The sequence below is a fragment of the Tachypleus tridentatus genome, chromosome 1 (genome assembly GCF_004210375.1).
Source record: "Tachypleus tridentatus isolate NWPU-2018 chromosome 1, ASM421037v1, whole genome shotgun sequence".
NCBI classification, from domain to species: Eukaryota; Metazoa; Arthropoda; class Merostomata; order Xiphosura; family Limulidae; genus Tachypleus; species Tachypleus tridentatus.
Genome location: NC_134825.1, coordinates 102173066 through 102284956, shown reverse-complemented (window position 1 = coordinate 102284956; position 111891 = coordinate 102173066). Strand labels below are relative to the sequence as shown.

At 32.7% G+C, this 111891-nt stretch overlaps 2 protein-coding genes across 6 annotated transcripts; both read right to left on the bottom strand.

Annotated features, from left to right (window-relative positions):
- Nucleotides 1-16725: 16725 nt before the first annotated feature.
- Nucleotides 16726-23013, bottom strand: LOC143253095 (uncharacterized). Of its 2 annotated transcripts, none has more exons than XM_076506378.1 (3): nt 22871-23013; nt 19122-19353; nt 16726-17440 (listed from the first exon to the last, which is right to left on the bottom strand). In XM_076506378.1, exons 1-3 carry the CDS (start codon nt 22898-22900, stop codon nt 17355-17357), a joined length of 348 nt encoding a protein of 115 aa, XP_076362493.1. In that variant the 5' UTR covers nt 22901-23013; the 3' UTR covers nt 16726-17354. The 2 variants fall into 2 exon arrangements, with proteins under 2 accessions (XP_076362493.1, XP_076362584.1); XM_076506469.1 differs by having other exon boundaries at nt 16726-17082.
- Nucleotides 23014-29718: 6705 nt separating this feature from the next.
- On the bottom strand, nt 29719-100436 carry LOC143257180 (erythroid differentiation-related factor 1). 4 transcript variants are annotated; one of them, XM_076515553.1, is made up of 21 exons: nt 100325-100436; nt 84736-84957; nt 77644-77849; nt 73706-73769; nt 72281-72406; nt 69625-69687; nt 68973-69052; nt 66981-67134; nt 64296-64429; nt 63651-63762; nt 55907-56054; nt 54976-55217; nt 51841-52561; nt 48908-49114; nt 48083-48283; nt 38444-38664; nt 37734-37892; nt 34317-34469; nt 31972-32122; nt 30766-31042; nt 29719-30404 (listed from the first exon to the last, which is right to left on the bottom strand). In XM_076515553.1, the coding sequence occupies exons 2-21, from the start codon at nt 84913-84915 to the stop codon at nt 30281-30283; spliced, it is 3723 nt and encodes a 1240-aa protein (XP_076371668.1). In that variant the 5' UTR covers nt 84916-84957; nt 100325-100436; the 3' UTR covers nt 29719-30280. The 4 variants fall into 4 exon arrangements, with proteins under 4 accessions (XP_076371668.1, XP_076371684.1, XP_076371661.1 ...); XM_076515569.1 differs by having other exon boundaries at nt 54997-55217; XM_076515546.1 differs by having other exon boundaries at nt 100258-100374.
- Nucleotides 100437-111891: the final 11455 nt, after the last annotated feature.

Below are 111891 nucleotides of genomic sequence, written 5' to 3'. Positions count from 1 at the left end.
AAAAACATTAAGTAATTCATAATAAAATAAATAATAAACAATGTTGTGTTAATGCATTTTATCTGATCTAAACAAAACTGATAAACATTTACATCTTGTTCTGGTTCGCACCATAACGGTTGTTGTTCACACATTTTGATACTGGTTCACGCCGTAACGGTTGTTGTTCACACATTTTGATAGTTTTCTCCAGCGGTATAACGGAAAGTCTGAAGTTTATAACGCCATAAACTAGGTTTCGATACCTCCAGTACACATAGCCCTTTTCGTAGCTACGCGTTTAATAACAAACAAACAAACACTGTAGCGTCTTAAATAGTACTAGACAAACCGCCCTCATGAACCCTGGCGTTGAAGAAGAGATCTTTTGACCACTGGCTGTAGTGCAGTTGGCAACGAACAAAAATAAATAAAGGCTATCGACAAATATGGTGGAGATTTTCGAGAAAAAGACAAGTTAGATTGAGTATTTGTCACGAACGAAACATGTTTCATGTTACTAAAAACACAACTATAGGTATATTGGCAGCATCACTGGTTGTGGTCCGGCATAGCCAGGTGAGTTAAGGCGTTCGATTCGTAATCTGAGGGTTGCGGGTTTGAATCACTGTCGTCTCAAACAGGCTCGCCCTTTCAGTCGTGAGGGCGTTATAATGTGACGGTCAATCGTTGGTAAAAGAGTAGCTTAAGAGTTTGCGAGGGGTGGTGATAACTAGCTGCCTTGGCCCCCCAGTGGCACAGTGGTATGTCTGCGGACTTACACACTAAAACCGGGTTTTGACACCCGTGGTGGCTGCCCACACAGATAGCGCATTGTGTAGCTTTGTGCTTAATTCTAAGCAAACAAACTAGCTGCCTTCCCTTTAGTCTTACACTGCTAAATTAGGGACGGCTAGCGTAGATAGCCTTCGTGTAGCTTTGCGCGAAATTCATAAAACAAACAAACCATAATTTGTTATAATAATTTGTAAAACAAACTCTTTGAACCAAGAGGTGTCTAAAGAGCACTTGCAAAGACAGACAACTGGTGGGTATTTGTAGGAGACGTAAGATGCGTTACGTCGATATATAATTACATCCAAATGGAAGTTCGCAGAAATTGTGATGAGTAAAATTTAAGACAAAGAGCACTCGCTTGGCTTGACGACATTAGAAAATGGATTGGAGAAGGGAAACTTAAATTATGAACATTTGTACAAACAATAGAAATGGAAAACCTTTATCACCCAGTGTCAAAATTAGGAGAGATGAGCAGGTTAATGATTTATTTCTAAAGAATAACTGTCATTTACGTACTATTTGATAATCAGTTGTTATACAAAAAACAATTGTATAACAATAATAATTATGATAATTACCAAAATTGAACAGAATTTTACTAAAGGATAGTGTAAATGATTTCGAACTGTTATAAAAATTGCAAATATATTGAGTTGACTGGGTCGAGGTAACTTGTGAGAATTGTATGTTAATATATTTTATATAGAAGGCAGTCGGGCCTCGTTCATTGGCACTAAAGGTTTTCTTTGTTGGACTTTTCATAATGAAAAATCAAAATATTAACACATCGATAAAGAGGCGACAGCAACAGATTCGGTGAAGTCAAAATATTACATCATAGCTGAAGGTTTTTCTAAACCAGACGATGAGTTACTGTGTAAAAGTATGTGAAGATGTCTGGTTGAGATATGTTAGATATGAAAACAATAACAGTTTGTTTAACTGAGTTGTAAAAAATAACCTCTTTCATCATTTAATTTGATTAATCAATTTCATGTAAATTCGCGGTAAATAATTTTCCTCATTGAATTTCGAGTAAAAACTCGTTACTGAAATTTTACAGATACTTGTCAATTACCTGGTGATTCAGCGGTGAATCAGAATATCGCTAAAAATCGGGTTTCATTAGTGGTAGTGGGCACAATACGAATAGCTCATTATGTAGCCTAGTAACTATCAAAATAATAACAAATTACACATTAATTTTTTTCTTTTATTTTTCACGTAAAACACAACTCATTCAAGAACGATCTTAAAACTAGAGCACGAGGTAGAGTCTGTTTAGATGATAGACGTATGCATATATCTTCTAGGTAAAAGTCGCCATCACCAGGTTGGGTACCATTAAACAATGTACGAATACGTTTTTTTACATCCTGAAAACCCATTATAAGCATAAAACGTTACATCTACTTTATATCAACGTACCTTCTGACTTTGTTCAGTTCAGCACTACTGTTAGTTTATATCAACGTTCCTTCTGCCTTTGTTCAGTTCATTACTTCTGTTGGTTTATATCAACGTTCCTTCTACCTTTGTTCAGTTCATTACTTCTGTTGGTTTATATCAACGTTCCTTCTGACTTTGTTCAGTTCATTACTACTGTTAGTTTATATCAATGTTTTTTGTGAATTTATTCAGTTCATTACTACTGTTAGTTTATATCAATGTTCCTTATGACTTCAGTTCATTACTACTGTTAGTTTATATCAACGTTCCTTCTGCCTTTGTTCAGTTTATTACTTCTGTTGGTTTATTTCAACGTTCCTTCTACCTTTGTTCAGTTTATTACTTCTGTTGGGGCCCGGCATGGCCTAACGCGTTAAGGCGTGTACTTCGTAATCTGAGGGTCGCGGGTTCGCGCCCGAGTCGCGCCAAACATGCTCGCCCTCCCAGCCGTGGGGGCGTTATAATGTTACGGTCAATCCCACTTTTCGTTGGTAAAAGAGTAGCCCAAGAGTTGGCGGTGGGTGGTGATGACTAGCTGCCTTCCCTCTAGTCTTACACTGCTAAATTAGGGATGGCTAGCACAGATAGCCCTCGAGTAGCTTTGTGCGAAATTCCAAAACAAACAAACAAACAAACTTCTGTTGGTTTATATCAACGTTCCTTCTACCTTTGTTCAGTTCATTACTTCTGTTGGTTTATATCAACGTTCCTTCTGACTTTGTTCAGTTCATTACTACTGTTAGTTTATATCAACGTTCCTTCTGACTTTATTCAGTTCACTACTACTGTTAGTTCATATCAACGTTCCTTCTGACTTTATTCAATTCATTACTACTGTTAGTTCATATCAACGTTCCTTCTGACTTTGTTCAGTTCACCACTACTGTTAGTTTATATTAATGTTCTTTCTGACTTTGTTCAGTTCAGCATTACTGTTAGTTTATATTAACGTTCTTTCTGACTTTGTTCAGTTCATCACTACTGTTAGTTTATTTCAACGTTCCTTCTGACTTTGTTCAGTTCATTACTTCTGTTGGTTTATATCAACGTTTCTTCTGACTATGTTCAGTTCATTACTACTGTTAGTTTATATCAATGTTTTTTCTGAATTTATTCAGTTCATTACTTCTGTTGGTTTATATCAACGTTCCTTCTCACTTTAAGTTCAGCAGTACTATTAGTTTATATCAATTTGTTTTGTGAATTTATTCAGTTCATTACTACTGTTAGTTTATATCAACGTTCCTTCTGACTTTATTCAGTTAATTACTACTGTTAGTTTATATCAACGTTCATTCTGACTTTATTAAGTGCAACAGTACTGTTATGGAAAAGTAGTAGATTATATTGCAATATTTAGACTTTGTTTTTATTTCGCAAATCCTGTTTGTCGGACCGGTGCTGTTAGCAGGTTTCTAACACTTTAATAGAACCAGTTACATAGATCAGAAATACAACAGCGACATTATAATTAATTTACAAACACGAGTTGGGAAATCCGTCAAGATACAACATGCGCCCTTTATGAAAAGAAGGGGCGTCGTCTATAGTTGAGGTCAGCACTAAATTTATTGAGTGTCTTAGGTGGAAGTTACTCGGACTATATGCTGCTCTCCCTGTTTTTGAATTACGGACCAGAAGGAAGTCACGCAAAAGAAATTGACCCTTTAAACACATTCATTATTTAATGTACGTGGTATATTTCGAACCCGAATCGTAGAATGCGTCAGTAGTTTAACGATATTGCAACTTTGAGATCCAGCCATCTCTGACATCCATAACTGTGATACATGACCAACTTGCGCCTTCTTTATAGAATGGGAAACTGTCGTGTGGTTAATGGAAGACGACCATGGTAACCGTCACGAGCGTCTGAACCCATTTAGCTAATTACTTAGATCAGAAATCAATAAAAGAATCCTCTTGCGAAGATAGCTCATTTGTTTTACTGCTTTTCGTAAATGGAAAGCTACACAAGGGATTACCTGTGCTCTGTCTCATGGTATCGAGACTCGGTGTCTTGCAGTATAAGTCCCGAGACATACCGCTGTGTCACTCATTTAAGATATTTAGTTATACAACAAGATAAAAGTAAAATACATTTCGTATCACACTCTAATTACAGGTTCGATGAGACGGTTTGTATTGTCACTTCGCTTCCCCTTATTGGGCGGATGTGGTGAAAGAAACATTGTCCTAGTTCAAACACAACATCACATTAACGTGGAAAACATTTTGATTGAATTCTTAGACGCTATATTTGAACTTATTTGTTCCGTTTCTAGTATTTTCTCCATTCTTTTCTTCTTCGAGCCATTAGCTTTGTAAGACGGCCCCTTCTTAACGACTTCAGCTACAAACACTAAAAATAAAAACAACAACAAAAAAGTATATATTCCTAATCCCCTCGGTGAATATTATCCTTTTGAATTTATTGCTTTTGGTTAAGACTTCTGTTTCTCTTTCTTTATTTTGCGAAGGAGGCGAAATCGTTTCTTTTAAATTTACCAGAAGATTGGCAGCTGGCTATAACGTTTTAGCCAATAGGCTGTCTTTCAGCCGAGATGAAAAAGTTTTTTTATTTATATTTATTTTCTTTCTTTTTCTTTAAATATTTTATTCTCATTAAACTTCCTCGGTGAATATTCTTAAGAAATAAAATAACTTTTTCGAAATTATTTTATTTCTCACGAGGAAGACCAATCAATACACATCCATCTGGGTCATCATTAATAACGCAGGAAGAACTATACATCCATCTGGGTCATCATTAATAACGCAGGAAGAAACATCCATCCATCTGGGTCATCATTAATAACGCAGGAAGAGCTATACATACATCTGGGTCCATCATTAATAACGCAGGAAGAAACATCCATCCATCTGGGTCCATCATTAATAACGCAGGAAGAAACATCCATCCATCTGGGTCTATCATTAATAACGCAGGAAGATAGTGTCGAGTTATTTATTTATTAGATTTGTGTAGATGGATTGTTTATTTGAAAATTTTAGCGCGTGATTCTATTAAGCGCAAGACTGGGCTATGTGCGCTCTACCCAACACGGGTATCGAAACTTTATATTTAGCGTTGAGAGTCTTCAAATTTACCGCTGTATGGTGGAAACAGTTAACCCTGTTCGGAGAAATAAACAAGAAAACGGGTTCAGAATATAATAAAAATACTCGCTTCTCACGAGTTCCTCGCTGGGACATCGGTGAGTCTACAGATTTACAACGCTAAAATTAGGAGTTCGATTTCCCTCGGTGGACACAGCAGATAGCACAATGTGGCTTTGCTATAAGCTAAGACACGCTTCTCACGATCAATGAATGCCCGGCATGGCCAGGTGGTTAAGGCACTCTACTCGTAATCTGAGGGCCGCGGCTTCGAATCCCACTCACACCAAACATGCTCGCCCCTTTCAGCCGTGGGAAGTTATAATGTGATTGTCAATACAACTATTCGTTAGTAAAAGAGTAGCCCAAGAGTTGGCGGTGGGTGGTGATGACTGGCTGCCTGCTCTATAGCCTTACACTAGAAAATTAGGGGCGGTTAACGTAGATAGCTTTCGTGTAGCTTTGCGCGAGATTCAAAACAAACAAATAAACTCATGAGCATGGAGTACTTAAAAACGCTTATGTGTTTGTATTTATGTTTCTAAGCATTTTAACCTATACTATCTGACGTTGTGGCTTGGATGTCGTTATGAAGGGCTGTTTCATGTTCTTTTTTTGAATTCGGTTGGTGAGCTACGATATGGAAAACTTCTTTGATGGTTCTTGTGTGACCTCTTTCCCTAGTGGAAGAGGATTCTGCTCTCTGAGTGGTTCTTTTTTTCATTAGTTTAATAACTTTATTCTATAAATCGTCTACTTTTGTCCTGTTGGATCGTGTAGTCTGATATTTAGTTTCTTTTGTTTGCTTTTTAAATTCTTCTTAATTTATCCATAAGTTCATGTGACTTTAGTTACCAGTGTCAGGCCTATTTGTTGGCAACATTTCGTCAGGTTTCCTGACCGCTTGGTATAGAATGTTATAATAAAATACATCAGGAAGTGAATGTATATCACTGAAACGATCAGTGGATACATGTAAATAACTGTAATTACGTATCATGTATAAATTGGTAGTAGAAAACCACCGTATTAGTTCTTTCAGATGAGCACATTCTAGTTGTATCTTCTTTAAGTTGTATGAAAGAACGTTTCCTACCAGTAGAGAGAAGGATCGCCGGTTACGAAACGTTTTACACCAGTACAGGTTCAGCTTCAGTTTATTAAAAAATGCCCACAAATTCAGGTTGAAACAGTCTTCAGCTATCGCTGTTTGTTATTAAGCTCAAAGCTACAAGAAAGAGCTATCTGTGTTCTGCTCAGCATGGGAATCGAAACCCGGTTTCTAGTAGTATAATTCCGCAGACGTATCTTTGTGCCATCTGAAAGCTCTTTCGATTGTAAAGTTAGTATCATTGTAAACAATCAGATATAAACGTTTCTTCAATATGGTGTTGTTATACGATGCTGTTCAGGAGACTGGAAGACGATACCGGTTTAGTATATTAAATTGTCTATATGTGTGTTGTGTTTCTACTTTTATGGGAAACAGCTTCTAATTGAATGTATTCACTCTGTACAAACATATCGTTGACGCTTAACTAAACCACGTCTTTGTCCTGAACAATGTATCTGAGCGTATAAAAAAACTGACCCGTCCAACAAGAGACGAGTGCTCGGAGAATGAAGTTTATTTGAGTTTTTGTTATTACGTATTATTCTGATAAGGAGGCTCTCTGTGAAAATAATGTATTAATAATGTTTTTCTTTGGGGAATCTCGCAGCTACGATAACTTTTGCTAAATAAACGAAGGTCGGTTAATCCAAAGATGACCGAAGAAAGTCGATACGTTGTTCTCTGCTATATTAGTAAGAGTGTCAATACCTATCCATACCAGCCGTCCTGAGATACATCTTTACTTCAAGTGGGGTTTCTCGTCGTCACGAACAAAAATATAGTTCGTTTTGTTAGTTACGAAAACAAATGAACTCTAGAAGGATATCCATATGGTAATCGGGTGTGTTACTGTGTTAACGTAACAATGAATTTCTTGGGATGCTCGTCGTTAATATAATAATGGTAAACAACTTGTAATAGCGTGGATACATTAACTTAAGTCTTAGAATAAGTAAACCTTTTCGTGGTTATGAATAATTTTCTATGGGGAAGACAATGAGTTTTCTAGTCAGTTTTCAAATAACTAGGTATGTTTCCTTCTGAACCTAACAAAGTAGCGATACCAGTCGCTTAGAATATTGAGGTACTCCGTTTTTTATGACCGTTACTAGAATAATTGTATCGTATATTGTTTACTTAACTTCATTTATACAGTTTTTGTTGAAACACAAAAATTCTTAGGATTTTATATTCATAACTGAAATTAAAAAAACAAATATTTTTTTTGTTTTTTCAGGCTTGAAAAACATTTCATCAGTTTTTTTTTTATTTTGAAAAATTGAACAATCAAACTTTCTGTCATTCTTAACGGGTGAAAATTGGATAAGACTTATTCTTAACTTGAGAAGAAAAACGCTTGGTTTAAGTTTTGGTTTCTTTTTCCTTTCAACAAATTTTATTAGCTTTCATTGCAACGTGACGAATATTTTGTTATATTCTCGTTAACTTTGTTGATGCTGTTTCTATATTTAAGGATACTTAAAAAAAAAACAAACTCGTAAGTATAGAAGATTTATCGAACATTCTTCTAAATCCATTGAGATACGTTTTCAGAATATCCGAGATTTTTAAAGAAAAACGTGGTTTTTATTCTGAAGGTTTTCAAACTTCTCGAGATATTAGGTGATGAAACGTTAGAATGTAGACGTAAATTTACGACTTTTATAACAGGGACTTTCTCTTTATTTCTACTTATCCCCTCAACCTACGATTTTTCTTAAATTAGTTATAGTATTGATTATTAATTTCATTTTGTGTTCTATAACTGTAAACTCTGTAGCCATTTTAATGATATCCAAATTACTAGTTTGGTTTGAATTTCGCGCAATGTTACCCAGGGCTATTTGCACGAGCCACCACTAATTCCATAGGGATAGACTTGATGGAAGGCAGCTAGTCATCATCACTTACCGCCAACTCTTGGGTTACTCTTTGACCAACGAATAATGGGACTTAAAGCACGAAATAAATGGGCGAGCATGTTTGATACGACGGGGGTTCGAACCCACGACCCTCGGATTACGAGTCGAGCTCCTTAACTTGCAAGCCTCCAAGCTCTGTAGCTTATGGTCTTTTAAAACAATAAAATAGTCATGTTATTGGTAAATGTTCATTGATTTTTAAAATATTTAGTCAAGAACGCTCTAACTATACAAGCCTTAAATCTTTAATAAATAAAATACAGATTGAGGGAAAATGTAGAAGTTTAGTAAGTAGAATTAGCGGTCCGAATCCCGTCTGGTCCAAGGTTTTAATTTGTTAGTACAATTGAACGAAGTTTTGTTCTTACAGGACGCACCATACAGATAGAGAAATATGTCGAAATAAAACTATTGTTTTGTATTTCATTATTGACCTTAATGTTGAGGGAGTGATGTATACTTACTTTCCACCTTGGACTATTGAAAAAGAACAAATGAAAATTATTACAACCTGTTCTTAAACAATACAAATAGAGTTGTTTTTTGAATTTCGCACAAAGCTACACGAGGGCTATCTGTCCTACCGTCCCTAATTTAGTAGTGTAAGACAAGAGGCAGCTAGTCATCACCACCCACCGTCAACTCATGGGCTACTCTTTTACCAACGAATAGTGGGATTCACAATCACATTATAATGCTCCAACGTTTGAAAGGGTGAGCATATTTGGTGCGGCCGCGAGTCGAACGCCTTAACCCACCTGGCTGTGCCGGGCCTTATACAAGTAAGACAATACAAGGTCTTCAACTAAACCTAATTTGAAAAATTAAAAACAATGGTTTAACAGAAATTCAGGGCTAAACATCCAACAATGTAAATATTAAGAGTCAGGAGATGAAACAATGTAAATAGTGAAATAATGGATTTTTATTGTTTTCAATTTAAGAGAGATCTTCCATATATATGTAAACTTGAAATAAACGTTTCTAATATTTAAGTTCTGATAACTAACATTCTCTTTATGTGTAATACGAAAGTTTGTTTGCTAAACAATATTTTTTTTCTTCTCGCCACGATTATCGAAACCCTGCTTTTAGCAGCAAATTTAACCCTTTGTGGTACTTATAAGGTCAATAAACGATAATGTTGAAGCAGGAAGTGTATTTATTCCTAAGAATGGAAACAACTGTCAATGTATAAGCAATTCTATCCTGTTTAGAGAAATTTAGGTACATGATTCATGATTTCTGTCACATGATTGAGATGTTACGACATAGTTGCTGAAGTCTAATGTGTTTCTTTATTAGATTTAACCAATACTCGATATCTGTGGCTAACTGGACTCTTCACTGTCTTTCGTTTTCCATAACGAAAGCTGGACTTGGCAAATCGATAGTATTAATAAATCGACTGGAGAATTGATTCTTGAAAGGAATTGTGCAAACAAAAATATCGCTGGTTATCCACTATAGCAATCATCCATCTTCACGCCCGGGCGTACCGAAATTCTGTGATTGGAACAGTAATATTTTAAAGTTAGGATTTCTTTTCTTTTTTTTTTTTTGGGGAGGAATTGCGACCAATTCCCTAAAATTGTTTTTCTTCGCTTACTCTAACATTAGAGTGTTTGTTCTGGGTGTCAGCCGTTATCCTTTCTTTTATAATTTAATATCTACAGTTTAACCATGTTCGTAACTATTTGTCACTATTTGTTCTGGGTGTAAGCCGTTATCCTTTAATTTTTACAGTTTGACAATATTTGTAACTGATTCTTAGTGTTTGTTCTGGGTGTCAGCCGTTATCCTTTAATTTTTAAAGTTTGACAACATTTGTAACTGATTTTTAGTGTTTGTTCTGGGTGTCAGCCGTTATCCTTTAATTTTTAAAGTTTGACAACATTTGCAACTGATTCTTAGTGTTTGTTCTGGGCTATCCTTTACTTTTTTACAGTCAGCCGTTATCCTTTAATTTTTACAGTTTGACAACATTTGCAACTGATTCTTAGTGTTTGTTCTGGGTGTCAGCCGTTATCCTTTAATTTTTACAGTTTGACAATATTTGTAACTGATTCTTAGTGTTTGTTCTGGGTGTCAGCCGTTATCCTTTAATTTTTACAGTTTGACAATATTTGTAGCTGATTCTTAGTGTTTGTTCTGGGTGTTAGCCGTTATCCTTTAATTTTTACAGTTTGACAACTTTTGTAACTTACTGCTAATGTTTGTTCTGGGTGTCAGCCGTTATCCTTTAATTTTTACAGTTTGACAATATTTATAACTGATTCTTAGTGTTTGTTTTGGGTGTGAGTCGTTATCCTTTGCCTTGTAGTTTGGTTTATACAGTTTACAATATTTGTAAATAATTTCTATAGTTCGTTCTGAATGTGAGCCGTTATTATTTGCCTTGTAGTTTGGTTTCTATAGATTGACAATATTTGTAACTGGTTGCTAATGATTCTTATTCTGATTGGATTAAAATAATGATTTTTATCAGAATCTCACAATGAACTTTCATCTTGTTCCTGAGCTGCGAATTTGTCGTGAAAGTTACTGGATAGATATTGAAGGTCAATACAGTTTGGGGTTAAAACTATTTACTTTGCGAGTTGGTTTGAACTTATTTCTGCTGGTGCTTCATCAAATATTATTATAATTGATTATTTTTTCTACGTATTCATAAAAATTTAAATAATTGTAAAAGTTTTATCGATGCTGAGCTTTCTCTGTGTTGGTATTTGAGTAATTATGTGGAATACCCTGGAGGGTCAGGTGCACTAGACCTCTTCCTCCATCCCGTACGATGGCGTCTATACTTAGGATGTGGCATTTGATATAACTTTGGGCCGTACTCAGGCCCGTTTCAGGGCAGCGTCCATGTATGGTCGGGAAAAGGTTTTTTTTTCTTTTCCTTTTTATTTTCTTTTTCCATATATATGAAATAGTACTACTAATAATAAGAATAATAATGATAAAATAAAACCTAGATTTAAGTGTCTATTGCATGGTGGCCAGCTTGTTTTATATTTCTTTAATGTATATTTATAGGAGATGTGTACTTAGGACTATGTTCATCATGCCAATTCTTTATAAATAGTTTAGTGCATTATACAACAGTTTTACAGATATTGTCTCTATGTTTGCATACTTGTACATGAATGTGGATGAAGTGCTATGTGGTACTTTATAGGCTGAAGTTTTGAGTTTTGTATTCTTTGTAGTTTGTGTAATTGTTTGGGTGATATGTTTATCCAGGCAGGAGATGCGTAGTCTATTACGTTTCTGATGTATGTTTTGTAGATTTTTATTATATTGTCTGGTGATGTTCCTGGGTGTTTACCTGAAAGAATTCTTGCATAATTTGCTCTCTTCCAGATTCGTATCAGGATATTGTTTCGATGCTGTATCTACGTTAATTTTGTATCATAAGTTAAATCTTGAAATTTTGCAGAAGTAGCAGTCTAACTAGCTTGGGTGGACTACCACTCCTATATTTCTGGCGGAACTCCTATTGAAGGAGTGGGAACACTTTTCCAGACCGCTACATCATCAGCAAAACTCTGGGTGAAAAGGACACTGAGCCTGGGTGAAAAGGACCCCCCATTCACATCTACTTTGCACGTTCTGTTTTCCAGGAAGTTGGATAGATAGTGAATAATTCCCTGGGGTAAAGCCATTTCCTTTAACCTATGACGTAATCCATTATGTGATATTGTGTCAAATGCGTTCTCAATGTCGAGAAAGCAAGCTACAGTGCGTTCAGTTTTATTGAAGCTGTCTGTAATTGATTCTGTTAGTCTAATTAAGTAGTATGTAGTTTGTCTGTATTTTCTAAATCTGTTTTGAATTTCGGGTAATTTTAAATTTACTTCTAAGTATATAGATAGTCGGTTACTAATTATTCTTTCTAAAATTTTGCCGATACAACTGGTAGTTGTTTGGTTTATTCTCTGGCTTTCCTTCTTTCTGGAACATTAATATTACTGCTTCCTTCCAAGAAACGGGGATATATACAGCTGATAATGATAGGTTAAATAATGCTATTAGGTGCTCGAATAATCTCTGAGTGCCGTGTTTTAGGAGGACAGCTTGGATACCATCTACTCCAGGAGCTTTGTTTTTCGTGTTTTTAATAGCATTTTCTACTTCCATTACTGTGATGTCTTTTATTAGTTGATGAGTGCTCCAGTCTATTGTTTTCTCTGGTTTTATTAATGTGTTTACTGGGAATATAGGTGTGTGCACGCTTTTGTTGTGATCAATAAAATTATTGACTGTATTATAGAAGTATCTGTTCATTCTGGTTCATGAAGAGTTTTGAACGTTTTTGAAAGACCTCAGCTTTTTCCATGTTAGTGTACACTGTTTTTTCATCTAGTTCGAGTTGTGGGTATTCTTTGTTTCTTGATCCTGTATTCGTATATCTTTTTAAGCGTGTCCAGAATTGTTTTTATCTGTTTTGTGATTTAGTTCTGAACAGAAGTTGTCCCAGTTATCTTGTTTTCGTTGTCGGATTAGATGTCTTATCTAATTTCTTAGAGTGTTTATTTGTGTTCTTAGTGCGGGGTTTCGATTTTGTATGTACTGTCTGCGTAGTTTTCTTCTGTCTTTAATAAAGTGTATTATTTCTTGATGTGGTTGCCATGAGTGTGTTGTTGTGAAGTGTTTTTGTTTCGGTATTGAGCTGTATGTTTCAGACACGCAGAGATTATATGACAATACGCATCTATATCTGATGCTTCCGCGGCAAAATGTAGTACTTCAAGTGGTAAAGTTTAGTTTGACAGTTTGAAATAGTGGCTAATTAGCTTTTTTTTTTTTATAATTTAGTTTATCTTTAATTTTGTTTAAGTTGGGAGTGAGATTGAAGATACACCAAACTGGGAAGTGGTCACTGTCTAAATCGTGACCAACATGAAAGTTTACAAATTTATGACTCATTGTACGAACATAGGTCCAGTATTTCACTGGTGCCACGTGCGTACGAGGTATGTGTCGGTGTTGCATCATTTAATAATATGATATTAGTTTCAGTTTGAAATTAATAACGTATTTTACCATTAGGGTTTGTACATCTACAGTTGAATGTTAAATGTTTACTATTTAAATCTCCTGTAATTACTATATTGGGATTTTGATTATATATGGAATGCAAAAGATTTGCATCTAATACTTTGCTCGGCGAGCAATAAATGCCCGCCACAGTTACGTCAGTATTATTTTACGTTCTTATGTTTATGATTACTGATTTGTTAGAGGAAGGTAGTTTAAGTTCCTGAACTATAAGTTCAGTTCTGTACAATAATAAAATTCCTCGGTTGGGATATCTTTTATCCTTCCTGTCGTGTCTGATAATGGAGTATCCTTTTATTTTGAATCTATGGTAGTTATAGAGGGCAGTTTCACTAATTACAAAAACATCTGGTTATATGGAGTTTGTTATATCTTCAATCTCATAGCACCCTGGATATTGATGTGTAGTACTACGAATTTATCCATGGTTGAGAGAGTTCATGATATATGTTAAAATTTGCGGTAGGTATTTTTAACTGGAATCTCTTTCGGTGTTTGGGTAAGAAAAGTTCATACCCTGGAGGGTAAGATTCTCTATGACCTCTTCCTCCTCCTCGTACTTATGTTCTTGTCGGAATGGTATTTATAATTGTAGAACTGAATATTATTTTGATCCTTTTCAGGGCAATGTACATGTATTGTGGCTCATATATAGTAATTATTTTATTCTGTCAGCTGAATGTCAAGTTTGTTGGTGGCATTTTTATTATTGTTTAATATATATATATATTATTTTTATCATTTAATATATATATATATTATTTTTATTATTTAATATATATATATATATATATTAATGTATATATATATACATATATTATTTTTATTATTTATTTTTATATTTAAAATATAAGTTAACTGAGGAGAGATATTTAGGACTAGCTTCATCATGTATGAGGTACCTGTCTAGTTCGCATAGTAATTCGTTTTTCATCCAATTCTTATTAAAGTACATTATTGTACTATGTAGGATTGTATCTGGTATGGTTGGTATGTTCGAGTATTTATGAATGAACTGAGATGATATCGTTCTTGGAACTCTGTATGCAGTTGTGAGAAGTGCGTTTTGGATTGTTTGTAGTTTGGTTTTAATTATTTTATTGTTTACAGTTATACATGCTGGAGCTGCATAATCTATTACAGATCTAATATATGTTTTATAGATTTTTAGTATGTTATCTGTAGATTCTCCACTGTTTTTACCAGTTAGACTCCTAGCATAGTTAGTTCTTCGCCAGACTTTATTTTTAATTTCGTTCATATGATTGATCCAAGTTAGTTTTGAATCATAGGTCAGATCTAAAAATTTTGCCGATGGGGCAATCTGGAGTAGTGTGCCATTCATATATAATTCTGGCTGTTGTTTTTTGTGTTTTGCCAATTTCGTAAAGACTACGAGTTGTGTTTATTTTTATTCTATATTTTTGACAGTATTCACTTATTCTATTTAGTTGCGGTTGTATGTTAGTGGCTGCTATCGTGGGTGTTGCGGCACTTTTCCAGACTGCCACATCATCTGCGAACTGTGAAGATAATCCATGATTAGGATCCCTCAGTAGCATATTGTTTACATACATGATGAAGAGTATAGGGCTAACCACCCCTCCCTGAGGGACACCAGCTTCTGGAGTAAAGTATTCAGAAAATGTTCCTTCAACATTTACTCTACACTTTCTATTTTACAAAAAGTTTAGATAACCAGCGAAGAATTCCTCACGGTAGTTCCATTTCATTAATTCGGAACCTTAGACCATTGTGCCAAACAGTGTCGAATGCTTTCTCGATATCAAGGAAGCAAGCGACAGTACATTATTTTTTATCGAAGCTATCTATTATGGTTTCGGTTAATCTGATTAGGTGGTCTGTCGTTTGTCTAAATTTCCTGAATCCATTTTGTTCTTTTGGTAATTTTGATGTTATCTCCAAGAATGTGGAGAGTCTATTACTGATTATTCTTTCAAGAATTTTGCCTACACAGCTGGTCAGGCTGATTGGTCGGTAGCTATTAGGTTTATTTGCTGGCTTTCCTTCCTTATGGAACATTAATATATTTGCAAGCTTCCAAGAAACTGGGATGTATCATGAGGATGGAGATGGGTTAAAAAGTGAATTTAGGTGGTCAAACAATTTCGGAGTGCCCTTTTTTAGAAGGGTATTTTAATGATGCTGATAAAAATTCTCTTTTAAATCTCCCGCGTCGTTGGTGACAACGTCTGATTAGTTCAGTAAGAAACTGTGATAACTCAGCCGTGTTAAATAAAACACTGGTAATTAACAACTTATGTTAATTAATTATAATTCTATTTTGACTCAACATTGTAGGTATTTCGAAGTTCTTAAAGATACAACTATAAAAAGTGGTTTTATCTTCGGTATCTTCGAGTTTGAACCGCGATTAATAAAAACGTTTATAAAACGAATCTGGTTATTTCTTAATTATTTTTTAACTTCTAGATATGCGTTCTGTGTTTATTTGTAGATTTATTTGGACTCTTTAAAATTTAACGTGTCTGATACGTAGCTGTGTCTTCAGAGAAGGTAAGGAGATAATAGCACCTATAACGTTTCGTTTATTGATAAAAAGAGTTGACTATATGTAGAAAAATGTGAAAGTAAATGATAAGGTAGTTCATATTTATTAACTTCTGTTAAATGTTGTTACGATAATTAATTTGTGTGTGTTTGTTGGTGTAAAATACCACACTCGTTACCTTAAGGTTTATTACACAATTATCACAATTCTTTATCATATTAACTGGTTCTGTATTTATTCGTTAATTTATTTTTCTTACCAAAACGTGAATTTTAGCAAATAAAATAAATCGTAATATCTTCTCTGGTTTATTGCTAGTACTATAGCATGCCAGTTTTACATAAATAAACAGCTATGTTACTACTGATAACTAAAGGACTATATAATTATATTTTCTACGATAAGCTACATGTTTTGTTACTACTGATAACTAAAGGACTATATATTTTTACATTTTACGATATATCACTTTTACCTCGACTATCTGATTTTATTTGACGTCATTATAACTTCACAGTTCTCCCTCTTCTCTATAATTTGCGTTTTTTTTAAAAGTACGAAATATACAATTAGAACTTTTCCTATGTTCATCAACAAATTATTTAACTTTACAGGAAGGCGTAAGTTGTATTTTAGTCTGAAATTTATGTATGAATAGAATGATTGAACTTAACAACAGTTATAAAGTAGTTGTTTACTTGAAACAAAACAATGAAACAAAACTCGTTGTTTAAATTTTCCTCAATACTTTTAATTGACATGATCAGACAATGGAAGTTTACTTGTTGTTTGATGGGTTACAGAAAATAATTAAACAGAATGTTTGTTAGACTTCTAAAACAACGATCAAACAACACCTGTGAAAGCTTTACCATAACATATCTTATTCTCATCGACATATCATAACCTTCATCTTCGCCTGAGAAATAAGTTTTAAACAGTCACTTGTAATTGATTTTACAAACTTTGTAATTCTATAAACTGGCATTAAACGTATCACAGACTGAATCAAATAAAACATCGAAGTCCACTGGGGCCAAGAAAAGACATTCGTTTTGCCTAAAGGTTTTTCTCTTCAGCTTTGTTACCTGAATCCAATTCTGTGATTAAAAAAAAACACCTTTTCTTACTATAGAAATAAACTAGGTTTGGTTTAATTGAAATTAAGGAGACTCTTGAAACTGTGTTCTTTTGTTTGTATTAGATCGAACACATAAATAAAACGATTTATTGTAACACGCCCTCTGCACAAAGTAAGAGACGAATTTGGTCATTTTTAAGTCTCGGAAACTTTGTTGTCGTAAGGACTTGATACCAAAACCAAGCCAGGTAACAGTTCTTTCATGAAAACACAGGGAATAGATATGTCTTGTTAACCGCAAACAAACCACAGGCTTAAAAGAATAGTAAATAACGGCTTCCAAACACAGCATCCCAAGGAGTTAGCTCCTCCAGATCCTGAAGGAGAAAAAAAAATTTGACCGAATTGGAAACAAAACCTGTAGTTGTGAGTAGTTTCCGTTAGTATCAAAATAACTCAGCGTTAGTACATTACCAGGTTCCTGCTTTTATATGGAAGTTGTGAATATATATAAAGTGGAATTCGAGTGACTTTACGTTTTGTTCTGCTGTAAGTTGAGAATGGAATGAAAACTCAAGGGGGTTGGTGAAAGGATACTAATACAGGTTAAATTTTACCGGATATATGTAGTTTACACCAAGATATAATGGAATATATGTACACCGATAAAGGAGGATGGCTGTGATACGCTAGTGTTAACAATAAGTAAATTATATTCATCTATCAGCTAACTGTTGATGTAAGAACTACTACATATATGAACCTTAACCCTACTGAGGCTTGTATTGATGTAGTAGTTAACTATTCAGGTAAGAAATACTCTGTATACAAATCTTAACCCAACTAAAGTTTATATTAATTTATTAGCCAACTGTTGAAGTAAGAACTACTCTCCATATCAACCATAACCCTACTAAGGCTTGCATTCATTTATTATTTAACCGTTCAGGTCACAAATACTCTACATCTCAACCTTAACCCTACTAAGGCTTGTAGTAGTTTACTAGTTAACTGTTCAGTTGATAATACTCTGTATCACAACCTTAACCCTACTAAGACTTGTATTAATTTATTATTTAACCAATCAGGTAACAAATACTCTATCTCAACCTTAACCCTACTAAGGCTTGTATTAATTTATTAGTTAACCGTTCAGGTAATAATACCCTGTATCACAACCTTTACCCTACCAAGGCTTGTATTCATTTATTAGTTAATCGTTCAGGTAGTAAATACTCTGTATCTGAACTTTAACCCTACTAAGGCTTGTATTCATTTATTAGTTAATCGATCAGGTAGTAAATACTCTGTATCTGAACTTTAACCCTACTAAGGCTTGTATTAGTTAACCGTTCAGGTAATAAATACTCTGTATATTATTCTTAAATCTACAAAGACTTGTATTCACTTATTAATTAACATTTCAGGTAATAAATACTCTGTATTTGAACCTTACTCTACTAAGGCTTGTATTAATTTATTAGTTTAACCGTTCAGGTAATAAATACTGTGTATCTCAACCTTAGCCCTACTAAGGCTTGTATTAATCGTTCAGGTAACAAATACTCTGTATCACAACATTACCCTACTAAGGCTTGTATTAATTTATTAGTTAACCGTTCAGGTAATAAATACTCTGTATCTCAACCTTAACCCTACTAAGGCTTGTATTAATTTATTAGTTAACCGTTCAGGAAACAAATACTTCGTATTTCTACCTTAACCCTAAAAGCTTGTTTTAACAAATACTCTGCACATCAACCTTAACCCTTCTAAGGCTTGTTTTAATTTGTTAGTTATCCGTTTTAGTAATAATACTCTGTATCACAACCTTAAACGTACTAAGGCTTGTATTCATTTATTAGTTAACCGTTCAGGTAACAAATTCTCTGCATCTCAACCTTAACCCTACTAAGGCTTGTATTAATTTATTAGTTTACCGTTCAGGAAACAAATACTCTATATCACAACCTTAACCCTATTAAGTGTTTTTTCGTTGAATTTTTTTCTGAACTTATTTAATGTTCGAAACCCTGCTGTAAGTTCTATATTACTCACTCCTGCCTTCTTTTGTGGGGGATTGTAACCCTGAGCTCTGCTGGTTAGCTCCTATTACAGTTTCCACGTGAACTGTGTTTACAGTCTTGACGAACGTTGCTGTACAGTTAAGCCTCATTTCTCCGTTATGAAAGTGATTTTCTTGAACAGTGAAGTGAACACCCAGAACGGCTGACTTTGTACCATTCGAATGATCCATCAGTGGATATAGTGTCACATACACGAGTGACACCTATTGGAAAGAAAATTCGTCACTTTAGGCATCATAAAACAATCCGTTGACTATTTACCATTTATTCTGTGGATTTCAGCGTTGAATATTCCATATTACCTATTATGATTTGATAACCTGCCATATTACTAGATATCTTTCGATAACTTAACATGTTGCTAAAAGAACTGTTGACAACGAATAAGGACCACTAGGTTTATAACCTTTTCCACCAGGGGCGCCATAAGGTTTGAACAAATTAAAGAGCAATTCATAATAAAGAAGAAATATTCTTACGGTCCACAAAATAAACGTGAAGTACTGTATGAAAACAGCTAGAGAATTGTTAAAGATAAAGGTGATGTACTGCATGAAAACAGCTAGAGAATGGTTAAAGATAAAGGTGATGTACTGTATGAAAACAGCTAGAGAATGGTTAAAGATAAAGGTGATGTACTGTATGAAAACAGCTAGAGAATGGTTAAAGATAAACAAGACGTAGTGCAGGAAAACAGCTAGAGAATAGAGAATGATTAAAGATAAACATGATGTTCTGTAAGAAAACAGCCAGAGAATGTTTAAAGATAAGCGTGGTGTACTGCAGAAGGCAACTAGAGAATAGAGAATGTTTAAAGATAAACGTGGTGTACTGTAAGAAAACAGCCAGAGAATGATTAAAGATAAACGTGGTGTACTGTAAGAAAACAGCGAGAGAATAGAGAATGATTAAAGAAAAACGTGGTGTACTGTAGAAAGCAACTAGAGAATAGAGAATGATTAAAGATAAACGTGGTGTACTGTAGAAAGCAACTAGAGAAAAGAGAATGATTAAAGATAAACTACGTTCATAACAAAAACAGCTACATCTAACCAAATACGACACAACTTTGTTCATAACAAAACAGTTACATATAACCAAGTGCGACACAACTTTGTTCACAACAAATTAGCAGTTCTTGGTATATTTATGGACGGCCAATACGATATAAAACATTATTAAATTAACCTCATGGAGGTCAAGTTTTGTAATGTGTCACAACTTCCTGTGATTACGTACATTAAATTTAACTATTTAGTCTCTAGGGGGATTAGCTAGAGGGGTTATGATATAGACAAACAGTATAGACTACATAATTTAAGGTGAGATTTAAGTAGTTTCAACAATATCGAGTTTGATTTGACATCTTATCTTTACGTATTCGAAATAACTAGAAAATTAAATCTATTCAAGTTTCTTTGTATTAACGATTTGTTTACAGCAATATTTTGGTATTTATTATGATAAGAATGTCATTTCTCAAGTTTTTTTTTTTATATCACCGAAATCTCTGAAGCACTATAACCTTCCCTTGTATTTATTATCATTAACATATAGCACGTCAATTTATTCTATTATTTTCCAGCTAAGGACGGGCCTCAGATTAGTGGACAAAAATCAAGTTATCATGTGGCCGAATCTGTCACTGCAAATTGTACGACTCCGCTATGTAAAGAAGTTCCCACATTGCAATGGTTTCTCAATGAAGAACAGGTAACTTTAGATGTAAACTATGTTGGTATCTAATAATTAAATGGTTTGCCTTAATTAAAATGGTAAAAACACTTAAGGTGGACCTTCACTTGACCTAGTTAGTGTCTGTCAAAGATCAATGAAGAGACTTGGTTCATAGGTTAGTGCTTTGAAAACAGTAGAAATTAAACAATGCTGTATATAGTTGAAGTCTGGAATAAAACATTTAGTGTTTATTTAAGAAAATCAACAGTATTAATTTAAATAAACCGAACATGGTTTCTATAAGTAGTTTATTTGTATCCAGACACCACACAGGCTAGCAGAGTACTGTCCACGGCGGGCAACAGAACACCGTCTTTTAGCGATCGATTTACTTTAACTTACCACTGATTTTACCGAAGGACTTTTTATCACTAAAAGGAAGAACATTAATTCTTAATAAAATTATCAAAAGTAGTATGTAACAGAGTGCAGATATTAGAACATCCTAAAACTGAAATCTTCATACAATTTCTTTAGAGGAATGCTCGCTGGGTAAACAGAAACACCTTATTTTTCGAATAGGATGGATTGAATCTTATATCTCTGAATGATAAACTTATCTTAGCTTTGACCGAAATTTAGCAAAAAAACAACAACAAATGTACCATAAATAATATTTGCTATTTCGAGCAAACGTTAAACAAGTCAGCTTGGTCGTATTATAATTAAAGCTGTTTTTAAACGATCATATCAGTGTTTTGGTTTCCTTATAGTTTTTTTAATGGATCACGCAAAACCACGAGGGTTATTTCATAGCTCTATTCTAACATGATGGTACAGTGTGAATATAGGAAGAACTATTTTAAACTACAGTGGAACCCCTGTAAGCGGCCATTCAATCACAGTTCCTCTAATCAGGCCAGTTTGTCTCAGTCTTTAGAGGGGTTCCACTGTATTCTCTTAAGGCACTTTCTAATGAACCTTTATTGTCTACTAAATAGAACCGGACATTTTTTGTTATGGTTGACACATAATATGTACACAAACAAAGAAACAGAGAAATATTAGGTTAATCTTGCAGTTAAATGGCGAATCGATGATTGGCTGTTGTTTACAACACAATTTAAACATACTGAAAGTTAGGCATGTTGGTTTTACGACTATTGGAATTTGTACTTGTATAAGAATAATTACAACAACAGTTCCATGTTAATAATAACTAATATAAATTATCATTATCATAGGTATTATAAACAGTTATTGGTATGAGATACAAATAATAGAAATATTTCGCAGTTTAAATCAATTAAAATGACGATGGTCTAGAATAGCCTAAGTCACGAATTAGACTAGAACATCCCGAAGTATGTAGTCTTATAACACTAAATATGAATTTTAATTTTAACAGAATTACAAATAAATAGATATTGTTACATAACAAAATCATATAATTTAGGTATGAAATCCTTCCTTATTGATTTTACATTATGTAAGCGTAACAGTTATCTATGGCAGCGTGATGAACGTTTCTTCGTATCTTTAGTGTGTTAAAATCTTACAAACTAATTTGGTTGTTTTGATGAACAAACTATTATCTATCTGTCCATCCACTCATCTCTCACTCCTATCTCCCTCTATCATCTGTTCCTGTACAATAGCATTTAAAATTCGATGCATTTGTAAAATTGTCTTTTGTTCTTAAAATTATAATCTTTTCAAATGGTTTAACTGTAGAACAATCCAGCCTTCACCAAAATTATTACACTATTGGCATAGTTGCTATTACCCTGTATGTATAAATACCACGCTGTTGGCACAGTTCTATTAGTCCCTCGCTGGTACAGCGGTAAGTCTACAGATTTACAACCCTAAAACCAGGCATTAGATTCCACTCGGTGGACTCAACAGACAACCCAATGTGGCTTTGCTATAAGAAACACACACACACAGTTGTATTTACAAAATAACTCATGTAAACAACTAACGACTTATTGTACATAATTCTAAAACTGAAACTGTTTCAAACATACAGTAAATAAATACCTTACAGTACAGGATGGAATAAAAATACATAGAGTGTATTCTTCTGATCAACTGGAAACGATTTTCTGAACTTAACACACTTCAACATTTTTACTGTGTTATTTTCAGTGATGCAACGAATCAAACTTATTTATACCTTTACAAAAATCACCATAATACAATTTACATTTCACGCCATCTGCTGGCAACATTTCCATCATTCTTATTCAATATTTCAAATTTATTGCTTTTATCAACAGATTCACTTATATTAACACTAATTAAATTTCCAGGTTATGCTAAAATAAAAGTTTTCCCCTCAATAATGTGCGTAGTTTAATTAATATTTTGTGATAAAGGTAAAATCGTAATATTGTTTTGAACATTTCTTCTAGTTTGTCCTATATAAACTTTTTCACATTCACGTGGTATTTTATTTATACTATTTGTTTGTTTGTTTTCTCAATTTCGCGCAAAGCCACTCGAGGGCTATCTGCGCCAGACCTTCCTAATTTAGCAGTGTAAGACTATGGGGAAGGCAGCTACCACCAATTCTTGGACTACTATTATAACGCCCCTACGGCTGAAAAAGCGAGCATGTTTGATGCGAACCCGCGACCCTCAGATTGCGAGTCGCACGCCTTAACCCCACCTGGCCATGTCGGGACTTATTTATACTAAATTTTATCTGCAGTTAAGTCAATAATTTGGCTACCTGTTTTTATCAATTTAAGTATTTACCAAATTTCTTCATTATTTAACAACATAAATCAGGTTTTTATTTATTTTGTTTAACAAGTGGTTTTAACTCTGGAAACTTCCCCTTGCCCCCTGTTGCTTGACCCCTGTTGCCCCTGTTGCTAAATTTCCACCCATTGCTTGCCCCCGTTGCTAGGGAAATTTCCACCCCTGCTTGCCCCCATTGTTAGGGAAATTTCCCCCACTTTTTGACTCCCCGTTGGGGTCAAAGTGTCCCTAGCAACGAGGGGTAAACAGTGTCGGAAATGCCTTTAGCAACGGAGGGGTAAGCAGTGTTGGAAATGTCGTTACATTGCTAGGGACATTTCAAACACTGCTTACACCTCGTTGCTAGAAACATTTCACACACTGCTTATACCCCGTTGCTAGGGACATATTCACCATAGTTTACTTTCGTTGCTAGGGGCATTTCCAACACTGCTTATCCACCCGTTGCTAGAGAAATTTCCAACACTGCATATTTCCCGTTGCTAGGGACATTTCCGACACTGCTTACAATTCTTTGTCAGGGATATTTACAACACTGCTTACTTCCCGTTGCTTGGGACGTTTTCGACAGTGCTTACTTCCCGTTGCTTGGGACGTTTCCGACACTGCTTACCCCCCGTTGCTATGGACATTTCCGACACTGTGTACGCCCCTTTTCTAGGGACATTTCCAACACTGCTAACTCCCGTTGATAGAGTCATTTCAAACACTGCATACCTCCTTGTTGTTAGGGACATTTTCACCATAGTTTACCCCCGTTGCTAGGGACATTTCCAACAATGCTTACACCGGTTGCTAGTTACATTTCCAACACTGCTTACATCCTGTTGCTAGGGGCATTTCCAATACTGCTAACCTTCCGTTGCTAGGGACCTTTCCAACACTGCTCCCCCGTTGCTAGGGACATTTCCAACACTGCTAACTTCCGTTGATAGGGGCATTTCCAACACTGCTAACTTCCGTTGATAGGGGCATTTCCAAAACTGCTTATTACTCTTTGAGAGGGAGATTTTCAACACTGCTTACCCACGTTACTAGGGTCATTTCCAACACTGCTTACCCTCCATTGCTAGGGATATTTCCAACACTGCTTACCCCCTTCCCAAGGACATTTCCAACACTGTTTATTCTTTTTCCTATGAACATTTCCAACACTACTTATGCCCCTTTGCTGGGGACATTTTCAACACTGCTTACTCTTGTTGCTATGGATATTTTCAACACTGCTTACCCACTTGTTGCTAGGGACATTTTCAACACTGCTTACCCACCTGTTGCTAGGGACATTTCCAACACTGCTAACTCCTGTTGATAGGGACATTTCCAACACTGCTTGTCCCCCATTGCTAGGGACTCGTATAATTCGGTGAAACTAGTACATAAAGAAAAATAACTATTGTAATATGGTCAAACTAGTAAATAAAGAGTGATAACTGGTATAATCCGGTGAAAACTGGTATAATCCAGTGATAAGTGGTACATAAAAAATGATAACTGGGATGATCCGATGATAACTGGGATGATCTGGTGAAACTAGTACATAAAGAATGATAACTCTTGTAATACGTTCAAACAAGTAAAGTGATAACTGGTATAATCTGGTAATAATCCGGTGATAACTGGTACATAAAGAATTATAACTGGTATGATCTGGTGATAACTGGTATAATCTGGTGAAACTAGTACATAAAGAATGATAACTATTGTGATACGGTCAAACTAGTAAATAAAGAACTATAATTAATATAATCTGGTTCAAGTAGTAAGTAAAGAACGATAAGTGTTACAATACGGTGACACTACTAAATAAAGAATGATAACTGTTATAATCTTGTCCAACCAGTATATAATGAACTATAACAATTATAATCCAGTCAAACTTTATTTATTACTTTTTATTTACTAGTTTGACCGTATTACCATAGTTATCATTCATTATTTATAAGTTTGACTAAATTATAATAATATTCATTCTTTATTTACTCGCTTGACTGGGTTATAACAGTTATCGTTTTCTTTGACTAGTTGGACCAGATTATAACAGTTATAGTTGTTTATTTACTAGTATGACTGGATTGTAATGGTTATAATTCATTATATACTGCTTGGACTAGATTATAAGTTATTCTTTATTTAGTAGTTTCACCGTATTATAACACTTATCGTTCTTCACTTACTACTTGAACCAGATTATATTAACTATGGTTCTTTATTTACCAGTTTGTCTGGATTACAACAGTTTTCATTCTATATTTACCAGTTGGACCAGCTTGTAACAGTTGTCACTCCTTATGTACTAGTTTCACCGGATAATACCAGTTATCACTCCTTATTTACTAGTTTGACTGGATTATAATGATTATACTTCTATATTTACTGGTTGGACTAGATTATAACAGTTATCACTCCTTATTTACTAGTTTGACTGGATTATAATGGTTATACTTCTATATTTACTGGTTGGACTAGATTATAACAGTTATCACTCCTTATTTACTAGTTTGACTGGATTATAATGGTTATACTTCTATATTTACTGGTTGGACTAGATTATAACAGTTATCACTCCTTATTTACTAGTTTGACTGGATTATAATGGTTATACTTCTATATTTACTGGTTGGACTAGATTATAACAGTTATCATTCATTATTTACTAGTTTGACGGGATTATAAAAGTTTTCATTCCTTATTTACTAGTTTCACCAAATTATAAGACTTATCGTTCTTTACTTACTACTTGAACCAGGTTGTAACAGTTGTCACTCCTTATGTACTAGTTTCACCGGATTATACCAGTTATCACTCTTTATTTACTAGTTTGACTGGATTATAATGGTTATACTTCTATATTTACTGGTTGGACTAGATTATAACAGTTATCATTCATTATTTACTAGTTTGACGGGATTATAAAAGTTTTCATTCCTTATTTACTAGTTTCACCAAATTATAAGACTTATCGTTCTTTACTTACTACTTGAACCAGGTTGTAACAGTTGTCACTCCTTATGTACTAGTTTCACCGGATTATACCAGTTATCACTCTTTATTTACTAGTTTGACTGGATTATAATGGTTATACTTCTATATTTACTGGTTGGACTAGATTATAACAGTCATCATTCATTATTTACTAGTTTGACTGGATTACGAAAGTTTTCATTCTTTATTTACTAGTTAGACCAGGTTATAACAGTTATATTTTGAGCACTTGAACACATACTACTAGTGAGGTATCTAATGGATGTTATTTTTCTTTTACATTACGTTAGATTAAAAAGACTCTTCAACAACATTGGATTTATTTTCAAAACTGTTTAAGTGTATTTACATTTTGCCCTATGCATAATGTAAACGTTCTGAATAGAAATAAGACTGAATTAATTTTGTTTGTTTGTTTTTTAATTTCGCGCAAATATACATGAGGGCGATCTGCACTAGTTGTCCTTAATTTAATAGTGTAAGCCAATAAAGAAAGCAGATAGTCATCGCCACCCATGAAGAGGTTTGTAATTCTTAGTGTATTACATTTTTCTTAAATAGTTTGTGGTGTCCATTTTGCAAGTAAACATTTACAAAGCTTGGGAAAGATAATGTGCTTCTTGACCATATCATCATGAGTGTAAAGTTAAACTTAAATTGTTGACAAGTATGAAACATGTTGAAAAGTAGGAATGTAGTATTCTGTGATGACGAGAAAACCCACTTGTAGAGAAATACATATATGTGAAAACAGATTGTATGGGTTGAGAAAATTTGTATTCATATATATATGTAGTATGCGAGTATACACAATGTGTTTATACTGTTTTTTATTTCGAAATAGAAATTTAATTTCTTTCATTTATTCTAAATCTATGCAACTTTCACATAACAAATAGGCCAGAAAATTGACCTCATTGTGACTGCCTTTGCTTCTTCTCTCTAAAGATTATCCTCATCTCTGCAAGGGATGTTGATGTAACATTACGTGTTGTGCAAGATCAGTGACACTAGTGTCTTTCAGTGTTGGATAAGATGATACCTGAAAGCTGAGGCTCTTTCTACGTTGTAAGAGAATCACCAGTTACCTAGTAGCACTAGTGATAAAGAATTACTCTGGCATTTCATATTAATAAGTATTAAGTTTAGATAGACTACACAATCTCAAATGCATTGGTTTATAAGAGGAAAACAAAAGTTAGTCACTTAATGTATCCAAAAGAAACAGATCTTTCAGTTTACTAATACAGTAATACAAGCATGCATAATGTGTTTTGTCTATTGAATGAATATAGACTGTTTTCATTTTGTATCACATATCCTGTCCAGTGTGTTTATTTCTTAGCTTGAACTCAGGTAGTAGTTAATTTTAGATTTTATATGATTTATCCTTTAGATCTTTCCATTATAAAGTGGCTCTACCTTGCATTCTTTTGTAGAAATCAGGTTATCCTCAAAATACTACATTGTGTTATCTACTGGAAAACAAAATCTCGGTTTCCTTTACAAAGAAAACTTGGTATATCAGTCCATACAGTTTTATTAACATTTATTATAAGGTAAATGATAAAGTTGTGGAATTTACCTCTTGAAATTTTAACATGTTTAAGTTGATATTGCTTGTTTACAAGTAAAGTTAGCTTGGTTTTTTTTGGTTTTTTTTCTACCTATCAAGAACAAAACTACTTTGTATTTTGCAGGAGCAGACTTAATTTGACATGTCCCTATAACAGAACACTTTTCATGGCTTGGTGATCAACTCTCCAACTGCACGTCAAATGTAAAACCTTAAACAAAATATGTGAAATACACATAAAAAGAAAAACGTTTTCTTTGCTAAAAAACTATCAGCCTTCAATCCAGTGGGGGATCCTTCCCTAAACCCTACCCCACATCCACAACTCTCCCAGTTCTTAAATGTTTATATCTGATGCCTAACTCCTTCCAAAATCCTAGATTTGTAACTATAAAGGTTGGCTACATGAAGAATAGTTATAATATATTCCATATTAGTGATGGCTAAAGTTTTGTGTGCTGCAGTTTTAAATATTGATTTTTGTAGTTTGACTCTTAACAGAATCAACATATGATAGTTGTGACTGAAGTAAATGTCTACTTCTAGTACAAGATATAGCTATGCTATTTCATTGCAAGCACTAGTTTCATGTTATAAAATCAGACTTAAATTTAGATTAAATGAAAGTAGTTTTGAACTTGCATACAAATAAAACTATCTTATAATGTCCAAGTTCCTGTTAACTATTTGTTATATTACCTCTAGAGAACAAGACCAGTGTAAATATATCATTATATATTAATATTCATAATAGTAAAAATTGTGTTTGGCCTGCACAAAATTTTACTGATATCATTAGGAGCATGATGAAAATTTAGCCAGAAAACTTAATGTCTTTTTAAAGTTAAATCAGCTGAAGATCATAATAAATATTTCTTGTACAAGAATGTTTATTAATTCTTTATGAAGTATAAAAAAAATTAGTGTATTATTTATAAGCACTATATTTATTAATGTACACTTCTAAAAGCTACACAGACAACATACAGTGGACAAGATATCAGAAAACAGCTTTCACGCAAAAAATTTTTCCACCCAAGCCCGTAATAGAATTCCACTAGAATCCAATACCCACTCTGGTTTTGTGTGGTTCTAAATGTAAATATAACTTCTTTTTATCTCTTAAATTAGAGCTATAATTCTATTCAGATCTAACACCTGTTCATATTACACTTCTATTTGTATTAAATAAAAACTATTATGTTTTAGGAACCCAGTTGATTATGTGCAACATCTGTTTACATCACAGTTTAGTTCTATTTAAACTCAACATTTTCTATATATCAAAACTGTGATTCTGTTTAAAACTGTTAAATCAAAGTATTTCAAGTGGAGAAAGGTTAATCTTTAACAAATACTTTTATGGTTTAGTAAAATTTTTCATGTTTAAATTTGTATTTGATAATAGATGTCCATGAAGGAAAGAAAACTGAAAAACAGAACCAAGTAAACACAATTGTGTTAATGATTTCTTAAATCACTATGACTTTAAACTTGCAGATTTTTAGAATTCTCATACTTCACATATGAATATACTAAACTAAGACCATAAAATAACCAGTATAATTTAAGTTCAACTTTTAATATGTTTTGTACAATCTTTGATACAGATACTTAAACTTTTTTCTTTATAACAGGTTGGGTAGTAACTAGTTTCACACAAATACAACTACTTTTGACAATGTTTATAAAATATCTTGAGCACTGTAGTAATGTCAATACACTAAAATTGTAGCTCTTTACCCTTACTATGATCGTGTAACTAACAGAAAACGAGAGAGCTTTACTGCTGCTTACATTTCTATATTGATGTTTTCAGTAGTAAGCTTCATAAACACTCAATGTTTGAACTTGAAATGTTTATGATGAAATACATCCATCTCAATACTGTAATAATTCCATAAAACAATATTATAAATTTACAAAATAGCTAAGTTAAGATCTTAATGTTGACAGTATTTTAATTCCTAGAATAGAAGTTTTGAAACTTATTTTTACATTACAAACTTTTACAAATAATACATTTCTAGAACAATAAAAGACTGCTATAATCTTTCCACTTAGTCATTGTGTGGTATTTTGAAATTCTTCAGAGACACACAGAATCTATCACATCACTGTTACTATTCTTTGGTATTTTGTAATTTGTCCATTACAAACAACAAATAGTCCTGTAAACTCATACTCTTAGGTTGCTGTGTGAAAACAGTCTGCAACTGAGACCACTTCTTCAGAGAGTCTCGGAACCTACAAAAACAGTATTAAGGTATACTAAACAGAACATATCTTAATTTTATACCACTAAATTTTATGTACAATAAAATTAGAGAACTTGGTAACAGTTACTGACTGAAAACATTTGGATTTATACAAAATTATGTTACCAACTTACTTTGTAAACAGTTACTAGACTAAAAACATTTGGAACTACAGAGGAATATTAAAAATTCACTGAACATGCCCTAGCTTTAAACTTGAAATGATTTCAAGTGAGTGACAAGAATAAAACTATAACGTATACATTCTTTTGTTTTATTCACATCAGTAGTTCATTATTATAAAAATATATTTACATAAACATAATAAAAATATTACACAAAATTCTTACTTTAACCCTTTTGAAGAATAAAGTTTCACCATTGACTGCATCACCAGTTTTAATCTTTGATCTAGCAGAGTTAGAAGTTTTTGCATTTCCAATACTTCCTCTTCTGATATGACTGTCTCATTTCCATCTCCTCCATCATCTTGGCCTTTTTCCATTGATTTCAAAAGTTTACAGGTTTTTTGTTCATTGCATAACTTCTTAATAACTGGTTGTGCAGACAGCATGTAATCCAGAATCTGGTGCAATGTTTTTAACCGTGAACTAAATCCAGTCAGATCTATAAGAAAATAGTTTCAAAAACGTATGAAAAATTGTATATACTTCAACAAAAATTGTTTCCAGTGTAAATACATAAACCTGAAATAAAAGCTCTATAACTGATACATTGTAAAATTTTAAAAGCAAATTTTTATAGATTGGAATTTTAATGTATTTTTAACTATTTTCTCTTTTCAGAGTTCATTGTGTTGCATTTTAGATATTTTATGAATAAGTGACCATAAAATCCAGGAAGAGTGATATATTACAATGATAAAAGAAGTAGAATAAAGCTGCAATTCTTAACAGAAGAATAACTCTGAAAGAATGTAGGAGAAATAAGAGTTACCACAACTTTGTATTAACAAGAAAACACTGTCAACTTTTTCTACATATCAAGCAGTTATCTGTTTGTTTGGCAATTTGATATCATATGTTGTTAAAGAACTGGCTGAACCAGTTTTAATGTAACATGGTAAAAAAACTCATTTCGGCCTCTCCCTAAAATAGTTTAAATGCATAAGTTCTCAGGAAAACGGTTCAAGTTCAGCACTCATTTTAATTTTTATGACAAAACTGAAGCCATATAAAAGCCAAACATAGCATTAGCACTTTGTTAAATGCCTGTATTCATTAGATCTGCATTGTGATTGATACACACATATAATACTGACACACCACACCCATAAAACCAACAAAATAAATGCTAAATAATGCCAGAGTCAACTTCCTAGTACTTGCTGTAACAAATCTAAATCATGTCTCAACATTCTGGTTTTGACCAACTTTAAAAATATTAAAATTTTGATGTCATATATTCAATAATACAACTGAAATTATAGTTTTTAACCTAAATATAGTATCAGCAAAATTGTGTGAAATAAGTAATTATAACAGCAGAAAGTATAACTTTATACAGTGTATATTACACTTAGAAGTTATATTCACTTTGAAGATGGTGTTCCCACAGTCCAACTCTCTCCAATGTAACTTGCAAGAATTCAGTCAAGTTTTCCAAATCTTGAAATCCATCAAGAGATTTTGAATAGTATGAGTCAGCTAACAATCTCAGCTGTTTTCTTCTGAGGTCTTCTGTACTCTGCAAAATATATTCTTCATTCATAATATATACTTGTATCACTTATACATTAAAAGTTAATTTTAGGGATGAGACAAATATTCAGTCCCCTTAGATATTGATTTTATGATGTGGATAATGAGATATTTTCATCAACAGATTACTTCACAAACTTATGTAGGTGTGAGACTACTTGCACATGCATCACATATGTATTGGTTTACTTAGCCCACTCATACCTTCTGCTAAGTTCTAAATATAGTACCACTATCCTTGGTATTAAAAACAAGGGCTCTAGTAGTTGTAGTTTCTAAATTTTCATATACAAAAGGCTTGGAATCATTACTAAAAAAAATATATATAAATTTTGTGAAGATACACATACAGCATTAAAAGTATAGTGCAAATATGTATATGAACTCATATTTTATACTGAGCCTGTCACAAAAGGGTTAAAGGACCTGCAGTGACTACTCTATCATATGACACTACAACTTTATGCTGCAGTCAAGTGATAGCTCATGCCTATGTATATCAGATATCAGAAATTCAACCAAATATACTATTTATCCATCCCTAACTATCACTTCCTCATTCTTCACCAAGGGTTTTTACTATGAGCAGACACAACTATCACTCCCCCCATCTCCATTTCAAGAGCTTTCACTGTGAACATCTGTCATTCTCCACCATGAGGTTTGAGAAATATGACTGATTCATTTTCTCAACACAAGAGGTTTTCCTTTTCAAAAACTGTGCCATTAAAACAGATACAAAATTGTTTCCAATCATGCAAAATTAAAAAACATAAGAAATGCAACAGAAAAAGAGTATTTTACAATATTTGAAATAAACTTAATATTCAAGTTTACTACTAAAGAAGCAAATTAATGAAAATTAGCTACAAGCAGTTATTTTTCTGTTTATACAAAAGTAGATAATACCAATATTTCTGACCTTGAGTGTGCTGTAGAAAAACTGGAACTGTTCTCAATCATGTAGATATTACGTGTTTTGTGGCTTCAGAGATTAAAAATTGTTTAAAGAAAGTGTCAAACATGATTTTTTCATCAATTTTAAAAAGCTCAAAGATTAGACACATAAACCCCTCTCATTTTTGGTAGGTCACTAGATACCTACTTGAGGACTGGAGTGTTAGTTATGTTAATTGTAATTCTTAACTGGGTGAAAAAGATACCTCAGAAATTATAAACCAATCAGTTTTACTTCTGTATGGGAAAAATTCTGCATTATGCCAAATGAAACTTGCATAAAATCATTTAGTGTAGCATGAGATTATAATTAAAAGCTATGATCAATCCACTAAAGATAAATCTTATATTACTAATTACTTGACTTTTTGTTGTCCTTATCAGTTATTTTAGCTTGTATGGATTTAGATTTTTGAAAATTTCTGACAGTGTACCTAAAATGTTACTTAAGACAACCACACTGGTAGGGAGTTTGTGAATGACTAGTTTTCATTGTATTCTAAAGTGGTTTCATGAAAGAAAACAAAAGATTGTTATTAACATAGTCCACTCACACTGGACTATTGGTTACAAGCAGACTCTTGTTACTTTTCCTTATTTACTTTAGTGTTATTAATGTGAACATAATTAATAGATTAAAAATGTAGGTTGATGATATTTAATTCTTAGTATTTAGGTAGTATAGAATGAATTGGAACAATTTGCAAATTTGACAAATTTTTAAAAAAGGTATTTTATAAAAGCAGGTGAAAGTTATTATTTGGGTTATTATAATGAGTACCAAGTAGATGTAAATAAATTTCAAAGAATGACTGTACAAAATGGTTTTGGTACAGTGACAAATAAATCACTCAAGTCATGGATGCAGTGCTCTATTGCTAAAGGTTAAGCTGAAAGCATTTTGGGGTGTAGTTATTGCCATACTGATGTACATGATGCCACAATAACAATGAATTTGTCAATTGGTTAGTTAGTCTTCATTTGGACTACTGTGATCAGTTTCAACTTCCATATCTAAGAAAGGATATTGATTCCTACTTTTTTCAAAGCTTGATACAGTATCAAAATTAACAGAATTTCTAAAAATACAAACAAAAAAAAAAAAAAAAAAGGATCTTTAATGGCTTTTAAGAACTGTTATACCAGGAGACTACATAAAATGATTTCTACAAATGGTGTAACACAAAAAATGGTTTGGTTATTTTAGAAAAAGAGTAACTTACACAATTTCTATAAGAATTGTGATAGAGAGATGCTAATCTGTGGTTTATAGATGCAACCCTATACTGGTATAGAGGCTGCTGGGCTGCAGGGGTGTTGCTCATTTCACACAACTTTAAGCACATCATCATAAGATTTACAACTTCTTCTTCAACCTATGGATCAGGTAACAAGTTATGTATGGTAAATTCACTCAGTTTCAATCTTTACAGTACATATTAACCAAAGTTTAATGCATTTGTCATTAACTTCCAGGGAAATCACTGAAGCAGAGTTTTGTGATAAAACTTGTAATAGTACACCACATGATTTTGTTACAACCAGATACAAGTCCATTAGAATATTGTCAGAAGTTAAACACCAAAAGTATCTAATTCTAATTTTTTTACTGTTTGTTTAATATTTGATTTAAAATGCTTGATTATAAGATACAAAGAAGAAATATTTACAAAAGTCTGCTTCACAAAGCTTTTAAGCCTAACTAATGTGTAAATGTGGCTTTCTGTTGCTCTATACCAATTTAATACAACCAAATATTGTTCTTGTGTCTTTTTACAAAGTTGGTCATACCTTATTAATGGATACAGTCTGTCAACTTTAACAGAAATCGATACATCCTCTGAGCATATATAAAATAATACAAAAACTTAGATTAACTGCCAATTAAAACATTCTGGTAAGTAATATTCTTAGTAGATAAACTGAAAAAGAACAAAACATTTTTTGGGATTTTAATAAATGCTTAAACTAATTTCTTAGTAAACTACACAACTTAAGTTTACCATCTCAAGTGAATGCTGAGAGTAGTTAATGCAGAAATCATTCCTAATAAAGGCAGTATGTCAACTTCCTCAAGAGAGCTTATATGCCACTCATGATATTCAGAAGCATTTCTATGACAAAAAGGCTCCAAGATGAACTCACTGTACAATGGAAGATACATTTTGGAGCACAGGAAGTACTTGACAGAATGTACTACCAACTAAAAGTGAACAGGATGATTAAGGACTACCATGCCAATCTATTAAAGAGGTACTTCAAAAGGGAAGACTATGGGTGCAGCAACTGATGAACAAGTGGGCATGAAATATGTGGTTTTCATAAAAGCAGAATCTGAAAACAATGAATTTGACTTCCTTACAAAAGATAAAGACCTACTCAGCCTGAGAGGACATGAGACATTCTAAGATAAGTTATCGATGAAATAAGAATAATCTTTGTATTGTAACAGATTTACTATTCTATAGTTATTTCAATATGTATTTTTGTTTCAATTTAATACATATTTAGAAATGCAGGTAACTTATATTGTTATTTATTTATATATATGTATGTATGTATTGTGAGAGTTCCACCTCTTCTCTTAATTTGTAGAAGATTCTCAAGCATAAGAATCAACAATGTACAATGTGTGCATGTAAAATACTAGTGATTGCCAGTATTATTACCAACTGATCTTTCTAGAACCTTGTTTTAAAGTTTATAAATTGCAACACATAAAGAGACAATGATATACTGTTATTGATTTAGTACAGTCACAACACTATTAACCTCATGAGCTATAACTGTGATAAATGCTCATTAATTGAAAAAATAGATATTTGACCAAGGACATTATATATTATTGTTAGTGAAAGATTTGTATGTGCTTCAAGCTAGCTAGCCATCAAGAGAAGTATACCTGTATATCAACATAGACTTAGTTCTCTCTCTGTGAACTGTCAAAACAATTGTTCCAGATCAGATTGAAGACTATAGTTTATAAAACTTTTCTATTAAAATATTATTTGTAATAATCATTATTATAAGTTCTGTTGTTGTTAGCATATTCAAATATATTTGTGTTAAGAAAATTGTATATATCAATATTGTTGGCAAATATTATAAAAATTTGAAACAGACATACACTTAACTTTAAATTGAAATTAAACATTTTGGGTGTTTGAAATCATGATGTGTTAACATACGTAACATAATAAATTGGAGACTCATTTGAGGTAGATTATAAGTAACAGTATATAGTGACAAAAAAAACATTATAAATATTTCTTTTGAAGAGGGATGTGTGTCTCAATTTAAGACTGTTTATTATAGCTATTATTTATTTTATTTTGTGAATAAGTATTTTATGATCATTTAAATTTTTTTTATTATAAATATTATAAGAGTGAAAAGCAAATGTTTATTGCAAGTTATGTTCGTAATTCACTGATATTGATAACAAAGTTCAGATAATTTGTAATAAACATCAAAATAGTATGAGATGAGCAGAAAACAGCAGACAGACAAAGACAACAGAAGAGAATAAAGTGACTGTGAAGACACATTTGGCCTGAGGTTGTCTTTGGTAGAAGTGATAGGCCTAATGATTAATATAGGCCTAACTAATATGTTAGGGTAAGACTAACAGTGGAAAATGAGAATAATAATAATTTATTCTACTAAAGCATGGATTTAAAGCAACTGAACCTGTGAGAGAATTTGACAAAAGGAACAGAGGATACTTTTAAGAAAGAAAACCAAACAATTACTGGAAAAAGCAATATATGACTGTGGTAACTCATGCCACATTGCAAGTGAATTATAGACAGAAGACTAGTGTGGTAAAAATAAGGAAAGGCAGTCTGGCTTGTCAACTGAAGTTGTACAGCAACTTAATAGGCCTCAGTGGATTGGACCTTTTATCAGAAGATAACCATACAGTGTTTACAATATCCCTATGATCATTGTTGTTACTGAATTTGGTGGTAAATATGTTAAAATAGTTTGATATATATAGATTATTTAGAAAACAAGTGTGGTGCATACTACAGAATTTATTGCCGACAAGTCGCAGACACCTACTGTAGAAGAGTCCTAAGCCCAACAACACAATATATATTTACACTATAAAGAATTAAAAGCCTTTTAACTGACAACTGAAGAATACAACCTTAACATCAGACAATAAGGTATTTCAGTGAAAGAAGAAAGGCTTTCTTCAACTTGACCAGCTAACCCACTCAAGCTGCCTCTTGAAGAAACAACTGGGTGTGTTTGTGAGATGCCTGACACTTGTTTATGTACTGGTGAAACTACAGACCATGTGATTTAATAAATCATGCAAAGTTCCTGACCAACTGACAAAATGCATAGAGTACAGACACCAAACCAAATAGCAAAGCATGGAATAATAAAAAACCATTGTGAACAAAATGAAGGTAATATCTCAATGCTGAGAAAAAGAGGGATGTCCATTTTCATCATCCGAAGACCCAGAGTAAAGGCTCAGCAACAGTTGAGGAAAAACTTCAAGGTGAAATAAGAAAGGTCAAAAATAAGATGAGTCAGTAAACATCTACAATAGGACTCCAGTCACTTTAACAATTTTTTTTAAAGCATACTTAAAATATCACTATTTGAAAACAAATACCACCCACTTTTTCTTGAGCGTGGAGAGACAAAGGTGCATAATCTTGAAGAAGACATGCAAAAGAAAAATAAGCAGTTGATAATTCCCAGCAAACTGTATCCCAAACTTGTTGATACTGGTCCCGAGATCCTAAAACATCTAAAGATTTCTTGTAGTATTTTATGGCCTGAAAAAATACACAATAAAAAAAAGAATTGGATATATATAAATAATTAACCAATTGGTTTTAGAACATTATAAATATGAACTCTTTACTTATTAATTATTATCAAGAGAAAAATATTTATACGTGGTGTAGAATTTTAGACACATATATAATTTTTCTACAATCCAAATACCCTGACTTATTGTTATGCATCCTTCTTTACTTCACTCATTTTTAAAATTTCAAATAACGTTTCAAATATTCTAATTTAAAACAGTTAAGTATGACTTTGGACAAATAATTTAACACAAAACAATTAACCTGCTAAAAATAACTTTCACTGAAATTTAAGGTTATTTGTAGCATAGTTCTAGCCATGGCGTAATGCAATTTTTATATACTTTGCAAAATAAGGATAGAAAATTTGTTGTTTAAATGAAAAAAAAGATTTACACAAAGCAACTTTTAATCAGAATACCCAACTATAAGAGACCTCAAGAATTAATTTTAATTTAACTACTCAAAAATTCTTAACTTCACAGCAGTTATTTTTCAATAGTAAAACCATCTACCATTTTATGGTAATACTGTTCTTGCAGGGAAACCTCTTTTCGTCCACCACCATTGTCATAAGGAGCCTGTACATGTGCATTAAGTCTCATTAAACGACCAGTGTTTGAGTTCAGTAAAGCAATGTTTTGAATATCATTAACAGATTCAAAAGCTGTTATGCCTTGCTGCAAAAACTTGAAACTTTTATCGAAAAGTTCCTCAATATTTTCAAAAGTATGACCTGCAAAACACCATGTTTTTATTTTTTATTATACTAGTTTTAATACCTACAAAATTATCATAATTAAATGTAATTTCTTTTTAATTAGATAGGAAACAAAGTTATTTAATTTTTTTAACTACAGCTAATCATAATTATTATTATAAATTTGTGATTAATTATATTTTCTCACCTAGAGAAATTTTAATAACTCTGAAAAACAAAATATTTTGTATTGGTGATCTTTAGAAAATTAACAATATTATGTTATATATATTAAATTGTATATGAAAATAATGAATGGAACATTTTTGTATTACACACTACATGACAATAATAGAATATAATATAATGGTGAACAGGATGACAGCAGCAACAATGACCATTTGACATGTGTATGATCAGTAAACAAACATTTAATACTTGGATGTTTCAGAATATACATATTCCATTTCCAGCAAGATATAATGAACATGGTAAATTACTAGGTACTTACATTTTATAAAATGTAAAAAATTTATAAAAGTAATTAAACACAAAATAATAAAATATATAAAAAAATATATCAAGAGTCAAATAAACAAGGAACAGAATATTGCAATGATATCATAAGAGTTTATTACAAACTCAATTGGAGTAAAGTTGTGTTATTACTTAAATTTGGGAGTTAATTTAAAACAAATATTCTTGAATTTTACCTTTACTATCTGATGATCCAGAAGAGATTACTTTAAAAAATTCATAATTAAAACAGAGTGGTCAGTGTTTTCACTGTGCGAGAATTGTAAAGTCTGGAGAATTTGATAATTTTTTCCAGTTCTGCTTGATACTCTCATATGTTTGTAGGCTCGCAGGTTTAACTGCCATATTGTTTAGCCAATGTAAGTCACATTACAACCTCTACATGTGTATTTATGTATTATCCTGAAATGCAGCACAAGGGTAGGTAACAGGTCCATAGATTGGAATAACATTTGTAATTTGGATGGTGATTTAAATGTCATTTCTAGTTGAACTTGTTGATAAAACATTTTATTTATTTATAAAATGTGTGATTTCAGTATGAAATTTTGCTTACCCAAAAAGGAATGATCAGTCTTTAGGGGTATTTATCAATAGCATATGTTTTGTTTGGGGGTTCAAATTTTTGAGTAAGATTTGGTTGGTTGGTTTGGTGTTCTATGGTGCAAAGCAACTAGGCTATCTGCACCAAAATCCAGTAAAAAGTTAAAATTAAAGTAAAATTGTTAAAATTCATAAAAGGAAATTAAGGTAAAACAAAACAAAAAGTTTAATTTTTGAATTAAAAATATAAATATAATGAAATCCAATTTTTACATCTAGTCGAAAGTAGTAAGAGAAAACAGTAATACAAGTTGTAAAGGACTTTCTGTAGCATAACTAATTATCATAACTCACCAGAAAGACTAACAGGTAAGTTCAAATATATATGCAAAAACAGCTCGTTTGGGTTGAGAAAATATTTTATGTAGAAGAGCGAACAACGTTTCGACCTTCTTCAGTCATCGTCAGGTTCACAAAGAAAGAAAAAGGTAACTGACAGGAAGCTGACCACATGTTTAAAAGGGGTTGTGTAACTGAGTGTCAGAATGTAGAGGGCAGTGTTAGATGTTTGAATATATAATTTTATTTTATTATATTTAATATAGGTATAAAGGCGCTCCTTTATATTGGTTTATTTTGGGTTTAAGTTGTTGTATAAGTAAGGCTTCTTTAATTTTGCGTTTATGTTTCTTTAGTTAGTATTTGAGTGTTTTCTATGGTTATGTTGTGTTTGACTTGCAGTGTTTGAAAACGTGTAAAGGTGACTTTTTATGTTCTTTGAATCTGGTTTCCATTTTTCTATTTGTTTCTCCAATATAGAAGTCATGGCAGTTATCACATTGTATTTTACAAATAATGTTGGTGTGGTGTTTGTCAGTGTAGTTTTTACATAGTATAGACCTCAGTTTTGTGCCTGGTTTTTGAATAAATTTGGTATTAACTGAAATGTCATATTTTGTTACTAGTTTTTGCCAAATGTTGGTTATTTGTCTGCTGATGTCGGGAATATATGGTGTGCAGCAGTATATGGTTTCGTAATTTTTTGATTCGCGAGATCTATTTACTTTCGTTGGTTGATTTTTCTTTTTGTCTAGGTGTATGCGTATAATGTTTTCTATGGTTTGTGGAGGAAACTTGTTGATGTTGATGAAGTATTGTTTTATTTTGTCTAATTCATCATTGATTTTATCTGGTGAGCATAGTTTTATGGCTGTATTTATTTGGTTTCTTATTATGTTGAGTTTTTGTTTTGTTTCATGTGCTGAGTCCCAAGGAATATATAGTCCAGTATGGGTGATTTTTCGGTGGATTTCCATTTTAAATTGCGTGTCGGTTCTTGTAATTTTGAGGTTAAGAAATGATATTTGATTGCTTTCTTCCTGTTCACATGTGAAGTTAATGTTGGGATGTATAGAGTTAATGTGATTGAAAAAATTAAGTGTGTGTTCTGTAGATCTGAATCCTGCAACCGTGTCATCTACACATCTGTACCAGTATAGTGGTGGATGTAATGCTGTGTTAATTGCTTGTGTTTCAACTTGTGTCATAAAAATATTGGCTAGAACTGGTGATACTGGGTTGCCCATGCTTAGGCCATTTGTTTGTATATAGTTGTGGTTGTTGAACATGAAGTTTGTCTTTATCGTGGTGAATTCTATGAGGGTTGCTAATTGGTTGCTGGGAATGTCTATAGTTGGGTTAGGGTCTCGGAGATAGAGTTCTAAGGCTATCTTGCAGGCTTCAGTAGTTGGAACTTCTGTAAAGAGGTAAGTTCAAAAATCAGCATTAGTCACCTGAAGTTGGCCTTTCCAGTCCTGGTTGAGTTATTTGATATTATGGCCATTTTAAGAAAGTAATACAAGTTTTAAAAGATTTATAGCAAAATGTTAATTATTATAACAAACCAGGATGAATAACAGGTACTTCAAACAGCAGCATTACACACCTGAAGTTGACCTTTCCAGTCCTGGTTTCAAGTTATTTGACATTACTATCATTTTCTAATTTCAAATCGACCTAGATGTACTTTGATTCTTAAAAGGGAATCACATTAAAAAGGGTCTAATGTATAAATTAAAAAACTCAAATAACATTAAAAGATTAATGGCCTTTAAAAAAAATAAACATTTCCAAGGTGGACAGTGTCACCATCACCAATAACACCATCTGATGTTACGGATAATCCTTGGGACAGAACATGTTTAAAATGGTGATGTCGTTGAGAGTCATAACGACGGCAAGAAAGTAAAATGTAGCTTATTGTGACCTGAGTGTTACACAGACAACTAATTGGTGCATCAGTTCCAGATAAAATAAAACGATGAGTTAAAAAACTGTGACCAATGTGTAGTCTAGTTACAACATATTCTTTCCGATCCTTATGAAAGCAAGACAGTCAAAATCCAATATAGGGTTTTATTTGGAAAAACTTGTTCTCACATTGTTCATTCCAAGTCGACTGCCAACTGGCACAGAGCAGAGCCCTGAATACAGAACCATAGTCCATGTATGGAACAGGCACAGCAGTGACAGTGCCAAAGCAGATAGATTTAGCTGAGGTGTCAGTGAGCTCATTCCCATGAATACCAACAAGGCCCAGTGTCCAGAAAACCTGCATAGAAGTAGATGTTAAAGATAACTGGGCCAGTCGGTTTTGAATATCTGCGAGAACAGGGTGTGAACTAATATGAAGCAATTCCAGGGCCAGTAGAGAACTAAGAGAGTCAGTATAAATTGTGCAATTTGAGTACTGCTCAGCTTCTATGTGATCCAGAGCAAGAGAAATGGCATACAGATCAGCAAAGAACACGGAAGATGTAGACGGGATTCTGCGCACAACCACTAAACCACAATAAACCATAGCAGAACTCACACAATCACCTGATTTTGAACCATCTGTATAAATAGGAATGGAAGGATCGTTCTAAAGATGTTCAGCAAATAACAGACAGTATTTCCAATCAGGAGTATCTGCTTATCTCAGATGACTTAAAGATAGGTCACATTTGGGGACTGTAAGAACCCATGATGAGATGGGTTGACCAGTAGATACAGCAATTTTATCCAAGGACAGAACCAACTCATTCAACTGCACCTGGATACGAAGGCCAAAAGGAGCAATGGCAGATCATCTATTCTCAGAAAGTATGGCCCACTGAGGAAGGAAAACACAACCCTAGGTGGGATGCTTTGGTAAGGAACAAAGTTTCGAAGCATATAGTGAAGACAGCTGCAACAGCAGAGGTGCAAAGAAGGTTCATGAGACCATATGTATAAGCTCTGAACTGGGGAAGTGCAGAAAGTCCCAGTGCAGAGCCAAAGTCCTTGATGAAGAATAGAGTCCAGCATCTTTAAAGCCAATGGTCTACCAGAGCCAAAGACCAGTGATCCATAGTCAAGTTTCGATTGAGTAAGAGCACGATATATCTTTAGCATAGAACATTGATCTTCTCCCCAAATGGTGGAAGAGAGTACATGGAGGATGTTCAGTGCTCTCGTACATTTGACCCATAGCTAATTGGTGTGTGGTATAAAGGTCAGCTTAAGGTCAAAGATAAGCCCCAAGAACTTTGTATCGGTGAAGTTGTGCTACTTGTGGTCCCTGAAACAGAGTTCAGGATCAGGGTGAATACCCCATTGGTGGCAAAAGTGCATGCAAACAGTTTTAGAGAGAGAGAGAAGTTAAAGCCATCTGCTGTGGTCCACTTCAGTAAACGATTGAGAGCAGTCTGTCGCTGCCACTCAATGTACCTAATGTTTGACGACTGACATGAGATGTGAAAGTCGTTGACAGAGATCCTGTTTGCAATAGTAAGAGGGAGTTGTTCAGTGATGACAATAATCTTTATGCTGAAAAGTGTGACACTAAAAACATAGCCCTGAGGGACTTCAAGTTCCTGTAGAAAAAACGGGAAGTGTCGAACTTGTGCAAACTTGGAATCACTTGTCAATTAAAAAAACTTTAATAAAAATGCAACCCATATAAATGGAGGTTTCACAAAATGCCATACTTGCATGTTGTATTATAAGCCTTCTCAGTGTCAAGGAATATTGATACAAGATGTTGTCATTTAAGAAAGGCTTCTGTGATTGATGTTTCAAGTCGAATCAGGTGGTCCATGGTGGAGAACCCACACAGGGTGGGTGAAAGGAGGAAAGATAAGCATTAACCATCATCTTTAAAGTCATACAAAGACAGCTCAAAGCAACTGGACAGTAGTTTCAAGGAATCTTGAGATCCTTCCTAGGCTTAGAGAAAGGTAGGACAATAGCCTGGCACCAAGCATCAGGAAAAACATTCTCCTTCCAGATCCAGTTACAAACAAACAGAAGAATAGCAAGAGAAGCAGAAGATAGATGCACAGCATTTTGCAATGTACTGCCAGACAATTGAGGGGCCAATTTGAGTTCCACCAGTGTGAAGGAAAGATTATAGTCACAGAGACAATCAGATTAAAGAGAAAGAGGAGATCACTCAGCCCAAGTCTTAATGGCTAAAAATATGGAGGATGAAGTGGAAGTGTTAGATACCTGGCAAAAGCTTTCACCTAGAGTATCAGTGATGCTCAAGGTATCAGCGACATCCTGGCCATCAGAGAGCAAGATCGAAAAAGAAACAGAATTATATTGCCCACTGACCTATTGATCTTGTCCCACATGACTTTGGAACTGGTGGTAGAAGATACTCCAGTTGTGAACTTAATCCAAGATTCCTTCTGGCTTTGATGCCTTACCCATGGAGCACGCGCACAGGCCTGCTGGAAAGTGATGTGGTGCAAGAGTGTGGGATGCCTATGAAAAGAAGCCCAGGCCAGTTTCTGAGCATTCCATGCCATGTGTCAGGCAGGATTCAACCATGGATGAAAATGCAGTGGAAAATGTGTCAAGGTTTTAGGAATACATTAAGCAACTACCTCTATAACAGTCAGTTACTGCTGCCACAGAGTCGTCTATGATGGCTTACATATGATGGCAAGATCAAGTTTCCACCTGGGCATACGAGTCATATGGCATCTACCATAGCCATTCTCTCTCAAAATTATAGGAAAATGATCACTGCCTTGTGGGTTACTGTCAACCCTCCATGAAAAGTGGGAGAATAGTGAATAGGAGCAAATTGAGGGATCAATAGCAGTAAAGGAGTGACTAGGTGCATGAAAATAAGTAGAAGAACCACTATTGAAAAGAGAAAGGTTGTGATCCGAGAGCATACACTCTACAAAGCAAGCCCTCCCCCATCAATATCAGCACTTCACCAGAGGGGATGATGTCTATTAAAGTCTCCATGGATTATAAAGAGAGACAGCAACTGTTCACTGACAGCATCAAGGCCAACTGATCATAGGTCTCTCTTGGGAACGCAGAGAGAGGGCAAACAGTGATGGTACGAACCAAGGAAACACAGATGGCTACAGCCTCAAAGGGTGTGTCAAGTGGCAAAGACAGGTTGGGCACATGCTGATCAATCAACAATGCCATCTCTCCATGCACTCGTCCATCACAAAGCCTGCCATTTCTGTATAAAGAAAACTGCTGAAAGGTGACTGTAAGAAATGTAAGGAAAGAAATACAGGATGGTAGGAAGTAGTTAGTGCTTTGGCATCATCCAGATAAGAATGTAAACCTTGACAGCTCCATTGTATCAAGGGAGCCATTTTTATTCATGTGTAGGTGAACTGGGTGGAGAACCCTTCTGTTAACGACCACATCTTTTTCTTTACCGTCTTTATTCGAGGAAGGTCCATCGAACTCCATGGATCCTGCCCTAGGTCAATTGAGCAAGTCTTTGTTATTGGAAGAGGATTGCAGCAACTAAGAGCATAAATGAATGATTGTTTTGCATCTTGGGGTGGGGGAGGATGTACCCAAGAAAATGACCAACCCAGAACCAAAAGAAGTGGACCTTGGGGTTGGGTGGAATGTATGTTAAGGACAGAGATGGGTGTTGAAGTTCATTCATCAACTGTTTTATCCATGGAGGTCAAAAGACCTTACATTTGGCTTAAGAATGATTCTTTTGGAGGCACAGAGAGATCCGTCCACACTCCCACTGTAGTAGTGGAACAAAGTGCAGCAGCATACATCCGAGATGAAGTGGTGGACAGCAACTTTCGAACCTCAGGGTGAGTAATATTTTGAATCATCTTCAAACGCAGCACTTCTTTTTGTTCCAACCATTTAGGGCAAGAACGAAAGGAGGACAGGTGAGAGCCATTACAACTGATGCAATTAGGGTCCCTTTCACACTCGTAGGCATCATGGTCCTTGCCACTGCAATAAGCACACATCAGAGAGCCACAACATGATGTCTTCGAGTGACTGAACTGCTGACACTGGAAAAATCTGAGAGGATTTGGAATGTATGGCCATACCTTGCAATTAAGATAACCTGCCTTGATGGTGGCAGGTGGGCATGGAGACATAAATGTTAAAATGAGGCATAATAATTCCATCCTTGCAAGTGGAGATACGCCTCACTGCAGAAACTCCTTGGGTGGAGAAACCAGTGAGAATCTCTGACTCGAAGATGTTCTTCAAATTACTCCTAACTATAAATCCTCATGACGAATTCAAAGTAGCACGAGGCATAACTTCAATAGGTATATCCCCAATCACCTTTGAATGCAAAAGGAGTTCACTATGTTGAGATATAGATGTTTTTACTAATATATCACTGGAGCAAAGCTTTCTGACTGACTCTGAAGAGCCAGCAAGTCTCTCTATCCCTTCTGAATGAAAATGGAAGACATTTGCCCTACAGGTTTGTTTGAAAAAGAAAATTAAGTACAACAGATGTTACAGATGCTGAAGAATCTTCAAAACACGGTCGTTTACCTATGGACTGTTTTTTTCACTATTTTAAGTTTTTATTCAAAAAATGCATAATAAAAAAAAATTTTTTTGGTGCCCACTGACCCTATGCACCATGGAGCCCTACAAGGTGACACACTACAATGCCAAACAAGGACACTGCAGCCATGCCAGGGTTTCATGGGCACTACACCCAAACACCAGCAACAGATACCTGTTGAGAACATCCAACACTGGTACTTGGTTGGCCCTAGCCAAAGTGGACCAGCTGACTGACCATAGGGGAGCCACCCCAAGGCTGCCCATCTACAGGAATTCAAGGCCAAGGTGGTGTGTTTGGGTTGGACCCTTCAACCAGCAGGATCCTCTCCTCCCTTTCACAGGTCACCACACACAGCAAACACTTGGTTGGATGTTTAGATCCCAGAGGAGGTAAACTGAAAGAACAGAACCTTCCCTAGGAGGTCTCATCCCCACGTACACACCAAAGGATTGTGAGAATTTTCACATTACAGCTTGAATAAAATGCATAGAATAGCCATTGTTTATTAAAAGATGTTCTTAAGATGTAAGGAGGTAGTTAGAGCAGATGTTATGTGTTCTATTGAGAAAGTTGAAAATAAGGTTGCGTTTAAAAGGAATTTGAAATAAGACTGTTGAATTTGGTATGTAAGTCTGTATATATTTTTTTTTAAATAAACAGATGGTATGAAGTGGTTATCTAATATGCTGACTTGGATATCAAAAAAAAGCCAATTTACCATCTTTTTTCATTTTTACAAATAAAATTAATGTGAAGGTATTTCAAATTTACTTTAAAAATTTGAAGTGTACAGAGCTTCTAAAGAGTAAAAACATATCGTCTATATAATGCCAGTTTGTATTAAGGGGGACAACAGGTGTCTAACCAAGGATGCTCATGGTGAGAAAGATATGCGTCAGCAAGTGTTGGTCCTAAATGTGACCCCATTGCAATGCCATCTATTTTGGTCATATAGCTAACCATTGAAGACAAAGTGATTGTCCTTGATAGCAAGTTTGAGTAATTCTTCAAACTGTTGGTGATTAAAGCTTGTATGTTTCATTTTTGTAAGGGAAAGTATATTTCACATTAGTTATATAATATCTTCAAGTGGAATATTTATGAATTAATCTGTTCTAAATACTTGCATAATATTGTTGCATTATTCTATTCTTTGTTTAGATGATTGTCTCTTAATTTATTTCATACTTTTATTTTGTATTTTAATTAATTTTACTGAATGTTTAAACTTTATAAAATATCTGTACCTATAATTTAAAATGCTCAATATATCTTGGTGAAGATGAAAAATGTACTTCCACAACATCCAAGAATTAAATGTTTGCTACTAAATATACATATCAAATGTTCTTTGTTACTGCTATCATTCTGTTCTTCATCATTAAACTTCAATTCCCACTGAATGAATTTTTGAACATAATATACTGTTATATATCAAACTCTCCATAAGAATAAGTAGCAGAATATATTGTTACATAACAAACTGTAGACAAGAATAAGGAACCTAGGAATTCAAGTTACCAGTTTGTTCCCATTGTTGGATTGCTTTATTCATATGAAATACACCTAGCTCATTGCATATGTTTCCAAGTCTTTTGGTTAGCCTTTCATACCCAGCTCTACGTCCACCAGACCACATATTTAAGGAGATTTGATAGCACTGCACACTCAAGTTAAGATTGCTCTCTTTATCAGGAGACCAACCATAGGCCCAATCATACTCTGTAAGAAATGAAAACACATCTTCTGGAAAAACTTATAAAAGAAATTAGTGCAATAACGTTACACCATACATATGTATACATCAATATTTTGATAAATCTTTTAAGTTTATTCTTGAACAAATTCAGACTTGAAAATGAGTAAAAATAAACCGTAATTAAATAGCATATTTAAGATCAAATGCTACAATGATTACATTTCAGATTTATTACATCAAGGTCACTGACCTAAAATACCAAGAATAAGTTGTAACAAATCATGTGTCAAACAAAAATATCAACAAGTTACTATGGTATATAAAATTCAAATAAAGTGTGGTCTATAGATTGATAATTTGTATGTCAAAACTACAAAAATAACTGGATTTACTCAAGTGATAAATTATATGTTTTTAAAGTTTTATTGGTAAACTAATGGTAAATTTCTATTTTTTTTTTAAACAAATATTTTAGTTACATAAACATCAGTAAACTTTCACGTTCATTCATAATTACTCAATTTTTGGATTATTACAGACTTAGCCACTTTATCCACAAACTACTTTAATAGTGATACAACTGAATGTAACCCATGTTGTTGTCCAAACACTTATTGAACAATAAAAACAATCCAATATTCACTAACTTCCTAGCTGACCAATTTTATCTTTTTCCAGAAAATTTAAAACTAGCTTATCCACGGTTCCTAAATTGAGAAAATCTTCTTGATGAGCTCTCAAAGCCGACCCCTGAGGTAGCATCAAGTGTATGTCACCAGCCAAACCAAGGTGATAAGCTAGAGGCTCTTGGGGGCAATCTTTTCCATAGCTTTCCACTAGCTGCTGTGCTCGTTCTGTGAATAGAAATGAAAAAATTAAGAAAAATAACATTGGTATAATGTCAGTTACCAAGCATCACTAAATGTTATATATGAAAAAATGTCAACTGTTTTAAAAAAATCAGACATTAACAATTATTTTAATATGAATAACAACTTTCTGTACATCATGATGAATACTTTGAAATTGTTAGATGTATGAATCAACTTTACTGTGTAATTATATAAACCGCACAGCACCTATAAATGTACCACAGACCTGATGAAAGTGGTTTGGTTGAAATGTTAGCCATTACAGTGTAATTACTTTCACGTTCATTCATAATTACTCAATTTTTGGATTATTACAGATTTAGCCACTTTCTCCACAAACTACTTTAATAGACTGAAATAACAGTAATTTTTCTGTGTGTAATACTTTCATTAATAAAATGTTAATTTCCTGTAAATGAAAAAGCGAGATGAGGAATTTCTCATTTAACAAAAAAAACTTTCTTATGACCCTCTGATGGCAGGCTAAGTGTAAAATACACAAGTTCATCTACACACTTGCACAAATTAAGTATCTGCACCATAATTTTTGATACAGAATGTGTATCTTCACACAATTTGGTAGACTTTCAGTAAAAATTACAAAATTTCAAATATTTGCATATTTTCTAAAACCTCTTAAAACATTTCAAACATTTGTTTTCAGGAAAACTATTTTCTATATTCTAGCTCTATGGGTTCTGTCACTTGACCAACCTCATAACTATCATAAAAAAATTAAGAAATAAATATAAATTATGCTTTTTCATACTAAAATGACTTCATATTATAACAGGAAAATATAAATGTTTAGCCTAAGTAGCTTTAGTCTCATAACTCTATATATTTACATTTTTTTCTTTTAATATTGACCTTCCAGTCATGTCTAGCTAACATTACATAGCTTTCCTTGATGTGATGCACATACACTCATGTTATGTATCCAGTAATACAAGACTAACCTTTAGCCTTCCCCGTCTTGACTACGTTTTAGTGGACTAGTGTTTTGGAATATGCAGTCACATTTCAATTATTATACTGTATATTATTATTATTTAGAAATAAATTATTAAATTTATTTTTCTTAAAATATAGAACAATAAATGAAGAAATAAAGCAAACAATCATCTCTTCTTGCTACAACCTTTGAACTCAGCAGCTGCTGGACATAGGTTGCTACTAAGCTTTTTATATTTTCACACATGGAGGACAGATAAAATTTTTCTTTAGGATTTATATATATATACAGCTGAATAACAAAAAATAAAAACTATACTGATACCACAGAATTCCACTATAATTTATTAAGCTTAGTACCTAAGATGTACTTATATTTAAAAAAATAAACTTCAAGCAGTCTAAAGACCTGATCTACCTTCTTGTAATCTTGGTCCGAAAGGGGAACATTCGAAGCTGTCAACTTGGTATTCAAATGTCATATACTGAAGTGTATATACGGGTGAATGGGGCCAACTGTGTTTGATTCAATACATTAGCCATATCTCAGCAAAATAAAAAGATAAAAGATTCTAAATTTATATTCTAGCTTGTCATTATTGGTAATTTGTGCTCCTAATTTGTACAAAACTAGACTTAGTATGTTGAATGCATCACTGTTTAAAATTAGATGTTTGTAATCTCAAAATACTAAGTGACTCACTAAAATCTATACTTAGGTGTTCTTTCAATATTTACTTTTAAATTAAGAAATTGACTCATATATAACATTAAAGTTTGAATTATAATCTACAATTTGTTATTGAACTACTATTTTATGAATTTGTCAGTAAGTTTGGAATCAATTTAATTGTAAGTCAACAAACACTATTGCATGGCCTTTGACCCATGACCATGATAATACGTCCAATATGTTCCTCACAAGTTTTGTGCAAGAAAGTTGTATATTAAGACAGTTGTATATGATAATTCAAACAACTGGGATTCAATTCAGGAACTTGTATATAAAAGTACATGTTTATGTTATAGGCCCCTTTTTTTTTTTTTACATATTTCCTTATGGATTAGTCAAGTATTAGTCCTATTTGAATACTCATTGTTATAACTTATGATAAAAATAAATAAATAAAAACTGAATAAGAGAATACAAACACTTAAGCCTAACAACAATAATCTGTACCAAATTATGTTTACATAGCATGGTACAGTTTGGTTATGACCATTTTTACAAATACTGTGGATACTTGTGAAAAACATTAAACATTATACATGATGTTTCAAAACTTCACACAGAAGAGTTCTATATGCTTTCCATAATATTCAATCATACCTATCTTTAAATGAAGCTACAGCAAGCATCATCTGCTCTGAAGAATGTTTGCTTTATTTGCACATTAACACACATTTTATTCAAATCATTAATCTTGTACAATTTGAAAAAGAGAAATAAAAGCAATACTAGTTTATAATAAAAAGAAAATTTATGTACCAGTATTGTTTGGCTTTAAACACATATCACATTCAATCTTCTAAATGAAACTTGATTCTCATTATGCCTTCACATGGCTGTTCTTTCTTCTATAACTTTTTTTTTTTTAAGATATGATCATTTCAGATATTGGTTATGTTTTGTTTATAATCACTATGTTATTTGCAATGGTATAACAAACTAATCTGATTACAACATATTCCTAAGAACTTAGTATATTGTAGGTTTATATCTTAAAAAATATCACACTTTATATAAAACTTACCACAACAAAGAATTCCAAGCTTAACCTCTTTCAAAGCTTGACCAAACTTCTGTGCTCCATTTGAAGCTTCAGCTAAGACACAGTAAACTTGAGCAGCTTTCTGATATAACATGACTTTATTACATGCCTTCCAGTCAAGTAAGCTGTTGGAAGACAGAGGTGTTATTTCATTATTTTTTGTAGACCTCAGATTGCCTACATCAGATTGAGAATGCTGTGACCCTTGTAGATCAGAAGATTTGTTTTTGTTCTTTTCTTGAGTAACAAGCTCTAAAGTTCCCTTCAATGGAGAATAATGGAGAGGAATTGGGCTGTATGGATTAGCCATTGTTATCTTTTCTTCTGATATTCCAGGCATACCTTTATCTCTAGAGGTGACATCATCCATTTCATTTCTAGTTGAGGCTGAATTCTGAAATGCTTTATAAACACAATTTAGTCCTTCAACAACATGAGTCAGGGAAAGATGACATCGCTCATCCCAGTTTTTCACAATATGTGGCACATCTTTATTATTGAATTCAAACTGTCGATAATGGTGAGGATAACATAGAGTTTTAACCTCTACAGAAGGACTGGTTGGTCGATCCTCGTCAGAGTCTTCTTCTTGAATATGAGATTTCTCACTTCCTTCAGAGGAATATTGTTCAACAATTGTGCTTGGATCAAGATCACTGGATATATACACATCAGACAACAAGTAGTGGACAGATGTTACTACCTATGCAATTTCAACAGAAATTAAGATCATGCTTTCAACCTACAATACAAAAACACTTGTTTTTCACATCATAAGCTGGAAAACCAAAACCAAACTAGAACCAATATTCTTATGAAAAGTCCAAAATAATTAAAATGCAAAAAATACCTGAATACACTCACATGCATGTTTAAAATGTTTCATTATGCACACCATTTTTTTATCAAGATATTTAACTCTTTTTCAACAATTTTAAGTCAGAAATAACTTTAAAATAATTAGGTCTTTTTCTAACATTTGGTTAGTATAAATCACAATGACAAATGAAACATGTTCAAACTTGCACTTCTAGACAGCCCAGTAGTTTCAACTGCAAACAATATATACTGATTTTTTTTTTTCCAACTTCCCTGTTCATCTCAAAGTACAGGTTTATTCACTACGATATTATTGCCTGAGAACCTAATTATTCATGTATTAATTCTCCCATAATTTTTGTTCTCTTTCACTAATTTTATTAGTACACCCTTTGCTTCTCAACTCTTTCAAGATCTCAAAGCATGGACCCTCACAAACAACTTGAGCTTTGTTTTGAAAACAGCTACAGATAAAATTTTAAGTGTTAAGTAGGGCAAATTATATTACCATTACTATAGTGTCAATAAAATAATGTGATAATTAATTTATGACTTTTATGGAAAACGATTACATGTACCTCAGAACAACAGAACATGAACAACAGAAACATATAATGGAGAGCTTTGAAAACTTAGAAATAAGCCATAGATCTAGGAATGTTTCAGTTTTTTTTTAATGCTAATTCTGTTACTGAAATTATTAGTTGTAAAGCAAATTTCTTTGAAAGCTCCAGAATCTCTCTCGAACAAAAAAAATTAGGTAAGCATATTAAAATTCAGAGAATATAATAGGTGACAATGAAATATTCAGATAAACCCTTAGCAACCGATTATTATTAGTAAGTTTATTATATTCAAACAATGCATATAAATATCTTATTTACTGAACAGAAACTATATTTATTAGATATAAATTTATTTCAACTAAGAAATTTCTTAACAAAAATAGAGTAGGTGACAATGAAATATTTAGATAAACCTTTAACTACTGATTAGAAAGTTTATCATATTCAAACAATGCATATAAATATCTTATTATTTATTTAACAGAAACTAAAATTTACATCTAATAAATAATCTTAACCATGAAATTTCTTAACAAAAGTACTGTTATCAAGTCAGGCCTTATGCTATTTTGTAAAGGTAAGGTCCTATATATCTGATAAACCTTTGTCAATTTCTGAACTTTTTTTTCTTATGACTTATAACCATCAGCAATCCTGGATTACCCAATAGACAGACTAAGGACATGCTTAGGGCACCAGCAAAGCACAAACAAAAAAAACACTTTCTTTTAAATAATTTGATATTTAATATTTCAAAGAAATCATAGAAATAGTGATCATGGGAAAAATCAAACATTTGATAGACTTCCTTACACTACACCAAACACTCTTCTCCCATTTCTGTTCTCTTTTTATTATTTATCCTCACCTGAACCAGGTATGCATTGATCAATATTTTGCAATCAGTAAATCTACAAATAAGCTATTTTAATTTTATCATACATCTAAATTTTGTTTTATTTTGAAAGATGAAAATTTATTTTATGGTTTAATATTTTTATTTTAAATTACATATATATGGGGTACCATAATCTTTTCAGTGCTTTGGCTCTATAAAGATTTTAATCCAAACCTGGCCATAACAGATTATTGTGTTTTTTTTTTTGTTTTTTTTATATCAAAGCCACACTGGGCTATCTGCCTAGTCCACCAAGGGGAACTCAACCCCCGATTTTAGAGTTGTAAATCTGTAGATATACCACTGTACTGGCAAGGGACAACAGATTATTACTGCAATCATCAAAATAAAGTATGAAAAGAAGTATATTAACAAAAATCAAAGAAATTGAAACCAACTGGATATATAAATTGGAACTTTCTTACAAACATTAAAAATGATGTAAATTCTAAGAAAAAATGAAGTACTTTATGTTGTTTTAATATTGTATCACCATAATTCTTTTGGAAAATTTCATGACAAAAAATGGCAGTGAAACTAAATCAAAGAATAATTTTTAAGCCAAAATTAAATACTACTTAGTAAATTTATTCTAAAATTAATATATTTCAATTAAATATTTCCACTGCAAAAATGGAAAAAATCAGAGTATAAATACCCATTTTAGTGCAGAAAGGGGTAATAACTGCAACTATGCAAATTAAATCAAAATTACACAGTCAAATTTGAGATGCTCATAAAGCCAATATCGAAAATATGAAAAATTTTACAACAGCAAATATGTATTAATATTAAGTGTTTTTGCAAACTATTTGTTTACAATAAGAATATTACCATTTTCTCTAAACGTCTTACTTGTGGTTGTTTTTCTCCATCAAGAAGTGTCAAACAGTTTTTAAGCAGCTTACAAATGGTTCCTTCCTTATGTCCGTCATCAGCAGACTCCTTCATGTTACGAGCTACTTTGTAAAGCAGCATTGCCACAGGAAGTTTGAAAGGATTTTGTGATGGATCATCCATCAAATCATCACAGAGAGTTGTCAAATCATAAAGTTTGACTACATCATCATTCTTCCCTACATAAAATATATATATGGTTTTGTTTCCTTTCCATGCAGAAGAAATGCAAACATTTTACAAATTAAGACTTATAACCTAGTACTGAAAAATCCAGTTTACCTTACTTTTTAATATTTAAGCTTCTTAATTAGAACAAAAACATAGAAATATGTGCAAAGTCAAAGAATATGTTATTTAGACAGTTAAAACTACCTTTATTGATATTCTATTATTTTGAATGAATAAAAACGGTACATTAAAAATATGTGAAAAAGTTAAGTAAAATGAATTCACACAAGAATCTGATTTCCTAAAATAAGCTCATTCTTAACTTTTTAGAGTAACTTTAAATATTGTAATTTTCTTATTTAAATAAGCTAAAAATTTTAAATTACACTCACTAGTTAAATAAATTCTCCTAAAAATCAGTGTTTTGAAATATGGAGAGATACTATGAATTCGATCTTCTCTAACTGATTATAATTATTATTATTATTATTATTTATAGTTTAAATAATGTTTCAGCGCAGATAGCCTTCGAGTAGCTTTGCACGAAATTCAAAATAAACTCGAATAATGTTTCACCAGTTCCAGAAATTAATACAATTCATTAAGTCAACTTATTACAATAACTTATATCTATTTTTTTAAACCTATAAGATGACACTTGACTGTCCTTCCTTTTGACTTCAAAAGATATCCATACCCTTAAACAACCAATACGTATGTCCACTTTTTGTAGCATTTGATTTCAGAAATGACAGAATATTTTGTGCAATATCTTTTATAACCTTTGGAGAAAACTGGGAATTTTCAAGCTGAGGTATTTCTTCAGTTTTCAATAATTCATACTTCTGTAAAGAAACAAAGCTACTCACATTTACTGAATGAAGATGTGAAATTAGTAAATATAAAACAATCATTTGCTTGTTAAATATGATAAGATATAAAAACTAAAACCATTCTACAGGATGCAATATTATTCTTAAGTACCGTTTATACAAAAATAAAAGTATTACAATCTGTGTATCACTTCCTTAAAAAAAGATTTCAAAAGATGTCAGTACTAAAGCTGTAGATTACAGTAATTAATAAGCTAGGCTGCATCTATGTTTTGAGACTATCAATCAAATGTGCCTACTCTTTGTACCTTAAAAAAAGTTAAATATTCATAAAACAATACCATTGGGAATGGAAAATATACAGCCTGATATATGTAACACAACTTTAAAAGTTATCAAAAAAAGCAACTTGAAATACTTAGATAATAACACCTTAGTGGTAGTAACAGTCTGGTATACATTATTTGATCACCATACTGTTGGTAACAATGGTTTGACATACATTACCTGAACATCATACTGTTAGTGATTAGTTTGAAATGTGTTCTTAGTTAAGACCACTCCATCTTAGTGTTATTAACAGCTTGATATATATTACCTGACCATCATTCTGTTAGTAACGATGGCCTGACATATACATATTTAGTTAAAACAATATGATCTTCTTGGTAACAACAGCTAGCCTAGTACACAACCTGAACAAAATACAAATAATAATTACAGATTTGGGTTTGTTTTGTGTGATTCCAATACCTGACCTACTGCTTATCCCGCAAAAAAGGCAAAACTATATCATTTTCTGCAATTTATTTGTCTTTAGGCATTTGTTTTTTAAAATCTTGATCTTACCAACTGATTTGCCAGAAACACATGTATACAAAATTTGTATAATAATCACTAAACAGAAGTATTACAATAACTTGGTGTTATTTGCAATTGTAATTAAGAATACTAAAACAAATAAACAATGTTTTTCTAAAAAACATTTAGCAATGAAAAACAAATATAGATAATCACCACAAGGTCAACAAGATCATATAAACATGGTACCTAGCATGCACGAGTTTTGAACAGGACAAGTCAAGGATTTCGTTTACACTTGTTAAAGCAAAAACTGCTTTACTAAAGCTTATTATAAACTGAACATAAAGTATTCTCTTCCACTCCCCATATGGTAACTTTCTGAAGGTCAGTCCTAAATAAATTATATATCAAGTATACATAAAGTTAAACTGTGCATTATACAGCTACTTAAAACAGGAAAAATGATATAACTTTACTGATAGCTAAATATATGAAGAATTCTTGACCTCAAGTGTTTCCTCATTCAAACTACTTCCAATTAAAATACTGGTTGTCTAGCAGAAATCCACATGCCGAAGCATATAGATGAACAGAGAACCATTTATTTTCACATAGTCATATGTTTTTAATGCATGTTTGAAGGTTCTAATTGTTGAACCTATTGAAACTCATTCAAAATAACAAAACTATAATGGGCTTAAGAAAAGTGGACTACGTGCATGTCTCCAGCTACACAATGAAATTCTGTCATGTGCTTCAGTTGCTATTTAAGTTGCAGTCACCATATGCAACATTGATAGAATCAACACAAACACTATTTCTGGTTTATACCATCAAGCCTCACTTTCTCTTAACAGTTATCTGTCAGAGTTCTAGAACTGTACTAATTATGGACAATAATTGTGGAAATTATGCTATTTAGTTTTTAACTTAGAATGGTCATGGTATATTAATAGAGAGGCAAAGCAAAGTAGGTCAGCTCTGTAGCCTACATTATTGCAGCTAAAGTTGAACACATGGCATTCTGAGCATCTGTGGTCACAGGTTAAGGGCTGTTTGATTTTAATGTGAGAATGTTAACTCAGTGAGGTACACAAGGAGTTTACTGTTGTGTATGTAGAACCAGACAGTCAACTGTTTTTCACAGTAATTGCATAAATATTAGCTATACACATTTAAAAAACATTTACTCACCTAGCAGGCTCCATTGGAGCATCAGGAATGTTGCTAGTACTGAAGTTGAGCATATAATATGTATTGCTGGTAAGTAATATAGGATAATGAAAGTAGATTTAAGAGTGCTTTTAGCACTCAAAAATATTATGTAAATTGTGCACCATACAATTTAGTCTACGTAATGCATACTTAGTGTTTTTGTGACACTAACAGGGCACACACTTTAAGAACCACCAAGGAAAGGTTGGCTTGTCTATCTGAACATTTTCAATGTTAAGTTAACAAAGATGCATGATTAAAATTCAAACCCAGAAAGTATGCCTAACATGCATGAAAATGGAGTTTCTTAGTCACATGAGCAAGGCTAGAGTGCCCAATGGGATAGTTTAGACACTGTACCATGTTCTATGCCCGAGATGAAAAATAGCTGTACAAGAGAAAGCTCCAACAAAGAGCAGTAAGTGCAATAGTTTAGACTGAGTTAGAGTTCCTATGCAGTAACAGCTAGAGGGCCAACTCTAGTTCAGCCATTAGAGCACTTGGTGTACAAGAGATTTCAGATCCACTCCAAAGCCCAGGAGATTCAAATTTACAATTACCAAATGAAATCCTGATGTCAAACTAGTAACTGTCTCATGACTCTGACTTAAGGTCAAAGAAACATACCTTGCTTATGAAAGGAAAAAAATATTGTAGTTTGAGTAGTTAACAGTGCTTTACCAACAAGTACCAGAGTTAAACCTTTAGCTCTGTTGGTATAACACTCACCCTTTAGTAAGTAAACTTAAGTTTAAATCCATCTTGAAGAAGAAACAAATATTGGATCACTACATAAGATCTCCCTTATATAGGATATAGTTAGTCCTCTGCCTAAAAGTGAAAAAAAAAGTATTTGGTGTGTACTGGTCATATTCCAATACTTTATCAAATTGGCAGAATATACATTTCTTAAGCAATGATTAATACTATATTACAATCCCTTGCTGATGGCTGTACAATTAATAGCATGATCCAGATGTTTTCAGAGCTTTATCCTGTGCTAAGTGTGGTAGAACAAAACAGTTCATCATATCATTATCAGTTTGATCTGGTTGAGTATATTGTACAAACTGTCATGAACTCAAAACAAATCACTAGTTGCCTAATAGTTTTCTTAATTTTCTGATGTTCAGATAAAACACACAGCTCCCACTGAACCAAATGTATGTATCGGGTCGTCCCATAAGTAATGTCCGAAAATTTAATACAGAACGTGCATCATCATTTCTGTCTTTGTAGAAGGTTTTAATGACTAAGATATGTTGTAGGATGTGTATAAAAATGTTCAGACAAATAAAAGAAACTAATCCAACTACACTTTTTCAGATCATTAATCAAATAAACCATTATGAAGATGAATGTGTCCAAGGAGCATATTAGGCATATAATGCTTTTCAAGTTTAAAAAAGACAATAATGCAGGAGAAACTAGACCAAACATTCAAGGTGTTTATGGTGCAGTCTCTCAATGAAAGAAATTGTCAAAGGTGGTTTCAGAAGTTCAGTTCAGGTGACTATAGTGCCACGTTTTCCTGTCGAGTTTAATGACGACTTGCTGCTGGCTGCACTTGAAGAAGATTGTGCTGTAACAGTTGAAGAACTAGCACAGAAGCTTAATTCAACCTATTCAACAGTTCACCATCATCTGTAATAGCTTGGAAAGGTGTCAAAACTTGGAAAACAGGTCCCCCATGGTTTGACAGAAGCCAACCTTAGAGAAAAGGTGGACATTTGCACTTCTCTGCACTCTCCTCAACATAACACCTTTATTGGACAGGTTAGTGATTGGAGATAAAAAATGGATTATTATAAAAATGTCAAGTGCCACAGACAATGGCTAAAGCACAGCCCAAAATGTACTTTTATTTTTAGAAAGTTTTGTTAAGTATTTGGTGGGATATTGTTGTTATGATGCTGCCACTCAATGTAACAATTACATCAGACTTCTATTTTCAGCAGTTAGAGCACTTGAATGTTGCACTGAAAGAAAAAAGCCTGCTAAACTATCCTCTCTGCATTCTTTTCCTCCAAATTTCAAGAATTTTATAGAAGTGGCATTCAGGAGCTTGTGAATCATTGGCGGGAAGTAATTAATAATAATGGAACATACATTATTAAATAACATTAGAAGTGTCTGAAATACTTTCTCTTTTTCTGAACCTAAAATCGGGCATTAATTAAGGGATGACCTGATATATAGATGTAGCACAGTGCCCATAACAATACAGTGAGTGGCTGTATTTTCCAGCATAATTTAGTGAGAGATACTATGAGCTGCTGTGGTTACATGCAATTATGTCACAGATAAACTTCTCAAATATTACAGTACCATATAGCTAGGAATTTGTTTTTCCCCATCTTTGTAGCCCTCCTAACTACATCTATGCTAGTTGGATGCTTTAGGAATTAAGACATGGATAAACATGTTATCTCTAACTATGACAGCAATGCACTACAATCTTGATTCACTTGTTACAGAGAACATGCTGTCAGTGCAATATGACAAGCTGAAGTCTGATGAGGAAACAAAAATAGAAGTTTAACAGCTCTGATAAGCTGTATTTCAATGCTGGCTTCTTAATTATCAAAGCTAAGATTAAATATGTAATAAAAAGAGTTTCTAGACAAAGAAATGATTGAAACAAGTTTGTTTGTTTTTTAAGCTATCAAGTGATGGTTAATGGAAGGATATCTATCAAATATTCTGTGAAAACTGCAGGTGAAACAGGACAGTTGGTTGAAGGATTAATCAACAAACTGAAAAAAGAAATTACAACTTTCTGTTCTTACACTGTTGTTTAACAATTTTCAAATGGTGTGACAATAAGACATGAAAATTAGTCTCAACCAGACAGAATTTGTGGTTTCCCAGAAACTGTTCTGTTAAACATTATATGTAATAAGATAATTCATGCAGACTGGCAAAATGACCTACAAGCTCAGTAGCAAACATTATAAACTAATATAGCCAACTCATTATAACTAGTATTAACAGGAACTGGTAAATTATGTGGTGAAGCCTTTTATTTGAGCATTACACTTTTCCATATTTTTTCTCAGTTAAGTATTCAAATAATGCTGGGCAGCATATGCAAAGTTACATGTTCACAATTCTTTACACATCTCTTTGAAAATAACAAATTCACAAGACACATTCTATTGGACTAAGCTTAACATCATTCATCATTATGACTGAGTATTAAGCAGATATAATTTGACACAAACTAGTAGCTTAAGGCTTATAAAAGATGATTATTCATAAATGTAAAATAGTTATTAGCATACACACACGTGGACAACAACTTGTGTGATTTACATACAATAGTAGCGAGTGATACACATCGTTACTTGCCAACAGAAACCTATAGTGGAAAGAACAAATAGGTCTTCCCAAAGTTCACTAATATAACCTATCTCCAGCAACAATAGAAGAAAAACCCTGTATTTTTGTATCTACTTAACATTAGTAATGAATACATTCCATTCAGTATTAAATCACAAAATTCATAAAGTTGTTTTTCAGTGAAAAGAAAAAGGGACAAAAATATATTTGATAACCTGCACCATTCCAATTGATAAGCACGACTGGTCTCTTGTCATAGTTGATACTGCTGAAATCACAATTACTAGTTTGTTCAGAATGAAAGAAAGCCTAATGCAGATGGTTTTTTCTAGTACTAATGAAATTGAGCTACTTCTTATGTTTGTAAATATTACTGAACAAGAATATTGTTACAAACAAATTTTATGTTTAAATTTATGTGCAGTATCATGAGGTGATTTTTCTATCTGTTGGCTACAGGAACAAAACTCAATTTATTTGTGAAATCACTAATGAATGTTACATATGTGGATTATTTGTAAAATCCCAAGATAATGTTCTGATGAAAATTAATCAGTCCAATACAATCGTACATATATATACCAACTGTACAAGTTACTATTCTGTATTTACTTCCTAATATGGTAACAACTGTACAAGTTCACAACTATCAGGACAATTGATAACAACAGTTATTACTAAATGTATGGTTTAATTCATAAAGAAACCATTTTCCTGCACAACACACATACGTGGGGCATCAAGTGCGAGAAAGTGGCCAACAATGTAACTGATGAACGAAAGAAATTAGTTGTTAGTGGTGGTAACTGCAACTAATATAGAAGTACAAGAATATTAGTTCTTTCCATGTGGTGTTCATGTATTACGCTAACCTTATTATAACTCCAAAATAATTTTAAAGATACCATTAACTGTATGTTTATGATAATGTATACTTAACAATATGAGAGAGAAAATAAAAATAAACATTTACCTTAAAGAAATGTTTAATATTAATCCAGGATGTTACAGAGATTATGCAAATAAAATGTGAAGACTAAGATTAAAGAAAAGTATTTTTATACTTAGCATGAAAATCACCTTGAACTTTAGCTTCTCAAAATCTGAATGTAGATAACTCCAATAAACAGCAAATTTTAAGTAAAAACAACAAAATAAATCAAAATTAATTTTTTTTTTCTGAAACTACATGTCTTTAGGAAAGTTTTGCTCAAGTTTCAAACAATTTCATCTCTTAGTTTTATTTCTGGAACAAAACTTTAAAAGAGTTACATAACTTATTTACCATGCAAGTTGGTCAACATGAGAGAGTTAAAGTCATAAGGACTGTATTTCTACTGCTTTCAAAATGAAACAGTCAGTAAAAGAGATTTTAACAGATCTTTCTATAAAGAAATATTGACTTTAGAATTCAAAACATGAAAAATACTTCAGAGATGAATACTGCATCTGATCAAATTCAACAAAAGCTGAGCAACGTTTCACATGTTGAAATCAGTATGATTTGCAGAGTCAAAATGTATTGTGAGTGGCAGATATCTTGTCCAGCATTATATACTATAGTGATCACTTAATATAGCTTACACTTCTAAAATATGAATTAACCTGAAGCATACAAAATTGTTCAGAGGTGTATCGTTACTGATAATGTACACGTGCCAAAATTCAGAATTATAGTTTAATGTAATTTTTGTTGAGAAATGTACAAGAATTTAAAATAATTTATTCTACTTTTTAACAAAGAAATGAACTTAGGTTCAAAATTATTTAATTATTGTTATAAAAATGTATCAAGATCTTAAAAAATTGTTCACCTAAAATCTTCCTGAAAATATGTACTAGAGTTTCAGAAAAAAATTTCAGTTCCACAGTCTAGAATATGTACACACACACACACATTATCATACCCCTAAAAGTACCAGTTTACTGAAAATATTTCTATAATGCAACAATATGATATAAACATCAGCCCATTATTTTGGTAACAAATGGTCTGGCATAATGATACTAGTAACAATATACTTGATATCCTGCTAGTAACAAGACGATGTAAGCATTACATTATCATGCTAGAAACAATGATTTTGAATTAAAGGTATAATATATCACTTATAACAACAACATAAAGTAAACTAAATATCACCGTAACACCAGTAACATGGCACATGTTATTCTTGTAACTTTTCTATGAAGTATTTAGCAAGACATATGGTAAATAAAAAAATAACCCTGAATTTACACACAAACCTGAACAATACCATCTAGGTGATAGCACATAACTACTTCCGGGACATTGCACATCAAATTGTCAAGCCAATAATCCAATCCAGTGAGTACATTGATAGGTTTCTTTGTGTCTCTGGATATCAACACAATAGAATTATTACCTTAACACACACTATTATACATTTATGTAAGACTGTAAACAGCAGAAAATCTCTCAAATCACTAAAGCTTCTTTTTTAATTACATTAAATAGGAATTTAAATTTTAAATACATAAAATTAAATATCTAATTGACAAGAATGCTGCAAAAATACTTTAAAAGATTAATAACTGTAAGATTAACTACAAAAACAAAGTTTAGTGAATATTATTGTATAATTACCAATAAATTCTTAAAAACTTTAGTGTATGCATATATAAAATTGAAAAATTTTTTGTAGATAGTACATGACATTAAATTTCAAAATTATTCTGCAAGTATTGTTTCATTTCAAGTATAATACTTTTTTTTTTTATTAATATGTGCATAAAAAGTTGCATCTCAAACATGATGCTTAGAGTCAATACAAATTAAGAGAATGTTTTCCATTATTTAAAATACATGTGCCATATTCGTTTAAAAAAAAAAATCAACTCAATTGTTTGACTACAGAAACTACAACATACCTTAGCCTTAAACTCACAGCTGGATGTGTTCCTCCACCAAAGATAGGCATATCTGTTCCAATCAGCATGCGAATATCCTCAAAATTCCACAAGACATTTCTTAAAAATTCATGACTCTCTTTCAGTACTTCTTGCTACATAGTGCAGAAAGTGAATTATTATCAATTCAAAAGTTGATTTAAGGTGGCTTAATAAGAAAAAAGCTTCAAAAAGGCAGATTGTGTTCACAAAAAACAATGTATAAAAAGCTTAATGTTGATATGAAAAAGTTGCAGAACATGTTTTGCATTACTTCTGAGAATCTATTTGATTACTGTACATATGTTTACAGTACTTAAAGATCTGAAGCCATTAAACTAATATTATGTAGTTTAATGCCTGTTGGCATAACATTTGTGTTAAAAAGTATGTTAACTGCAGTTTTTGGTTTTTTTCTGGTTTTTCCATGTTATTTTCAATTTGTTTATTGCAAGTATTTTGTCTCCAGAAAATCACTGCTCAAGAAGCCTTTCATTCAATACCAAAACTTATTAGTTGGGCTGGAGGATGAATGACAATGAACAAATTGAGAATGTGGAAAATATGCAGTTAAGATTACTTTTATTGTAAATTTTAGGCATATTATGCAGTATTATTATGTACTGTGCATATACATATATATTCAACTTAATATTATATAGGGTATTCCAAAATTACCTTTCTTATTTTAGTTATTTAATTGAAAACTGCATGGTTGTATTTAAGTTATTTAATTATTAAATTTTAAATTAGGAAATAATTTTGAACCACCTAGCATTACAAAGCAGTTTATTTATAATGTGATCAAAGGCTACCATAGTGAGCCCACAACTAAAAAAAAAGGCTCTACCACCACATGTTCTATGAGAGGGAGTTTCTCATTGCTGTTATATGCAAATTTGCTGTTATCCTGGATGAAAATGTGTTACAAGACAAAACTTAAGATCCAGGCATGATCAGGTGATATGTATAAACAGAAACAGTTATGTCAGCAAACACAAAGTAGAAATAATTTGTATCATATGAGAATGAATACATAAAGAAAATAATCTAATTAATAAGGCTCAAGAGACACAGATGGACAACATCTAAAAATGATAACAGCAAATTATAACCCTAGCCAACAATACAGTAAACCTAGTTGGTATGCATTAGAGTCTGAGAACCAGGAATTTGATTTAGCATGTAAGCACATGGTGGCTGAGGCTAATTTCACCTTTATGATCAGCAATGTGTTTTTTATAAAGTTAACAAATTTTAACTGAAGAGACAGTTTTCTGATTAAAATGCCTGGAAATGTAGGAGTCTTTTCTCATTAACTTCGTTAAGAGGCTTGTGTACTATGCATTTTAGCCACTGTGAACATTTTCATATCTTATTACAATGCATGTTGAACAGAACTGATAGAATTGAGCATCCTGAAACAAGAAACTTAAAACATCCCAAGTTGAGACATTTCTTGTTGATGAAAAGTAACTCCAAAAGAAGCTTTGATCTCATATTCATCTAATGATGGTGGGATTTTTAAAGAAAATTACTGAGAAAAAAGAAAGATAAGGAATAGAATGGCAAAAAAGACAAATAATAACAGAAGTGAAATTCGTGCAGAGAGGGCAATTCTTAAGAATCCAATTTGACTAGCTATGAAGATTCTTTTTAACAAAATCAACCAACAAAAGTAAACATATCTTATGAATCAAAAAATCACAAAACCATATACTACTGCATACCATATATTCTCGACATCAGAAGAAAAATAACCAACATTTGGCAAAAACTAGCAACAAAATATGACATTCCAGTTAATACCATATTTATTCAAAAACCAGGCATAAAACTGAGGTCTATACTATGTAAAAACTACACTGACAAACACCACACCAACATTATTTATAAAATACAATGTGATAACTGCCACAACTTCTATATTGGAGAAACAAGTAGAAAAATGGAAACCAGATTCAAAGAACATAAGTCACATTCACACGTTTTCAGACACTGCAAGTCAAATAAACACAACATAACCATAGAAAACACTCAAATACTAAAGAAACAAACATAAACAAACGCAAAATTAAAGAAGCCTTACTTATACAGCTTAAGCCCAAAATAAACCAAAACAAAGGAACACCTTTATATCTATATTAAAAAATAATATAATAAATAATAATAATAAAATAAATTTAAAATTATACATTCAAACATCTAAGCCCGCCCTCTACATTTCAACACTCAGTTACACAACCCCTTTCAAACATGTGGTCAGCTTCCAGTCAGCTACCTCTCTCTTTCTTTGTGAACCTGATGATGACCGAAGGAGGTCGAAACATTGTCCACTCCTCTACGTAAAAAATTTTCGACCCAAATGAGCAGTTTTTACATAAATATAAAAAATTATAACTAAAACATATATGAAAGGCACAGTTTTACTCCTTTTTGCTGAACACAATGTCATGGCACAAGTATATTTTAAAAAGTGTTATTTTTTATTTATTTATAGATAACAGATTCAGATCTGAGAATAATCTACTAACAACTAAAAGATTATTAAAAACAATTAACTGGTCAACTGGTCTATCCTAGCATCAACTACAGGAACTGGATATTGTTATATCTAATCAACAGTAATGAAAAGTAATAAATTAAATGAGTAGATGTGAAACATACTTGTGTCTCTACCACAGGATCAGGCAGAGATAAAGCATACTGACTGAATGGTTGTAAAGGTCGATGATGATCTTCATGATTTTCCTCAGATTTTTGATCATTTGAAGGATCAATTGTTGTATTCTTAGGCTGGCCTGGAGTATGGTCTGTCACACTTCACAACATAGGAGATGACAAAAATAAGAATAAACTTCACTCTTAACAACACAACATTTTGCATATGATTATAATATTTTAACTATGAAAGCATTTTAAGATACTGATGTTTAAAAGTAATAACATCAATGTTGTATGGGTTCTGATTTTATATACTATTTTTCGTTCACATAAAAACACCTCAATTTTCATACTTACTGAGACAACTACAAGAAAATTCACACAGACACATGGGAAACCCTCAAGTACAATATAGATAGCTAGTATGACTACAAAGAAAGTATGCAATCTATCGTATGACAGGAATTTTGTGGGTAACATGTAAATATTTGTCTCATAATTGTAATGCAAGACCCATGTACGCAGTGCATGTATAACTGGAAGGTTAGCAAATATTCTATTTGTTTCTACTATAAAAATTTGCATGTACAGACTGTATGAAGTAAAAACATTGCAGAATAAGTGAACACAGCTAAATGTTGAAGTCACTATAAACACAATGTTTATAACCTTTGGTTACATGAAATAGCTAACTTCCAGAATATAGGCACCCATGATTCCACGACTGCAAAAACCTAACAGCTCACATTAAAGTCTCACAAATAAACATACATACATATATATTTTTGATAAATTTCTTGACTTATTTCTATGAAAATCTGGGCAACTGATAGTAAAATTTGTTAATTAACTAATCATTAGGCCCATTAATTGATTACATTTAACTAGCTGATTATTTTTATAAGAATAAAAAATACTAAAATTAACACTGGAATTGACTAAAGAAACTTAAAAACTTATCACTACAAATTGGACTTTGATACCCACAGGCATAGTTTTGTACTTAACAAGAAACAATGGAAATACCTAAATCACTTGGATGGTAGAAATAATTTAAAACAGAAATAATTAGAAACATTAACTGAATATTTAAAACACTAGTTGATTATTTTTGTGACAATAAAATTAATCATAATTTTTATTACTGGATAGTTGAAGAAATCAAATATGGTCATAATTAAAGACACTAATCTATGTGATTTGTAATTAATGTAGGCATTGCTTACAGATAATCAAGTACAGCAATTCACCAAGTTAATCACCAAGCAGTAGACCATTAAAGATTTTTTTAAGAGTTTCAAAAACTGTGATTGTATTTTCAAATGACATGAAGAATGAAAAACTGGTTTAATGAATCTAACTTAATACACAAATAGAAGGATTTTATTGATGAAAATTAAGACTTCAAATTTCTACACACACAATACATTTTAACATTATATAGTGTAGTTACTCTATCTGTGTGTATGTGTGTGATACCTTATAAATAATTGATATAAACAGCATTTCAATTGATATTTTGTGTGTTACATGTTTAACTAACCTGATAAGTATTGTGTTGATTAAAAGGTGCAGGTATCTTCTTCAGGTCCAAAGATCCTAATTCTTATGATATATGCAACATTTGAAACATGGTAAAATATCAATTACAGTGGTGTAAGTTCAATGCTGCCTGTATAAAAATTAAGATAAGTGGAACTCAAGAAGATGCTTCCTACATTATATAATGATTTCATATATTTACTTAAAGAAATGTTAATAACCTTTTAATATTTTATCACTTCAGATTTTGCAGGATTTAAAATTTTAAAGCTACAGTCAAAAATGCCTATAAAATATTTTGAAACAACTCTTAAGCAGTAAACAATATACAGAAAACAAAAATAGAGAAGTTTTCCATAGTGAAAAGAAGTTGAAAACATTATCTTAACCTACCTGTAATATAAAAACATTATCTTAACCTACCTGTAATATAAAAACATTATCTTAACCTACCTGTAATATAAAAACTTTGAAAACATGTTTTTATTTTGAAGGTTACATCGGCTTTTGTTTTTTCTCATCATTGCTTTTTCCTTTCAGAAAAAAACACAATGAATATTTCAACAAACTCCTACTTATATTAAATATATATCATTATATATTACCTATCACATCAACACATTCAAAATAAACAAGATATTTTCTTTTCTGATAACTATTTTTAAATTAGCATATCCTTAAATGTTTTTTATTTCTAACAATTTTTTCTTTTTGAAACAAAATTTTAGACTCAAAGCTAAAACTATTATTAATAACGTTTATAAATAAAATATTTCAATTTAATATAAAAAATATGAGCTCTAAATGTTCATTAAAAGCACTTACCTGTAGAAGCTAAATAGCATAGATCATATTTCATTTGTAACTTTTTTAAGTAATCTGAGAAGCTATGTGATTAAGTTTGATAAACGAAAATAAATGGAAATAAAATAAATGTGTAATCAATATACTTTTCATTATAATTTTGAAAGTTGAAAAGTTACATACAATCAATTTTGTAATAACTGTACCTCCATATTTCTTTCTAGACAACAGTAAAAAAAACTTAACTTACAAATTCTCAGCTGTACTTATGGTAATTTTAATAAATAATATAAAAACTGACCTTTTCTTGCAGAGACTGAAGAATGTGTTCATAGTAAAATTTTCTTAACCATTCCCATTGTTTCTGCAAAAATATATAGAATATGAAATATACCAAAACCCAAAAACATAAATGTGCTTTTACAGTGTTCCAGGAAATTATATTTAAAATGTGTTTGCATAGGAACTAACATATGAATTACATGTTTTAAATTTGTATGGTTTACTTCATTTATTTAACTGAATGTCATAATAATCATAAAAAGATAATCTAAGTACATGACCTTACATGTGTTTACTTTCACTGCACATTCAATAAATGTATGCTGTGCATATTCCAATAAATCCAACAAATTCTTTGTTCTTTACAGGTCCATACAATTTCAGATGCTATTACATGCTTTTTTACTGGAAACCCAAATGTATGGCCAGTAAAGATTTGTTAAAAAGTATATTCTGATGAAATGTCAAACTGCCCATTTGTATTTCACTCTTTGCTACTATATAACATTACATACCAAGATAATTAATACCTTATAAATAATTAATATAAACAGCATTTTAACTGATACTTTGTGTGTTGCATGTTGAACTAGCATGATAAACTTCTGTGTTGACCAAAAGGTGCCATTGGCAACAGTTTTGCAATCAAGATATGTTACTTTTTCAGGAAACCAGCATGAAACTACTTCCATAGCTGAAATAGCTACTGATTTTAATCTTCTATAAATTCTAATTCCATAAATTTCTCTACCATTTTTGAAAGTAATTAATCACCTATGTTCATTACATGCTAGGGCATAAATATGATAATCATTTTCTATGGATAAAGGTTATATACTGTAAACAATGTTTTTAATTCTCAAACAAGCATGAATTGCATTTTGGTATATACTTTAAGAAAGTAGCATATCCAAATAGATAATACAGATACCTATTCATTACACTCTCAAAATAAGCTCACCAGTAATAGATTATCAATTGAATTCCAGATTCAAGGTTTTGATACCCCTTTAATTCACCAAGAATAGTCATTTTTGGAAGTTCTAATAATTCTAAATTGCCCAACAAGTTATAGGAATGTCATTACAATCTAGCAAACGCTCTACAATATTTGACACATCTGCATGATTTAGTAAACTGTACTCCTTGATTATATCCACCAGTCTTCTTGTATTTGTTAGACTTAATTTTGATCTTGACGAAGAACTTGCTAATTTTGATGAAGAATCACTATTTACCAATATCATTGGATGAAACCACTGAATTATATATAAACTAGAGTTTTAACATCATATGTAGTTTTATTGGTTTGCCAAAAGAAGTGCTTCATAAACTATGTGAAATATCAACAACAGAACTGTGATTCTCATTTAATGAGTATATGATCAAATGGATGGAGTTACAAGAACATCCTGAAGAATTTAAACCAAAAGTGTTTAACACGTATGAGGATATATACTTACTGTATTTGAGAATTTCTTGATTATTTAAAAAGCAGTTAAAGAAAGTTTGCAAAAATTAAATCTCATGAAGAGGTAGCAATGTCAAAAAGTACAGAACCAAGGTTGGAATGAATACACAAAACCATACAAATATCACTAAAAAAGTAACAAAATTTTTCCAATAATAACTTTTATCTATAACTAAATGTGGAATTTCTGTTTGTTGTGTTAACTCCAATTTGTAAAAAAGAATTAAAACTGAATAGTGTTATACAGTCTTACAATAGCTAATAACCATAAGCTTGCAATTATAACATTATAAGCCATTATAACTGGCTCCTTATAATGTTAGTTAGTTTAATGTATAAATTTTTAAACTTTATATTTCTTTGAGCAGCACACTGCATTTATACCAAATTGTTTAAGTAAATATGTACTTTTAAAATGTTGAATCTCATATTACATTATTTTTACATATGCAATTAACACCAAAGTGTTTAGCTTGCCATCAAGTGCTTAAATTAAAATCTTCCCACTGGGCAATGTTAAAACAAATGTATGAATATTATGTTGCAGCAGAAACTAAATGCAACATCACCAGCTTACACAAATCACGTATTTAATAATTATAATATCATACAAGACTGCATGAATTTAAATTCTTGAGTAGAAAACTTCATCTCTCAAAGAAAATTTTTTAAATCATTATCAAATTTTATTCATCCCATAAAACAAAAACTTAGTTTACTAAACAGGAATAACATGTATATCAAACTACTTGTTGACATGGTATTAAAGAACAAACAGATCCATACAAAGTCAACTAATGACAGTTTTAACTCAATTTAACAGAATGAGGAATGCATATTTAGAGCATTTTTCAAAAACAATTTTTCTTACAACCTTTACACAATTTGCATGATAATTTACTATGAACTGAACACTAAGAAATCAAATTTTGAAAAGTTAACAATATTCTGTTTTTGTTTTTTTAACAATATCAAATCTAACCAATGCATCTAAGCAGTTTTGTAACAATATTTTTTCTCAAATGCTTACATGTTGGTTCCTATACCATTTGAAGATAATTCTATTCCAACAAGGTTTAGTGTGAAGGTTAAGAACATGCAGGTACTGCGTTGCTAATATAATTAGAAATGTGTACTCAGTCACATGCCAAGCAATATTATAGCACTTACAAATTAAACACCTTTGGGTAAGATAAACTCATACCTGCGATGCTCTGAGTAGGTGACTATGAATGTCAAAGTCATCTAAAAGAATTGTTTTACCCACACGATGAACCATCATACTGATAGGAGATTTGCTGTATGGAATCTTTAACAGTTTCTTAATATTCTGTAAAGAAAAAATAAAAGCTGTCAAAATTAAAATGCTATAAATTACTGTCAATCAGTATTTTCTTAAAGTAAGAAAGAAAAGACAGTCCAAAATACTAAGCACATCTTAAATCTATATTTAGTGAGATTTTATATAATAAACCCACACACTGTGAAATGTTCTTAAAGTTTCTTAGGTTTATCACAAGAGTGTGATTTCAAATATCATACAATATACTTGCATGCTGTGAAACATTCTTACAGTTTCTTAGGTTAACCATCAATCTGTAATTTAAAAACATACCAGCATGCTATGAAGTTTTTTTTTCAGGTTCTTAAGTACACCATCCAGTTTTTAAAAATATACAATACATATGGCAGCACATTGTGAAAGGTTTGGAGTTTATTATAATTACAACCTGCTTGAGATTTAAAAGATACCAGCACACTGGAAAGGTTTTTTATAGAGTTTCTTAGGTTCACCAAAATTTTGTAATGTAAAATACACTAGCATACTGTAAAAGATTCTTACAGTTTAAGTTCACCACAAATCTTCCTCTTGATGGCACGCATACAAGTGTACACTTGATGGAATACGGAGGAAAAACGTGATGAACGTTAGTTTACACTTCCAGATGTACCATCAAATTTTAATTCTACATGTACCGTGAAATTTATAACTGTTCTTATCAAGTTTATAATTCTACACACAAGTTCATAATTTTAGATTTAAGTGTTCAAATTCTTTGAAATCTGATATATGCTGAAAACCTCAACTAATCCTTAAAATAACTACATAATTATTTTTAATTTTACAAAACAAACTTCAAGAAAGAAAAAATTAAGCATTACCTACTTCTAAGCTCAGAACCCATCTCAAAAACTCATAAACTTCCAAAATAATTTAAAGCATATTCATACCACTTTAACATAGAAATATCTTAATATTTTTTTCTAACCTTAAACTTGTATGCATAAATGGCACAGCTTTCTAGTTTTTTTGTGAACATTTAAGTTTAAATAAGATTTTTGTGAGCAAGAAACGCGATGGGAACTAATAATGTTAGTAAATGATCATAAAAAGGGCATTTTACCAATATTTTTCAGAACATCCTGCAATTATCTATTTTTAGTGCAATATTTGACTGTAGCTTCATTTTAATGCACCTTAATTTATAGAAGCTTTAAAAATAGTATTTTACCTCTTACAGTATTCTAACAAATGTTATAAAAGTCACAGTTCAGCTCCTACACAATTTTGGCAATTACAGTTACATAAAACAATTAGTACATATAGAGAAAACCAAAAACCAAATACCTCAGCATCTGAAATCACATCAACCTCTGATACACAGTCTGTAAAGTTGTTAGCCATTTGAAAACTGTAAAATAAAACATTTTATGTAGAGTCTCAGAAACTAATAAAATCAGAAAGGTATTTTCAGCTTGAGATAAAATAGTCATTTATATTATCTTCTCTAACCCTTCCCTCTGAACATCCTAATTTTATTAATATTGAAAAAGTGTATTGGTATGTAAAAATTTTCATCATGATTTTAGTTTATTTTACAAACAAATAGAAATTTAATACATTTACAGAGTACAGGTTTGAAAATAAAATTTGTTGATTCCATTATTTGGAAACATATCCTCATGAATTAGTATTATAATAGGTTATTTTTTTTCATGTTTCACAGTGTAAAATCCTTAGTAACAGCAAATTTATCAGCAACTCTGAGAAGATTACATTTGTAATAGTTATGAGAACCAAGCAGAGCTGACAAAAATCTCAACCCATTACTATTATCAAAAATAACCATGACAGTTGACAAACATTAAATGTAAATCCATCATCTTTTTTCCTCATCACCCTTGGTGTAGAGATAAATAACAAAAATAGAAAAAAAAATCTGTCAGAGACTAGAATTTTTTTTTTTATTAGAACAATAACCTGTTTTTCCAAGCATGTAAAAACAGGCAAGGACAATTTTTTTCTACTACAGTTGTACTGGAACTCTGGAAAGGGTGGCTTACAGAAGTTTAATTTGACCGAAATGTTCCTTATAATCTCTTACAGCCCCCTGCACACAACAACCAATGCTCATTATTAAAAGATTCAATTCTTAGGTACTACATTTATGTGTTCATAAGACAGAGTCCTCTCAATATTTTTTTTGTGATCATCTCAGTCCATCACCTGGAACAATCTGGCACCACCATTGCAATTGTCATTTAGCCTGTAACCACAAGAGTAGTAACACAACTTTTGATAATGTACACATCTTCTTGAAATTTCATATACAAAATATCAGGTTTTTAATTAAGCATTTTTTGATTAAAGATTAGATCATGAGTTTTACTTTTAGAATGTTAATCATCCAACCCAAAATGCAATGTAATTTAAAAATTAAAAACTTTTTTGACTCTGACAGTTGTCAAGTTTTATCTGCAAAATTTCTATAACCTCCTACATAACTACCAAACATTTTTACAAAAAAACTGCATTTTGTGTTATTTTCTCTACCTTAACTCAACAGAGAGTTGGTTGATTTAACTAACCTTGTAACTACCATAAAAAAATTAGGAAATAAATCTAACATTTAGAATTTCTGAAAACTGTTAACAGGAATACATAAATGCCTATTCTGCAAGTATTTACATTTATTAATTTTTTGTTTCTGTATGACTAATGATATCACCATACCAGTTGCAAGTCATGTAGCACATGTGAAGCTCACATTACTGTATCAAATAACACAAAACTGGTATTTACAAAGTAGAAATGTCTCACTCTTCTTAGTCCTAAAACCAGTATTTTATAACATTTCAGTTACTATACATTACACATGAAAATACAGTACTGTACAAAAGTGTTAGGACAAAGTCAACAATTAGATTTCAGGCTATTTTCAAACAACAATGGAAAGTAAATCACAGGTTAAACATTAACATTTTTTATTAATCTTCACATTTAATACAAAAGAATCTCAGTGGAAGTGCTTCAGTTCAGGAAACAGTTAACATTTTGTGTGTACCCCTTTTGCTGTAATAACTGCAGACAGTCCTTTCAAGCATTGTTGCAACATACTTAATCAAACTGTCCTTTAGAATTTTTACCCCAAATGTTTCTAATACACATGTGTAAACTTTATTTGAAAGTAACTTTTGATTTGTCAAGTTCTGATTTATCAGATCCCAGACCTGCTTAACTGGATTGATACTGGTGTTCTGTGAGGGCTAGTGTATCATTTGAATGACTCCAGCAGCTTCTTTCTTAGCTAAGTAATTTCTGCATAAGTTGGATGAGTGTTTAGGGTCATTATCTTCTTGGTAGTAGAACTCTTTACCAATAGTACGCAAACCACTTTGTATGCCAAAATGGATTAATATGTGATGGTACTTGCACTAGTCTATTATTCCATCTATTTTGCAAATATCTCTTGTTACCTCAGCAGAAAAACATCTCCAAACCACCACACTTCCTCCAGAACGTTTCATGGTAGGTGTTATGCATTTAGGTAAGTATAATGCAACTTTCTTTCACTGTAAATATAACCTATGCTTTGAACCAAATACTTCAAGCTTGGACTCATCCATCCATACCACCAGTCCAGTTTTTGCACTTTTTTAGCAACTCTAATTCTCTTGACAATATTTAGAGATTGAAGTAAAGGCTTTTAATAGCTACACAACCAAATATTCCATTCTTGTCAACTCTTCTTGATACTGTAGATCTGGACACACTTCTGTTATTTGGTACACAGTCATTTATCTCATGTTTGAGATCAGTGGCAGTCTTCCTTTTGTTCTAAAGGCTGCATAAATGAAGATACTTAACATCAATAACACTGAATTTAGGTGTTCTATCTCTTCCTCTATTTTTCAAATTTAGTTGTCTCGGTCTCAGGGTAGGGAGCACTTGACAGTATTTGGGAGGCATTTTAAGTCTGCAGCAGTTTGTCAGAGTCCAACCAGCATAACATAATGCTTTCATGAAAACTCTCTGTTCTACTGACAATTGTCTATGCTTTTTGGTAATAACAACACAACTAACGTATAGTGTTAAACATTGTTTTTTTTTTATCAAGACATTATTCATGGAATGCTAATAGATTGATTTCTTATAGTATATACTGGCACAATATACTATCTCCTTGCTAACTTCTTTCTACACAGTTGGTATCATGACAGTTATTTCAGATCCTAAATACAACCAGTATGTTCATTCAAGCTTTATGGTATGTCCTTAGTAGATGTACGTGGTTATTATAGATAATAAATATTCTAACCCTGGCTCACTTAATTCTCAACACAAATTAGTGAAGCATTACCAATGTTGAAATTTACATTCTATAATGGCATGGAAGAATTAGCCCCATAGAATGGAAAGATTAATAAAATATTCTCTTGCCCTAACACTTTTACACAATACTGTACATTATTACTATATGCAAATGGTCTGAAATTTCAGTTACTTTTCTTAAGTAGTAGAATAGTAAATAAAAAAAAAAAAAAATATATATATATATATATAGAAAACAATGATATCTATTGCTACTGACAATGTTAAGTTTCTTTGTATTCATGTTTCATATTTTATAAGACTTATCAAATTTTGCATGTGAAAGATGTTACAAAATAAGTTTCTTTCAAGTTTGATAAATGACTTTGAAATAACAAAATATTATAAATACCAATATCAAAAATAACAGTGTAAGTTATCAGGCCTCCTATCTGAGCAGTATGTGATTCTAAATAATCTTAAGTGATGGATTTACCTGCTTAAATACTTTAGAAAAACTAATAATATTACACAGTTCAAAATAAGTGCTTCTACTTTGTCATAAATGTTCAATTGAGAAAAGTAGGCATAGGTAAACATGCATCTAGATGATGAAGAATCACCAAGATGGATGGATTCACTAAATAAATAGTGAAATCTCAGCAAATGTAAAAGGCAAGAGGTTCTTTTTAATACTCTATCTTGTCAGTATTGGTAATTTGATTTTCTATTTAATATTTATTTCCATATTCATAAATTAAATATATAGTACTAATACTTGAATTACACACCACAATTATTGACATACACTCATAAAATATAAACTGAATAAAATTTTGAATGTAAGTCTACAATTGTAATGATGTGCCCTTGGTGCTTCTTCTCCATTAAAAATATATTAAAAAGATAGCAGAAAGTATCTTTGGAAACATCATTAATTGCCATGTAAACTTGGTATTGCCTCTTAAACTTACCTTGAAAAGATAGTGGAATGTGTTGTTTTTGGAAATGTCCATTGGTTACCATGCAACTTTGTGCTGGCTCTAAGCCAGTTAGCTGGAGGTTGATTCAAGTTGGTGTTGCTACTCAACTGGAGGAAACCATACGGTGCTTCAACTGATGTGTACTTCACCACTGCCAGAGATTTAACATCCGTACTCACTGGATAGGTAGATTTTAACTGAAAATATTCAAATTATGCCTTGACTAATCCATATAATATATAATGAGTGAAATGTAGCAATAAAAAGAAATAAATGTACTAAAATTTTATATGAAAAAAAGAAATATTAATATTGTAAGTTACCCTACATTTTGACAATATGTATCACAACAGATATGAAATTTTTGTGGATAACTTCATTGCAGTTAAAAAAACGAATTTAATGTTATAAAATACAGAATTTTTGGTATTGCTTGGATAATGAAGTGAAACAGAAAACCAGTCACTGGCAAAATATGAAGAATGATAGAGTATGTTATATTTAGATGAGTGCATTAATACATAATGCTCATCACTGAAGACAGTTTAGGAAATAAAATTAACAAATCTAACAGCAGCAAAAAAACATGAGGGTGGAGCTGTAAGTAGAATTTGATTCAGTTGAGAACTGATTTACCACCAGTTTCAAGGTTTCCAGTTCATTACAAGGTACGAGACATACTCAACAGAAATGAGTTCAAAACAGTAGGCCCTAGAACAGGTACCCCTGACAGCTGATGTACGAAACAACTGAAGAATTGTCAAGTTAGGTCATCAGAAAAGGTAAGAAATGGAATGCAAATGCTGTGGGGCATACACGCATGAAGTTATATCAATTATACCCCAGTCCAACAGAAAATCTGTGGAAAAAAAAACAGATCCTGTTGGAGAAGGTGGCAAAGAAACACCAATTGTGATATTGGCACAGTTGAGTGATCAAGACAAGTCCCCTAGAAATACACAATCAAGGACAATGTATCCAAAAAAATGTTCCACTGGTCTCACAATGTGTTGGACAAGGCACATGCTTGTGGAGCCCAAAAGAATGATTCTGGAGAAGCTGGAGTCCCCAAAAATTAAATAACTTTGCACACAAAATGTAAGATGCACAAACCCTGGTAACAGAGGGAAATAAAAGGTTAATTGGAAACTAGAAATGGAAGAGAAGACATGAAATGAGCAGGCCTAGGGACTGGAACACAAGGGGTGGTTAAGAAAAATGAGCTGGGTTGCCTTGTTCCAAGTCTTAAAAAGATAGGAACATCCCCAAAACCCTACAGCCAAAGAAAAGGAGGCTGTTGAAGATTGCAGAAATAAAAATGGGCAAGTAAACATTATTGATACTTGTTGGTTGGGATCCTCTTCTAATTAGAGGAGGAACCAAGACAAAAAGGGATAGAACTGTTAAGGTTGAAGTGGCAAACATGCAAGAATGAACTCCTCCATAAAACCCATCCAGAGTATGATAGCATGCTTCAGAACTGAAGTGAAATCAGTAGAAGTAACAGGGGATAGTGGTGAAAGAAAAAGATGAAGAGAGGAAAACTGAGCATTAAAAGTGAAATACAAGCTAAGAAATCCACTCCCCAAGAAGGTGAAAAGAGAAAATCTGAGAATAGGAAAGGAAAAAAATGGATGAAAGAGTGATGTACGTGAGAAGGATGGCATATGTGAATATAGATATACAGTTGTTCAAGAAATGAGTCTGCATAAACCCTAAAACTAGGCAAAGGAGGGAAAACAAAGTAATCATGAGAATAGGTTTTGTGAGATAAAGAATGGATGGAATTGAAGGAGAAAGAAATTAAAGAATATATCTGTGAAATTAAGAATGAGGTTAAAATGTAGAGGATTTTCTTCCACAGATAAAACAGTATCTAGAGTAAACCCTGGTGGGTAAAACAGCCAGTTAGAATCATCATTCTAGTCTTGTTAAAACTGAGGGGGAAGCCCAGTGTGAATGAGGTAGCCCACCACCCATTGAACAATAACTGTGATGTCCTCCACAGACAACAGGACCCCAGTAGCCACATATCCCATGTTTATAACACACAGAATGAAGTAGAAGTTACCATCACTTAAAAATTCATAATGAGTAAGTAGGTCAGTCTTTTCTACCTCAGTAATGAAAAGATGAAAGTTGAGCCTAAACAAAATTAAAATTCTGTTTACAATAGAAAATATTATATAATTGAATAATAATGGAAAAAAAAAGTGTATGCCAAGGAAAATAATAAAGTTATTTCAAGTACAATGTTTAAAGGGAGTCACTCTCACAGTTCACATTAAAAATGTGATTTGTATGTGGGAGTTAGCTCAAGACTAGTGGCATCCAAGTCTCATAGGAAAACACATGAGAGATCAAACTAATCTTTGTATGCAGGCAAAGTATGATCATGGAATAGAAGCTATCAGGATACGGTATGTTACTTAACCATCATAATCATTCGTTTTCCACATTTAAAATTATAATTATCTATTTAATATATATTGTACATCCTGAATACAAAGTTTAATAATTTAGGAAAGCACAAGATGCACCTGTGGCACTTGAAAAGGTACCACATCCTCCAACAGCACCTTGAAAAGTCAAACTGTACTTCAGAATCCTAAGCAATTTTCAGAATTACACATAGGAGTGTGTGTTGCCTTTCACACACAGGAAATCAATCTTGTATAGTAATGACTATTTTACGTGCAAGTTAACCCTTTCCAGATGATTCACAGGTCAAAGGTCATGTAATCACATCGACTGTATTCAAAATTGTGTTGAACTATTATTTTATGTGCTTATTAAGTTTGCTACTTAACTGGATATTATAATTCAAATTTTCATATTATACATTTAATTTCTCAATTTAATACTAAATAGTAAAGAAATACACCTAAACTTCTAATCTTTGTGTTACGTGGTATGCTAAATATAGCACTGGTTAAAATAAGATGTTTATTATGTCAAAATAAAGTCTGTACTTTTGTATAAATTAAGAACTCAAATTACTGATTTATATATATATATATATGAATAACAAAATTGTAAACAATTGATACCATGGAATTTCTTTATAACTTATATAAGATCAAAAATTTTGTTTCACATCCTCCATGTGCAAAATTTCTTTAGGCATAGCACACTAGAACAAGCAGCAATGAGTTCAAAAGTTCAGAAATGTACAATGACTGTCCTCATCATTTTCCCCAATAAAATGACCAGTGTAATGAAGTCTCCATTTTGAGAGGGATGATGTTGGTTTTGTGTATATAATGAATTTTCTATGAGTAGTACTTTGAACTAAGTAGACATTACTCATTCCACTTTGAGCACCATGAATACTCTGTTTAAATCATTTATAAAAGGAAAACTTAGCAATTATTTGAAAACATTATTAGGATACAATTAAAGATACTGCTCCAGCATGTTGTGAAGAGTAAGTTCTCATAATTATTTGAGTCATTTTGGGTAGGATACAAAACCTATTGCTCATTTCCACAGCTATAAAACAGACAAAAATGTTTGCAGTCTCCATAGTCTGGATTTACAAACATGGCCAACATCATGTATCTGGTCACATACAATGGAGCAATCATTTTTGATTTTACCTTATATTAACTACTTAACAGAAATGTTTAAGTTCTTTATTTTTCATTACAAAAATTATTCATGTAGTTAATTTATAGATTTAGAACTAAGCTATATCTACTAAGTGGGTAATCAAAATATAGCTAACTAAAACTAAACTAACGTGGCAGGGGTTCAGTTTAGAGAGAGAGAAATCAGAAGAGTTCTCTCTCCAACTGGGGTGTTCAGGAACTTTGTAGTTCCTCTTCGTCCCCTTTCGTGGATTGTTATTAAGATTAAGTGGTGGTTTTTTTTTTTATTATTATTTTAATAAATTAATTATCATTATTATTCTTGACTTTTTGGGTGGAGAATATCTCACTAAATGTTCTTTTGGGTGGAGGCAAAGGCAGCAGTGGAAAGAAAGCCCGGGACCTGTCCCGAAAGGAAAAAGTTGGGCAGATGTGAACATAAATGTAATTCATTCAAATTCAGATCAAATCAAATGGCCCGATTCTGGGTCTGGCAAAAAGGTTGCCTAGGCTGGGATCTAGAAATCCAATGCCTGAAGATTTTGATGTGGGGGGAAACGGAGTGCCCCGAGAAAACCCACTTTCACACCACAGGCCAAAGTTTTGCCTTCGTGTGCCCTGTACCTGAAAAAAAGGAATTCATGTTAATAACATAGATTTTATTTATTTAGATTCTTTGTTGAGTGGATTGTGATTCTTGAAATATGTTGTAAGGTGATATGTATTTTGTTGGTGCACTTGATAATTTGTGTAGTGATGCCGTTAGTTTGTTTCTATTTTCTGCTTTTAGATAATATTTGAGAGAAAGTTCTGTTATTCTATCTCTTATAGTTGGTAAATTACTAATTTGGTGTAGATAATTTGTTGGCGTAAAAGATGGTAAACTGAATGCGGATTTTAATATTTTGTTTTGTTGCACTTGGATTTTTTGGAGTGTGTTATTTGACATATTGTATGTTACTTGACATCCATTACTCTATTAGTGGACGGATGTAAGCCTTGTATATTTGTATAATGGTGTTCGTGCGCATTTCGATTGTTTACCAGTTATAGTCTTTAGATATGAAATCCTTTTCTGATTGATGAGTGTATATTGTTTATGTGTTTTTCCATGTTAGTTTTGTGTCGAAAGTGACGCCAAGGAATGTGATGTTTTGCTCATGTTAATGGTTGTGTTTCCAAGTGATAGTTTTATTTTTTCTAGATTTTTTCTTTGCTTCTTTAGTTTTCTATAGAAGGTGATTGCTTGTGTTTTTGTCGGATTTAACACCACCCTCCACTTGTTGCTCCATGTTGAGACGTTGTTTAGTGATTCTTGTACGCGAGACGTGGCCATTACTGGGTTTCTGGAGGTGCTCCAGATTGCGATGTCGTCTGCATATTGTGAATTGTGTGTTTATGTTAGATTTGGAAAAGGTATGTCACTGACGAAAAAATATAGCTTTTACCACAGTGTGGTATTTCTTACATGAACATCAAACTAAAAAAAAAAAAAATACAACTTTTTCACACAGTGCAGACCCCAACATAGTTGGTTAAATATTTCATATACTTTTAATTTTAATTACTTCTAATTTAATTTTATGTTTATTATTTTATTATAATAACTAATCTACATTGGTAGCTCAGTATATAGGTTTAGGACTATCCTAGACCTTCTGGGTTGGCTAAACCTTAAGATATTTGTGGGTTTATAGCCTTAAATATAATGATACTTAACTATAAAAAAAATCTAATAAGTAATATAATGTGAATGTTAAATTTAATTATACTCAATACTAAACATATATATATACACACACACTTAATTCTGATTTATGAAGGTAGTTTGTTTTTTTTGTTTTTTCAGAAATTAATATTAATGAAATTATTTGAGATGGCCAGTATAATATTTGAATGTACAATTTCTTATATTTAGCTGAATTCAAATATTTCAAATATGAGTGCTCAAAAATTTAATGGAATTTTTGTGAAAAATTACTTATCACAAATTCAATTTTTTAAATTTTATATATGTTTCTTTTGAAATGTAATGAAAGAGCATTTTGCAAATAAAAATGCATAGTTTTATTGATATATGTTGGCTGGTGAAAACTTGTATTTCTTGTAACTGAAGTTTTCAGTTGGTCATGGAATGCATGACCATGAATGCATCCCAAGATCTGAAAATGTGAGTTATAATCTTGACTGGAAAGTTGAATAGTTTTTTTGTCTCAAACTCTCTTGGGAATGAAAGAGTATAAATACATATATCTTGAATAAACTTTTTACACATCATTAACAAGAACCAACAGAACATTCAGTTAGCCATTTGTAAAGAAGCATTAGGAAGGTAGATTCACATTAGTAAAACAACAATTTTAATTTGTATAAAATATCAACACATTAATATATGTGGCAAGATGGCACCCACCATAGCAATTTTAAACCCATTACAATGATTTAAAAGTAAATAACAATGTTAAATATTGATTTCAGTTACTTCACAAAATATTAGATTAATGTTTAATATACTGGATCATGTAATTATACCTTTATAATAAAAGAAAATGGGCCAAAACTGTGTTATAAGCTATGTTTTTTTTATTTTTAAAACTTAGATGTTTTATTCATTCTAACAAGTTTTTACTTTGTATTATTAGTAGCAGTATCCATCAAGGAAGATCACTATTGTACTTTTTAGATGTATTTTGAAACACAGGGATTAACTGTTAATTGTTATTAATTATGTAAAATTATAGTTATGTTCCAAGTGATATTTGAACATTTTTACAAATGTAAAGAACTTTTAAATAAAAAATTAGGAAGTAGAAATGGGAGCAAAAAGAATAAAGAAACCAGGTAGGCACAGGTAGGATAATATTACAACACCTGATGGTTTTGATAATGTACAATCTCAAAGTGAATGTGGACATCATTCTGCCCATTCCTACTTCATGTGCTTTTTGTATCTTAGCAACTGTTTGAACTAAATGAAAGGTGTATACAGCTAAATTTCTCTGTTGTAAAGTTTTTTTTGGCAACAAAGTACAGTAAGTAAAATAATCAAATTACATAACCATAACAAAATTAATGACATCATAAGTGAGTTGCTTAATATTGAAAGTCAGAGAGGAAGCTTCAATACTCATACTTTGCTTATGGGAGACATTATAACTATCTGACTGGTAAGGGGAAGGACAAAAGAATAGTAATTCAATCATATATATATTTAGATTTGCTTAAGGTAAAGTCAGTATAGATCTATGCCTTTCCATCAACATTAGTCAGACAGAAGATTTGTTTGCATGGTGTTTGCAGTGTTTAGAATTTTAATTTGTATTGCACATACCACACATCCGGGGCCATTCTTGTACTTATATTTTTGCAATTTTAAAATTACAACTTAACACAGTAACATTACTTAAATGATGCAATAAAAATATAATTGATATTTTAATTCATTTTGGTAGAGAAAGCTTTTATTATTAATATATTAATTTTTGTTTTTTACCTGTTCAACATCCTTATGTTCCTCTTGGTTCGATTGATCAACTTGATCTACAAGGTACTTCATCCCATCGTCGTGATACATATAAGAACTCTTTTCGTTGTTCTCTGTTCTTTTTTCATCACCAACACACAATTTCTCTGCAACATCAGCTTCATTACTGACTTCTTGACCACAATTCATGCTGTTGTATTTTGTTGTTACTCACCAAAGTAAGTGTGCTGTCTGGGTGATAATGTAAAAATATACTCTTAACAGCAATATTCATAAGAATATAGAATATATACTGTCTTCTAAAGGCAAAAAAAATCTGCATACAGATATTTCCCAAATCTTTTATATCAACTACTATAAAACTACATAGTGAAACTGACTAGCTGTACATTAAAATCCAAGAGTTTACTTTCAAATCAATGTTCATATTCCAGCTACTAAACTATTCAATTGCTCACTAAAGCTGTCATATTTCTTATATCCATGTAAAGCAAAATTTTGTTTATATAAGAAACAAAGAAATAAAGTAATGTTAACTTTTCAAGGTGGAATGATCTACTTTTTCACAACCAATTATTTGGCAGAAACTTCTGTAGTCCTTTTAATCTTTTTCATTAAAATATACCACAATACATGACTGTGAGATATGTAGACATATTGTTTATCTACTTTAGTGACAAAGGAATTTATAATTTTTAATTTACTTTTCACCAAGGTCCAGAAAATCATTGAGATTGCCTTGGTTTAGTTGTTTTCTTCTCTGTAACAGATAAAATCTATTCTGCCTAAGAAGATATTGCAATGACATGAAGCATCTGGGTTGAAAGGACAAACTAATATCTTTTGTTGGTTGAATTCACACTGTCCAAATATAACAGCCAACCATTGCTATGATTGAAAATGGGTATAAGGTGATGCTGTCAACTGGACAAACAATACGATTTAATTTTACAAACATTAATCCTAGGGGAAGAAAGCTGTAGAGTTAAAAATATTCCAACAGAACTTACTCCGATTCTGTATGCAAAATTATACACACCGTATTTTCTGTGTTTGTCACAATAAAGAGGCTTAATTTAAATAAATTTGTCTAGTTTCATTGCTTCACACTTTCTAGCTATCAAGCACAGAATATTTCCCTTACTTTTTGGTCAAATCAACCGTATTATCCATCTGATACTTGTCAGGATATTAGTTTTACCTGAGAATACCATGACTGCATGGATATTTAAGTAATTTTTGCATAGAAAAAAGGAAAAAACTGGGAAAAAAAGGATGTCAAGTTAAGATTAAGCTTCATTGTTAAGCAATAAAAGTATCATATTCAACTGCTTTTAAAGAAAAACATTCATGTTTTTGTTTCATAATAAAGAACCAAATTCAAATGAAAAAGGAAGTCAATTATTTTGTGCTAAAACTATTTAAAAATATGTAGTAATATAATATGCACATCCTTTATTGGAAATTTTAATTAACCAGTACTGTAAACAATAATCAATTCATTAAAATTGTATTCACTAAATTTTATATTTAAACCACTATTAAACAAACTGTGTGTGTGTGTGTGTGTGGACCATGCACCATAAGATCCTTTATGGGTGATATAGGGGGGATAAGTACTTGGATCTGTTTATTTAATGAACAAGCACCAAGAAAACACTTTGGCTGTAGTTTGTCAAAATTATATTTAATTCTTCGTCAATTAAATTAAAAAACTTCACTATTTATCATGTGATCTCTAATTACATGAAAACTGTGTATATACATATGATAATATACAAAATCAAATACAATAACAAAATTCTTTTACACCCAAACACTGCAACAGCTATGATACTATATAGTAGTTGTAAAACACAAGTCAAAAGTTAATCTATGTGGGCCAGTAATTAGTACAGTAATATGGATATATTTCCTACATATAGAATCTTCTAAAGTGGTTACAGATGAGAATCTATCCTGAAAGTCTAAACACCAGGGAAAAAATACAATCTACCTTATTCAAAACCCTTTACTCAGTTTACATATAAAATGAAATAAAATCAACTGCACAATGGGTCCCAACAGTCGAAACATCACCCTTTTCCTTTGCGTTTATAAAAGAGAATACTAAGTGTCTAGTGGATGATACAAGTCACTTCTCCAAAGCAAAGCTTCTCATCTTGTATCAGTAAAACTTTGCATTACAAAATACATATTCTAATCCTGGCAAAATATACTAATGTATATTATATTATTACCAAGTAATGTACATGTCAGATATAAAAGGCTGTTTAGTGTAGGCATTATCATTAACTTTTTATTTATAATTCATTGATGTCAAGGCCATGGAGATTTCTAGAAAACCTAGATGATAGACATATAAATAGTTGTGACTAAGCAGAAAAAGAATAAAAGTCATGTAAAAGAAAATTTAGGTCAGCAAAGTTAGAAATCATAAAGTTAACAGTTATGAGAGTAATTGGTCAATGTGGTAAATTAAAATGAGATTAACTGTTTGAAAGAGATAAGGAGAATAATTTGTCTTGTCAAATGGAGATCTAAATTAATTGAGCCACCTATGTGAATTTTGACAAAAGGCAGGCAGATACTGAAAGTATAAAGAATAAATCATTACTGGAAGTATGAAAAGCAAATGGTTACTGGAAGTTCATGATACAACTGCAGTAAATAACATAAGTGAATTATGGACCAATACCATTGTGTAAAAGGAAAAAAAAGAAAAAGAATAGGTGAATTACACATGGATACTATTTTGTTAAAAATATAGAAAGATAGTTCGGCTTGTCAACTGCATTCTTAACGTTTTGACACAGTGTTTAAGATACAACTATTACCTCCATAGTATAAAGAACTTTTCAAATATATACATTATTTTAAAAACAACTGGAGTGTGTACTGTTCATTTATTGTCAAATTTACAAGTCAGTTAATTAGTCCCACATTTGCATACTAGGTTTATGATAGGTTAGCCTATCACCAATAAACAAATAGCCAATTTCACAAAATTTTCAATTATGGTAGATATTTAATGACTTGAGAGAAAAAAGTACATTTTTTGTAAATTTTGATAATTTAAATAAAATGTTGGATTTTTACACATATGCATTTTGATTGATTAAGTTCTAGCTTATATTTCACCTAGAATACAATAACAATAGTAATTACACTTTCCTCAACTGTTGATAAAATGCTATGCAAAAGATTACCCAAGACACATCCTTGGTATCCCCTTGACCTATTATTCTCAATCAGTAAGTAAAAAAAAGACAATTCATCAACATTATCAATATTGTTAATGTTAAGCATCTCAATCACTTCTCCTCTAACCATTCTTTCTTTTAGAGAAAATTTTAGGAATCTTAACCTGTCCTTGTTTGACAACCTTTGTATACCAGGTAGCATTCCAGATAACATCATTTGAGACCTCTCAAACAGTTCAATGCCCTTCTTAAGATAAAGACACAAAAACTGAATAAAATATGCTAATTTAGGGATAATAGGGACTTTTACAATGAAAGTATAACCCCTATAGACTTAAAATCAATGTTTCTGTAAATATAATTTAAAATCCTTTTTGCCCTACTATTAGCAACAGCACATTGCTTCATTGGCTTAAATAACTGATCAATCAAAACACCAAGATCCTTTATTTCCAATAAGTGTTATGATCATTCCGATAAAATTTTATGCATTTCAGAATTAATGTAAATTTCAAGCAAATACTTCCCTCTTAAATTATAAAATCCTTTCCTTATTGAGTTTGAACTCACACTGTCAACAAAACATGACTCATCCATAAATTATCCACAGTTCTCCACTTTCCCATCTTCCACATAATTTAATTCACAAGTATTGGAGGATGTTACACAAGTTCTGCTTACCTGAGAATTAAGTATAATGTTAATGTTTGGATACAACAAGAAAAAGACAGAATACAAAATTTTATTCAAAAACAAAAAAAATTTAATATTCATTTAGTGTTCCATGGTTTAAGCAAATCAAATATGAAAACTAAGATGAAAAGTATTTTTATTCTATGATAAATATAACTTTTCACCCAGAATTACTCAGTAAAGACTTTAGATGTTCACAGACAAATCTTTAATAGAAATACTTCATTAAAAAAGTGTTTTCTCTTCTGTATGCAAACGACTTGTTTACAAAAACACTATTACCACAGAGTAAAGCCAACCCTGAAGTCAACATCAATTATGGAAATGAATTTCTATGCTTTGACATATGGTGGTCCCACTTTGTTTTGGAGTGCAACACACTGAACAGTGTTCACATCAGCACTGAATGTCTTGACTATAATAAGGCCAAAATAACTGCCACTGAACAATACAACAAGCAAGTTTAATGCCTTGGTGCTCCTCCTGTGTGATAAATATTGTCCTTAAAAGCACTAGAGACTACTAGTTGTAAGACAGGCTTAAAACCACAACTCTTTGACAAATAACAGTGCAATACACTTTATTACCCCACTTGATACAAATACTATAGGTGGCGTGCATCTGTGCTACTTTCCTCAAGGTCTCATTCATGGCAAGGGCCCACAAATTCATCTGTCATTCTTTACAGAGCTCCCAATCTTCTATTATATGGCTTGTCATTGTTATAACAAAAAAAAACAAAAAAAACTCTCACATGACAATTTGGATCATGACATTCAATAAATAGGCTGTTTGCATTTCTAAGCTGTAGGCTTGGGTAATAATTCATGGTTAAATCATACTCCTGTAACTGATTTTTTTTGTTTTTTTTTTTTAAGTGAAAGTCAACTTTATACTTGGTCACAGGTTGAGGCTAATTTTACACTCATTCTATTTTTGAATGATCCATGAATATTCCTCCTCTACCTGCACAGTGACTGAGCAATTCAACTTCTGCGTACATTAATGTATATTCTCCTGGTTTCAGTTTTAAGACTGCTTCTTTTATCTAATAGAATATCATGTTCAGGTTCTCAGCCACAAAACTGTAACCAAACACTGACATCATTCACATGGATCAGGCACTTCTCCCACTGCAAAACCTTCAGTTTAAGCTAAACTCCTCTTGAAAGTTACATCACACAATACATTACACAGGTTTAATGATATGGCATGAAATTCACTGACAGCAGTCTTATGTCTACCAACACTCACCATTCACATCTCATATATAAATTATTTGATCAATGTAGCCTTTTCAGTGCATCCAGACTATCTATTCATGGTAATAAAAAACACAACTAGTTACTGTATTCACCCACCCAGAAGTCTATGTAGAACCTAAAAATCCTTTCTTTCTTCTTGATAATCACAACTGGAAATGACCAAGCATTCTCTAAAGTTTGTATAATCCCATCCTTCAACACCTGCTATACTTGAACACTGGCTACTTCCCTAGTGCTTAAGGACGTTTAACCAGACATGTACCAACTGATTAAATTGATGCTATGTAACTCTTGTTTGACCCAGGTAATTATTTGGTCTCATAAATACATCAGCACATTCCACCAAATTGTCAGAGTCACAGAATTAAATCTAGATGATTGTGCAATCTTCAAATGTGTTGGTAACCATGTATTTGCCTTCAAATTAAGCACAATGAATACAACATAAGCAATAATTACTTTCACTTCGCTTACCATTTCAATGACTATTCCAGCTTGCAGCTGGATCACCAAGAGTCAATAAATATTGAACATCAGAATTTCATCATTTCCTTGACAGACGACTTGCCTTGAAACAACTTACTTCATGCATGGGCTGTGCAAATGTTATATAGCACTACTGCACTAGACTTAGTTTGTAGTAAATCATGGGACACCACTTGTATACATAAGGGTACTACAACTTCCTCTCCCACATATACTTGTGTTGTATACTGTCTTAAGCTTTCAAATGTCAATTTGCTGGTTGCACAGGAAAAACTGACAGTTAAGCTCTACAGTAAGTCCTTCTTAAAGATGTCAGTAACAGAAATGAGGTTGGTGGCAACAACCTTTTGTAAACAATGCCTCCTAGATGTACAGCATAACCACTACATTCCCATCTGGTTTACTTCCATTCTTAAGAATAAAATTTAAATTGAGTTCCCCAAGTTTGTTTGTTTTTTCCTGACCACTTAACATATCATAGGTTGTCCCAACGTTATGACTACTCCTGTATCAGCTGAACTGTACTTAAGATCCATCCAGCTCTGAGAGAATTTGACTTACCAAAACATTTTTAGTGTAAATTGTTCACTGCACTCTTACAAACTGGTGGTCAGTCCTGACTTTAGCTTTGTTTTTCTCCTTCCAAGTCAACACCTTGGTGGAAATATTGACAGAATAGTTTATGATATGTAAAACACTGGAGGACCAGGATAGCCCAGTTTGAATCATTAGAGTGGTTTGAAATTATTAACTCCTACAACATTGCAACATAATAGGCCTCTGTAAGAGTAAGACCTCTGTCATTCAAATGATGATGCATTGTTTCACAGGGTATCTCTTCCACAAAGACGTCCTTACAATCAAATGTAGTCATTGCAGGTAAACTTTACTGTTCAACCTGCACAGATTAACCACATTAGTAGAAAACAGAGTAATCCATTAACTGCTTTCAAGGCTCAGAGGAGGGGAACCATGTTAAACGACTGACGAACAACTTTGGACTTTAAGACAGTCATTACTGAACTTTCTAAACTTAGCACAAGATATTTCACAATTTAGCCATTTCAAGCAGTTATTTACCTGAAACACTTCGGTAGATGTGTCAAATCCTCTTTAGCTGGACCATTTAAATGTCAGTGGTATGATGTGCTTCACTTATTGAGAAATATGACTGTAGCCACATCCTCTTCATGACTTCCTGGCCATTGCCATTTGCTCTGCATTACCCCTATGGTTGTCTCCGCAATATACCTCCTAGCTTAGAAAGCCTCACCACTGCTATACAGCCTATTTACTTAACTATTCAGTACCACCAATCTCATTTCCTAATAAGGTTGCTCCTGTTGGAAGAATGGCACATCTATGCTCTCTCTCTCTCTCTCTCCCCGATGTTCCTTTGTGACCTAGACTACAGTTTCAATTGAATTACCATGTATGACACAAGTCTTGAAATCCTATACAGACTTCCCCATTCATTCTCCAGTTCACTAGACACCCCACCATCATAGCAATCTCCATCCATCTGTGCCTCCTTCACAATGAAATCAGTTCTCGTGCAAAAAGGGTGGACAGCCATTCTAGCTGCACCATACACTGCTGGTTTCTTTCTTGAGCTATGAACTGTAACAAAATAGAAACCATAGATCTAAACAACATTGGAAAAATTCCAACATCCAGGAGAGAACAATTCCTGCTCCTAACAACTCTGACAATAATCTCCTTTTAGTGGATGATTTTTCACCTTGGTAATAATTATTTTTTGTTGTTTTTTGAATTTCGCACAAAGCTACACAAGGGCTATCTATGTTAGCCGTCCCTAATTTAGCAGTGCAAGACCAGAGGGAAGACAGCTAGTCATCACCACCCCTCACCAACTCTTGGGCTACTCTTTTATCAACAAATAGTGGGATTGACTGTCACATTGTAACACCCCCATGGCTGAAAAAACAAGCATGTTTGGTGCAATGGTGATTTGAACATGAGACCCTCAGATTACGAATTGAACGCCTTAACCCACCTAGCCATGCCAGGCCCCTCCACAACTGAGAAGCCTTCTTAACACTCCTACGAAAAGACGTTTCTAGTCCTGATTTCTCCAAGCCCGTTCCCCTGGCTGTGGTTTCGCTAGATAGTAGATAGGGACAGTGGGAATCTCGTTAATCCATTCATTAATGGATTTAAATGGCAATTTCATTTAAATACAAAATTATTAGCCTAATATTAATAACCTTTCAAGTTGCTCTGGGGCCTATTAGGCCCCACTTTTCATAGGAGTGTTAAACTTATTGGAAATAAGTTCAAATAAAAGCCAGTTACACTTCAGTAGAAATAGCAGATATACTACAACTATGGCACAAAAATGTTCTTCCTCTACAGTAAATCATATATATATAGGTAAAATTGAGTTAATTTTAAAGAATTGGGATGGATCTACAGAATAACAGTAGATTAAATCACAGTATTTACTATAGAATAGTTGGTTGTTCAGTTAAGTTAGTGTTTTATGGCACAAAGCAGCTAGGATATCTGTACCAAATATCTGGTAAAGAGTTAAAAGTAAATTCAGTAAAATTCATAAAAGAAAATTAAGGTAAAACAAAACAAAACTGAAAAAAAAACAAATAGCATAAATCCAATGTTTACAAATAGTCTACAGTGTTAAGAGAAAAACTACAGTAATCAAGTTGAAAAGGACTTTCTATACTGCAACTGTAATTATCATAACTCGCCAGAAAGACTAATAGGTAAGTAAGGTAAGTACAAAAACCACCGTTAGTCACCTGAAGTTGGCCTTTCCAGTCCTGATTCTAGTTATTTGATGTTATGGCTATTTTCAAAAAGGAAAGTAATAAAAAAGTTTTAAAAGATGTGTAGCAAAATTATAATAATAACTCGAGAGGATGACTAACAGGTAGTTCAAACAGATAGTTCAAATAGCAGCATTAGTCACCTGAAGTTGGCCTTTCCAATCCTGGTTTCAAGTTATTTAACATTATGACCATTTTCTAATTTCAAATCAAACTAGATGGACTGTGATTCTTAAAAAGGAATCACATTAAAAAAGGTCTGATGTACAAATTAAAAAACTTAAATGGCATTAAAAAAGATTATTTAAAAAACTACAAACACCACCAAGGTGAACAGTGTCACCATACCCAATAACACTGTCTAACATTATGGACAAACCTTGGGACAGAACATGTTTAAAATGGTGCCATCGTTGAGAGTCATAACAATGGCAAAAAAGTAAAATGTTTCTTATTATGATCTGAATGTTACACAAACTACACACTGATGCATCAGTTCCAGATAAAAGAAGACAAGTTAGAAAACTGTGGCCAATGTGTAGTCTAGTTAGAACAACTTCCTCCTTCCAATCCTTATGGAAGCAAGACAGCTAAAGTCCAATATAGGGTTTTATTTGGAAAAGCTTGTTGCGTTGCTCACTCCAAGTCGACTACCAGCTGGCACAGAGCCAAGCCTTGAATAAAGGACCATAGTCCATGTATGGAGCAGGTACAGCAGTGATAGTGCCAGAGCAAATAGATGTAGCTGCAGTGTTGGCAAGCTCCTTCTCATGAATACGTACATGGCCTGGTATCCAGAAAAACTAGATAGAGGTAGATGTTAAAGAGAAATGGGCCAGTTGGTTTTGAATTCCAGTGAGAACAGGGTGTGAACTAACATGAAGTGATTCTAGGGTCAGTGGAGAACTAAGCAAGTAAGTATAAATAGTGCAGTTTGAGTAATGCTTAGTTTCTATGAGATCCAGGGCAAGAGAAATGGCATACAGTTCAGCAGTGAATACAGAAGCTGTAAAGAGGATTCTGCACACAACCATCAAACCACAACAAACCATGGCAGAGCCCATACAGTCACCCGATTTCGAACCATCTGTATAAATAGGAATGGAAGGATGGTTCGAACAATGTTCAGCAAATAGCAGACAGTATTTTCAATCAGGAATGTCTGCTTTTCTCAGATGACTTAAAGATAGGACACATTTGGGGACAAATACCTTTTGAATCTTGTCCCATATGACTTGGAAACTGGTAGTAGAAGGTGTGCCGGTTGTGAACTTAATCCAAGATTCCTTTTGGATTTGACGTCTTACCCACCGAGCATATGCACGGGCCTGCTGGAAAGCAATGTGGTTCAAGAGTGCAAGATATCTATGGAAAGTATCCCAGGCCCATTTTTGAGCCATGTGGCAGGCAGGATTCCACCATAGACGAGGATATAGTGATAAATGTGTCAATATTTTAAGAATACATTGAGCAGCTGCTTGTATAATACAGTTAGTTACTACTGCCACACAGTCGTCTATTGATGGCTTACAGACAATGGCAAGATCAAGTTCTCCAAGAGCAGTGAAAGAGGGCCAGTTTGCCTGATCCAGCTTCTACCAGGGCACGCGGGTCGAGTGGCATCAACCATGGCCAGTCTCTCTCAAAATTATAGGAAAATGATCACTGCCTCGTGAATTATTGTCAACCCTCCATGACAAATGGGAGAATAATGAAGGAGAGCAAATTGAAAGATCAATAGCAGTAAAGGACTGACCAAGTGCATGGAAATAAGCAGAAGAACTAGTATTGAAAAGAGAAACATGGTGATCAGAGAGCATATGCTTTACAGAGCGACACCCTCTTATCAATATCAGCACTCCCCCAGAGAGGATGATGTCCATTAAAGTCCCCCAGGATAAAAAAGGAGATGGCAACTGTTCAATGACAGCATCAAGGTCTGATTGATCATGTCTCTCCAGGTCACAGGTACAGAGAACAAACAGTGATAGAATGACCCATGGAAACATGGATGGCTACAGCCTCCAAGGGTGTGTCAAGTGGCAAAGACAGGATGGGCACATGCTGATCAACTAATAGTGCCACCCCTCCATGCACTCATCCATCACAGAGCCTGTAATTCCTGTACAAAGAAAACTACTGAAAGGTGACTGTATTGGCAGATTTCAGAAATGTTTCCTGTAAAGAAAGACATGCAGGATGGGAGGAAGTAATCAGTGTTTTGATGTCATCCAGATTAGAACGTAAACATCGACAGTTCCATTGTTTCAGGGTGGCCATTTTTATTTACATGTAAGCAAACTGGGTGGAGAACCCTTCTGTTTATGACCATGTCTTTTTTCCTTACTGTCCTTATTCGAAGGAGATCTACAGACCTCCATAAATCCTGCCCTGGGTCGATTGGGCAGGTCTTTGCTGTTGGAAGGGGATTCCAGTGACTGAGGACATGAACAAATGATTGTTTTGCATCTTGGGGTGTGAGAAGATGTATCCAAGGAAATTCCTGTACCTGGAGCCAAAGGATGTGGATCTTAGGGTTTGTTGGAATGTATGTAAGGGACGGAGATGGGTGTTGAAGTTGATTCATCAACTTTTTTAACAGTGGAGGTAAAAAGACTTTTAATTTGTTTGGAGAACAATTCTTTTGGAAGCACAGAGAGATCTGTCTGTACTCCCACTTAGTTGTGGAATGAAGTGCAGCAGCATATGTCCAAGATGAGGTGGTGGACAGCAATTTTCCAGCCTCAGGATAAGTGATGTTATGAGTCGTTTTCAAATGCTGCACCTCTTTTTCTTCCAACCATTTAGGGCAAAAATGAAAGTAGGATGGATGAGAGCCATTGCAATTGATGCAATGAGTGTCCGTTTCACACTCGCAGGCATTACAGTCCTTGCCACCGCAACAAGCACACATCAAGGAACCATGACATGATGTCTTCGAGTGACCTAAACACTGACACTGGAAACATCAGAGGGTCTGGAATGTATGGCCATACTCTGCAATTAGGATAACCTGCCTTGATGGTGGCAGGTGGACATGGTGATGTAAATGTGAGAATGAGGACATTGGTAGGCATCATAATTCCATCTTTGCGAGAAGATATACTGCAGAAACTCCTTGGGTGGAGAAACCAGCAAAAATCTCAGACTCTGGGATGTTCTTCAAATTCTTCTCAACAATAACTCCTCATGATAAATTCAAAGTAGCATGAGGTGTAACCTCAATAGGTATATCCCCAATTGCCTTTGAATGCAAGAGGAGTTCACTGTGTTGAGATGTGGATGTTTCCACCAATGTCACCAGATCGAAGCTTCTTTACTGACTTTGGAGAACCAGCAAGTCCCTATGGTCCCTTCTGAATGAAAAAGGGAGACATTTGCCCTTAATGTTTGTCTGAATGTGAATGCGATATGAGAAAATGAGGTACAAGAGGTGGTACAGATAGTGAGGATTGCTGCTCACAGTCTTGAAGACGTGGTTGTTTACCCATAGACTGTTTTTTCACTATTTTATTAAGATTTTTATTTGGAGTATCCATAATAAAGAAAGGAAAATTTCAGTGCCCACTGACCCAACCCACCATGGAGCCCTATGAGGGGACACACTGCAAAATCAAACAAGGACACTGCAGCAATGCCAGGGTTTCGTGACCACTATACCTAAACACCAGCATCAGATACAATGTCCACAACACCTGTTGAGAAAATCCAACACTGGTACTTGATTGACCCTCGCCCAAGTGGACCAGTTGATTGATCCTAGGTGGCCTACCCCAAGGCTGCTCATGTACAGGAAGTCATGGCCAAAGTAGTGTGTTAGGGTTGGACCCCTCAACCACCAAGATCCTCTCCTTCCCTTCAGAGGTTGCCACGCATGGCAAACACAGAGGTGAATGTTTAGATCCACCCCTGGAAGTAAACTGAAAAAACAGAACCTTCCCTGGGAGGTCTCCTCACCACATACATGAATCCACACCGAGAGGAATACAGAATAATGCTACACCTTTGATTAAACGAGTCGGAGGATAAATGGAAAAAAAAAGAAAGACTGTATATAAAACAAAATCGAAAGTGAACAACATTTACCATGTGTGTGTACTTTTATGGAACAACAGACTTTCACTTTTAGTAGGTTCTCTCTTAAAATTATTTACTCTTTACAGTTGTATATCATGTTTAAATACAACAATGTGTACTTTGTAAAAAAAACATTTATCCAAAGTCATTAACATTTCCTACACAAATGATTATACTTAATCAAACAAAGGTAAAGCTGACCTATCAATGAAAGTAGCTGCTGTCTACATCCTTGCACAATGTGCAATATTATGGGCAAAGACCTTAATGGATAAAATAACAACAATAAAAGAACAAAAGCAACAAATTTTTTTACACTCAGAATACTGAACAATATATGGCAAACAGCAATGGGTTAATAATTCAATTAACCAATACAACTGATTAACTGTGTTTACATTAATTACGGTGATGTGAAGTAGCTGAATAATTTAAATTCTATTTGAAACAATAACTGTTAGGAAAATAATGTACTTATAAAATATGACCATTAATGTTCAAGTATTCTAATTATCCATGTAATAAAACTATTGTCTTTATGATTTCTAATTATTACCTCTCATTAATTCAAGGTTGTTCAGCTTAATGAATCAGTAACAACTCACAAAAATAATCTAATCAAAACTGATATTTCCAGTTATTTTAACTACACAAATCTCATGTTATAATAATTAAATGAATATAATCTGTCAATGCAGTAATTAATAAATAAAATTTTGCCTAATCTCCCAACTCCTATTAACTACCAGTGAAGAAGGGATGTTGTTTTCAACCTTACTATAACTTTTTTTACATGTCAATAATCACAAACTCTTTTAAAATCCAATAACCTATTCATTTTGATTTTCCCATCTGCTTTAAAAACTCAAATCCATCTCTGATCATTTAAATATTTATATAGCCCTTCCTTACATTTATTTCATTCACCACATATAAAAGTAACCCATTCCACAAAAAAAACACTCAGAAAAGTAGAGTATCTGATACAAGTGTTTGATCTTCTTCTTAATTACATTAATGATACTGATAGGGACATCATTTATGAATTAATAAAGTTTATTTGATGACATTAAACTTTTGGGTATTTACAGCTGAATAAAGAATGCTGAGGTACACTAGTTTATTTGTGCTATAAACTGAATGCAGAAAGACACAAGTTTAAGATTTGTAAAAGACAAGCTATGCTTCAAAGAGCTTTTTCTAAAAAACATGAAGCATTTATAGAATGAGTTTTCAATGGCAGTAGTGAAGGCCAGCACTTTACTAAAGGTTTAGAGGAGAAACAAAGATTTCCAGAAATATTATGAGATGGGTTCACACTATAACAAATTTCAATAGCAGGTTTGTAAAGACAGCCTTGAGGACTATAATCTCTTACTATCTGCATGTTGAGTTGTGAATGAGTTGCAGTGGCAAAGAATTATTTGTTTTTCTGTTAAGCACAAAGCTTCAAAGTGGAATTATCTGTGCTGTAGATAAAACCAAGTTTTTGTATCATAATCCTTCAAATTTACCTCTGAGCCACTGAGAGGGCTATTAGTGAAGGCTGTCACCTCACATGAATTAAAGTGGATTAAATGATTTTCTGCAAAATAAAAACTAAAGTAAAATTAGAAATTTTATCTATTGAAAAAAGAAGGATAAGAGATGATTTTATTGACATCACCAAATATCACATAATGGATCAACAGAGTTAAGACTGTGAGATAGAAAATTCTACTTTTATTTCGCTGTGGTTTTGTTTCCTGTCTACAATTGTTTCTGCCATTTAGCTAGTCAAATGAGATATAACTTCATATAAGTTCATGAAATATTAGTTAGAACAAATTACTGCTGATTACTGTAAAATACTATTACTGATTTTAAGTAGTAGTTTAATTTTTAAATACTGTTTGTTTTTTTCAGGAATAGGTTTTCTTTCTTCTGGTTCTTTTCCTATCTTTCTTTACTTAATGAAATTATTAACATTTATATTTAGTTGTATTGTTCATTAAAATTTGTACAAGGTCCTGACTAGGCTAAGGTTTTTGTGTGTGTGTGATAAAATTTGTATTCCACCTGTTTGAAAGCTTTATTTTGGATTTCTACTACTGTTACAGATTAATAAGTTTTTGTTCAACCAGGGCTGAAGTAGTATTTTGTTTTAGTTCATTACAAGACCTCTCATTTCATGGCTTAATATATCTAAGATAACATAGAACTAAAGCAAAAGATTTAAGTTCAAGATTTAGAAAATACAGACAAAACTCCAACTACGACCACCTTATTTTCCTAACAGGTTGACTGACTTTTAGAATGAATTACCCTGTAGAATGGTTTGAAGATCAGCAATTTAAAGAAGTAAATTATGAATGGAAATGAACAGTTGTCTAAAAAGTAACAGGCAGTTTTAACTTTTTAATTTTACCAATGGTGGGTAATTTGTGCTGTTAAGTAATAACATTGGTATTAATGGTAGTAGTATTCACTACTGTGCTAGAAATGTATTGCTAACAGTGTATAATTTACAATGTATAAGTTCAATTATTGCTGATTTTAAGCATACACAGTTATAAGTTTAACTTTGTACTACAGTTAGTTGATATTGTTAGTGTTACTTGCACAGACTACTAAACTATAGTTTTGCTTTTTATGTTTCTACAAAATAAGAATTAAAAAAAATTATCATATTATTCAATTAAGACTGTCCCTCCACACTTATATGTAAGTAATCCTAAGATAACATTGACAATAAAGGAACATTTGGTCCTCAAGAGATTTGAGGACTACTACTACCATTAATACCAATGTTATTACTTATCAGCACAAATGGTTTCACTGTCAATGCTATTGCTACTTAGAGCTCAGTAGTAGTAGCTTGCAACATTTCTCTTAACTACCCGAGTATACTTTAATAATATATAATTTCTAGCATGTTTAAATCAATTTTCCGTCACAAATTTAATTACAATTTATTACTACACGTAAATGAAAAATACTTTTTAAATTACTTAAACTCACAAGTTTTAGTTCCCAATAAATATCAATTTCTACTACAGTTCCTTCAACAGAGTAAAACGTTTCACACCTGATTTTAACTCCACTCTCCTGAATACTCCAGACATCACCGTACTTCAACTTAAATTACATAGAGGGCACTCCATAGATTCTTATGGTACCAGCCGTAAAATATGGAGATGGTATTCCTACAGCCCAATATATGATAACACGTAATTAATTATTCTTATTAGGTAAAATGTTATACCTATTTTTAACGTTTTACTCTGTTTTACAGAGAAAAAGCACATTTCATCTTCACAGTAAACATTGCTTCATAAATAATTTGTTTTATATATTTTATATTTAACTTTTAATTATGTTAGATTTCTTTGTAATAAAGAAAAATACAAATTGGGTAGTTTGATTATTTAGATATAAGCACAGAGCTACACAAGGGTTATCTGTGCTCTGCCTACCACGCATATCGAGGGGATAAAAACACATCTATAATTAAATGAAGCATTTATTAAATGTTTCGAAATCTTCAGAATTTCACTCTTTAGTAAACAAAGGATACAAAACAAGCATAGTGGTAATTACACTAGAAATATGACATAATTCGTAATAAATAACAAGGAAAGAATTGGAATACAAAAAAGTAAAAAAAAAGAAAATGAAAGGTAGGTGGTGCAAAAGAAATAATTAATATTACAATGTATTTAAATCAAAGTATAAATATGTGATACCTAATGACTGGGCCCAGCATGACCAGGTGGTAAAGGCACTGGGCTTGTAATCTGAGGATCGCAGGTTCGAATCCCCATCTCACCAAACATGCTCGCCCTTTCAGCTGTGGGAGCGTTATAATGTAACGGTCAAACCCACTATTCGTTGGTAAAAGAGTAGCCCCAAGAGTTAGCGGTAGGTGGTGATGACTAGCTGTCCCTAATTTAGCAGTATAAGACTAGAGGGAATTAGGGATTTATTAATCATCTAATAAAAGAAATATTATACTTAGCTGTTGAGAGAATTTTAAATTTCCAGAGAGAAATCATATGCTATATTTCTGTATCGGATTGGTAGGTAGCGGAGTTGGGGTGGTTTAAAACTTTTCTACCAGTTTTTATACAATACAGTGCAAAAGTATTAGGACAAGAGAATATTTTGTCATTATTTCCATTTTATAAGGATAATTCTTTCATGCCATTACAGAATGTAAATATGAACACTGTGGTAATGCTTCACTGATCACAGTTCACAAATGAATGAGTCAGGATGCAAATTTTATCTTTATTTAAAATTCCCATATACTTGTAGCAAAGGCATGTTATAAGGGTTTTGTTTCAATGAACATTCTGATCAAATTTGGGATCTGAAATAACTGTCATGGAACCCCAGTGCATTAACTTAACTATACACAGCAAAGTTAGCAAGGAGCCAGCATATCGTGCCTGTATAGAAATCAGTCTTTTGGCACTCCCAAAATAAGTATTGATAAAAACAATGTTTAACACTATATATATATATATTAATTTTGTTGTCATGCCATGATCCAAAAGCATTGAGAATTGTTAATAGAGCAGAGAATTTGCATAAGAGCATTACATTATCCTGGTTGGACTCTCCGAGAAATTTACAGCAGATTTGAAATACTCTCCGACACTGCCGAGTCCCTAGATCGTCAAACCGAGGCAGATAAATTAAGTTAAGTATTTTCGTTTATGCAGCTTTGAGACTGAAGAAAAACTGTTACTGATCTCAAGCATGAAATAAACGAACATGTATCAAATGACAGAAGTGTCCAGATCTACAGTGTCAAGAATACTCAACGAGTGTGAAATGTTTGGTCATGAAGTTGTCAGAGACCTTTACTTCGATCTCTAAATATTATCAAGATACTGAAAGTTGCTAAAATTATAAAAACTGGATTGTTGATTATTGAAAAGGGGTGTTATGAATGGATGAATTTCAGTTTGAAATATTTGATTCAACGCGTAGGTTGTACGTCTAGTGGAAGAAAGGTGAATCATGCTTACCTAAATTCATAGTGCCTACCATGAAAGATGGGAAAGGCAATGTGATGGCTTGAGAGTGTTTTTCTGCTGAGGCGACAGTAGATATTTGCAAAATGTATGGTGCTAGTGTAAGTACTAACACATATTTACCAATTGCTTATGCCTAAAGTAAATGGAAAAGACCTATTTTTCTCTTCAAACTTTGCTTTTGTGACTTAGGAACATATAAGGAAAACATGATGGGAAACTATATTTGGAGACTGATATGTGAAAGTGATTTACATTACAGTCGCAAATCTCGAAAAACTACTCACTTCTAAACATTTTTGTTCATTTTTGTATAACTTCAGTATAAATACATGTAAATCTTGATTCATATGTTGTTTTCTTCAGACCTTATGTAAATGAAAATGTGCAAATTTGCCCGTTTTTACATAGAAAATGAGTTAATTTCTAAATTTAATTATCCAGGTCACAAAAGCAAAGTTTAAAGGGAATAATGGCCATTTTCTGTACTTTTACAACATAAGCAATTAAGAAATAACACATACTATCCAGGAATAAAATTTGTGTTACATAGTGTAATTATTCTCACCCTGGCTCATTCAGTTGTCAACAGGGATTAGTGAAGCATTGCCATAGTGTTGAAATCTACATTCTGTAATGGAATGATAGAATTGTCCCCATGAAATGGAAAGAATGACGAAATATTTTCTTATTTTCACACTTTTGCACAGTACTGTATGAATGAGCTCTTTCACTGTTGTTTGGTTATTATAGCATAGTGTAATATCCAGTAACGAAGTTTAACTGTCAAGGTAGCCTCTATTTCTGTCACTGAAATCTGATTAGAAGTTTTACAAGTACAAATAATTTTGTCTTATCATGGAGTCCAAATACTGTAACGCTGACCTTTCCACACTAACAACATTAATTATAGTTTTCAAGAAAATTTGAAGAAAACAAAGAAACACTATGCCTGCCTTACTGCTAAATTAAAATGTACATTCAAAGTATACTCACTTACAACCATTGGGCACGCCATGTTTATTCTCAAATGGAAACTGTACCTGCAAAAATAAACTAAGAATTCTGGCTGAGGTGCCCGTACTCTGGACGGAAGTTATGTAAATTCATGATTCATGAAAGATTATCTTAGGACATGAAAAGTTGTTTCCTTAATATAAAATTTTAAAATCCCCAGAACGCCCATAAAACCAGCGAAACACAAAATGTAAAACCATAAATTTGAATGTGTGTCCTCATGGACCCAACAAACTTTCATGCCAAATTTGGTAAAGATCCATTAACCGAGGTGAAGTAGCTGTAAAAAAACAGACAAACGCAAAAACACTCGTAGAAACCGTAAAACTACTAATTTGTATACATTTCCCCATGGACCTAATAAACCAAATTTGAATTTAGTTACAACAAATAAAACAGTACAAAAAGGCGTTACAAGAGAAAAACATTAAATATAGACAAGCGAAAAACATTAATATATACAAATGAAAAACACTAAATATATACAAACATAAAATATATACAAATGAAAAAATATGAAACATATACAAACATTAAATATACACAAATTAAACAAAAAAACACGAAATATGTACAAACATTAAATATATACAAAAAAAAAACACTCCTAGAAACCGTAAAACTAAAAATTTGTATACATTTCCCCATGGACCTAATGAACCAAATTTGAATTTATTTACAACAAATAAAACAGTACAAAAAGGCGTTACAAGAGAAAAACATTAATATATACAAATGAAAAAACACTAAATATATACAAATGAAAAAACATTAAACATATACAGACATGAAATACATACAAATTAAAAAAAACACTAAATATATACAAATGAAAAAACATTAAACATATACAAACATGAAATACATACAAATTAAAAAAACATGAAATATATACAAAAAAAAACACTCGTAGAAACCGTAAAACTAAATATTTGTATATATTTCCCCATGGACCTAATGAATCTCTTTACCCATCTTGGTGAAATCCATATTTACATGAACATACAGCAGATAGTACTATTTTATTTCTACATATAGAGTTAATGCATTAGATCTGCATGTGATATAACAATGACGTCATATCTGCATCATGGCAATGGTTTGTTTGTTTTTTAAATTCGCACAAAGCTACTCGAGGGCTATCTGTGCTAGCCGTCCCTAATTTAGTAGTGTAAGACTAGAGGGAAGGTAACTAGTCATCACCACCCACCGCCAACTCTTGGGCTACTCTTTTACCAACGAATAGTGGGATTGACCGTCACATTATAACGCCCCCATGGCTGAAAGGGCAAGCATGTTTGGTGCGACGGGGATGCGAACCCGCGACCCTGAGATTACGAGTAGCACGCCTTAACACGCTTGGCCATGCCGGGCCTCCGTGACAATGGAGAAAAATAAAGTTCTCCGTGACAGGAATCGGAGGCGAAACAGGAAAATCGTGATCCCTATTGCAAATCTACATGCATGTAGGACAAAAATTTCACGAAGTTAAGGATTGCACATCGCGTAATGAAAACGTTTTTTTCCAGTTTCATTCAAGCAAGAGTTCCATCATAATATGATTGTTTTATCGCTATTAAGTAAACGAAGAATACTTCATTCTGTCTGAATTCAATCTATAGTAATCATTGTTATTTTCACTAACCACAAGCATATTATGACCACAATTTTTTATTCCCTAAAAAGTGTAATTCTGCATATTTGCGTTCGTGTATTTTATGCAGATCAACTTCACATGTTGTGTAATGTATAAATAGGGCCATAAATGAATGCAAAACAACAACAGCATGTACTTAATTAATAAACATACCTATAATATGCGAGAGAGTAGCTTTGGTACATACACATTAAACACTGATAACGCCCCCTAGTTTCTAACATCGTTAAAAACCGTGTTTCAATATCCATGATGAGCAAAGCACAGATAGCCCATTGTGTAGCTTTGTGCTGAATTCCAAACAAACAAAAAACATTGATAACTAATGTTCACAAATGTGTCCCCGTCGCACCAAACATGCTCGCCCTTTCAGCCGTGGGGGCGTTATAATGTCACGGTCAATCCCACTATTCGTTGGTAAAAGAGTAGCCCAAGAGTTGGCGGTGGGTGGTGATGAATAGCTGCCTTCCCTCTAGTCTTACACTGCTAAATTAGGGACGGCTAGCACAGATCGCAATCGAGTTGCTTTGTGCGAAATTCAAAAAACAAACAAACAAATACAAATGTGTCTACATATCAGCCCACAAGTAATGAGATGGAAAACCAGCTTATGAAAACAATAGTATCACAAGTGAAGTTTTGTGTAAATAGATTTTTCTGCTGTAATTTCACGAAACGGATTTTAAAATATTGTTTATTATTCTGTACACCAATGTAAGTAGATCAGTTCAAACCGAGGGTAAGGGATAACAATAAAACACTGTTGTCGTAGTTTACTACCAAATGCCTTATGTGCCAAACTGCTATGGTATCTCGTATATATGATGGGAAATATTATTCTAATAAAATTCAGTGTAACACGAATGTTTCCACTTTGATTTAGGCTACTTCAAGTTAACTCTGTTCTATTTACGAGTATTATAGATTGTGTTGAAATGTAAACTAATAGATATACACAACTGTTTCAGCTTAAGTTTAATGCAAGCATTATGACTTAAATAAGTTACGTAGTGCTAGTGTTATATTTAACTCTCTTTTTAAGTGATATTTTATATTAAGCTTGTTTACGTAACTGCTTATGAATAATAAATATATTGTATGGCTTAATTGTTATGAATTAGTTATTGTTCCCAATAGTGAGATTATTGTATCATGTTGCTAGAACTTTCTTTCTTGTTGGTTTAATTGGATATTATTGTATCAGAATATTAGTACTGCAAGGAAGGTTCTAGACTTTTTTTCGGGTTATAAATACATATAGAAAAAGCATTATTTAGTTCTGGTTCTAGATTGCTCGATCATAAGTTTAGCAATAAATAGTGTATTGTGATGATTTTTAAAGAGAAATTATCACACACACTGTACTGTAATAACAGAGAAGAGAAGAAGAATTTATCTTGTCAACTGTGTTTTAAAGCTACTGAACCAGCCTGTGGGGTGTTTGACAACGACAACAAAAAAGAGACAATTATTTAACGCTCTGAATGCAACTGTGATGATCAATAGTGCAACGAGTAATTGTATATACATTAGATTTGCTTTTAATATATGCTTTTAAACAAGCAAACTATGTAGTTGTTTTTTTCATACTTGAATGTTATCATAGACATCTACTGTATAGAATCCAGCTACATACATTTTGACGGTGGTGAGCCAGCCAGGTTATTAAGTGGTAAACGCATGTAGAAGAAGACATAAACAACAACAGCATAGAGGCTTATATATACACAGTTGTAGTGGTGGTGAAAATATTGTAGATTTCACAGCCACATGACATAACCTTTGATAAGTATGTAAAGAAAGGCTGGTGACTTGGACTCAACAAGCAAAAACAAGTCCTAAACAGAGAAGAAGAAAAACACCAACACAACAGAGAGGGGGAGAAAAAGGAAGAATAAGAGCACAAACCGTGAAAGAAGAAAATGAGAGAGAAAAGATACTTTGGAAATAGAGCACAAACTGAGATTGCCAATCTCACCCAACAGAAAGATTTAGGACACACAAATGACAATGGGGTTAGGGCCAGCCAGTCCAAACTATCCAAATTTGATAAACAGAAAGAGGGCATGGATGCTTTTATGAAGAGATATGAAAGATTCAACCAAAGTCAAAATTGGGGAGAAAAGTGACTGTATAATCTATCTCACCCCTTCTCCCAGTAATTGGCCTAAAAGTGTTCGCAGGTATGGCATCAGAAGATGTCGTGGCTTATGAGAAGTTAAAAGTGGCCTTGCTGGAATGCCATGGATTTATTGAGGAATGCTTTTACCACAAGTTCAGAAACGTCAAACTTGATAACAGAAAAACTTTATTTCAATTTGTAACACATCTGTGGTGATACTTCACAATATGGAAAGACATGGATAAGTGTGAAGGTAGTTTAGAAGAATTAGTAAACCTACTGATATGTGAACAGTTCATGATCATATGCTCCACTAATATGTTACTGTTCCTAAAGGAGAGCAGAAAAAATGTAGATAAAATGATCAAGCTATCAGAACAATATATGGAATGCCATGGAGAGAGTATGGCTGGAATATTAAAAAAACACATAGTTAAAGAAGAAACTGAGAATGGCTGACTAGAAATAGGATGCCACTAAAGGTTACAAGAAGCCAATAGCAAAAAGGGAGAAGAAATATTATGTCTTTCGTAAGATGGGATGCATTGTAAGTGAGTGCAAATCTGTCACCAACAAGCAACAATAGAAAACATAAAGTAGCTGGAGCTACCAACAAAGATAATGCTAGCAAAAAAGAAGAAAAAAGTTCACCAGAAGAAATAAATGTTATCACCACGATTAAACAGCACATGATTGATTTTCAACTTACATTATTGAATGGATGAACAGTGTCAGAAATGACTGGAACATGTGATAAACATCAGGAGGTGTCAATGAACCACAACTTGCTGAAAGGTACAATCTATGTTGGGTATAAGAAAGTGAAGGTTCTAAGACATACTGAGCGAAGCAGTTCAGCAGTGAGAATAACTCTGGTATCTGGTGACGAGGTTCATCTGTACGTGTTGATTGATGGGACAGTGCAAAAATTTTCAACAGCATGAATAAAGGTAAACACTCCATACTACATGGGAGAACTTGATGACGTGTATGAAGATACCCAACTTATACTTGGTGACTGGCAACATTCCTGGCAGAAGAAATTTAGAGGAACCAGACAGAAAAAAAAAATGATGAGCAATAGATCAAAAATAAGCAAGGCATTTAGTCTCTTCATATTTCAAAGGACGGTATCTTCAATGTACATCTAGACACGCAGAAATTACTCTTATAAGTATCAAGTAGAAAATAATATATGTATAAATCAAATTTGAAATTTCAAATATTTATCAAATTGATAATAAATTTAAATTATTAAATGAAAATCACTTGGTAATTGCAAAAATTCCGCGAGACACAGTTTGGGAAGCGCCGCTTTAGGGACCATACACGCAAATACAGTTAAAATGTTTTGGTTTTTTTTAACCGATACAATATAGTCAATATTTGAATTGTCAAGAAAATATACTTCTTTGAAAGGGAAAGGAAATATTTATTTATTTTTACAATTTTTTCAAATTTTAAATTTTAAAAGGACTACTGAATGATATATAAAATTACTTTTTCTTTGAAATTAAGCAAAAAAACCGTAAGAGGGGTTACCTATGCTTTTCCCACCCAGAATATTGAATTTAACTCGGCAAGAATGTGAGCCCGTAAACATACCACAGGTGATAAAGTTGTTTCCTGTTTTGAAATATGTTTTGTGTTACTTTTAAATGCAGAATTTTTTAAAATTATATTTCTAGGCTAACACACCTTATACGCTTATTATTTTTAGTTTTCAAGCCAATTCATAATATTTTGCCTACAGGAAAAGACATTTTTAATCTAAATGAAAAGTACACCAATAAAAATGTACATGTTTTTTTCATTTGAAATACCTCTTATCTGAAGAAGAATCGATAAGCTTTTGAAAGCTTGTGATAATACTATATTGAAATAAGCACCTTGTCAACCAGAAAATATTATTTTATTAAATAAAGAAAATTAAAGTTATGATTAATGTGGTTTTAGTTCATTGAAAATCGTTCAACACGAATAATTGAAAAATCTAAGATCTTTATAGAAATAGGTTCATAGTGCATTTGTTTTGAATGAAAGGAGCTAAGATGTTGGGTATGACATGAACTATTAAATCATCCTTATCTATGAAACACTACCATGTTCACATATATAAGATTGGTTTTGTTGTTTGAATTTCGCGCAAAGCTACACGAGGGCTATCTGCACTAGCCGTCCGTAATTTAGCAGTGTAAGATAGAGGAAAGGCAACTAGTCATCAATATCAACCGCCAACTCTTGTTCTACTCTATTACCACCGAGTTCACTGTAACAATATAACGCCCCCACGGTTGAAAGGGCGAGTATGTTTGATGTGACGGGAATTCGAACCCGCGACCCTCGGATTACGAATCGAGTGCCTGAACCATCTAGCCATGCCGGGCCAAATATATAAGACACGATATATTCCCTTTCCTTCGGCCTTGTAGCCTTGGTAAATTTTATGAGATGTGTTGTTTTATTTATTACTTCAATGCTCACATTACCTGGCAAAGGAATATCATTAAATATTTTAAATGTGTATATTATGCATTATTTGGAATATATGTCCAAACTGTACAAAGACTGACAAAACTCACTACTCAAATCTCTGAAGTTATTTTGATTATATGTACTGATTTACATAAAGTAAACTGATTTTCAAAAACTTAAATGAGATGTTAGATTTACATGACTGCTTCATTTTTAATTTAAGGTAAGTGTTATGATTGAGATAGCTTGTATATCACAAGCGTTATATTTAGTTATCTTTATAAACAGTAGTTTATCATAAGTTTCTTTGCGTAGCTGTTTTCCAAACACAGGTAGTGTAATTCAGTTGTTGTGAATTGTCACTTGATGTAACTAGAACCTTCTAAGCTTTTCTCCTTGATTTATTTAATTGAGTATTATTGCATCATAATGTTTTGTATGGATAGAACGTCCTAATCCTCCGTGAGATTATAATAAGCTTCCAAAATGTTGTTAGATAGATAGAGAGATAGTTAGATCAAGGCTGCGTGATCTCAGTTTAGCCATAAAGAGCATATAATTCCGATTTCTGAAGTTCAGGTATTATAAACTGTATAGTGCAAATAATAAAGGAAGAACAATTTTTCTTCTCAATTTCATTCCAAAGTAACTGAACCAGTCTGTGTGGAGAGTGACGAAAAGAAACAATTATATAAAACTCTGGGTTCAAGTATAATAATTAACAGTGTAACGAATATTTACAGAAAAGTTTGACGTGTTTCAGTACATTATTTTAAACTAGTGGACTGTGTACTGTTGTTTATTATTAAAACTTATCGCCAACAAATGACAGACACCAATTGTAAATAATCCCGCCCATACATAAAACCTGGCATGAAAAATCAAGTTAATTTGCATTGGGGCCCGGCATGGCCAAGAGTGTTAAGGCGTGCGACTCGTAATCTGAGTGTCGCGGGTTCACATCCCCGTCGCACCAAACATGCTCGCCCTTTCAGCCGTGGGGGCGTTATAATGTGACGGTAAATCCCACTATTCGTTGGTAAAAGAATAGTCCAAAAGTTGGCGGTGGGTGGTGATGACTAGCTGCCTTCCCTCTTATTATTTAAATTTTGACTTTTTTCCAAAACAAGAAACAAGGTGGCTTGTAAGTCCAAAACATAAAACATTAATTATTTGATTTAGTTGAAATATAAATTACCTGTAGCTGTCAAATATTTTATGCTTACATATAGATGTTACAAATCTCTTTTAATGTATCTCAGGACAGCTGGTATGGGTATTAACATTGTTACGAATAAAGCAGAGAACAACGTTTCGACCTTCGCAGGTCATCTACAGATTAATAAAAGATTAACCTGGTTAACTCTGGATGGTACAGAATTGTTACATAAGTCCTAATATTAGTAAAATATATATTATAGGTTACTTTAGGCCTGGCATGGCCAGGTGGATTAAGGCGTGCAACTCGTAATCTGAGGGTCGCAGGTTCGTATCCCCGTCGCACCAAACATCTAACCTATTCAGCTGTGGGGGCGTTATAATGTAATGATCAATCACACTCTTCATTGATAAAAGAGTAGCCCAAGAGTTGGCAGTGGGTGGTGATGACTAGCTGCCTTCCCTCTAGTCTTACACTGCTAAATTAGGGACGGCTAGTGCAGATAGTCCTCTATAGCTTTGCGTGAAATTAAAAAAAAAAAGAACAAATAACAAAAAAGTTACTTTATTAGTGATTGAAAAGGGCTTAAAAATTACGTTAATGTTGTATACATATAATTGTCATAACAGGCCTAAGTGTAGTTTTTTGTTTTGCCAAGTAGTGCTGATGAGCCTTAAACAGGTGAAACTGCAGTTCACAGAAGATGGTAGTGGCCAATCAAAGAATACAGACTGTTCTTTCCATTTTACATTTGATGAAGCCCCTCACATATGTCTGTGTGCATACAACGCTAGAAACTAGGGTTTTTATATCTGTGGTGAGTAAAGCACAGAAAGCCCATTGTGTAGCTATGTGCTTAACTTTAAAAACATACTTTTGATAAAACTTGAAAGAAATATATATGTGTGCAATAATTAAATACTTTGTTCGATGCATATTGTGAAATAATGTTTAGACACGAGTTCTAACGTCATTCAAATACGTAAATTATTTTAGGTTACATTACTGGAGATTGAAAAGGATTTGAAAACCTCATTAATGTTGTTTTCAAATAACCGCTGTAAGACACATAACTGTATTTCTCTGATTTGCCAGTCCAAGCTGTGCAGATAGGCCTTCAATAGGCAAAACTAAACACCACAGTAGAGGACACGGCCAATGAAAGAAAACATTGGCCCTTTAC

Coding starts and splice junctions, on each gene's coding strand:
- LOC143257180 (XM_076515553.1), bottom strand. CDS start 84,915: ATGAATTGTGGTCAAGAAGTCAGTAATGAAGCTGATGTTGCAGAGAAA. Junction 64,430..66,980: donor ATCCTGTGGTAGAGACACAA/GTATGTTTCACA, acceptor TGCACTATGTAG/CAAGAAGTACTGAAAGAGAG. Junction 32,123..34,316: donor ACAATTCTTATAGAAATTGT/GTAAGTTACTCT, acceptor TATATTTTGCAG/AGTACAGAAGACCTCAGAAG.
- LOC143253095 (XM_076506378.1), bottom strand. CDS start 22,900: ATGTATTTTTATTCCATCCTGTACTGTAAG. Junction 19,354..22,870: donor ATTCCATCCTGTACTGTAAG/GTATTTATTTAC, acceptor TCTTTCCAATAG/GTGTCACTCGTGTATGTGAC. Junction 17,441..19,121: donor CCCCACAAAAGAAGGCAGGA/GTGAGTAATATA, acceptor TTTCTCCTTCAG/GATCTGGAGGAGCTAACTCC.